A 143,545-nucleotide genomic window follows, 5' to 3' on the forward strand; every position below is an offset into this window, starting at 1 on the left:
GCTATCGTGACTGCATGTGGGTGAAATGCTTTGAAGGTGATCATTCTGCCTATTTGTCTACTCACAGCTGTGCTATTAAAGGTGTCAACATCATCCGCCAGGTTTCTAGGTCAGCAATCTTCTTGTCCTTAAATTGAACAGTGGAGGAAAGGAAGTTAGAACTCGGCATATGTCATCATCTTGGGAGGAGAGGATGCTTTAATTAGACTATGCTCCTTCCTTGAGGGGAGTTCTGATTCCAGTGGTTGAACTTGGTCTCGTGACCTAGACAGAGTTGGGAGCCCATCAATTATCCTTTAAGAAAATGGTTTGAGATAGAGTCTTAGGTTGCCCTGGCTGATGCTAACTATATAGCTAAAGGTGACCTTGGGATAAAAGGATGATTTAAAGTACTGAGGTCTCAGCTATGGGTGAAAAAAAGTTAGACTTGGCGTGGTGGTGGCACATGCCAGTAATCCCAGATTTCAGCAGGCAGAGACAGGAGGCTCATGAGTTTTAGGACAATGGGGTTACATATTGAATTATAAGCCTGCCTGGGCTATTCAGCAAGAACATAGCCTGTCTATAAATAAATAAATGGCTCATTAAGTGGATTTTTGTACAGTGACTCCTTGTCAAACAACACAGTAAAGAAGGGTGGGGAAGCAGAGTGACTTTACAGTGGAGAGACTGGACAGACTACCTCAGCCAGGTGACCAAGGTCAACATCAACAAAGCTAATTGAAGCCGGGCGCGTGGGGGCACACGCCTTTAATCCCAGCACTCCGAAGGCAGAGGCAGGTGGATCGCTATGAGTTCAAAGGCCAGCCTGGTCTACAAAGTGAGTCCAGGACAGCCAAGGCTACACAGAGAGACCCTGTCTTGAAAAACAAAAATGAACAAAATGATGAACTGTAACCTGGGGTCGAGAGCCAAATAAACTCTTTCCTCCCTAAAAAAAAAAAAAAAAAGGAAAAAAGAAAAACAAAAATGAAAACAATAGCAACAATAAAACAAAACAAAACAAAGCCAATTGAGTTCTATTATATGCCTTGGTATGATGTGATGCAAATGGTATTTACCTCTGTGACCATCCCCTTTAGCAAAACAACAAAACCAGTCTTTTTTTTTTTTTTTTTTTTTTCCAGACAGGGTTTTCTCTGTGTAGCTTTGGCTGTCCTGGACTCACTTTGTAGACCAGGCTGGCCTTGAACTCACAGTGATCCACCTGTCTCTGCCTCCTGAGTGCTGGGAACAAAACCTGTCTTAGTTATGAGAAAAACATCACAAATCCCAGTTCAGAGGGTTTGTCTACTAAATACTTGATCTGGCTAAGTGTTGTGCTCTACCCCATAATCAAACACTGAGGCCACCAAGTTGCTAGTTGAAGCCAGCCTGGGCTACATAGTAAAATCCTGTTCCCCACCCCCAAAAGTAAAAAAGAGGGCCTGTAAGAGATAGCTCAACAGGTAAAGGCACTTGGGCCAGCCTGAGGCCTGAGCTTCATGATCCCCAGGACTCACATGGTGGAGGGAGAGAACACACTCCAGGAAGTTACCTCTGACCTCCACATGTAGGACACTACACGCAGAGTAAAATAATAATAAGTGAATAAAGAGGGAATCTTGTTTGGGGGCGGGGATTTGAAAAAGAAGCAGCACAATGCAAGCTGGCTGCAGGCTATGGCTCAGATCTCAAAGTGCTTCCTTAGCTTGGAGGCTGTCCTACTACTGCTGTGACGAAACTTCATGACCAAAGCTCATCATCAAAAGCAGTGAGGGTAGGAACTCAAGCAGGGCAGGAACCTGGAGGCTGCGCAGGGGCCACGGAGGGGTGCTGCTTACTGCCTCGTTCAGGCTGGATTACTCAGCTTGCTCTCTTACAGAATTTAGGACCACCAGCTCAAGGATGGCATCACCCACAATGGGCTCGGCACTTCCTAATCAGTCACCAACTAAGAGAGTGCCAGCCAGCGGGCCTTTAATCCCAGGACTCGGGAGGCAGAGGCAGGTGGATCTCTGTGAGTTTGAGGCCAGCCTGGTCTACAAAGAGAGTTCCAGGACAGCCAGGATTATTACAGAGAAACCCTGTCTCAAAAAACCAAAACAAGCTAACCAAACAAACCCTTTTACAGCCAGGTGATGTGCTGCATGCCTTTAATCTCAGCACTCAGGGTGCTGACAAGCAAAGCACTGAGTTCAAGGCCAGCGTGGTCCACAGAGCAAGTTCCAGGATGGCCAGGGTTACACATAGAAATCCTATCTCAAAACAAAAATCAAAATAAAATCTTTGTATTTAGTGTATATGGGTGTTTCACCTGTATGTATGTCTGGGCAGCATGTGTATACAGTGCCCATGGAGGTGAGAAAACGGGGTTGGGTCCCCTTGTTAGTGGAGTTACAGGTGGTTTTGAGTTGGGAGCAAGTGCTCTTTTTTCTTTCTTTCTTTCTTTCTTTCTTTCTTTCTTTCTTTCTTTCTTTCTTTTTTCCTTTCTTTCTTCTTCTTCTTCTTTATTTTTTGGTTTCTGGAGACAGGGTTTCTCTGCATAGCCTTGGCTGTCCTGGACTTGCTTTGTAGACCAGGCTGGCCTTGAACTCACAGCGATCCACCTGCCTCTGCCTCCCGAGTGCTGGGATTAAAGGAGTGTGCCACTATGCCCAGGCAACTTTACTGTTTCTAGAAATCTAAAACTTTTGTAAAAATAAAGTCTTGTTAGCTGTAGATTTAATTTAACCATTAAAATTCCTTGTGTTAGGTTTAATCTTCTTTTTTTTTTTTTTTTTTTTTTTTTTTTTTTTTTTTTTTTTGGTTTTTCGAGACAGGGTCTCTCTGTGTAGCCTTGGCCATCCTGGACTCACTTTGTAGACCAGACTGGCCTCGAACTCACAGCGATTCGCCTGCCTCTGCCTCCCGAGTGCTGGGATTAAAGGCGTGCGCCACCACGCCCGGCTAGGTTTAATCTTCTTTTACAGAAGCTGATCAAGTAAGGAGTTAGGGAAGTTTTCTGAACCCAAAGTGGTGTGTTTGTAATTTGTCTCAGGTTTCTGGCTTCTCTTTACCTTTCGTTTCTTACTTTATTATAAACACACACGCACACGCGCGTGCGCACACACACACACATACATATATTTATTTATTTTTTAAGTTTTTAAAAAGTTTTTTTGAGACAGGGTTTCTGTGTTTCCCTAGCTGTCCTGGACTCGCTTTGTAGACCAGGCTGCATTCGAACTCACAATTCTGCCTATCAAGTGCTGGAATCAAAGGCGTGCTCCACCGTGCTCTAAGTTTCCGTAGCAAACAATTCTTGAGTATTCTAACCTAGGGTCTGAAGACTGTGTCTCCCCATCTCTCTTCAGTTACGCCATGTCCAGGTAAAGTAGAACTCATCCACAGAAAATGAAAGTTCAACCATGGCCTTTTGTTTTTTTTGATAGAGTCTCGCTATACAGCACTGACTGGCACAGAACAACTTAAATAACCAGGCTGGCCTCCCACACGGATCCTTCTGTTTTTGTGCCCTTTCCAAGGCTACACCAGTATTTTGCAAACGGATTTAAACCAAAGTATAGCCTGCACTCTTGCCCTCATCTCATGGAGGACCTGTAATCTGGCTCAACGTGAGTTTTCTATTCTTTCCCATACAATCTTCTCTCCTTTGGGAGAGACTGCCTTCCCTGAAGTGGGGGCGACTTTCCTAGGGGCTCGCTCGGTCAGCGAGAGACGCAAGCCTATTCAAGCACCTATCTATTGAGTGCAAGGACCACGGACTGGGGATAGACGAGAGGAGCCCGCAGAGGACCAGGGAGGCCAGGGGACATCCAGGGCGGGCGAGGGCGCCGAGAGCCTTTTAGGAGCCGAGGTTCCTTCCGGGGCACGCCTCTGGAACCGCTGCGTCCACGCCGCACAACCGTCACTTAGGGCCCAGAGCCATCCCCGGCGACCCGCCCTTGATCCTCGACCGCCGCTTGGCGCTTTAAGGGTGGGGGACACGCGCAAGCGTCACAAAGCGCCGCCACCGTGGGGCCTGTCCGGGGAGGGGGTGGGGGGGGAGGAGGAGAGGCAAGCAGGCAGGAGCCGAGTGGGGCAGAGCCAGGAGGGCGGGGGAGGGAGGGAGGGAGGGGAGGGGGAAAGGAGGGAGGGGCGCGCGCACGCGCACCGGGCCGCCGCCGCCCCGAGCTGCCCCCCTCCCGGCGCGCGCCCCTCCTCCTCTCCCTCCCTCCCTCCCTCCTTCTCTGCTCTGTAGCTCCCGCGGCGCGAGGCGCTTGCTCTCCTCCTCCTCCTCCGCCCCTCCCCTCCCCCCGCGCCGCCGCCGCCGCCGTCCCGAGACCCTAAGCGCACGGCGCGCCCTCCTCCCTCGTGCGCCCCTCCGGCCCCCCGGTGGAGAACGAGAGGGCGAGCGAGCACGGCGCTCCCCGGCCGACCTGGCCCTCCTCCCTCCACCCCCCCCAGCTTGTCTTCACCATCGTTTGCCCTCCGCCGCCTTCCTTCGCTTCCACCTCCACTCTCCCCCCCCACAACAACCCCCCCAACTAGAAGCCCCTTGGGGGGGGGGAGAGGCCCGGGGCCCGGAGCGGATTCCCCCCCCACCTCCGCTAGGCCCGCCCCCTTGCCCGGCCCGCGTCGTGAGTGAGGAAGGACCCCGGGCGGGCCCGCGGGCCGTCTGGGGCCTGGTCCGGCCCCCGCCAGGCGTGTGAGGAGGAGGACAGGGGACCCGGCCCGGCCCGAGGGCGAGCGCAGGGGAGGGGCCTGGTCCGGCCCGGCCGGTGCGCGAGGACCGGGCCCGCGGCCCCGCACGGCCGCCGCCGCCGCCGCGATGGCCCAGCAGCAGATGACCAGCTCGCAGAAAGCCCTGATGCTCGAGCTGAAATCCCTGCAGGAGGAGCCGGTGGAGGGCTTCCGGATCACCCTGGTGGATGAGTCCGACCTCTACAACTGGGAGGTGGCCATCTTCGGACCCCCTAACACCCTCTACGAAGGCGGCTACTTCAAGGTACCGTCGTCCCCGTGTCCCCCATCCCCCCTCACCCAACCCTCCACCCCGGCCCAGCTTCCCGGGGGTCTCCGCTGTCCGCCGCCGCGGCCCTGGAGCGTGAGCTCTGGGGAGCCGAGGGGGGGGTTGGAGGTGGGGGGGCTCCTCGCCTCGCAGCCCCCTCCCCCATCCGTGGAGGCAGGAAGGCCTTGCTTGCTCACCAAGTGCCTTTTCTTTGTCATGGGGCGGGGGCGGGAGGCCAGACTCTGCACCGGGAAATAGGAAAGCCTCTGCGGCTTGGGGTAGTGGCTACCGGGAAGGAGGGCTGCCTTTGTTTTGTTTCTCCAGCTGAGGGGTGTGTGTGTGTGTGTGTGTGTAGAAATGGAGGTGGTCTGTCTTTCTCTTTCTAGACCCATCCGAGCCTTCTCTGCGCAGGCTGGAACTGCCCCAGAGGGCAGGGTGACCTGCACTTATTGGATTGGACTTTTCTCTTTTTTTGGGTGTGTGTTGGGGGGAGGGTGGGGTGGGGAAGGAAGGAACATTAGCCTGTCTTTCCCGATGTTGCTCGTGTCCTGACATTTGGAAGATTTGTTGGTTTGGGGTAGCGGTAGTCCAACTTTTGATTCCCGTAGGTAAGGAAGAGGACCCTAGTGGGTGGCCAAAAAGGGAGGGTGGTGTGGTTGGTGTTGTCTTGCAGCCATTTGTTTGAGGGGACTTTAATTTAGCCCTCTTTTCTGCCCTCATTTTTCATTTACTTTATAGTCTCCGCTGCTTTCAGTGCCCTTTGTCCTCTTCTACGGAGTTTATTTGCAACCCCCCACCCCGTGTACAAACATCCAAAGAGGGTGGAATCTGTCAGGCACAGTGATAGTTTCCCACTTCAGGAAGGCAGAATTAAAGGCTTTTGCTTAGGTGGTTAGCTCCAGAGCAAATGGGGTCTTACTACAGACGAGATGCCTCTGAGGTGAGAGGGTTTCCCGTGGTGCAGTGGCTGCCACTCTATGTACATTGTTTCTATTGTTTTCCACGAATTATTCCTCAGTTCTGTACTTGGAGAGACTTGGAGTGTTTTTTTGTCTTATTTGACTTAAGCGGTTTGTTTGTTTGTTTGGAGGGCAGAATCCCTGAGTGAAGATAGAGTGGGGGTAGAGACTGGGGAAATGAGTGTTTAGGAATCCATTTATTTTTTTATTTCCAAAATTAAGTAAAATAGGCCAATGACTCAATTTTAGTTTGTTTTGAAGGGAGGGGTTATCTTGGCACAAGTTTTAAACGAATATCTTAGTCATGTAGTTGTGATGTGTATTTTTAGGACTACCCAATTACTTAACTCTTATTTTCTAACGTTCAAAAGCCTCAATTTCAGGCTTTAAACTGGGTCAACTTTGTTGAAAATAGGATTGATAGGGAATGCTTAACATTCATGCATGTGATAGTTGCTGAATGCTTAGTAAAAGGACATTTTTAGAATATTATGTAAGAATGTGGTATCCTTACCAACTGTTTGCTTCATCTTTTGTGGTCAACATACACTATTTTTTAGGTGCAGGTGCTTAAAATTACTAAGCAAAGGTTTAGGTTTCTTAGTGATAGATTGGGAAGGGTATTATTGTCTCCGTGTTGAGGTGTGCTCTATGCACTGTCAAAAATAAACATTCATTCGTAGATATTGGAAGTACTGCACAAAGTGGAGTTTATATGATAAGTTTCCTAGAAAACACTTTTTAAAGCAAACTGCAGGTTAATTTTAAAGGATAGGGTTGTTTTTGGTTTTTTGAGACAGGGTTTCTCTATGTAGCCCTGCCTGTCCTAGAATTCGATCTGTAGACCAGCTGGCCTCGAACTCAGAGGTCAGCCAGCCTCTGCTTCCACCTCCAAGAGTTCTGGGGTTAAAAGGACACCACCCTTGTTTTAAGGTTTAAGGATACAATTTAAGGCCAGGCCCGGTGGCGTGCGCCTTTAATCCCAGCACTGGGAGAGGCAGAGGCCAGCCTGGTCTACAAAGCCAGTCCAGGACAGCCAGGACTGTAAGAGAAACCCTGTCTTGAAACTGCCCCCTCCCCCCCACCCCCTCACCCCAAAAGGATACCATTTAATTTCCAAAAAGTATTATTATTGCAACATTTCATAGTTAAGGCAAACGGGTTGTAGTTAATTTTTCTCTATTAGAATTTAAAAAAAAACCTATGAAAGAAAGCAATACTTTTGCTTACTATTAGGGAATCAAGTATGGCACTCTTGATTTGGAATTGATAATATGGAAATATTCTTGGTAGCATATACTATTTAAAATAAAGCAGTAGTAGTGCACACCTTTAATACCTGGAACTCAGGAGGCAGAGGTAGGCAGATGAATCTTTGAGTTCGAGTCCAGCTTGATTTACAGAGCCAGTTAGTTCTAGGACAACCAGGGCTACTCAGGAAAAAAAAAAACAAACCTGTCTCAAAAAATAAAATAAAATAAAGACTTTGAACTGGGATTGTAGCTGAGTGGGGAGAGTATTTGCCTAGCCTGCATGAAGCCCTGATTGTTTGTTTGTTTGGTCGGTTGGTTGGTTTTTGGGACACAGTTTTTCTGTGTAGCCCTGGCTGTCCTGGAACTCACTCTGTAGACTAGGCTGGCCTTAAATTCATAGAGATCGGCCTGCCTCAGTCTCCCAAGCACTGGATCAGAGGTGTACACCACCAACACCCCCCCCCCCCCCCCCAGCTGAAGCCCTGATTTAAACTCCAGCAAAATAAACATTACAGCTTCAGTCCTTTTGAAAACGGTGACTTTGGGGAGCAGGGTCATACCTCAGTTGCAGAGGGCTTGTGTAGCTTGGCTAAAGCCCTGTCCATCTCCGGTAGTACCCAAGTTTAGAGATGTCCTGAAATCCTAGCAGTCAGGAAGCAAAGGCAGGAGGAGTTGTACAACTCTGAGGCCAGCCTAGTCTATATAATCAGTTCTAGGCCAACCAGGGGCTGCAGTGAAAGGGGGAAAAAAGAGAAACAGAAGGCTTTATTTCCAATTTGTTAAAGTTTTTGTTGTTGTTTTTCTTTTTTTGGTTTTTCTAATCAAATCTTACTATTTATTCCTGGCTCACTGGTCTGGAACTCACAAAGATAAATTTAGTTTTGGATCAATGGCACAGATGTGCCCCTGGCTTTATTTAGTTTAAATTCCTTTTCTTTTTCTTTTTTTGATTTTTTTTTTTTTTTTTTTTTTTTGAGACAGGGTCTCTCTGTGTATCCTTGGCTGTCCTGGACTCACTTTGTAGACCAGGCTGGCCTTGAACTCACAGCGATCCACCTGCCTCTGCCTCCTGAGTGCTGGGATTAAAGACGTGCGCCACCACCGCCCAGCTTAAATTCCTTTTCAAGAAAAAATATTTTTTAAAACTATAATTTCATTCCCTATTTCCTTCCTTTAATTTCCCCTCCATATTCTTATCTCATTCACATCCGTGTCCCCTCCTAAAGATTTGTTTTCTGTGTATGAATGTTTTGCTTTCATTCATGTGTGTGTGCCACATGTGTACTTGCTTGGCGTCTTTGGAGCTCAGAGGACCGAAGCAGGAGTTACAGATGGTCGTCATCTATCATGTGGGTGCTGGGTGCTGGGAACTTGGGCCCTCTGCAAGAGCAGCAAGTGCAGACTCTTTGGTCACTGTCTAAATGTCTTTCTTTTTTTCTTGTATGTCTGTTGGTGTCTCATCTGCATGTATGTCTGTGTGAGGATGTCAGATAGGGAGTCATAGAAAGTGTTGTGAGCTGCCCTGTGGGTGTGGGGAATTGAGCCTGGGTCTTCTGGAAGAGCTCTTGGTGTGCTCAACTGCTGAGCCTTCTCTCCAGCCACCTTTTCTTTATTGTCTTGGTTTTTCAAGACAGGATTTCTCTGTGTAGCCCTGGTTGTCCTGGAACTCTCTTTGTAGACCAGGCTGGCCTCAAGCTCACAGCTATCCACCTGCCTCTGCCTCCCAGGTGCTGGGATTAAAGGCATGCGACACTATGCATTATTTTGTTTCTGTTTTTTTTTTAATAATTTACTTTTATGGGCATTGGTGTTTTGCCTACATGTATGCCTGTGGGAGAGTGTCCAATCTTGGAGTTACAGACAGTTATGAGCTGCCATGTGGGTGCTGGGAATTCAACTTGGAATTCCTCTGGAAGAGCAGCCAGCACTCTTAACCACTGAGCCATCTCTCCAGCACCCCCCCCCCCTTTTTTTTTTAAAGACAGGGTTTCTCTGTAGCTGTGGCTGTCCTAGAACCCTGTAGACCAGACTGGCTTGGAATTAGGAGATTTTTCTGCCTCTGCTTCCTTAGTTGCTGGGATTAAAGGCATATGCCACCCTGCCTGACTTAAATTTTAACTTTTAGGATATGTTTGCCTTATTTATTTATTTATTTTTTGGTCCCAATTTGGGGCAGATATATATATTTAGTGTGTGTGTGTGTGTGTGTGTGAGAGAGAGAGAGAGAGAGAGATGTGTGTGTATGTGTGTGTGTGTGTGTGTGGGTATGTGAATATGGGAAAATGTAAGCCATAGCTTGTTGTCAGGTCAGAGATCAGTTTTTGGGTGTAGGTTTTTCCTTCCATCTTTGTGTAGGTTCTAGGGATTAAACTCAGATTTGCAGGCTCGTATGGTGAGAGCTTTGCCTGTTGATTCATCTTTTCTGCCCTGTACTAATTTTTTGGTGCTGGGGATTGAACCCAGGGCTTCCCAGAGTTTGCCTCTGAAGTTATGCCCTCAGCATTTTTACCTATAGCTCTGTTCAATAAAAAATGATATCTGCCAAGTGGTGGTGGTGCACGCCTTTAATCCCAGCACTCAGGAGGCAGAGGCAGGCAGATCGCTGTGAGTTCGAGGCCAGCCTGGTCTACAAAGTGAGTCCAGGACAGCCAAGGCTACACAGAGAAACCCTGTCTCTAAAAACAACAACAAAAATGATACCCATTCCCTGCCCCTATCCAAGTCCCCTTATTCCCATGGTACATATTTATAGTCCCACTGCCAGCCTGTCTCAAAGGATGAGGTCCTGTCTCAAAAAAATACATGTATGTATGTATGTTTGGAGAGGATCTGGTTATGTAGCTCATGAAGACCTGAGACACTCTTATGTGCTGACTTCCGGCTCACCAACCCTCTTCTCAGGCCTCCTAGAGTCAGGATTATAGGTCTGTGCCATCCTGTTTTGGCAAAGTATGAAAATACTTTTTTTTTTTTAGGCCGGGCGTGGTGGCGCACGCCTTTAATCCCGGCACTCGGGAGGCAGGCGGATTGCTGTGAGTTCGAGGCCAGCCTGGTCTGCAGAGTGAGTCCAGGATGGCCAAGGCTACACAGAGAAACCCTGTCTCGAAAAACCAAAAAAAAAAAGAAAAGAAAATACTTTTTTTTCCTTTTTGTGACATGCCTCATATAACCTAGGTTGGCCTTGTACTAGCTTTCTTCTTCTTCTTCTTTTTTTTTTTTCCTCTAGCTTTCTTCTTTTTTTTTTTTTTTTTCCTCGAGACAGGGTTTCTCTAGCCTTGGCTGTCCTGGACTCGCTTTGTAGACCAGGCTGGCCTCAAACTCACAGTGATCCACCTGCCTTTCTCTCCCGACTGCTGGGATTAAAGGTGTGCGCCACCATGCCTGGCCTTTCTTTCTTTTTTTTTTTTTTTCCTCCTCCTCCTCCTCCTCCTTCTTTTCTCTCTCTCTCTCCCTCCCTCCCTCCCTCCCCCTCTCTCCCGGAACTCACTCTGTAGACTAGGCTGGCCTTGAATTCAGAGATCTACCCCTCTCTGCCTCCTGAGTGCTGAGATTACAGGTGAGCATCTTCACTGCCCAGCCTTGAACTACATAGGCAGCCATGACCTTACACTTCTGATCTTCCCGCCTCCCACCTCCCAATTGCTGGCGTTACAACCTTGTCACCATGCCAAGTATATGCCTGGCTGGAGATTGATCCCAGGGCATGGTTTGTGCCAGACAAGCACTCAGCCAATTGAGTTACATCCTCAACCTCAAAAATGAAAAATCTGGCCAGGTGTAGTGGCGCTCGCCTTTAATCCCAGCACTTTGGAGGCAAAGGCAGGCAGATCACTGTGAGTTCGAGGCTAGACTGGTCTACAAAGTGAGTCCAGGATAGCCAAGGATACACAGAGACACCCTGTCTCAAAAAACAAAAACAAAAAAATGTTATGTGTATGTGTGAATGCTTGTATGACTGTATGTGTAACATGTGGCCTGCCTGGTGTCTGAGGAGGCAGGAAGAGGCCATTGCATCTCCTGAAACTAGAGTCACAGGCTGTTGTCATGAGTGCTAGGAACTGAGTCTGGTTCCTCTTTATGAGCTCTTAAAGCTGAGCCGTCTCTCCAGCCCATGTTGTGCTTTTTCTTTTTCCTCAGACAAAAATGCTTGGCTTGTATGTATGTCTGTGTACCCGACATATGCCTGATAAGTGAAGAGCTCTGAAGATGTCATCCTGTGAGCCACCACATGGGCAGTTGGACTCAGACCTGGGTCTTCTGCAAGAACAAGTGCTTTTTATCACTGCGCCATCTCTCTAGCCCTGAATCTTTTAGTGTGTTTTCATGCTTGTGGTCCATGGTGCACATGTGGAGGTCAGAGGGACGAACTGTGGGGCTTAGTTCTCGGCTTTTGCACTGTGGGCACCAGAGATTGAACTCAGGTCATCAGGGTTGGCAACAAATTCTTTTTTTACCTCTTGAACCAGCTCTTTGGCCAAGTATGAAAATTCTTAACAGGTTGTTTAAGTCTTTGTGAAATAATTGTTCAGTGGCATTTTTCTGCTTTTATTTATTTATTTATTTTTCCTTATGTTACCTTCCTTGGAAAAGGCCAATTTATGGTCTTTCTGTTTTGTTGGTTTTGTTTTTTGTTTTTTTCAGTATTTTTGTCTTAAAACAAGGCTTTTAGTGTGTTCCTTTACAGCTGCAGTTAAAAGTTGGCACAATGGCTGACAAGATGGCTCAGCTGGTAAGAGCGCCAGCTGCCAAGACTGGTGACTTATGTATTATAGACAAAGTACTCTGCTACTGAGTTACAACTCCAGCTGAAGTTACTCTTGGTGAATTGTGGCATAAGTTAACAAGATCACTTTAAAAACATAGTAAGTAGCCAGACTTGGGGTGCAGGCCTTTAGTCCAAGACCTAGGAAGGGGGCAGGCAGATCTCTGTAAGTTCGAGACCAATCTGGTCTACGAAGTGAGCCCAGGACAGCAAGGCTACACAGAGAAATCCTGTCTCAAAAACCAAAAAACAAACAAACCAAAAGAAAAAAGTGGTAAACTGGAAAGGAAGTTATGTGAACACTGCAAAATTCTAATATAAGGGAATCGTCTTTTGTTTTTCGAGACAGGGTTTCTCTATTTAGCCCACCTGCTTCTGCCTCCCTAGTGCTGTGGTGTGGGCCACTGTCCCCAACTCTGGGCTTTTTTATGCTATAGTTTTGTTTTCTATTTCATTTTTTTATTTTAATTTAATTTAATTTTTTTTGTTTTGTTTTGTTTTTCGAGACAGGGTCTCTCTGTGTAGTCTTGACTGACCTGGACTCACTTTGTAGTCCAGGCTGGCCTCGAACCCACAGCGATCCGCCTGCCTCTGCCTCCCGAGTGCTGGGATTAAAGGCGTGTGCCGCCGCCACCACCACCCGGCTATGCTGCAGTTTTTAAACTTGCTATTTAACATACATGATTTTTTTTTTTTGTTTGTTTTTTTTTTGTTTTTCGAGACAGGGTTTCTCTGTGTAGCCTTGGCCATCATGGACTCGCTTTGTAGACCAGGCTGGCCTCGAACTCACAGCGATCCGCCTGCCTCTGCCTCCCGAGTGCTGAGATTAAAGGCGTGCGCCACCACGCCCGGCTACATGATATAATTTTGTACTGCCAACATTTTCGCTTTTGCCCTTATAATATTTTTCAAGGAATTTTATTCCATACAACCTAAGAATGTATCTCTTTTTTTTTTGGTTTTTCGAGACAAGATTTCTCTGTATTAGCCTTGGCTGTCCTGGACTCGCTTTGTAGACCAGGCTGGCCTCGAACTCACAGTGATCCACCTACCTCTGCCTCCTGAGCGCTGGGATTAAAGGCATGTGCCACCACGCCCAGCTAAGAATGTATCTCTTGCAATGAGATATTGTAGATCTTAGAAATATAGCCCAATACAGAGGTGCATCCATTAAGATGCTGGAGGATTGAGGAGATGGAATCAGAGTTCAGGAGGTCTGTCTAATCTAGGCAGTATATACAGAGCCCCTCTCAAAAGGACACTAGACAGCATAAATGAGGGCCCTTAGAGCCGCCGTTGTGCCTTGGTCCAAATACTTCAAATGTTATTTGGTTTTAGCTTTAACATAAATTAATAGAAATTTTATAGGCCAATAATGTTTAAGTCTGGAGATTTTGGTAGTAAATTTAATGATTTTACAAAAATAAAATTAAATCCTGTCGTGTTGGTGTACACCTGTAATCCCAGCACTCAGAGAGGCAGAGACAGGTGGATCTATGTGAGTTCCAGGATAGCCAGAGCTATTACACAGAGAAACCCTGTCTTGAAAGACAAAAGCAAAATACCAAAATATTCTGTACCCTGTCTTATAATGAAACACATACATTTGTGAAGTCTTCAGTTTTTATTTATTTTATGTATATGAGTGCTCTGTCTGCATGTATACCAAATGCTAGAAGAGACTATCCGATCACATCATAGAGGGTTGTGAGCCACCCTGTGGTCGCTGGGAATTGAACTCAGGACCCCTGGAAGAGCAGACAGTGCTCTTAACCACGGAGCCATCTCTCTAGCCCCTAATTCAGTTTGTTGTTGTTTTTTTACTTTGGAAATTCTTTTAAAACTAGTTTGAGTACACTGTAAGGGAACAGCAGACTGGGTAGTAAGTGAAGCCTTTAGTCTCAGTTTGGAATTTTTATGCTAATAGCCTTCATAATTTATTCCAAGGAAAATGTAGCCCTGGCAGCCCTAGAACTTGCTGTGTAGATCAGGCTAGCCTGGGAGTGACAGGTTCACCGGCCTCTGCACTAACCTCCCTGACTTTTGAGACAAGGTTTCACTATCTCAGGCTGGTCTGGAATGTGTGGTCCTGTCTCAGATAGAAGGTGGAAAGTAAAAGCTGTTTTTCTGTGGTAAAGGTTTATGGTCAGTTTTTGATAATGCAAGAAATATTTATTTTTAGATGTGTAAGTGTTTGCCTGAATGTGTGTGTGACACAGGTGCTACATCTGTGTGCCTGGTGCTTGTGGAGGTCAGAAGAGACTGGGGTCTCCTGGAACTGGGGTTGGAAATGACTGTGGACCACGATGCGCATGCTGGGAACCAAACCTGTGTCCTGTGCTAGGGCAACAAGTGCTCTTCACTGATAAGACATCTCTCCAGCGCAGTATGTGTGGGTTTTTTAAATTTTTAAATTTTTTTTTTTATGTACGTTGGTGTTTTGCCTGCATGTGTGTTTGTGTGAGGGAGTCAGATCTTGGAGTCACAGACAGTTGTGAGTGGCTATGTGGGTGCTGGGAATTGAACCTGGGTCCTTTGGGAGAGCAGTTAGTGCTCTTAACCACTGAGACATCTCTCTAGCCGAGTGTGTGTGTATGTGTGTGTTCGTTTGAATTGAGCAATTTAGGAGACTTATTTTTGACCAAGAATAGGAGCAATAGTAAGAAAGAAACTAGGGCACGAGTTCGGTACTGTGGCGAGCGCCCTTAACCCCAGCACTCAGGGGGCAGAGGCAGGTGGATCTCTGCGTTTGAGGCCAGCCTGGAGGACAACCAGGAGTACACAGAGACACTCTGCCTCCAAAACCAAAACCAAACCAAACCAAACCGAAAAACCCCACCCAAAAGAACAAACAAAAAACCCAGGCATGGATGGTGCTACATGCCTTTAGTCCAGCACCAGAAAGCTGACGCAGGAGAATTTCTTTAAGTCTGAGACATTTCTGGGCTACATAGTAAGTTCTAGGCTGGCCTGGGTTTTCAGAGCAATAGGGGTGAAAGGAGAAGAAACTGAATGACTCTCAAATCTAGTTCTTTTTCCTTTTAAAAAAAGGATTGGCCAAGGGGTAGCTGCCCGTGCCTTAAATCAGCACTCAGGAGGCAGAGGCAGGCGGGTCTCTGTGAGGCAAGGCCAGCCTGGTCTACAGAGCTAGTTCTAGGACAGCCAGTGTTACAAAGAGAAACCCTGTCTCGAAAAGTCTTAGTCTGTGTTCTGTGACTGTGAAGAGACACCATGACCCTGGCAGCTCTTACAAAGTAAGGGCCACATTCCATTGGGCTGGCTTCCAGTTTCAGAGGCTCAGTCTGCTGTCATTATGGTGGGACCAGTGCAGACTTGGTGCTGAGAAGTAGATGAGAGTTCTACACCCTGGTCAGCAGGCATCAGGAAGAGAGACTGGTCTGGCTTGAACATTTGAACAGTGTCAATGCCCATGAAGGCCAAGAGCTGGAGCTGCAGTGACCATGAGCCACCTGGAGTTGGTGCTGCCACCTAGAGTTGGTGCTGGGAACTGCAAGAGCAGTAGAGCTTTTAACTGTTAAGCCGGCGTCTCTCCAGCCTCCTCTCCTTAACTTTTTTCACCCTTTCCTTCTTTTCCTTCCTCCCTCTCCCCCTCTCTTTCTTCCTTTCCTTGTAAAAGGAATTTTTTATTAGTCTGTTTCAATTGTCTCAGGCTTACTGCCTCCGTCTCCTAACCTAGGCCTAGTCCTGGAAGCTTCCAGCCTCTATACAACCTAACTTAGGCCTCTGAGACTTATTGCTTAATAAGCGCACCCTTTCTTGTTTTTTCTGAGCTCTGGGCTGGTTAGTTCAACTCAGCTGTTTTGGCTCAAACTCTTCTCCCGGCTGGCTTATTTAATCTGGCTTCTCTCTCAGCCTGGAATTGCTCTGGGAGGCAGAGGCTCTAATCTTCTGGCTCTTTCTGTTTTCACCTGAATGTGCCTTGTTCTCTGTCTGTAACCTGCCTCTTCATTCCTGTCCCAGTAGAACGGCTTCTTCTCTCCACACTGTGACTTAAGTAGCTTCCCTTTCCTATGTCTTCTCCTGAGAGTTGGCCGTATCCTAGTCTGTCAGATCTTTCTCTGATTCGTCACTTTTCTGCCACTCAATTAAACATCACTTTCAGACATGGTGCTTCCTTCTTTTTTTTAAAGATTTATTTATTATGTATAGAGTGTTCTGCCTGTATTTACACCTGCAGGCCAGAAGAGGATGCCAGATCACATTAAAGATGGTTAGGAGCCACCATGTAGTTGCTGGGGATTGAACTCAGGACTTCTGGAAGAACAGTCAGTGCTCTTAACCTCTGAGCCATCTCTCCAGCCTGGTGCTTCCTTCTACAAACTAACTTTCCTTCATTGTTTGGGATTAAAGGAATGTACCACCACACCTGGACCTAAGCTTTTCTTTACCTGAACCTTTCTATACTAAGCTGGCCTTGAACTCTGATCTACTTGCCCCTGTCTCCTGGAGTAAATGTATTCCAGCAGGACCACACAGATCTAGGAGTTTTTTGGCTGTGATCTCTTGCCAGAGCAGCCATGCTCTGAATTACAATCCCTCTACATTTCCTCTCTTCCCTTTTCTTTTCTTTTTTATTTTTTTCTTTCTTTTGTTTTGTTTTTCCGTTTGGCCTTGGCTGTCCTGGACTCCCTTTGTAGACTAGGCTGGCCTTGAACTCACAGAGATCCACCTGCCTCTGCCTCCCAAGTGCTGGGATTAAAGGTGTGTGCCACCACGTCCGGCTCAAAACTACTTTTTTATACTGGCAAGATGGTTCAGTAGGTAAAAGTATCATCAAGCCTAAGGATCTGAATTTGAACACTGAAACCCAAACTTTAAGAGGAGAGAACTGCCAGGCAGTGGTGGAGCACAGCTTTAATCCCAGCACTCAGGAGGCAGAGGCAGGTGGTCTCTGAGTTTGAGGCCAGCCTGGTTTACAGAGCAAGTTCCAGGACAACCAGGACTACACAGAGAAACCCTGTCTCAAAAAACAGAAACAGAACAAAACAAAAGTCCCCCAAAAGATGAGCGACTGTGTTCAGTTTGTCCTTTTCCATCTACACACTATGCTAACACTGCATGTATATATGTGGAGGTCACAGGACAACTGGTAGGAATTGGTTTTCTCTTCCTATTTAATGGGTCTTGAGGATAGAACTCAGGTTGTCATGGAGTACAGGGATCAAAGCCGGCGGTTCCTGCATTTAGACAGGCATTCCACCTTAGTCTTGGGGGTTTGTTTGTTTGTTTGTTTGTTTTTCATGACAGGGTTCCTCCATACAGCCCTGGCTGTCCTGGAACCAGGCTGACTTCAAACTCACAGAGATTTGCCTGCCTCTGCCTCCCGAGTGCAGGGATCACAAGCATGTGCCACCAAGCCCAGCAAAATAAATTTTTAAAAAGCAAATTAAAAAGTGGAAGGATGTCCCATGAAAGCCAGGAAACTGGGACAGAGGGGAGGACATCCTATTGGGACTCTAAACGAGAGAAGCATGGGAGAATAGCAAAGTAGAAGGATCCAGAGGGTCCTAGAAACCTACAAGTAGAACATTATGATAGGCAGATTTGGGCCCAGGGGTCCCGCTCAAACTAAGGCACCAGCCAAGGACAATACAGGAGGTAAACTTTAAACCCCTACCCAGATCTAGCCAATGGTCAGAACATTCTCCACAGTTGAGTGGAGAGTGGGATATGACTTTCTCACATACTCTGGTGCCTCACAATTGACCATGTCCCCTGGAGGGGGAGACCTGGTGGCACTCAGAGGAAGGACAGCAGGTTACCAAGAAGAGACTTGATACCCTATGAGCATATACAGGGGGAGGTAATCCCCCTCAGGAACAGTCATAGGGGAGGGGAATAACGGGAAATGGGAGGGAGGGAAGAATGGGAGGACACAAGGGATGGGATAACCATTGAGATGTAACAAGAATAAATTAATAAAAAAAATTTTTTTTAAATAATAAAATAAAATAAAAAGTGGAAGGAGAGCCAAGCATGGTGGCACACACCTTTAATCCCAGCACTCGGAGGAAGAGACAGGTGGATCTCTGTGAGTTCAAGGCCAGCCTAGTCTACAAAGTGAGCTTGAGGCCAGCCTGGTCTACAAAGAGAGTTCTAGGATAGCCAAGGCTACACAGAGAAACTCTATCTCCAAAAAGGGAGAAAAAAAAAAAAGGTTTTGTTTTGTTTTTCAAGACAAGGATTGTCTGTGTACGCCCTGGCTGCCCTGAAACTTACTCTGTAGATCAGGCAGGCGGTCCTCAACCTCAGAGATCCACCCTGCCTCTGCCTCCTGAGTGCAGGGAATAAAGGGATGCATCACCACTGCCTGCCAGAAACTGTTTTCTTTCTTTCTTTTCGATTTTTCAAGACAGGGTCTCTCTGTGTAGCCCTGGCTGTCCTGGACTCACTTTGTAGACCAGGCTGGCCTCAAACTCATGGTGATCTGCCTGCCTCTGCCTCAAGGCGTGCACCACCATGGCCAGCTTTGGTTTCTTGAAACAGGGTCTGTGTAGCCCTGGCTGTCCTGGATTCTGTAGACCAGGCTGACTTCAAACTCAGATCTGCCTGCCTCTGCCTCCCTAGTGCTGGGATTAAAGGCGTGCGCCACCACACCTGGCTTCACTATTTCTTATTACCAGCATTACAGGAAGTAACTGTTGTGAGTCCCCTGTATCTATAATTATGGCAGTTTTACTGGGAGAATAGAGTAATACACATGCTCACTCAAGCACAAGCCTGTGTGTATGATAAAGCTAATGTACTCAGAGAAGAGAAGGGAAAAGGTGGAAGGCAGATTTTAGGGCAGTTAAGAGCACAGATTGCTCTTCCAAAAGTCCTGAGTTCAAGTCCCAGCAGCCACATGGTTGTGGGAAAGATTAAGCTTTGTCACAGGTGGAAGCAGTCTTGGTGGGCTTTTCCCTTGGGGCACCCCATGAATACCTTATGACAGACTAAGTGGAGCCATCCTGGGGCTGGAATTGAGGAAGCAGACCTGGGAACCCGACCTGGGCTATTGTTTTCCTAATTGACCCTCAAGGGGAGAAGGAGACCGCCCTTCCCATGTGACTCAGGCAGGTGGAAGGAGAGAACAACAGGTTCAGCCTGGGCTTGGGCGCGGGTGGAGCAGCGAACAGGCTGGACCAGCACGTGGGCCAGAGAGACACCTAAGGACCTGTCGTGGAACAGATACCGGAAGGTTCACTCTTTTGTCCCTTTAACCTTTTTTCCTTCTTGTGTAAGCTAGTTGGGTTGTATAATAAAGTTTAATTATTAAGAAACAGAGCCAACACATGGTGGCTGACAACCATCTATAATGAGATCTGGTATCTTCTTCTGGCCTGAAGGGGGGTACAAGCAGGCAGAACACTATATACATAATAAGTAAATAAATCTTTAAAAAATAAAATAAATCTTATTTCCTACCACAGACAACTGTAGATGAAGTTTAAAACCAGGGTAAGCAGACTCAGAGGGTATTGTCACCAATCCTGACGACATGAGTTCAAACCCCCCAGAAACCACAAAATGGAAAGAATCAACTCCTGTAAATTATTTCCTGACCTCCACATACATGCTGTGGCCTATATACAACCAATGTCCCAAACAGACAGAGCAATGTAAAATTTAGATAAGTAAGAAACCAAGTGGTAGTGGCGTACTTAAGTACGAGGAGATTTGGGAGCTGAGCATGGTGATGCACGCTGTTAATTCCAGCACTGGGATTTTATAGCGCTCAGAACACCAGCCCTGCTCAGCAAATCTTTAAACAAAACAAAGCTTCCTCTCTACCTAAGTGTGAGATTAAAGGCATGTGCAACCACTGCCTGGCATATATACCCTTCTTTATTTGCCCTTTTTGTTTGTTTGGTTGGTTTTTTTCAGACAGGGTCTCTTTGTAGACCAGGTTGGCCTCGAACTCACAGTAATCCGTCTGCTTCTGCCTCCCAGGTGCTGGGATTAAAGGCGTGCAGTGCACCACCACTGCCCAGCCTCTTTATTTGTCTTTATAGACACACTTTGGTATGGATTTTCTCAGCCTTCAGAATAGAAAAAAGAACTACCTAGTTTCTGGTATTTTTTGTTACATCAACTCAAAAAGACTTAAGACAGTTTACTTCCTTCCTTTTTCTTCGTGTGTGTGTGTGTGTGTGTGTGTGTGTGTGTGTGTGTGTGTGTGTGTGTTTGTGTGTGTGTGTGTGTGGGTGTGTGTTTTGGAGACAGGGTTTCTCTGTGTAGTCTTGACTATCCTGGGCTCACTTTGTAGACTAGGCTGACTTCAAACTCATAGGAGACCCAGAATGCTGGGATTACAGGTGTGTACCACTGTGCCCACCAATTAAAGTCATTTTTTCATTTATAATATTTGTATTGTAAAATAAACAGAGATAGAAGCAGATCATTCACACTGAAGCAAAGGAAAAAAAGCAGTTTCAGGCAGAATAGACTGTTAAAATATATAATCTACAGTAAACAGGTAAAGGAAGGGAAAGAGGGAGGCGGGAATGTATGTGTCAGGTCTTGAGTTTGCACCACAGACTTATACTACAGCAAAATAAAAGATAGTTTTATTTTTCATTAATGTCTGTGCCGTGTGTGTGAGGGTGCATGGGGAGGCCAGTGGTGCATGTCTTCTGGAGCTGGGGTCACAGGCAGTTGTGAGTTGTCATAGGAACTAGCAACCAAGCTCAGGCCCTCTGGAAGAGCGACATTCTCTTAACCACTCAGCTCCAATGAACATATTTTCCAAGAAGATAAGGAACTTGCTTGAAGACCAGGCTGGAGATCCGCCTGCCTGTGCCTCCCAAGTCCTGCCATTAAAGGTGTGCACACCACCGTCAGGTTTAAAGTTATGGCAAGTTTTGTTATCAGGCCTAAACTATTGGAATAATTATATACACTAAATATTAAAACTTAAAATATACTTTTTTAGACTAAAGAAGAATGTCTCATTTCAAAAGTATTACAGTTGGAAGGAATAGTTAGTGGAGCAGAGTGATCAAGTGTTCTTGAGACATGAGCATTATATGAAATTTAAGTTTTAGTGCCCATAAAATTTTTGCTAGAACTCTGCATTGAGTAGTTTCTACAGGAGGAACAAAGTGGTCTCAGCAGTCATGGTGCCACGTGGTGTACTACAAATCCCAGGGATGGACTCAACTAATAATAGCTCACACCTCTCAGGTGAGTATCTTTGAGGCAGAGGCAGGAGGATGGCCGCAAGTTTGAGGCCAGCCTGGTCTATGTTATGAGTTTTAGGCCCACAAAGGGCTATGCAGTGAGACCCATGACTCAAAACAAAACAAAACAAAATGACATTGATGCAGTTGTGCTTATGGTATTGACTGGCAGTTTGCTGTACTTAGGCATTTTAACTTTTTTGTGTATTATAACTTTATAACCTCTAAGCTCATGCATATAATCTTAACACTCAGGAAGTTGAAGGAGAATTGCCACAACTGTGAAGCCTGCCCAGCTAGAGTAATATCTTCTCTTAAACCAAAATAAAGAGAAAAACGAAAAGACAGAAGGCACGGTGGAGAATTCTGTCATCAAATCAAGTTAGGTGGCAAAGCATGCCACCACAGTGTAACTATGTGAGAAAATAGTAAAAACCAACCAATGAAACAAACCCTAGAAAATTAAAATGATTATCTCATAAAAATTTGTTCATGAAATTAAACATGAGAATGAAGGGTGGGAGGCAGGCCTCGGGGATCAAGAGCACTGGCTGCTCTTCCGAAGGATCCGGGCTCTGTCTGCAGCATGTGTGGCCACTCACAGCAACTGCCCGTAACTCCTGTGCCAGGGCACCTGGCACCCTCACACAGATACAGATTCACCAAAACAGCAATGCCATAGAAATAAATGTTTAAAAAAACAAAAATGAAACTCTATCCATTTGGACAGCCGTTTTGCAGTGGTGAGGTAGTTCATGTTTAATTCCAACACCAGGAAACACTGAAAACATAAACTTTTAGGATGCTGAGGACAGTTGCTGAGCAAGTTGAGGGTATTGACAGCATCAGTAGTCAGCTGAGAAATACAAGTGATTTCAAGTAGTTTTCCTTGGCCTCAGATGACTTGGCAAATGTTCTGTGGCACTGCTCAGCTGCTGTCTATTTGACAGTTGGATAAAGAGTTTGAAGCTCCTGAAGACTTATTTAGTTTGTATGTAGCTCAGTTGGTTAGAATGTTTGTCTACCATGCACAAAGCCCTGGGTTTTCTGCCCAGCGCTGAATGAAATAACCAGGCATGATGGCATGCCTGTGATCCCATACTCCTGAGGTAGAAGGAGGATCCCCAGTGTGAGGCCAGATAGCAAAACTGCAACCAAAACAAAAGATTTTATATGAATGCCTGTTTGGAAGAACCTTGTTCAGAGATTCAGTGCACACAAAAATAGAATCTGCTAAGACCCATTGTAACTAACGATGGTAAAAAGGCATGTGGGACAGAGAAAGTGACAAATGGTGAGCCTGTGGAACGGAGCGGAAGTCTCAAGCTTCAGATTATTGTTCATTAGCAGGTACCCCCAGAGCTGAATCAGTTATATATAATGGACCAGGAGTGATGGGAGGGGAGTTCCGCTCACTTCTGTGCATATCCCAAAGAACGTTCTGATGTCCCTGTACGTAGCATTGAGAGAGGTGACAGCGGTTGACACTGCATGGCCCAGATGGTCCTGAAATGCATGGTAACCCATTTGCCTTAACTGTCCAGTTGCTGGATTACAGGGTGAACCACAATACCTTTTTTATTGTGATTTTGGTTCTTAAAGCCAAACCAGTTTTCTGAAGGAGAATTATAAAACCTAAATGACTTTGAAAAACAATTTTAAAAAGATTTGTTTATTGGGGCCGGGTGGTGATGGCTCACGCCTTTAATCTCAGTACTTGGGAGGCAGAGGCAGGTCGATCTCCGTGAGTTCGTGGCCAGCCTGGTCTACAGAGCGAGTTCCAGGACAGCTAGAGCTGTTAAACAGAGAAACTCTCTCGAAAAACAAAAAAAAAAAAAAAATTGTTATGTATATAATATTCTGCCTGCATGCCAGAAAAGGGCATTAGATCAGTATAGATGGCTGTGGTTGCTGGGAATTGAACTCAGGACCTTTAGAAGACTAACTAGTTCTCTTAACCTCTGTGCCATCTCTCCAGCCTGAAAACTGACCTGTTTTTGGTTTTGGTTTTTGTTTTGTTTGAGACAGGATTTCTCTGTGTAGCCTTGGTTGTCCTGGACTCCTTTGTAGACCAGGCTCAGAGGTTAAAAGCACTGCCTTTTCTTCCAAAGTTCCTGAGTTCAATTCCCAGCGACTACATGGTAGATCACAGCCATCTATAATGAGATCTGGTGTCCTCTTCCGGCACGTGGGCAGAATACTATATAAATAATAAATAAATCTTTAAAAAAAATTCTGGACCTACAAATGAAAAAATCATCTAATTAAGCTATCTTTAAAGAAAAAAAGTATTTTGTGTGAGAGCCGAGTGTGTCCATGCTGAACAGGAAGTTGCATGTGTGTGCCATGGTGGGCATGTGGGATTCAAAGGACAGATTTCTGGGGTTCGTACGTTGTTGTCAGGGTCTGTATATAGTTGCTTCTGCTCTGTATGTAGTTAATAGAGCATGTGGCAGCCCGAGGAAGTCTTTTTTTTGTTTATTTGTTTTTTGTTTGTTTGTTTTTTTGAGACAGGGTTTCTCTGTGTAGCCTTGGCTGTCCTGGACTCGCTTTGTAGACCAGGCTGGCCTCGAACTCACAGCGATCCGCCTGCCTCTGCCTCCCAAGTGCTGGGATTTAAGGTGTGCGCCACCGTGCCCAGCCCCGAGGAAGTCTTTAGTCTGGTCTAGATAGTGAATTCCACAGTAGCCGGGCTGCATGATAAACAAAGTATAAAAGGGATAATACAGTAAGTTGACAAAACTATAAAGGGAAGGAGAACCACTTTTTTAAAACCTGGAGAGTAGTTTTTTTTGTTTGTTTGTTTTGTTTTTGGTTTGGTTTGGTTTTCGTTTTTCAAGACAGGGTTTCTCTTTACTTTACCCACCGAGCTATCGCCCTGTTCTGACTGAACCCTCATATCGTTTGGACAGCAACTTGATAAGATCTCACTAACATAGTTATGTAAATGAGAGTGAGGAGGAGAATCCGGGCTTGTAGGGAGGTTTTTGTTGTGGAGGTGGTGATTTTTTCTCCCCCTGACACAGGGTTTCTCTGTAACCTTGGCTGTCCTGGACTCACTTTGTGGACCAGGCTGGCCTCGAACTCACAGCAATCCATGTGCCTCTGCCTCCTGAGTGCTGGGATTGAAGGTGTGCGCCATTGTAGGGAGTTTTAAGAGACTTGCAAAAAAAGCACAAAGAGACAGACAGACAGACAGACAGACTGACTGACTGACTGACTGACTCGCCCAGGGTTCTGTAGCTTAAGTTTTATGCCTTAACTATATTTTGCCCTACTCAAAGCACAGCTGTGGAGATCTGTTAGCCAGTTGTGTGGTAACGGATCCATGAAGATCTTTGCTGTTGGGGCTGGAGAGGTTGCCCAGCAGTTAAGAGCACTGACTGCTCTTCTGCAGGACCCGGGTTCAATTCTCAGCACCCGCATGGCAGCTCACAACTGTCTATAACTCCAAGATTTAACTCTCACAAAGATCTACATGCAAGCAAAACAATGCACATTAAAAAAAAAAAAAAGATCTTTATTGCTGGGTTGTAATTTGAGGGACAGAATATAGCCCTCAGGAAGTATACTGGTCATAACTAACAGAAGCTAAATAACTAATAAAAGTTTTGGAGGGTGCCGGGCGTGGTGGCGCAGCACTCGGGAGGCAGAGGCAGGCGGATCGCTGTGAGTTCGAGGCCAGCCTGGTCTACAAAGTGAGTCCAGGATGGCCAAGGCTACACAGAGAAACCCTGTCTCGAAAAACAAAAAAAAAAAAAAAAAAAAGTTTTGGAGGGCTCGTAGACTAGATTTTAAGTTGAGGGCCTTGTTGCTTAGAAGAAAAATCAAAGTTGGCACATTCTAGTATCTGTTCTTGTGGAATGAGGCTAGAATGTAGTAATTAGGCTGTTGAAGATTATAACAAAGCTGAGGATCTGGACTGTTAAAATGAAATCAGAAATGCCTGTCAAAATTAGTACACCAATGTAGATCTGTTTAAAGTGGCAGTAGGGCAAGGAATGAGTTGCTGCAGAGGTTGATAACAAAAGTGTTAGCTGTAACCGTCTGGAGATGAAGCCAGCCGAACCACTGGACTCCTGGCTTCTGTGTGCTTTGCAATACTAAGTGTCAGTTCTGTCCTGGTGGCTGATGACCTAACTGACCTGCTTGTCTGGATTTCTTAATTCTAGCTTTATCTTAACCTCTCTTTTTTTTTTTTTTTTTTTTTTTGAGACAGGGTTTCTCTGTGTAGCCGTGACTGTCCTGGACTCACTTTGTAGACCAGGCTGGCCTCAAACTCACAGCAATCTGCCTCCCAAGTGCTGGGATTAAAGGCGTGCGCCACCATGCCCGGCTATCTTAACCTCTTACAATTTGACCTCCCCTTCAAATCCTGCCAATCCAGATTGCTCACTGTCTTCACATAAGAAACACCTGCTGACCAGTAGCAACATTAAAAAAAAGATTTATTATTTATACAGTATTCTGCCTGCACGCCAGAAGAGGGCACCAGATCTCATTATAGATGGCCGTGAGCCACCATGTGGTTGCTGGGAATTGAACTCATGACCTCTAGAAGAACAGACAGTGCTCTGAACTGCTGAACCATCTCTCCAGTCCCAGTAGCAACATCTTAAGAGTCTTGATTACTGCCAATGCAAATCCACACTTGAAGGGGCTGGCTCTAGCCCTAGAGTCAGCCATGCTTTAGTACTTAAAGTAATTTTTAAAAACTATTGTTTCTAGCATTGAAAGCATAATCATACTTTTCAGTTCATGGTTTCCCCACTCTACTTCTGAGATCTAGAGAAGGAACCAAGGCTGTGAACTAGATCTCAAGGCTCACGTGATGGTTCATTGTTATTTTGGCTGTTCTAGGCCTTTGTTGGTCCCGTGTATTCATTTTACTTCTTTTTCTCCTGCTACTCCTTGGGCAACAATTCTAATTATGCATATATAATATAATATATGTCTATAATATATATTTGTAAATAATTTTTTGTCCCCCCCCCCCCCCCCAGGCAAGGTTTCTCTGTCACAGCTCTGGCTGTCCTGGACTCACTTTGTAGACCAGGCTGGCCTCGAACTCACAGATCCGCCTGCCTCTGCCTCCCCAAGTGCTGGGATTACAGGCGTGTGCCGCCATGCCTGGCTATATATTATATTCTTTATTAGATACTATACTCTTTTTGTAAAAATATTTAATGTATGAATGTGCATATATTCCTGCAGCCAGAAGAGGGCATCAGATCACATTATAGATGGTTGTGAGCCACCATGTGGTTGACTGGGAATTGAACTCAGGACCTTTAGAAGAACAGCCAGTGCTCTTAACTACTGAGCCATTGCTCCAGCCCTGATACTTTAATTCTTAATTAACTAAACACTTAAGATAAAAGTTCCAAGAACTTTTGGGAACTTTTGAAGGTATCTGATTTTAGTTTATACCCTACAAACAAGGCTATACTCCACATCAGAAGAATTAGCAGCAATCAAGAGACTAAAGTGAAGCTGGCTATGACAGTCCACACATGCTTGGGAAGCTGAGGCAGCTGAGTTTGGGGTTAGCTTGGGCTACAAAGCAAGCCTCTATTCTTCCTCCTCTCCAAAAGAGAAGTTAAGGCTGAAACAAACACTATTTAGTCCTCAGATTCCATTAAAATTTTCCAGTTACCTTAAAGTAATGGTAGCAGAAGGTCCTCTTGGGTCTTTTTCTGCTTCTGGCTGGCCTGTCTGTAGACCTTTCAGCATGTTAGAATTCCTAGTCTTGTCCTAAACTTTCATGACCTTGATGTTTGGTCTTAACAGTTCACTTATTTGGTGGGCTGTCTTTCAGTTAGTTTGTGGAATTACCGCCCATCCTTAGATCCTTTCAGGAGCCCACCATTTCACATGTCGCTTTAATGGTAATATCTACATACTTTGGTCATTGAGGTTGTCTGCCAGGCTTCTTCACTGTAGTTAGTTTTCTGTGTAATTCATAGTGTATAAACTTCTCCTTACTCATCTTCCCTGTTCACACTCCCTCTCTCTGCCCGCCGCTTTTGAGGTTGGGCTTCATGTAGCCCAGGCTAACCTCAAACTTGTACTTTATGCTGCCACCTAACAAATGCTGGACTTCTTCGCATGAACCCACCACATACCCTACTCAGCTTTCTATTCTTTAGCTGTTTTTTTTTGTTTTGTTTTTTTGAGACAGGGTCTCTCTGTGTAGCCCTGGCTGTCCTGGAACTTGCTCTGTAGTCCAGGCTGGCGCAAACTCACAGCGATCCACCTGCCTCTGCTTCCCAAGTGCTGGGATTAAAGGCGTGCGCCACCACCACGTGGCCTATTTCAATGTTTGTGATGGGTCTCACTTTATGGCTGCGGAAATTGCTCTGTGGACCAGTCTGGCCTTGAACTTGCCTCAGTCTTCTTCTAAGTGTTTAACTTTTTATTTATGTATTCATTTCTCTAGAACTTCATAACCTATATTTTAAACTATTATTTTTATTTTATGTGCATTGATGTTTTGCCTGCATGTTTGTCTCTGTGAGAGTATCAGATCTTGGAGTCACAGATAGTTGTAAGCTGCCATGTGGGTGCTGGGAGTTGAACCTGTGTCCTCTGGAGGAGCAGTCAGTGCTCTTAGCCACTGAGCCATCTCTCCAGCCCCCTCATTTTCTATATTTAAAAACCCTCTTTTATGTATGAGTGTTTTGCTGCGTGTCTGTACCACATGAGTTGCTTGGTGTCTCCAGAGGCTAGACGGTGTTGTGTCCCTGGAACTGGAGTTAAAGGCAGTTTGTAAGCTACCATGTGTAGGTGCTAGGAGCCAAACCTAGGTCCTTCGGAGGAACACTAAGTATTCTCGCTCAGTTTTCATTGCCTATTTTTCATGTAGGTAAGTGAGTTTTTGGAAACAGGATCTTATTATGTTGCCCAGGCTAGCTAGCCTTAACCTCACTGCCTTAGCATCTCACTTATTAGTAGGATTATATAGATTTATCATATTCAGTGAATAGTATTGATTGATAAGCTTGTGTTTTTGTTTGTTTAACAGTGCTAGAGATTGTGCCAGGGTTCTGCCACAAGTGCCTCGTCTGTCTTGACTTCCTCTCTAGGACTCCTGTACCTGCCCCAGATACGGTCTCCCTGTAGTATGTGGTAGCTTTGGGCTGTTTTTCCATCTCAGCTTCTGACTGCTATGATTACAAGAATGTATTCATGTAGTTTTATTGCATGTATATTAAATTGCCATAAATGATCTTGTTTAGTTTATATATAGCAGTATAAAAGTAGTAGCATATGGCTTAAGTCCAGATTTTTTTTTTTTTTTTTTGAGACAGAGTTTCTCTGTGTAGCCTTGGCTGTCCCAGACTTGCTTTGTAGACCAGGCTGGCCTTGAATTTACAGCGATCCACCTGCCTCTGCCTCCGGAGTGCTGGGATTAAAGGTGTGTACCACCAGGTCCAGCTCAGAATGTCATGTTCTAGAATGATGGTTATATGATTGATATGTAAGTTCCACCTTACTGGAGTAAGTGGAGTTAAACAATTTACACAGAATGTAAGATATTATTTCTGTCTCGGAGTTTCAGGAAATCCTTGTGCACTAAATCTGGTCTGATTTTGAAGACAGTCTGCCACCACCTGGTGGCAGTAGTCTACCTCAGAATAAAAATGTAGCTGGCTAAGACTTGTAGGCATTGGCAGCAGTTTTATGTGAGGTTTGTTGATGCCAGGTTCTTTGTCACAATCCTGGAGAATTGGGCCAGGAGACTATGAGGATGCAAAGGCCTTTCTTTACCTCTTGCTTTCGAAGACAGATTTTGTTTCCAGGCCTTTGACTTTGTGAGGATTAGAGTGAAGGTGGGTAGATGTGTTACCTATTTAGCCAGCAAGTTTTACTTTTTATTTAAAAGTTGGGAGGCTGGGAGCTGGAGAGATGGCTCACTGGTTAAGAGTACTGTCTGCTTTTTCAGAGGTCCTGAGTTCAATTCCCAGCAACTACATAGTGGCTCACAACCATCTATAATACAATCTGGTGTCCTCTTCTGCTGTGCATAAAGACAGTATATTCATATACATAAAATAAATAAATCTTTAAAAAAAAGTTGGGAGGCCGGGGCCCTGGACAGATGCTCAGTGGTTAGGAGCACTTGGCTCTTGCGGAGGACCTGGGTTCAATTCTCAGCAGCCACGTGGAGGCTGACAACTATTGTAAGGCCACAGAAGAGCTCAGGGTAGCAGCAGTTCCAAGGATTTGATGCCCTCTTTTGGCTTCTATACACACTAGGCATCAGACTTGCATGTGATGCATATACATGTGCATTCAGGGAGAATGTTTATATATATTAAATAAGATAGATTTTTTTTTTTTTAATCTTTAAAAAAAAGGGCCGGGTGTGGTAGCGCACACTTTTAATCGCAGCGCTCAGGAGGCAGAAGCAGGAGGATCACTGTGAGTTCGAGGCCAGCCTGGTCTACAAAGTGAGTCTAGGACAGCCAAGGCCACACAGAGAGACCCTGTCTCAAAAAAACACAACAGAAAAAAAAATAAATAAAAATTAGACATCTTGGGCTGGAGAGATGGTTCATAGGTCAAGAGCTCTGCCTGTTCTTCCAGAGGTCCTGAGTTCAATTCCCAGCAACCACATGGTGGCTCACAACCACCATCAATACAGGTATCTGATGCCCTCTTCTGGCGTGCAACTTGGTCTAGAGTCCAGGACAACCAAGGCTACACAGAGAAAGAAACCCTGTCTCGAAAAACCAAAAAACAACAAAACAGCAACAACAACAAACCCCAGACAACTCCTAAAGGTTCTTATTTTGGATCCCGCCCCCCAGACAAGGGTCTCTGTGTAGCCTTGGCCTTGAACTCACAGTGATCCGCCTGCCTCTGCCTCTGGAGTGCTGGGATTACAGGGGTGTGCCTTCACGCCCAGCTATTTTGGATTTGTAAAAAATATTTGTTTTATGTGTATGAGTGTTTTGCCTGTATGTATGTCTGTGTACAACTTACATGCAGGGAGGAAGTCAGAGGAGAGCCAAATCCCCTGGGATTGAAGTTACAGACAGTTGTGAGCCACCATGTGCATGCTGGGAACTGAATCTAGGTCTTCTGCAAAGCAGTTAGTGTTCTTAACCAGTAAGCAATCTCTCCAGCCCCTTATTTTATATTTCTTTATATTCTATAAATATGAGAGCTTTCCAGGAACATATATTGTAAAGAATTTATTATATCAAAAGAGCAAGGACTAACCTAACCTGTCACATGGCAAGAAAACCATATGAGCATATGTGGGGTGCATACTCACAAATCCTAGTCAGTATATGGGCAGACAGGAGGACTACAAGTTTGAAGCTAGCTTTGGCCACAGAGCTACAGCCTGTGTTCAAAAAAAGGTTCACTTATATCTGTATATAATCAAATATTATGCTAATACTTAATGCTATTATTAATATGTATTATAATAACATGAATAACCATACTTAGAAAATATTTATGTTATAAAAACACAGGCTGCTTCAGGAGCTGGGCATCTTTCTTGGGTAGGGGCCACGTTAATCTCTGTACCATTCCAATTTTAACATGTGTTGTCAAAAACAAGTACTTACGGGCTGGAGAGACGGCTCAGCGGTTAAGAGCACGGTCTGCTCTTCCAGAGGTCCTGAGTTCAATTCCCAGAAACCACATGGTGGCTCACAACCATCTATAATGTGATATAATCCCCTTTTCTGGCCTGCAGGTGTACATGCAGGCAGAGCACTCATATATGATAAATAATTAAATTAAATCTTTTAAAAACAAAACAAGTACTTACATTTCTGGTGGTGTCTAATGTAGCATCAGGCTGGCTTCAAACTTACTATGCAGCTGAAACTGAGCTTGAACACTAGGTCTCCTGCCTCTGTCTCCTGTGGCTGGAATTACAGGGGCCCCACTCTGGCTAGTTTTTTGTGTTTTTGAGACAATCTTAAGAGGCTCAGGCTGGCCCACCATAAGAATATTTTATAATTAAAAAAAATGTTCATGGTATGATATGAGCAAAAGCATTCCGTTTGTTTACATTTTGGAGTGTTAAAATTTCCTTTCTGAATCTTTTTGGTTAACATAAATGTATTTTATTTTGACATTTTCATGTGCATACATTATAAAATCTTGTTTATTTTTACCCCATCTACTACCCCCATGTCAATTTTTTCTTTTTTTGTCAGAACTTAGGGACTCATACATGCTAGGGAAGTGTACCACTGAGCTACTACATTCCTAGCCTGCTATTTAAAAAAAAAAAAAAGTGTGCCTGCTGACTTGGCTCAGTGGTTAAAAGCACTTGTTGCTCTTGCGGAGGATCCAGGCTTAACTCCCAGTTCCCGCGAGGTGGCTCACAACCATCCATAACCCCAGTTTCAGGGGATCACACTCCCTCTTAGGACTTCCACAGTTACCAGGTGCACATACAGTATACATACATGCATGCTCACAAAACATTCAGTGCAAATAAAATAAATAATTTAAAAATAAGATTTAGGGCTGGAGAGATGGCTCAGCGGTTAAGAGCACTGACTGTTCTTCCAGAGGTCCTGAGTTCAATTCCCAGCAACCACATGGTGGCTCACAACCATGTATAATGAGATCTGGTGCACACTGTATACATAATAAATAAATCTTAAAAAAAAAAAAAAAAGATTTAAAAACTTTGTTTAGTGTTGGGAAATGTGTGAGAGTTGGCCCTGTGAGACTTGGGAATTAAGCTCAAGTCATGAGACTTGGTGGCAAGCGCCTTGTTTTTGTGTGGCTGTCCTGGACTCTTTGTAGACCAGGCTGGCCTCAAACTCACAGCAGTTAGCCCACCTCTGCTACCTAAGGGCTGGGATTAAAGGCGTGCGCCACCACGCTCAGCTGGCAAGTGCCTTGTTAAGAGTGTATGTGTGTGTGTGTGTGTGGAGAGGGGGAGCCTTGTATATGGAAAAGAACCACTGAAAAGAAACCATATCAAAATGTCAGCATTATTGTTTCTGAGTGAGGAGAATGATTGCATGATGTCAATAAAAAGAAAAACTGTATTTGTTCTGTAGTCTTTACTAGAAAACCATATTAATTGTTTTGTTTGCCATAAAACAATGGTAGCCTAGCATGAGAACTGGCTGAGCAGCAGGGTGCACACCTGTGTGTAATGGCCTTGGGCCTGTTCTTTGCATGGGAACAGCAGCCTCAGTATTGGGCACATCTTACCTTTCGTTCTCTTGAGTTGAATTTTTACTCATAAAAATGATAGTATCTGTTAATTTTTATAATTTAACAAAGACATCAATATTTGATGAGATGCTAAAAAACATGCTAATAAACCTGATACTATATGTAACTTATTCTCAGTAGCATGCTTTTAGAAAGGAACTTTGTTTGTTTGGGATATAATATGGTAAATTATTAGGCAAGTGAATAACTTGTCTCATTTATTAGTGTATCTTTTTTTTCTTTCCAGGCACATATTAAATTTCCTATTGACTATCCATATTCACCACCTACCTTCAGATTCTTGACCAAAATGTGGCACCCCAACATTTATGAGGTAAGAGACATTTGTCATAATATTCTCTGTGGTTTTTATTTTTCAGATTATTTCTTTAAATAGAGACTAGAGTTTTAACAATCAGGCCCTGAGTTTGATTATCAGCAACACACGCGCACACTAATTGGGGCTGTACGGTGCAGTAGCTTAGTGGTAGGAGCATTTGCTTATGGTGCACAGGCCCTGATGGAGTCACGACACCCCACCCTAACCACCTCTAAAATAGACTGCGTCTCTCACTCAGTAAATTGTGTTTTTCAGTAACTATAGAGAAATATTCATGATTTTGTGCTTTATTTTATAGTCTCTGGCTTACTTATTTAAAACCAAGGGTAGTTTTATAATGTGTGTATTTATATTCCAGTACAGAGGGAGTGGGAACCCTTTGCAGTGCATTGCTAAGACTGTAAGCACGCGTGTTAACATTTGCGCTTGAAGAGTTTAGTGGCGTCACATGGATTTATTTGTGTGCCTATCTAGCTCCACAGCAAGGGCCACCTGTTGCTGTGGTCAGAGACTCAGCTTTTTGGGGGGATTTATCCTACTACATTTGGACTGGCCTCCTTTCAGGAGTTACTGCTGAGCATTTGAGAGCCTCTTTTGGAATAAATCCAAGGTGACGTTCTTCTGTTGGACAAGTCAGTGTGCCTAAGGCATTTCTAGAACTGTTGGTCGAAACATGAAATATACTTAGCTTTGGGCTAAATCATGACAATGCTGTATTAGCCTAGTAGAGCATTCTTTTATTTTCCACACTCTGCCTTTCCTGTGAGGCATCTTCATGCCCCTGCCTTCCACTCAGTCCTCATGGTGTACATCTCATCTCAGGCTGCCTTCCAACTTCTAGTCCTCGGAGCCTCCCAGGTGAGGTTCTAGACATGCACAGTTTTTGGTTTTTTCCCAGATAGAAAAAAATGATGAAAACGTGATATGGGTTTCCTCTGTAGCAACAGCCTCCTGAAATGTTTTAAGTGTTTAACATAATCATGTAGGGAACAGCAGTGGGGCTGCCACCAAGCCTAAAGGCCTGAGTTTAATTATTTCCAGAACCTACATGGTGGAATGAGAGAACTGACTCTTCAGCGTTGTCCTCTGATCTCTACACATACCATTGGCACCTTCAACTACCCACCCCCAATAAACTATACATAGATGTCAAAAAACAAACAAACTAAACCGCCAGAAGACAGAGTCTGCGTTGTGGCGCGTGCTTTTGATCCTTCCCTCTCCTTTGTCCCACCTGCTTACTTTGCCAGAGTCGCCAGTGTTGGGTCTGAGCATTCTCCTACTGGCAGGGTGTGGCGTGTCACTGTGCCAGCCCTGGCTGTGTTGTTATTTGGGTAACAAGGTCGTTGATAGGTAGTGAAATCAACAGCAGCATAGTTCAGAAAGTGAAACAAATGAAAGCACATTTCTACTTCTCTTTTTTTGATTGTTTACATTTATTTTATTGGTTGGACTAAACTGAGTCATTTTCTTCTGCATAGTAGATAGAATTATCTACTATCTTGAAGGACTTCTAGTTTCTCTAAATACTAAGTTTAATAATTTATCCTAATTAGAAATCAACTGACGAAACTGAAGATAATATATTAGGATTTATTATAAAGATTATATTATTGCAGTCTTTATTTTAAAGTTTTGTTTATTTAATATGTATATAGTGCTCTGTCTGCATGTACACCTGTAGGCTAGAAGAGGACATTAGATCACATTATAGATGGTTATGAGCCAATATATGGTTGCTGGGAATTGAACCCAGCAGTCAGTGCTCTTAACTCTGAGCCATCTCTCCAGCCCCATTAGTCTTATGATCTTTCAAACTAGAGATTATTTAGTATCTAATTGTTATTAAACTCATGAAAAATTTAAATAACAAAATTTTTTAAATTTAAGGTTAACTTTGTTTTTATTGCCTAAATGTTTTAGGCACATTAAAAACTATTTAGATAGCCGGGCGTGGTGGCGCATGCCTTTAATCCCAGCACTCAGCAGGCAGAAGCAGGTGGATCACTGTGAGTTTGAGGCCAGCCTGGTCTACACAGCGAGTCCAGGACAGCCAAGGCTACACAGAGAAACCCTGTCTTGAAAAACCAAAAACCAACCAACTAAACAAACAACAACAACAAAAAAAACCCAAAACTATTTAGATAAACTTTTAAAAGTAATTTTTTGGCCTGGCAAGGTGGTGCATACCTGTAATCCTAGCACTCAGGAGGCAGAGGCAAGTGGATCTTTGTGAGTTTGAGACCAGCCTGATCTACAAAGTGAGTCAAGGCCAAGGCCACACAGAGAAACCCTGTCTTGAAAAACCAATAAAATAAAATATAATAATAATAATTTTTATAGCAACCTCAGACTTTCAAAAAGTCCCATGGGGCTAGAGAGGTAATTCAGCAGTTACGCGCACTTGCTGCTCTTGCAGAGGATCCAGGTTCAGTTCCCAGCACCACATGGATGGTGGCTACAGCCGGCCACAGTTCTAGTTCCGGGAACCTCTTCTGACGTCTCTGGACACCAGGCAAATATGTGGTGCACACACATATCAGAAGGTAAAACACTCCTTGACATGAAGTCAAATTTAAAGGCTAAAGAACGGTGGGTTACACAAACAGTTCTTACTTTGGCTATTTTGAGTCAGGATTTCATTCCTGGGTGGCACCAGACTCTTGATTCTCCTGCTTAGTCTTTCTCCGTGGTGGGATTTAAAGGTACCTACCACCATTCCTAACTCCCAGGTATCCCTTTTGTTTGGTTGTGTTGCTTTGGGGAAAATGGGAGTGACATAGGTTCTCAGTAGTCCAGATTGGCCTGAACTCATTAGAACCCTGTAGCTTCTGCTTTCCACATCCGCAGGATGAATAGGGGAGAGCTATTGTGTTCAGCTTTGGTTCTTTGTCTTTTTTTTTTTTTTTTTTTTTTTTAAATGTTTTATTTTATGTTTATGGGCGTCTGCCTACCACATATGGTGGCCAGAAAAAAGGGTGTGAGATCCCTTGGAACTGGACTTAGGTGTTTTTGCAAGCTCCCTTGTGTGTGTTGGTAATTGAGTTGGAGTACACTCTATAAGAGCAGCCAAGGTTTGGTTGCTGAGCCATGTCTGCAGTCCCCAGGTCTTTCTTTTTTGAGACTGGCTGTTAAAGGAACTCACTATAGAAACCTCAATGCTGCTTTCAAAGTTACTATATTGTCTTAACCTGTACATTTTCGTGTACATGCATGCATGCATGCATACATATGTACATATATATACATAAAACGTAGTCAGTGTAGCTCTGCTTCAGAGGCCCCAGCAGTTGGGTTATACCTGTGCACCAAATTCCTACCCGCTTTTTAAGTTTTTTTAGAGACAGGTTTCTCTATGTAGCCCTTGGCTGTCCTGGACTCACTTTGTAGACCAGGCTGACCTTGAACTCACAGCGATCCACCTGCCTCTGCCTCCCAGAGTGCTGGGATTTAAAGGCATGCACCACCATTGCCCGGCCCTACCCTCATTTTCTTGCATTTATGTGTTTGTTTGTTTTGAGACAGGTTTTTTTCCATATAGCCCTGGCCGTCCTAGAATTGGCTCTGTAACCAGGCTGGCCTCTATCTCAGAGATCTACCTACCTCTGCCTGCAGAGTCCTGGGATTAAAGGCCTGCACCACCACCACCATCACCACCACCAACAACAACAACAACCATCATTACCACCACCACCACCACCACCACCACCACCACCAGCATCACCACCACCACCACCACCACCTGTGGTGGGTGGCCTCATTTTAAATCACTGGAAACAATGTACTTCAGCTTTGTATCTTTATCTTAGGTAAAAGTGCTGAGTGCTGTGTTAAGGTTTTGTTATCGGTGTTAATAGTGTTCAATTTCCTTCCTTCCTTTTCTTTTCTTTTCTTTCTTTCTTTCTTTCTTTTTTTTTTTTTTTTTTTTGTAAATGGTTTTTTTCAAGACAGGTTTTTTTTCTCTGTGTGGCCCTGGCTGTCCTGTAACTCACTCTGTAGACCAGGCTGGACTTGGACTCAGAGCTCCCCAGCCTCTGCTTCCTGAGATGAAAGGTGAGCGCCACCACTGGCCTGTTCGTCTTTCTTTGAGAGGTTCTGGAGCTCAACTCTAGGGCTTTGAGCAAACGAGATAAGTACAAGCACTCTACTACATGAACTGTAAACAGTGCTCTTTTTGTTTTCTTTTGTTTTTTGTTTTTTGAAAATGTTTCTCTGTGTAGCCTTGGCTGTCCTGGACTCACTTTGTATATCAGGCTGGCCTTGAGCTCACAGCGATCCACTTGCCTCTGCTTCCCAGAGTGCTGGGATTACAAGTGTGTGCTACCACACCTAGCTTGTTGTGAGCCTAGCCTTTTAATGGCAGAGCCATCTCTCCAGGCCCCTCCTTTAAAAAAAAATATTTATTTATTATGTATACAGTGTTTTGCTTGTTTGAACCCCTGCAGGCCAGAAGAGGGCACCAGATCACATTACAGATGGTTGTGAGTCACCATGTAGTTGGCTCGGAATTGAACTCAGGACCTTTGGAAGAGCAACCAGTGCTTTTAACCTTTGAGCCATCTCTCCTGCCCCTCCAGCCTTTTTTTAAAAAACTGTATTTCATGGTCATTCTTGCTTTTTGTTTGTATGATTTTTGGGGTTTTCAAGACAGGGTTTTGCTGTGTAGCCCTGGCTGTCCTGGAACTCACTCTGTACACCAGGCTGGCCTCAACTCCTAGAGATCTTAGAGATCTTAGTGCTGAGATTAAAGGTGTGTGACACACCCCACCTCACCTCACCCCCACCTCACTCTGCTTTTTTTTTTTTTTTTAATCAGAGTAGCAATGTCCATATTTAGGGTAGATCTTCTCAAATTAGATACTTTCTCACAGATATGCTCAGAAAAATTGTTCCCATTGACATCCTAATCGAATTCCATCTAATTGACAAGTAGCATTAATCCTCACACCAATCATAGTTTTTTAATTTTTTAAATATAGTTGTGCATGTGAGTTAGTAAAGCCATTATAAAAATCAACATGGAGGTTCCTCAAAAAAAAAAAAAAAAAAAAAAAAAGGAACTATCATGTGACTCAGTTGTGTTATTCCTTGCTATATACTCAGGGGAATCAAAGTTAGAAATAGTGGGGATTCCTGCCTGCCTGCATTTACCTTGACACTGTTCACAACAATCAAGTTAATCAATTAAATGCTCATTAATTGCCAACACCACATAAACTGGACACACTATTCCTATTATTACAACACGTAGGGGGATGAAATCAGGAGGATTTCTGTAAGTGTGAGGGTGTACTGGGCTTAGCAAGTACCCGGCCAGATAGGGCTCCTGCCATTCCCTAGCACTTGGGAAGCAGAGGCAAGCAGGTCAGTGCCAGGGAAACCAGGTGTGGTGCTGCTCTGGGGACACAAGCAGGTATATCTCTGAGTAGAGGCCACCTGAGGCCTGTGGATAGCCAGGACTATGCAATAAAACCCTATTCTAAAACAAACAACAACACGTGGGGGAAAAGAAAATGTAGTGTATACTCACCACAGAATTTTATCCAGCCAAAAAGAATAAAGTCCTGTCATTTGTAGGAAAATGAGCAGAAAGAGCAATTAGTAGGTTAAACAAAATAAGCCAGATTCAGAAAGACAGGTATTATGGGGTTTTTGTTTTTTGTTTTTTTCTCTTTCGAACTTAAAAATAGGAATGAGAGAGAGAGAGACAGACAGAGAGACATAGAAGGAGAATGGGACTACTGGAAGGAGGAGGCAGGTGCCATCAGGAGAGGAAAGAAAGAAGAGAGCATGCGGAGTGTGTGTGAGTGTGATCTAAATGTGCTATCTCTGTATATGAAAACATTAGACCAAACCCCAGTATTTTGTACATTTATATGTGCTAATAAAAGCAATTGTTTTGGGTGTCCCTGTGTGTGCACACATGGAAAACCAGGAGAGAACCTCATTGCCAAACTAGTTAAGGGTGGCCCCAGGTATACACCTTTGCTTGCTTTCTTCCCTCCCCTCCCCTCCCCTCCCTTTCCCTTCCCTTTCCTTCCTATATTATTATTATTTTATTATGTCTTACATGTCACTTAGCTGTTTTATTTTGTTTGTTCAAGACGGTTTCTTTGTGTAGACCTGGCTGTCCTGGAACTCTTTGTAGATCAGGCTGGCTTTGAACTCATAGTTATCTATCTGCCTCTGCCTTCCTTCCAGGTGCTGGGGTTAAAGGTGTGCATCATCAACACCCGGCAGCACTCAGCTTTTTATGTGCTTACTGGGATTGAATTTAAATTTTCATGGTTGTGCAGCAATTGCTTTACCAACTAAAGATAGTATTTGGCAGTCTGTCCCATAAACAATCCCCATATCAAAATCTTTGTCTCTGCTTTTGCAGACAGTGGCAAGATGACTATAAAATTTATAAGGAAGTAAGAGACCTAGAAGGCCAAAACAACATCACAAAAGAACTACAACATAGTATGAATCTATTATTACCAAGAGAATTTTGTGCCACCATAATGAAGAATTGAAATCATCTATAGTTACCTGAGTTTTTGTTCTTTTTTTTTTTTTTTTTTTTGGTTTTTCGAGACAGGGTCTCTCTGTGTAGCCTTGGCTGTCCTGGACTCACTTTGTAGACCAGGCTGGCCTCGAACTCACAGTGATCCGCCTGCCTCTGCCTCCCGAGTGCTGGGATTAAAGGCGTGCGCCACCACGCCCGGCTGAGTTTTTGTTCTTGATACGTGATCTTGCTCTGCAGTCTAGACTAGCCTCCAACACACGGTCTTCTTTCCTCATCTTCTCAAGTATTGGGCTCCTAGGTAGGAACTACGATGTCCAGTTAGAATCAATAGGTTTAACAAATAACACCAAGTATATTGAGTGTTGTCCTGGCTATGGTTTCTGTTGTGATAAAACCTGACAACTTCAGAGGAAAAGGGTTGTTTGGTTGCATATTCTGCATCACTGTCCATCGAGGAAAGCCAAGGTAGGAACTGACACAGAGGCCGTTGAGAATGCCTGCTTTTGCTGGGTGGTGGGGGCGCACACCTTTAATCCCAGCATTTGGGAGGCAGAGGCAGGTGGATCTCCATGAGTTCAAGGCTAGCCTGGTCTACAGAGTGAGTTCCAGGATAGCCAGAGCTGTTACACAGAGAAACCCTGTTTCAAAAAACAAAACAACATCATCAAAAAAATAAATAAATAAATAAATAAAATAAAGTCTGCTTTCTGTCTTGCTCTTGCCTGCTTTCTTATACAACTCAGGACCGCCTGCCCAGGGGTGACACTCCACCCCCACACCACATCAGTCAGCAGTCAAGAAAATGCCCCAAAGACTTGTCCACAGAGAATTTGGTAGAGGCATTTCTTCAGTTAAGGTTGCCTCTTTCCAGATGTTCTAGTCTAGGTTAAGTTGACATAAAAATTAGCACAAGAGGAAAGGAACAGTTTCATTTATAGTTGGGATTTCCACAAACAAAAAATCATAATATTGTTCAAAAACTTCTCAGAAATATTCTCAAGAGGGAGAGGCGAGGGGATTCCTGTGTTTGAAGCCAAGCTCAGTCTGTAAAGTTCTTTTAAGACTTTAAAAAATTGAGTAATAAGATTTACCTAATTGGCCGGGCGTGGTGGCGCATGCCTTTAATCCCAGCACTCGGGAGGCAGAAGCAGGCGGATCGCTGTGAGTTCGAGGCCAGCCTGGTCTACAAAGTGAGTCCAGGACGGCCAAGGCTACACAGAGAAACCCTGTCTCGAAAAACCAAAAAAAAAAAAAAAAAAAAAAAAAAAAAAAAAAAAGATTTACCTAATTGAAAAATAACCAAAGTTTGCCACAAGTGTGTATACAGGAGACTGAGGCAGGATTACCAGAGCCCAGGAGTTTTAGGCCAGACTGGCCAACAACAGGCTGGAGATTATAAGAACGCGACAATCAATGAACTGAAAAACACATCAAGCCACAGTGAGGCTTTATTTCACACCAAGATAAGATAGCTGCACTGAGTGACAGAGAGCAAGTGGTGAGGCTGTGAGGAAGCTGCGTGCCACACACTGCTGCTGACTCACAGGATGGCACACATGCTTTAGAAAAACTCTCTTGACAGTTAAACACAGCGCTCAGAACTAACCTCACAGTTCCAGTCTGAGGGAAAAGAAGCAAGTACTCAACGGAGGGCAAGCACACAAGTGTAGGAAGCAGCACTGTTCAGACAGCAGGAAATACAGCATAAGCTCACTGCACCTGCTACAAAGTAAAGACAACTCTGGAACATTCCACTAAATGAAAAAAGCCAGAGGAAGGGTTGCACATTGCTTAATTACATTTATAGTAAATGTCCAGAATATATAAGGCATTAAAACAAAAAAAGTTGGTAGTGACTAAAGACTAGGGAAATGAATGAAGGAAAGCCACTAAGTGGTTTGACAGAACTGGTGTGACAGAACTTGACAGCTACTAGAAACATCAGTTACACACTACTGTGAATGTGCTAAGAACCGCTGGATTGTGGCTCTGTGGTGTTGGGAGTGCTAATACTGAGTTCTACTGTAGCCCAGCATCTCCCCACCCTTTTTATTTGCTTGTTTGAGTTTATTTTATTTTATTTTTTGAGACAGGGTTTCTCTGTGTAGCCTTGACTATACTGGACTTGCTTTGTAGACCAGGCTGGCTTCGAACTCAGAGCGATCCGCCTGCCTCTGCCTCCCAAGTGCTGGGATTAAAGGTGTGCGCCACCACCCCGCGGCTGTTTGAGTTTATTTGAAACAGTTTTCCTCTGTAGTTATGGCAGACAGATCTGTATCTCACTGTGTAAACTAGGCTAGCACAAACTAGAGCCGTCCCTCTGCCCCTGCCTTTCAAGTGTTGGGACTACAGATGTGTCCCATGCCAGTTATTCATATTACAGTTTGATCTAGCCAGCCATGGTGACAGAGGCCTTTTAGTTCCACACTCGGCAGGTAGAGATGGGTGGATTCAGTGAGTTCATGGCCAGCCTAGTGCAGATAGAGCTCCAGGCTAGCCAAGGCTACATCACAAGACCCTGTCTCAAAAAACAACAAAACAGTTTAAAGGGATAAGTTTTTGCTTCTAGAAAAGTAGATCTGTGAGTCTGAGGGCAAACACCCTGTCTCAAAACAAAAAACAAAAAAAGAAAAAAAATCCCAACAAAACCAGAAAGTATTTACTGACTATAAATAATGGGCTTCACTATGACATTTATGACATTATGAATATAATTTTGATTGTATTCTCTCTTATTAATCCCTCTTGTCCCACTTCTGTTCTTACTAATTCTTTTTCTCTTCCCATCTAGTCCTCCTTCTACCCTGTTCACTTTTCTTTTGTAAAGACTTGCTGAGTGTTGGTGCTGCACACTACTAGTAGCGCCAATACTTTAGCAGCCATTAACTGTGTGAATCCTCCAGGAAGGGTGGATCCTCACCAGCTCCTTCCCTTTCCGCGGCAGGATGATGTCGTGCAGGGCTTAGGAAGGCAGGCATAGCTCCTGTGAGTTCAAGAGAGCGCCAGCAGTGTTGCCATGTCCAGAAGCGAGCAGGCCACAGTCTCCTGACTTCACAGCCTTTCTGTGATGTCCCTGAGTGTGCAGAGGGTGATAGAGATGGTCTGTGACTGAGCTGTCACTTCTCACCTGTTCTCTGCACTTTGACTAGTTATGAGTCTTTGCAAGTTAATCATTGTCTAGAGCAAAAAGAAGCTTTTCTGACCAGAGGTGACAGCGGCACCAGTCTGTGGTGTAGCTGGAGATATCTGGGGCAGCCTGATAGGTTAATGTCCACTTAACAAGGCAGCATGGTAGCTTTCTTACGAGAACTTAGAACTGCCTCAGCCACAGATTTTTGACCAGTTAAAGCAGGTGGTTTATTATTCATTTATTCTGGGGCTGGAGAGATGCTCACAAGTTAAGAGCTTGCATTGCTCTTCCAGAGGACCTGAGTTCAGTTCCCAGCACCCACATGGCGGCTCAGAGCCACCTCTGTGTAACTCCTACACCCTTAAAGCCTCTGTGGGAAGCACACACACGTGCTGTACATAAATACATGAAGGCAGAACACATAAATAGAAAACTGGAATCTTTAAAAAATATGTTTTGTGTTTGTGTGTATACATGTGTGTGTCTGCAGAAGACAAAAAAGATGTAAGATCCCCTGGAGCTGGAGCTACAAGTGGTTGTGAGCTGCCTAATACAGGTGCTATTATTTTTTCAAAAGATTTGATTGGTGGACGTGGTGGTTCATACCTTTAGTCCCAGTACTTGGTAGGCAGAGGTAGGCAGATATACGTGAGTTTGAGGCCAGCCTATTCTGTATAACAAGTTCTAGTCCACCTTGGTCTACATAGTAATACCCTGTTTTCCTCCATCACCACCACCACCCAAAATTAGCTGTGTTATAAACCTTTAAAAGTGTATGTGTGAGATTATAACATAGTTAAGCATTTTCTCCTTGCCTTTCCTCTCTCCACACTCCCCTCATTTACCTATCCCTCCTTATTCTCTTTCAACTTCATGGTCTCTTTTTTTTTTTAAATTATTGTTATATATGTATATGTGTATACTCCACGTATATTCCTAAATACATAATAGAACCCACTCAGTCTATATAGTGTTACTTATATGTATGTTTTTAGGGATGACAATTTGGTTTGGGATAATCAATTGGTGTGACTATTTCTCTTGTTCTCAGCATTCCTTTTCTTTTGGGGGCGTTGGTTTTTGGTTTTGGTTTTTCAAGACAGGGTCTCTCTGTATAGCCTTGGCTGTCCTAGACTTGCTTTGTAGACCAGGCTGGCCTCAAACTCAAGAGTATCAATTTGCCTCTGCCTCCCGAGTGCTAGGATTAAAGACATGTAACACCATTGTCACTGCCCAACACACAGACATTTTTGGAAGCTCTACTTTATAATTCTGTAAATATCTATTTTTCTTATTTCTTTTTTAAAAAAAGATTTACTTGTTATTTTCTATACAGTGATCTGCCTGCATGTACACCTTCAGGCCAGAAGAGGGCATCAATCACATCATAGATGGTTGTGAGCCACCAAGTGGTTGCTGGGGATTGAATTCCAGACCTCTGGAAGAGCAGCCAGTGCTCTTAACTTCTGAGCCATCTCTCCAGCCCATCTATTTCTTTTAAATTTGAGTTACATATAATAACTTTGTGTTACACTCTTACCTCTTACTTCACCTCCTAGCTTTGATGAAAAAAAAAAAAAAAAAGACTTGCTGAGTATTGGCGGTGCACACTCAGGAGTCAGAGACAGGTAGATCTTTTGAGTTTGAGGCTAGCCTGGTCTACAGAGTTTCAGGATAGACTGGGCTACACAGGGAAACCCTGTCTTGATTTTTTTTCCACGACAGGGTTTCTCTTTGTAGCCTTGCCTGTCCTGGACTCACTTTGTAGACCAGTGAGTCTGGCCTACAACTCACAGGGATCTGTCTGCCTCTTCCTCCTGAGTGCTGGGATTAAAGGCGTGCGCCACCACGCCCGGCAAAACCCTGTCTTCAAAAAACAACAGGAAAAAGGAAGGTGAGGGAAGAGGAGGACCAAATGACTATATTTTACTTAACCTATACTTTTCTATTGAATATACATTTGTATACCTCTGTGGCATATGTGCTTGAAGGACCCTGAAGCACTTGTTAGATTAGATCTCACAATGTGTATGTGCAGCAAGCCATCATAACCACAGCAGTTAGTTTTTAACCATGTGTTCAGGACTTCCCATGTTTGGTTTTTCATGTTTGTTTCAGAAGGATGGTGCTGGCAGGTAGGAGAGAGTCCTAGATGTTCTGTGTTGTTTGAGTAGGGCACTACTTCTCTATAGCCCTGTGTGGCCTGGACTTGACAGCAGATCATACTGCCCCAAACTTAAGAGAGGCTGTCCTGTCTCTTGTCTCTTTGAGTGCTGGGATTATAGGTATCTGCCACCATGCCTGGTTCAAATAAAATTTTATAATATTTAATCTTCTTCAACTTTGAATTTGAATATGGAGAATTGTTTGTCCCATAGTAAAAAGGAATGAGGAATTTTTTTTTTTTATCAAAAAACGATGTGCAGATTCATGACATTTTTTTTTTTCTTTTTTCTTTATAAAGACAGGTTCTTACTATGTAGCCCTAACTGGTTTAGAATTTCATGTGCAGAACAAGCTAGCCTCAAACTCATTTATATATCTGCCTGCCTCTGCCTACAAAGTTATGAGATTAAAGGCATGTGCCATCATTCCTAGCTTTTATCACTGTGTGTGTGTGTGTGTGTATGTGTTTTGGGACCAGGTATGACTATATAGTGAGCCCGGGCTGGCCTCATACTTGAACGTTTTGCCTACACTTGTGTACTGGGGTTACAGGCATGTGTCATCACACATTGCTTATATCAGGTTTTCTTTTCTTTCTTTCTATCTTTTTTTTTTTTTTTACATATTTACTGAATGTCGTTTTGTTGTCTTGTAGAATGGAGATGTATGTATTTCAATTCTTCACCCGCCTGTAGATGACCCGCAGAGTGGAGAGCTGCCCTCTGAAAGGTGGAACCCTACTCAGAATGTGAGGTAAGGGGCTACATACGGAGTGACACTTACTGTACTCTGTTCTGCTTTTACCTGTCTATTTGTTGGTGGTTGGTTTTTGTTTGTTTGTTTGTCTTGGTTTTTTGAGATAGGGTTTCTCTGTGTAGCCTTGGCAGTCCTGGAACTCTTTTTGTAGACCAGGTTGGCCTCGAACTCACAGAGATCCACCTGCCTCTGCCTCCAAGTGCTGGGATTAAAGGCGTGCGCCACCATGCTGGCTGAGATTCATTTATTTATTATTATGAATACAGTGCTCTGCCTACATGTGCACCCACATGCCAGAAGAAGGCACCAGATATCATTATACACGGTTGTGAGCCACCAAGTGGTTGCTGGGAATTGAACTCAGGACTTTTGGAAGAATAGACAGTGCTCTTAACCTCTGAGTCATGTCTCTAGCCCTATTTTAAACATTTTATTAAAATGCTTTCCATTTAGAGCTGGGCGGTGGTGGCGCATGCCTTTAATCTCAGCGCTTGGGAGGCAGGCGGATCGTTGTGAGTTCGAGGCCAGCCTGGTCTACAAAGCAAGTCCAGGATGGCCAAGGCTACACAGAGAAACCCTGTCTCAAAAAACAAACAAACAAAACAACAACAACAAATGCTTTCCATTTAGCTGTTTTGAGAAGCACCCTGAGTAGCAAGTGCTGTGTATAGGAGCTGTATTTACAGACGGCTCTTTTTTATTTTTGGTTTTTCAAGACAAGGTTTCTCTGTGTAGTTTTGGCTGGCCAGGAACTCACAATAATCCACCTGCCTCTGCCTCCGCCTCCCAAGTACTGGAGTTAAAGGTATGTGCCACGACGCCCGGCCTTGCAGACTCTTAAGTACTGAAAGTTGTAGGTTTTATTTATTTTACTTTAAGTTCATTCAAGTGTTTAGGAGGCTGCTTGAGAGATTGCCATGCTCTGCTTTCAAAATTAATATGAGAATATAATTAAATAGTGTATTTTGCTTTCTATAATTTTAGTTACCCGTGGTCAACTTTGGTCTGAAAGTATTGAGAAATTCTATAAAGAAGAATAAGTTTGAAATTGCACCTCCTTCCTTGTGTTCTGACTGTGTGTGCCATATCCATTAGTCACTTAATGGCTGTCTTCTTCACCAGTGTGGTATCACTATATTGTGTTAAAGGAACTTTATTTTTCTTGGCTCCTGACACACAGGTACTTGTGTTTTAATTTGTTTATATATTTTGTGTATTTGGACGTTAGATCTGTATGTGCATCTGCACACCAGGAGAAGGCATCAGATGCCGTGAGACGTCAGGCCCTGCAGTGGTTGGGCACCACCATGTAGGTGTTTGTAATTGAACTCAGGATCTCTGGAAGAGCAACCGGTGCTTTTAACCACTGAGCCATTTCTGCAGAGTTGCACACTGGTACTTGTAGACGACACGGCTTAAAGGAAGCACTGGAGGAACCAGGCTGTGGAGCAACTAGCCTACTTTCCTCAGAGGAAGGGAGAACGGTGCCTCGTCTCTCGGAGCGCTGCAGAGAGAGTAATCAAACAACTTGGTGACCCTTTGCTTTGCTGTTAGGAGCCAGCCTCCACCTGAGTCCCCCAAGTCCTGAGAATTGTTGAGGCTATAACCCTGGGCTTTGCCTTCAGTGAACAGAGCTCAGGAAGGAGGCCGTGCAGTTTGCATCCGCCATCAGTAGAGTCCGTCTTTATGCTTTACTACAAATTCCTCTTTTTCTAGGCCCTGCCTGGCCCTGAGCACTGTTTCCAAGTCAGTTGAACTCATTCTTATAATAAAGGTCCCAGGTACTTCGCTGTAATGGGGTATTTTGCAACAGGTAGTGATGCTGTAGACCGGATGGCCTTGACCTCAGACCTGCCTTTGCCCCTCCGTGCTGGCATTAAAGTCCTGTGCCACCACACCACACCCAGCATCTTTTTTTTTTTTTTTTTTTTTTTTAAAGAGGGTCTCATGTGGTCCAGGATGGCTTTGAACTCTTTGAACTTGCTATTAGCTGAGGTTCTTTTTGAACTTCTGATCCTTTCGTCTCAGCATCGCATGTGCTGGGATTACAGGAACGCAGCGCCGTGCCTGATTCCCTGTACCTAGTGTATGGGATAAACATCATAGATCTGTGTTGTTTGCAGTTTGCTGCTCTCTGGAGTGAGGTATCCCCTGAGGTCTTGGAAGCTGCTCCCAGGTGTAAGAAGAAGTGCTCTAAAGGTTTAGAGGATTGACTTGTTTATTTCATCACACACACACACACACACACACACACACACACACACACACACACACTTCCGCCCGGTTGTCCCTTGAAGCATGAGTGTGTGTTTATTTCTCAGGGCTAGTGGACACCCTGGGCCTTGAGTGGTCACTAGGTCCTGGTGGTACCTCTTTTTAGGCTGAGTACTGAGTCACTGTCTCCATGTCTCTGCTGTGAGAGAAGGAGCCTCCTCTGCCTGGAGAGACTTTTCATCACAACGCTCTTTCCTGGATAGTGTATTCCCAGTATTTACCAGGAATTCAAAATATTTTTCCTGGGGATGGTTGTGGTGCACATAGCTTTAATCCAAACTCTCAGGTAGAGGCTGCTAGATCTCTGAGTTCTAGGCCAGCTTGGTCTACATAATGAGTTACAGGCTGTACACAGTAAGAGCCTGGCTGAAGAGAGGGGAGAGAAAGGAGAGCTGCTTCTCCTAACACAGCTTTGCTTTGTTGTGGAGGCTCTGAAGTCACCCCCGAGGCCCTTGCGCACAAGCTCAGTCTCTGACATTTGCTTTGGAACTGGCTGCTTTCTTGGACCTCGAGTGTCTCTCTATGCTCTTGTTGGCTGTCACTTCAGCACCAGCTCCTTTCAGTTTTTCAGTCTCTAAGGGTCATGCAGGAACTGTACCTCATCTGCCTGGCATCGCCTGGCCATCTTTGAAGGTCATTAGGAAAGGACCACCTCATGACTTGAACAATAGTGAATATTTTTCCCGTCCCTTTTGTTTATGTTACTTGTATTTGTTTGTTTGGTTTTGGTTTTTCGAGACAGGGTTTCTCTGTGTAACAGCCCTGGCTGTCCTGGACTCACTTTGTAGACCAAGCTGACCTCGAACTCAAAATGATCCACCTGCCTCTGCCTCCTGAGTGCTGGGATTAAAGGCGTGCGCCACCACCGCCTGGCCTTTGTTTTGTTTTTTTAACAAGGTGTTACCATGTAGCCCAGCTGGCCTCAAACTCACAAGTCTTCCTGCTTCATCTCCTGAGAGCTGGGGTTCAGGCGTGCACCAGCACATCCAGCTTGTTAAGGAGGTTCTAAAGATGGTAAATACTAGGCTTGAGGGCCACTCGTGACACTGCCATGTCCCACGGTGGAGCTCTGGCTGGCCTGGAACTTTTTTGGCAGACCCTGTGTTTGCTGCCGTCTGCCTCAGCACAGCTGATGACACTACTGAGGCAAGCAGGCTGTGCGCTCAGGGAGAGTCTTCTTTCTCTCACACCACTTTGCTGTTAAATTGTCAGGGTTCAGCAGTTTGTCTGACTAAGGGGATTGGACTCTGAGTCATCAGTGACAGCTGCTGCATGGCACTGGCATGGTGTTCTGGAGCTCAGGTCTGTGACTGTTGAGTGTGCTAGTGGGCGTGTTCATGAGATACAGTTGTGTAAGGGCTTCTGAGTGTGCTAGTGGGCGTGTTCATGAGGTACAGTTGTGTAAGGGCTTCTGAGTGTGCTAGGGGGTGTTCATGAGGTACAGTTGTGTAAGGGCTTCTGAGTGTGCTAGTGAACGTGTTCATGAGGTACAGTGTGTGTAAGGACTTCTGTGACCTAAAGAGTATAAAACCTGTAAGAGCTGCAGTCTACACAGTTGTAAGAATTGACTAAAGCAATAAGCAAGGAAAAAAAATCCACTAAAGTTTAATGGCTTTGCCATTTCTGAAGGGTTGGCTGCCTCATTTCTAGAGGAAATCCAGATACCCTGTGAGGACAATGTGGCAAGTGGTCTTTGTCTCCTGCCCTCGCTCTTGTTCTGCCATAGCCACGCTGAGGCCTTCAGGGAGCTTGCTGGACTCTCTTCTCAGTCCACAGCTGCTCTGAAGTCAGCCTTCAGGGCTGTGTCACTTCCTCTTCCTGCAGGGTAGGAAAGTGGTCCTGGCGGGGCCAAACGCATGGACCCAAGCCAGCAGCCACAGGCCAGACGGAGTTTATTCTGTCTAGTTGTTCACACCCACTGAAGGCAGCCAGGGTCCCCTACAGCATCTGCTACAGAACAGGCAGAGCTAAGGGGGTGAGGGGGGCACGCTGTAATAATCACCCTGTTCTAGGATGCTCTTGAACTCCTCTTGTGGCCAGGGAGACTTTATTTGTTCCTTTAATTTTTTTTTCTTTTTAATATATTGAATACAAGTGACCATTACCATTAGTTCAGCCTGGCTAGGAACTTGCTATGTAGCTCAGGCTAGCTTTTAACTTAGAACTCCTTACCATACTGCCTTTTCCTTCCAGCCGCTATGTGCCACCATGCTTAGCTCAGCGAGTAAAGGCACTGCCTTGTAAGTGCGGCCGTCGTAAGTTCCGTCCCCAGAGCCTACAGGAAGGTGGAAGAAGAGGACTGACTCCATAGAGCTGTTTGCGCATGTGTGAATGCACACACACCACGCACACATACATACACAGTGCAGGCATACATTTTCTTAAATGACTTTTTTGCTTATCTGTCTTATGTAAAGCCAAGTTTGACCCTCAGAGGCATGCCGCCTCTCCCTCCAGTCTTACTCAGGTAAGGTTTTGTTGTTGATGAGGCTGTTGTTTCTGAGACAGGATTTTTCTCCATAACTAGCCTAGAACTTTGGCTAGCCTAGAACTTACTATGTAGATCAGGCTGGCCTTTCAGTCTGTTTTTAAACTTTGTGCTTTTGTGTCTTTAACTTGGAAATCTTTGTTCTTGCATTGTGTCTTAGGACTACATCATTGACAGTCCCAACATTGCTCAGTGGGAACTGTTAAAATATCTTAGTTGATTTAGCAGCATAAATAAAAACTGCTTGTAATATGCGAACCAGTTAAACCTCTACCTTCTGCCATGTGTTGCCTGTTTCCCTAGTTAGAGCTGTGTTCTCTGTGCTGACATCCTCTTTAAACATGTTGAAACCTAATGAGGATAGAGTTTCTGTTGTTTGTTTGGTTTTTTTGGTTGGTTGGTTGTTTTGTTTCTGTTTTTCGCCTAAGACAGGGTCTCTCTGTGTAGCCTTGGTTGTCCTGGACTCACTTTGTAGACCAGGCTGGCTTTGAACTCACAGCGATCCACTCGCCTCTGCCTCCCGAGTGTGCCACTATGCCCAGCTGTTTTTTGTTTTCAAACCTGGGTTTTCTTCTCGTATTACTACCTACCTTGTCAAAGAATCCTTCTGGTCAGGAGTCAGGGTAGAATATTGAAGCTGATTGATGCAAGTGGTAGCAGCAGTGTGTGGAGTTTACTTCTGGCAAAAGAACCAGATACTACTAAGCCTAGAAATCTCATCTACAAATCTCTGTGTTAGGCTTAGGTTTTTAAGAATGAGTTGTTGTTTGTTTGTGTGTTTTGCTTTCCAAATGCTGTTTGGGGATATGTGTAGATTGGGGAGGGATACAAGAAGGCTAGGCTGTCTGTCTGTCTGTCTGATTTGTAGTCAGGGTCTCACCCAGGGTAGCCTTGGGTGGCTTAGAACTTGCTGTGTAGACCAGGCTGGCCTTGAACTCACAATCACCCATCTGCCTTGGCCTGAAAGTCTCCGCTCCACACTCGGGTTCTGAAACCTATAAACCGTTACAACTGGCTAGTTGACTTTTTGCATGCATGGGTGCATGGGTGTGTTTTCTGTAATATGTGATTTTCCTACTCTTATTTTATTCTGTGATTTTTCTACCCATATCCTTCTTTTACTTCTAGGATAATATGTGGGCCCATTTTCCATAGTTTACATGATGAATTTCTTTGAAGAAGTCAAAACTTTTAGAGAAAGGCCCAAGAAATTATCTTTAATCTAGTAGAAAAGGAGTGCTCTGTGTTGGGTGGGGGTGGGGTAGGGAAGGGAGAGAGATTTTTAATTGGTAAGAGTTGTTGTTGTTGTTGTTTTAAATGGCTTTGTGTGACTCAGAGCATGACAAAAGCTGTCTACCCTGTTAGGAAAAAATTTCATCAAATCAAACACCTCAGTCCAATGCCCCACTCCTGTAACTTAGCTGGTTAGTTGCTTGAGACCACTCAGTGGTGCTGAAACTACACACTTGCACCACCCTGCCCCGTTCAGGGCCCTGTTCGTAGCCTGCTTACCCCTGAAAAACAAATATTTTAAAAAGATTGCTTTTGTTTTTAATTGTGCATTTGTGTATCTGTTGATGAGTATGTGTGTGTGGCCAAAAGAGGCCAGAGGAGCTGGAGTTAACCAGTGTGGTGAGCGGCCTGCTGTGGGCGGTGGCGCTAGGTACTGACTCTGCTCCTCTGGAAGAACAGTGTACTCTCAACTGAACCATCTCGCCATCCCCAAAACAAATTTAAGATTTTTTTGTTAAAATGTATTTATTCTCTCATAATATTTCTCAATCACAGCTTCTCCCTTCACTCCTCCCACTTCCTCCTACCTTCCTTTTTCCCAGGATGTGCGCACACACACACACACACACACAGGCTTCCTAGGGACATCAACCGGACAAGGTATATAACAAGATACAATAAGACTAGGCACAAACCCTCATATCAAACCTGTTGGAGGAAGTTGGTCCCGAGAGCAGGCAGAAAGACCAGAGACACCCCACTCCTGCTGTCAGGAGCTCCACAGCAACAGCAGGCTTCTACAACCCTATCGGGTATGCAGCCGTCCTAGCACAGACCCATGCAGGCTTCGTAATTGTCACTTTAGTCTCCTGTTCTCCTGGTGTCCTCAACTCCTCTAGCTCCCAGTTTCTTCTCCTCCACTTCCATGGCGTTTCTGGGGCGGGCGGGGGGGAGCCTAATGGAGTCCTCCAGCCTGGGCTTTCTGTATCCGCCTAGTGTCTGTCTGTGAGTCTCTGCATCCATCCCATTAGCTGACAGAGGGAAGCCTCTCTGATGACAATTAGGCACTGGTCTATGAGTGTATAAGGACATCATTAACAATCATTTAATGTTTTGTTTTCTTCTACCATAGGTCTCTGGGCTACCTAAGCAGCGTCAGGCGTAGGCTCCCTCTTGTGAGGTGAACCTCAGATTAGACTAGTCATTGACTGGTCACTCCCACAAGTTCTACACCATCATTGTCCCATCTTACAGGCAGGACAAATTGTAGGTTGATGGTTTTATGGCTGGGTTGGTGTCCCAGTCCTACCCATGGAAGCCTCGCCTGGTTACAGAAGATGCCAGCTCAGGTTCCACATCCCCCATCACTAGGAGTCCTTGGTAGATGCCAAGGTGTTCCCACTGCACTAGGATTCACATTGCCCCCAGATGCCCTGAAGTTCTGGTACTCTCCCCCACACACACACCTGATCCATTTCCCTCCACAAAATCTCTTCTATTTCTCCTTCCCAGGAGGATCCATTTGTGGTCCCCAGGAGCCCTCCTTGTTCCTTAGCCTTGTGTCTGTGGACTATAGACACAAGACTTCACAGCTAATATCCACTTAGAATTGAGTACATGCCATGTTTGTCTTTTTGGGTATGTGTTGCCTCACTCGGGATTTTTTTTTTCCCTAGTTCCATTCATTTGTCTGCAAATTTCATGATGTAATTTTTTTTTTTTTTTTTTTTTTTTTTTAAATTATTTATTACTTATACAGTAGTCTGCATGCATGTAGGCCAGAAGAGGGCACCAGATCTCATCATAGATGGTTGTGAGCCACGATGTGGTTGCTGGGAATCAAACTCAGGATCCCTGGAAGAACAACCAGTGCTCTTAACTGCTGAGCCATCTCTCCAGCCTTCATGATGTAATTTTTAAAAAAAGATTTATTATGAATACAGTATCCTGCGTGTACATGTGCAGACCAGAAGAGGGCACCAGATCTCACTATAAATGGTTGTGAGCCACCGTGTGGTTGCTGGGAACTGAACTCAGGACCTCGGGAAGAGCAGCCGGTGCTCTTAACCGCTGAACTATCTCTCTAGCCCTTACGCTGTAAATTTTAACAGCTGAGCAATGGTTAATTGTGTAAAAATACCACATTTTCTTAATTAATTAATTAATTTTTTTGTCAAGGGTCATCCATGTTTCTAGTTTTTGTCTTATGAATAAGACAAACATGGGTGAACAAGTGTCCTTGTGGTTGGATGGAGCTTCTTTTATACATGTGCTCCATTGATATTGCTGGGTCTTGAGGTAGATTGAGTCGCAATATTCTGAGAAATCGCCATATTGATACCTAGAATTCTATACACATTTGTACTCCAACAGCAGTGGAGGAGTGGTCCTCTTGCTCCACATCCTCACCAGCATGAGCTGCCACTTGTGTTTTTGACCTTAGAATTATGAGAGGTGTAAGATGGAATCTCAGAGTCATTTTGATTTGCATTTCACTGGGATTCCTCTACTGAGAATTCTGTTAGTGGATATTAGCCCTCTGTCAGGTGTGGAGTTGGTGAAGATCTTCTCCCAGTCTGAGGGCTGTGGTTTTGTCCTGTTACAGTGTCCTTTGCCTTACAGAAAGAAGCCTTTTAGTTTCATAAGGTCCCATTGGTCAAGTGTTGATCTTTGCCCCTGTGTTATCAGTGCTCTCTGTTCAGAGGCAACTTGCCTCTTCTGTCGTGTTCAGTGTTCAGTGTTTTTGGTTTTATGTTGAGGTGTTTCATCCACTTGGACGTGAGTTTTGTGCAGGGTGGTAAATAAGGATCTGTTTGCATTCTTCTACATGCAGGCATCCAGTTAGACCAGCATGTTGGATTTCTGAGTTTGTCTTTGCTGGGTGGGTTTTTGTTTCTCGGTCTCTGCTTCTCTCTTGTCTTCTAGTCGCCGTGGCCTGTGCTTGAGCAGAGGGTCTCCACCAGAGTTGGGGGCTGGAGTTCTGGCAGCCTGAGCTGGCCTAGGACATGGTAATGAGGAAAGGAGCGGATGTTGGGGATAGTGGGGAGGGGCAGGTGGCCTCCTGGAGTTATTGCACTTGAAGTGGTTTCTGGTCCTAAGATTTTGTTTTGTTGTGTTGTGTTTGTTTAATTGCATTTACTCTGTGTGTGTAAACAGAAGTACAAGGGCATCTTGTGAGGAGCTGGTTCTCCTCCTCCTCTGTCTTGTTCATCTTGGGCAATCAAACTCAGGTCATTGGGCTGGTGGCACCTTTACCTGGGCCTTCATCGCACCAGCCCCTGAAAACATAAGCTGTCAAATATGTATCAGAAATATTTTAAGTAAAAAAAAAAAAAAGTTTAAAACTGATTGTGATTAAAAAAACAAACAAACAAAACCCTGTACTTCTAGACATAGATTTTCACAGTGTACTCCTCTGCTTTTCAGGACGATCCTGTTAAGTGTAATCTCACTGCTTAATGAGCCCAACACCTTCTCTCCAGCCAATGTGGACGCTTCGGTCATGTTCAGGAAGTGGAGGGACAGCAAGGGAAAGGACAAGGAGTACGCTGAGATCATTAGGTAAGGCTTTCTGGAACTCAGGGGTTACATCCAAGTTCAGTATCCTGTTTACTCTAAAACAATTTCTAAATTAGATTTATGGAGTAGTTACCTAATGAATTTAGCTTTTGAAAAACAACCCACAACAGAAACAAAAAGACAATTAAAAAAATGAAGAGAATTCACTAGAAAGCAGTGGAAAGCTTGCAGTGATTTGATTTTTTTTTTTGGGGGGGGGGGTTGGCTGGTTGTCTTGTGTGTGGGAGGGTTAAGGGGACAGTTTAGCCAGGCTGGCTTTGAACACAGAGATCCAGCCTCTGCCTCCAAGTACTGGGATTGCAGTGTACATCACTGTGCCTTGTTTAAAATGATCAGCCACTGGGGTGAATGAGTCATAGCAACAATTGAAGGTAATTTAAAGACTTATAGAAGCTACAGGAAGTGTGCAAGGCTTGGCAACAAACTGAAGCTTCAGAAAGTGGTGTCCTTACACTGTCAGTTTCTCCAGTAGCCACACCTGCCCACCAACCTTGATGATGGCTCCATTTTTGTGTGCTTTTGGAAAGAAACTATTTTACATTAAACAAGTAACATTTTCCGCACACCTGTTGTCTGCCAAGCCCTCACTGGGTAATGGAAAAGACTAAGAAAGACAGGGCATCTGCTCCAATGACAGGAGCCAAGCAGTCAGGGGAGGCCATAAAAGGGGGCTGCCCAGTAGATCTGAGTAGGGTTATGTAAAGGTGACTGTTAGAAGCTCTTGCCGAGCACGCGGGCCACTGCTGCCCTGTGGCTCAGTTGTGGAATGTTTGCTACCTGCCCTGGGTTTAATTCCCAGTACCCTTTACAAGCCTGAACCCACATGTAAAGCCCGCAGTGCATATGCGTCTGTGAGTCCCCAACCCTTAGCAGATGGGGAAGTGGGGGAGACAATGACAGGAGAATTTCAGATGGCTGTGGGTTAGCTAACCTGATCCTTGCAGCAGTGAAGTCTGCTGAGGTTACCTCTGGGAGGTTTTCTCTCAAACAAGGCAGACATGTTAACCTCCATGATGGTACCTGATGGCAGAGAGCCTTGCTGTGGTGCAAGGTGTCCGTTGGGTCTGGAGTGTGGAATGGGAGTGGCAGGGAATCTTGATGGTCAGTTATCAAAACAGCTTTCTAAGCCGAGTGTGATGGCTTCTCTCATAATCCCAGCACTGCGGAAACTAAAGCGGAGGGTTAGAGTGAAAACCCTCTCAAATCAAGACAGAAACGGAGCTCCACTGACATTCTGGTGTTACTCTGCCCAGGAAACAGGTCTCGGCCACTAAGGCTGAAGCGGAGAAGGACGGCGTGAAGGTCCCCACGACCCTGGCCGAGTACTGCATCAAAACTAAAGTGCCTTCCACTGACAACAGCTCAGATTTGCTTTACGACGACTTGTATGACGACGACATCGATGATGAAGATGAGGAGGAGGAAGATGCCGACTGTTACGATGACGATGATTCTGGGAACGAGGAGTCGTGACTGCTCCTTCAGTGCCCTGTACTGCCGTGGCGTCTCAGGCCAAAGGGAGGGGAGCAAGTGGGGACCTATGGTGGCCCCTCAGCAAGGACTTACTCATGGGGGGAGGGGAGCCAACGCGGCTCCTGCTGCCCCCGCAGATCTCAGTTTGCTCCTCCGTATGGACCTTTAATGGAGAGAAAGTCCCTCCACAGAGTCGGATTCTTGCATTCTTTACCCTTCCATCACTGTATTGATTCTTTTTTTTTTTTTAAACAGCCACCACCCCTCGAACTCCCACCTCACTTCATCTCTGCACAGTGTTCACAGCAAAACACGTGTGTCTGTTTTTAGATTCTTGAAGAATTAGTCTGTTTAAGACATGGTGTTGAAAGCTGGGAACCCACTGGGAGTCCACAAGTGCTGCATATATTGGGTAGCAAAATAAAATGGGGGGAAAAAAACAAAACCAAAAAAAAAAGAAAAAAAAGAAAAAAAAAAAAAAGGAAAAAAAAAGCCAATTTGCCAAGGTTTAGCTGCTCCTTACATTAGTGCGTGTGCATTTGTCCAGCCCCGTGGTGGTGAGTTCTGTTCTTTCCCTTCCTAAGGCTGGGACGCGGTGGGCATCAGGGACTTACTCTCGCTAAGTCTGATGAAATGTGCTGCCTCTATGAGATTGCCCCAACATGGAGGCTGCAGCTACTCTAAGGAGAGAAATCAGATTTTGTTTTTTGGAATCGATTGGGATCTAAAGCCTGAAATAAATATTCATACTTTACATAGAACTGAGCACTTGGTTGCTATTTATTTTAAAGGTAGGGTAACTTTTTTCCACCAGAGTGGGGCAAGTGGGGGGAAGTGGAGATCTAGTGTATGGATTTTTAGTTATGAAAACAAAAAATTATACCAGTTTTGGGTGACACTGCTGAGGGGGAAGAGTGGAAACTGCTGGTGGCCACTGTTGGGAGAGGAAACATCTCAGATACTCTCACATGAGTTTTTTTTTCTTTAAGTAGCCACTTTTAATTACTCAGTATTAATCTAGGTGCATGTGTTCAGATTTTGGTTTAATTGAGCTGCTTATATTGATAGTGATAATTGTGGATGTGTGCAACTTGAGACTGGCTGGATACGATCTGGACTTTCTCCTTTACTTCGGCCATGGCGTGCAAGCCGCAGTATTGAAGGAGCGAGCTTTCCCTGGGCTTTTCTTGCTTTGCCGGCCCAGTTGACTGCAGGCAGTTTCCAGTCTCTGCGTCGCGGTTGCTGCACTTGTTTCCCGGGTATCATCACAAGCTGCTCCATCGGGACTGAGCTCCAGCAGCCCCACTCTCCAGCTGCTTCAGGTTTGAAGCAGAGGTCTGTTCCTGGTTTTGCGGACTGGTCTAAGTAAAACCAGACTTGAGGGGGATAGGGTGTTAGGATGCTTGTGCGCCAGGGTCAGCCCTTATCTCAGATCACAGCTCAGAAAGAACCAAAGGGCATCGGGGACTGGGAAGGGCGCATCCCCCCCTTCCTTTCTGATCTCAGGGTTTTCATTCACTCTTGAAACTCTCCTGAATGAATGCTGTTTCTCGGCAGCTTTCTGGCCTCTAGAGTTTAATCTGGTCCTGAAATATCTATGAACTTGATCTCCACAGGGCCAGGCCTGTACCAAGCCTAGTGGGTTGGGGAACACAGCTGTTGTGAAAAGTAGAAACTCCAGAAGGACCGAGCTTGTGGCTCCCCTCAGTGCTCCCTGGAGCCAACCCCTCTCACAGCGCTTATCTTCCTCCCCCAGAAGTTTACAGCCAGTAGTTTGGTCTTAACTCTCTTGGTACCCTAAAACTAAGCCTTTCAGTGCTAAAGCGCCCCTGGGCACTGTGGGCGGTGCCCTGCTGGCCTGTGTTGCATGTTGACTCAGGGAGCCAGAGAGTGGAAGTGGACCTCTCAGCCTTTGATGGGGTGTGGTTATGCCAAGGCTCTGTGGCTTTGCTGCCAGGCGGAAGCTGTAATCTAGACTGACATAACATGCTGGCCCATACTTAGATCCCAAGAACGTGTCCTGTGGGAAACCACTGGAGTGTGTTGTTTCTTTTTAGGGAGAAGATGGAGCTCTTGGGTGCAAGTAGAACCTTTTGAGCACAGCTGTGCTGCTTGCCTGGATCGTTTTATCAAGGCCTCACTGAAGGCTCATCACTTGCATGTAGCCTGCGGCTGGGTGGGGCAAGTATGTCAGGATTCTGTTTGTTGCTTCTCAGTCTCAGCCTCTTACCATTCCAGAATTCTGTTAGCCCTCCTGTGGTTCCCAGACATCATTTGCTGGCTCCCTTATGTTTGATCCTGTCCATTGGAAGGGAAATTGCCCCCCCCACCCCCATCAATGAGGTTTACATTTACAGCTGAAAAGATTCAGATGCAATTTCAACTGAAACCAGCGGACACACCTGACTTTAATAGTTTTCTTAGCTAAAAATGTAGATGGTTTTTCAGTTTAACTTATGAGAAGTTTGTCCCAATGCATTTTGTGTTGACTTCCCCTTTAGTGATTTATTTTGTCTTTTTTCTGCCCATCTGTCTACTAATAAAAATGTGATATAAAAAAAAAAAAAAACCTGTATTGCTACTTCCCCATGGGTTGACCCCACTCCCATGTTAAAAAAAATTATCTCATTGTCACCTTAACAATCACCAGCTCTCAGCTAACACCACTATTTGGGCTCCACTGACCTTTTCACTGCCCTCAATCTTAAGGAATATTAAAAGGCAAAGCCACTTGTTTAACTTGTGCAAAGGCAAACATTTTGTGTTCACTGTTAATAGGAATCAAGCAAGCAAGAGAGCATGGCACTATGCTCAGTCCCCAAATTCAGGTGACAGGAATGTTGACAAAGTTCCTGTTTCAGTTAACGACACTTGCCTTTTCTTCTGGTCAGGATCCTAAGCTACAAGTGTCCCCTGGCCTGACCACTATGATTGTGATCCCCAAGTCTTTCCCCCCAAGCTTGAGACCATTAGTTAAACTGCTGGAAAAAAAAAGGGGGGGGAGCAGCAATCTCAGTGACCTTTACAGGGGCCCACAGGAAGCATTTAGTCCTGGGCTGAAACAGTGATGTGGCTTCAGGGCCCAAACTGGCCTGGCCCTACCCGGACTCGGTTACATTCTGTGCAGGAACCATCACAGACAGCTCTCCGGCTCTAGTGGAAGTTGGGGTTGGACAGCACTAGCCTGGCACTCTCGTTGACTGACCATATGAATGTGGCTCCTGGTCCTGAGTCTTACTAAGAAGTGGCCAGAAAAGGCACATTAACTTTCCTAAGCACAGTCTAGGCCCTGAAGAAGGAAGGAGACAGCAAGTTCAAGTGGCCATCCGTGTGAGGTGCCTCCCAAGCCATCCCTTAGTCACAGCACACAGAAACCCAGCATGCTCTCAGAACTTTATTAGGCGGAGTTTGGGCGAGAGAAAACCCTGAAACAGTTGTCCACCTGACTCAGGACAACTAGTTGAGGAGCCTTTGTTTGGAGACAGGCTGTCATTGAGATGGAAGCAGATCTTTGATTTCTTTACCAGGGAGCTGACTGGCTGATTATCTCTGAGACCCAGTTCATATATTCTTTAAGTGGTTGATAAGAAAAGGCAAGTTCCTAGGGCAAGACCAGACCACAAGCAGAAGCCCTGCTCTGTGTGCCGGCAGACAGGCACCAGGTTTATGTTGGACAGGGGGCATCTCTGCTCTTCCCAGATCAAGATTTGCTGAAACGGGGACCGTGACAAAAGACAAAAGGATCAGTTTCTCAAAACAAGTATGAAGTAATTACAGAAGGAAAAAACCATAATGGTCACACGGGAGTGAGTGAGACAAGTCATGATTCTTCATTGGAATCTGACCCCATCCCCAGGCCACTAGTCCTTTAGGGGCACCCAAGCGCCCCACTGAGCTGGGGCCACATAGAAGGCCTGAAGGCAGAAGGGTGGGGATGGGGCCTGCTTGGCTACAGTGAGGTTGTCCAGACTGGTAGAGCACACTTGTATGCTGCCCATGGCCACAGCCCAGCTCCTCCAGGCTTCTGTCACATTTACAAATACATACATAAATACACTACATACAATAGTGGGTCTGGGAGGCAGGCATCCCACAGAGGCTCAGCTGACACAGTTATTTCTCAGAATTCTAGGACGGGCACCGGGCTCCCAGACGTGTGCTCCACGTGTTCTCTCCTGCCCAAGAGCCCACCATCTCCTTTTCAGGGTCTAGTTTGTCCAGTATGGAGAGTTGCCATAGGTGGGCTTGGAGGCTTGAGACTTGGGCTGCAGGGAGCTGGGCTGGCTGCGCTGACCAGAGCCACTCTGAGGAAGAAGAGAAAAGGCTATCAAGGCTGGAACAGAACCCCAGGCCCAAGGTGAGGAGGCTGCCTCCATCACTGCGCTCACCGGGGCATCCTGCGGTAGGTGGTGGTGCAGCAGCTGGGAGTGGGGCTGCTGGTGCGCCGGCATGATATGCAGGAATGGCGCAGGTGCGTAGCCAGGGCCTGCTCCAGGGGCCAGAGGTCCAGTGGAACCCAAGGCAGAGGGCAGGCTGAAAGGTGGTGGAGTCCCTGCATGAAACCCTTGCTTGTCAAAAGTCTACAGAACAAAGATAACAGTGAGAAGATGAGATTCAACTGTGCTTTTTCTCTGATCTACCTGCGCAACCTTTGTACACTCACCTGGTTCTTATTGTAGACAGAACCGGTCACATCAGGTAAGCCAGTGGTGCCTGAAGACACGGATACTCCTAGCAAGAAAAGTAGTTGTTCCCATAGCATTCAGTCCCAGAGAGCCTGGGGTAGCCCTGCCTCAGAGTCAGACGGGAAACCACTATTCCAGGGGACAGTCCTGGAGAGGAGTGACACTACCTTTGCCAGGCCCAGAACCAGCTGACTTGTTCGGTGCCTGTGATGATCCACCGTAGCCAGCCTTGGTGTAGTCTCCTGCCGCTGTCCCCTGGGTCAGATCATCATAACCTATCACCCAGGGCACAAGAGGCAATGTGTGGGCTAAACAAGTCTGCCTGAGCCTGCTCCCCTCAGTGCTGGGGTACCCCTTACCTGTGCTGTAAGCGTGCTGCCCATAGCCACCGGCCTGCTGGAAAGGGGTGGGAGGCGTGCCAAGAGCCACGCTGTGCTGCTTCGCTGAGGCCGGAGGGACCTGGTAGGACAGGCAGGCGAGGTACAGAGATCAGTGCTGGCCTAGGCCTTGGCAAGACTAAGGCACACCAGAGACCCAGTACTTTCCTCAGTGTGACCCCCGATGGGTCTAAAGGCAGGTGGGAAAGGAACCCTTATCCCCCTTGATAGACGTTCATCCACTGCTGACAGACGCAAGGAAACATTTGTAGAAATACTCACAAACATAGGAGGCCCATACTGGAAGGCACTGGGCACGCCTGTGTAGTAGGGGAGGCCGGTGGTATAGCTGTAGCCAGGCGGCAGAGCGGGGTTCAAAAAGGGCTGCTGGGCCGTGTGGTGGGTCTGAGATTGGCTCTGCTGCGCCTGAGCTGGTGTCGCTGGAGGTGCAGGGGATGCAGAGTCTCCTCTGCCAAACTTTGTGACATCACCTAAAAGAGCACTGACCTTAGTATCACCAGGGGAAAGGCCGGCTGGCTGTTAGCAACAGGTCTAAGTGGCAGCTCAAGCACTCACACCGTCAACGACCCCTCAGCCCCTCTGCACTGCAGCCACCTCTGGCCTCCTATGTCTTAGTGACAGGCCAGCCCAGCCCCTCCCAGTGAGCAAACTGACCTGAATATGGATTATTAGCTAGACTCCCATCTCGGCTGGCAAGGGCGGTAGGCGCTGCAAAGGGGATTCCATAGTAATCCTAGAAAGACCAAGGAAGACTCACTGAGCAAATGGTCTCACCCTGGAGAGCAGATCCAGCTGACAGAACAGGCATGGACATTCCGGTGATGCCACACTCCAAAGCAGCCCCAGAGAGCGGCAATATGGCAGCGCCTTTGCTGTGTGCAGACTGCAAATCCTAATGCCGATAGCAGAGACAATCTCACACCTATTTTTACACCACACATGGAGATCTGGTGAAATGCTACAGGCCAAGTCAACTTTACTGGTCTTTAACAAACAGCTATTGGAAAGGTAGAAGAGGCAAAGCCTAGCACTGCTAGGTAAGCACAGGCCCTGGGTCTTGGCCCTGACCAGGCTCGCCTCTCCGAACTCATTGAGCCCTAGCAACCGTGACAGTGCGCCAGCCATGCATGTGAATGCAAGTGCAACAGTGCAAAGAAAAAGGCTAAAAAGGCTGTGCTCTGGGGATGAAGAAGTCTAACCCTGGCCTTTAACCACTCAGCGCTCTGGGCTGCCCTAGTCCTTATCTGACAAAGCAATGATCAAACCAAGCACATCACAGCTTCTCAAAGGTGCTGCGGGGGAGTTCGTTTCAACTGCCAAGGTCCTCACTCACCATCGGCAGCCGCGACTGCAGCATCTGGAGTTCATCATAACCGTAGATCTGCAGAGGAGTTAGTGGATACATTAGGGAACACACATCAAAGCCACCAGGGGGCCAAAATTGGCACTCAAGAATGTGACTTGGGTAAGGTGCTATTGGAAAATATTCTGCCTAAGAAGAGTCTAGAGGGAGCGACACATGAGATATGAGATGGGTGGAGACAGGGAGATGGGGAGCTGCCTCAGGTGTGCAGCCCTGGTGTCACTCACATCCCCCTCACTCGTGCCAGTCCCCAACCAACCAGGACTGAGTCCTACTGTGTGCTCACCGGGTAAGCAGGAAGCAGCCCTCCAGGGCCCACGAGGTACTGATTGTGTAGCAGGGGAGGCACCCCTTGAGGAAGGTTTGGGGGTGCTTTGCCTATAAAGAAGAAAAATCAAACACAATGACCCACCCACTTTACAGTGAGGATCCTCTGTGGCTTGAGGTGGAGGCACAGGCCTGGAAGGTGAGCGCTGAGGGAGCAGGTCAGGAACTGAGGCACATACCTGAGGTCACCAAGGCTGTGGCCCTTGTACTGCTGCTGGGGACGCTCACAGTGGCCCCACCCAGGCACAGGCTGCTCCCAGGTAGGACAGCTCCTGAGGGCGGGGCACTTGGGGCAGAGGTTGCTGCTGTTGAGAAGGCAGCTGAGGACGAGGTGCTCTCCACACTGGCATGCTGGCAAAATAAAAGCTAGGATGTGGGTTTAAGGGCAAGAAAGAGCTGGAGCAGCCAGGACTCCAGCTCTATGGCTGAACAGGCAGTGAGTGATGCCGGTCCTTGGTGACTATAAGGTGAGGGAGCCACTGTGGCCAGATTCGGCCTCCAGGACTGAAGGTGAGCATGAAGCTTTCTAAGCCGGGGCTGGAAGGCATCAGAGTAGCACCTTTACTCTCAGCACTTCACAGACAGGGCAGGTGGGTCTCTGACAAGTCCAGGCTTGCTTGGTCTACAGAGTGAGTTTCAGACCAGTCCGAAGTACAAAGTGAGACTGCCTCAAACCAACCAACCAACCAACCAACCAACCAACCAACCAACCAACCAATGGTTAAGAGTACACACTGCTTTTCTAGAGGGGGAGTGTCTCTGGCCTCACCCCAGTGCCACAAGAACAGCAAACCACACACATAACTAGCCTCAAGGAAAGGACAGCAAGCTCTCAAAGGAAAATCCCTCTGAGACAGAGAGAAAGAGATGCATCTGAACACATTTAAAACAACCACCAACTACTTATAGGGTGCTGGAGAGATAGCTAATGGTTCAGAATTTATACAGCTCTTACATAGGAGCCAAGTTTTATTCCAAACAACGGCATTAGATGGCTCACAACCAAGTAAAATTGCAATGCTAGGGGATCCAATACCCTTTTGTAGACGCTGTGGGGACCTGCAGTCACACAGAGACACAAACAGATGCACACATGTAAATAAAGTTTTTTAAAGTTTTTAAAAAGGGCACTGTACAGATGGTACAGTGATTAAAAGTACCTCCTGCTGAAGACCTAGATTTGGTCCCTAGCAAACACCTGATGTCTCATAATTCTCTGTAGCTCTAAATTCAGGGCATCTGATACCCTCTTCCTGACCGCCATGGGTTAACAGCCACATACAAGGCACACATACAGAAACTGGGCAAACACTCATAAACTTAAAAGAGATATACATGCTTTACATGTTTGTTAGAAATAGACTAAGGGCATTCCCTTGCTGACACCTCCACTGGATTATTTCTTCTTCTTCCCACCCCCAATTTTTTTGAGACAGGGTTTCTCTGTGTAGCCTCAGAGTGTAGCCTACAAAGTGTAGCTACAAAGTGTAGCCTACAAAATGGACTCACTTTGTAGACCAGGCTGGCCTCGAACACACAGAGGTCCACCTGCTTCTGCCTCCCGAGTGCTAGGATTACAGGCGTGTGCCACGCCTGGCTGAAAACTTTCCTCAAGCTACCTATCTCTAAGCAGGGGAAGACGGTATGAAGGCGGATTAAAATTGCCCACTGCCAATAGCAAAGCCCCATGATATTAACACAGAATTAACAAGAATGCAACTTAATTTATATCTTTAGGCTAAAAGGTTGGACAATGAGTGAGATCTGCAGACAGCAATTAGAAACAAACCTATTCTTTGCAAAAAATGTCAAATAAAAAAGCCTATGAAACAAAGCTGTCCCTGCTAACGAGAGGTGCCCTGCCAGGAAAAGAGGAAAGCACAGGGCTTAAGGCAGTGAGTGAGGCATGAGACTCTAGAGCATCCAGATCAAAGCAAACCACTTTCCTGGGTGACCGTGGGCAGGTCTGGGTGGGCACTTACAGTGTGTGGCGTGCTTGTGGGGCGTGCTGCATGTGTGGAGGACAAGCTGTTCTGGTGGCTGGAGAGGGAACTAGAAGATAAAATAGACACCACATGGTCAACAAATGAGTTTTTTCCACAGAAGCAAGACATACCTGGTTTGACAGGCTATAATTAAACTCAATCAATCCTATCCCTGAGGGCACTGGACATCAGACTTCATACCCTTAAAATCCTATGGCTAACGTCCTTCAGCTGGTCAGATATAACACATCTGACTTCAGCACATTATAACCTTTTTGTGGTTATAAAGAGCCCAGAACACTGCAAGCCAAGGGAGGTTCTGTGTGGCTTGGCCCAAACCTAAGAGTGGAGCTTGAATTCCCATCAGATCCTGAGTTCAAACACTTTTGCTCTGAACTAAATGGATCAAGATCTCTACAAAGGAGTGGGTAACAAGCTGACTCCTTTTCCTGCACCCTATCCTAGTAATTTATCTCTGGAATCAGGAAAAACTCAAGTCAAATACCAATCCATCACCCTGACTCTACAGTACAGTGGCCTGGGTCAACAGCGGGGGACAGGACAGCAGTGTGTGCGTGCAGTTCCACTGTTTCCCCCGATCCTGCCAGCAGGAATACTGGAAGCCGTCAAGGTTCTCACCCCAGTGACTCTCTGGGGTATGACCACCAGGCCACACTGTGAGCCATATATTCAAGTCACGTCTATGTGACAACCTGTCAGAGACAACAAGTGGCTTTTCTTCAAGGCATCCATCAGCTTGGATGGAGCCTACAAGTCCCCAATCCTTTCTTTTCTCACCATCACCCACATACACACCTGCTAAGTTGAGAAAGGGGGCTGCTGGACAGGTCACCAGACTGGGACAAGGAGGGCAAAGTGGCAGTGTGCTGGGATGAAGAGGGCGGAAGTGCAGTGCAGGCGGTGGTGCTGGGCAGCGAGCCCACAGAAGGGAGGGCAGTAGGGTCTGTTGTCTTTGGAGCTGGAACCGATGAAGTAGCTGCAAGAAACACGTCTCTTTAGCTCTAGAAGCAAGAACTGCGGCACGCGGTATCAAGTCACATTCAGGCATGGAGACAGCATGCTAGAGTGTCTAGGATAGCTCAGCATGTCACCAGACAGCTCCACTTCCTGCAGACAGGACTATTAAGGACATGTGAGGGGTTGGGACAAAGAACAGACAACAACACCTTTAATCACCCTGATGTGGACTATTCTTCCCATTTCCAGAACCCTGACACAAGCACCCAGAAGAGAGAAGGTGGGCAAATCTGCTGTGTATACAGTCAGACAAATTTCCCTTCAGAGCACGGCACGAGGGAATGAAGAGCAATCAGGCAAGGCCTCCTCAGAGTGCTCCCACCACAGGGCTCCAGAGCAGGCACCTGAGGGCACATGTGGAAAGGTCTCATCTCAATGCTGCACAAGAATTCACACCAACATCTACTTCTAAATGCACAGTGGGAACTTATCTGGAATATGATTCAAAAGATTAATTACAGGGTACAGAGAAGGGTTTCTGTGTTTCAGAGATGACATGGAAACAACTGGTGACCATCGGAAAAGACTCAGCTTTACTGTCATCCACACATATAAGTCAGATATGTGCTTGGAAACACATCATTGCCTTTTCCAGGTGGCAAAGAGAAGCCGCTGTCCCTCTTGGGGAACCCTCTGTGACAAAGCCCTCCAACAAAAAGGGAGAGTTCTAAGTGGCTGGGAGCAGGCTGGCCAAATCCCTTTTTTCCGAGACAAGAGTCTCATGCAGCACAGGCTGACCTGGAACTCTATGTAACCAAGGATGACTTTCAACTCCTGATCTTCTGCCTCCGTCTCTGGAATGCTGGAATTACACCGTGCACCACCACACTCCTTTTGTCTCTTTGTCTTTTTCATGGGGAGAAGGTTGTTAGGTTTCATTCTGTTTTGTTTCCTTAGACACAGGGGCTCATCTTACTAGATAGTTAATAATGACCACGAGCTTCTCATCTCTTGCCTGCCGAATGCTCCCGTGACGGGCTTGCAAGAGCTCACTGCAGAGCTACATGTACGCCGGGGAGGCACTCTAGTGACTGAGCCAGTATTCAATGTTTTAATGCTGTTGGTTGCTAGTAAGACCATTAGTTGGGCAGCACTAACTCAGTAGGGCTATTACAGCCATAGGTGTTGCTATAATGTTGCAATGATAACTCAGTTGGTAAAAGTCATATTAGAGAAAAGAGGCCTCCAAGTGACAACTGGATTGTAGAGGCTGTAAGTAGCATAATAGGTATATTTTACTTCTTATCTGTGAAAGGGAAGTAATCGATGTAAATGAGTAAAAGGAAAGCAGTCAACAGCGGAGTTGTAGGGAGGCTACAGCGTATTAAGTTACAGAGTGCGACAGTTGGGTTGTAAGGAAGAGGAGCAATGATTCGACCCAGAGTAAGCAACAGGAGTGGGCTCTAATTTTTTTGCAATTAGGTTTGGCCAAGGCCGTTTCAGCCTCCAGTTAGATCCCCATAGGATAGAGGAGAAATTAATACATTAAAGCTGATTAACTCATAACTCTAGAATAGAACTGGTAATGTGGTAGTTTTTAATTTTTAATGTGGTTGTAAGAAGGATCACTAGTTAGCCAGGAGGGGGTGGTGCAGGCCTTTAATCTCAGCACCCAGGAGGAAGAAGCAGGCGAATCTGAGTTCGAGACTAACCTGGTCTACAGAGTGAGTTCCAGGACAGCCAGGGCTATCCAGAGAAACCGTGTCTTAGAGAAACAAAAAACAACATATGATTTGCATATGATTCTGAAAATGAAACTGGTTGTAAAAGAAACTGAGTGAAGACACTATGAACCATCTCACCCCAGACATGACCCATAGGTGACTTTATAAAAGATGCACAGAGATATAGTCTCCTGCAGGAACAGGAAGGGAGCATGACCAGGGCCAGAGAAGAGAGCCTGTTAACTGCACACTAGGATTCCCAGGTGAGTCTGAAGCCAGCCTTTGACAGAGGGAATACAGCTACCTGTGCTGTGGTAGTGTGCACCCTTAACCCTGGCACTTAGGAGGCAGCCGCAAGCACAGCCAGAGCTAAGAGTGAGACCATCTCAGAAACAAACAGTGCTTTCCAGGGGAAATGGACAAACTAACTTGGGGGAATTAACCACTGATCAGTTGGTGTTTTCCAGGAGTGTTAGCCACATTTCTCTGTTTGGAAGCTGCTAACCCTTCTCAAGTCTCTGATGTGGTTGGTTGGTTAGGGGTTAAGATGTTTTCAGATCAAGATACGTGTTTTAAGTTAATAGAGATGAGATATGATAGATACTGGTTTTCATCCAGAAATTTAGACTGATAAGATAGGAAAATGTTTTGTTCAAGTCTGACAAATACAAACAGCCAAATCACTATGAATGTAACATTTTTATAACTTCTGATTGTCTCATGGTTCCTCCCACTGTGTGTAGTTTATTTTATTCAGTGTGTAATAATATAAATGTATATGTTAAAAAGAATCATAATAAAAAAAAGTTTAAAAAAAAGGAAAGGGAGGAGATAAAGGAAGATCATGAAGCTATATCTTAATTAAAAATTAAAATATGTAAATCTGAAAGAAAAAAAAGAACTTATACTTACTGTCTACTGTGTGCTGACTTCGGCTACCACCATGTCCATTCTACAAAGAACAGAGAGAAAGAGTTAAACACATGGACATGTGCAGACAATCACCAGGGTGAACTCTCAACTGGGACAGCAACAACCATAAGCATAGTAGGTCAACCACATGTATTACTATATTAGTTAGCAAAGGAGCAATTATCTCTTTTCAAAGAGCTCTCTCTTTACTTCCGTGTGTGTGTGTGTGTGTGTGTGTGTGTGTGTGTGTGTGTGTGTGTGTGTGTGTGTGTGTGTGTGTGTGTGTGTCTGAGTGCACCTCACTTCGGCAAGTCCAGGGTAGCTAAGACTATGCAGAAAAACCCTGTCTCGAAAAACCAAAAAAAGCCTGTTATGAGGACAACAGCACTTCTGACTGGATCTGACAACTGTACCACAGGAAACAGTTCACATCTGGCACTGTAGACCTCGTCAAAGCCAGTGGCTGGGGAGGTAGGTGCTGTTGTTACTCTGATGGATGACACGATGTACCCATCAGTGTTTCCTAAACTACCCCGTTAGGCCAGCAAGATAGCTCTGTAAGCAAAGGGACCAGCTGCCAAGGCTCATGCCCTGAGTTAGATAGATACCTGGGACACACAAGCTAAGGAGACACCAACTCTTACAAGTTGCCCTACTGACTTCCACATGCATAGATGCACACACAAATACACACACACCAATAAATAAAACGAAAAGCATGTGTTGCCAAACTGCCCACTAACTTTCAAGGAGTATGTCCTAAGAGAAGAAAAGAACTCAAGAGAGCCACTTACTGCAACAGATCCTGGAGCTGGAGCTGGTGGGCTCGCAGAGCTTTGGTACGCAAGTCTGGGATGCACAGAACTCTGGTCATAAGAGGAAGACGTTGTTACTGGGCTAGTGGAGCTCAGGGAGGAGCTGGTCAGACTGGAGGAGGTGATGGCTGCAGTTGTGTAGGTGGAGTTCTGTACAGCGCTGGTCATTGGTAAAGAGGCATTCAAAGGGTCACTGCAAAGAGCACATGGTGTTAGACAAACACTGGTGCCGTCTGTCGCCAGTTAGTTCAGCATCCTCGTTGCACCACAGTTTTTAAATTATCAGGTTGCATCTCTAGACAGAGAAAAACCAATTGACAAAAACCTCAAATCTTTTATTTGCAAAATATTTCACTGAAGCAAAATTAAGTGTTGGAAAGCTGTGGAGAAGTGGGTCTCTCCTTGATGACTAGGGGAGTGTAAAGTGCTGTTGCCACTGTGCGAAGTCTGCCGCTCTCCAAGTGTATCACAGGACTCAGTAACTCAGCTGCTAGGAGCACTGTGCAGAGCACTGTGATTCACTGCAAGCAAAACGAGAAAAGAGCACAAGTGTCCACCAACTAGGGATGTGCCCCATCTGCTCAGTGAAATGGTTGGCAATAGAAACCCACACGCTGTATGGATGACCTTTGACCTTCGCAAATGCTAAGTGAAAGCTAAGCGGCCCAAAAGCCACATTTTATATCAGTCTAGTCACACACACAAAACACCCAGATCAGACAAGTTCTGACATATTCCCTGTCAAAGGGAGGCAAGGAGCAGGAGGAGAAAGGGAGAGCCCGTGCGACAGCAAACTCATCACTGCTGAGGGCCGCACAAACCAGTATGATACTGTCTTCTCCAAGTTCTTGACTCTGTGCTGTCTTACTTGCAAAGAAAGGAATATGATCAGTCACACCAAGAAAAGAGGTTTGTACCTTAAAGACTTCGGATACAAGCTGATAGGGATCTGACTGCTGTTCTCAGTGCCTGGAGCTGCTGATCCAAACTCAGACAGAGATGGCTCTGACCCAAATTCCAGCGCCCCAAACTGAACATTTAATCCCGTGACATCGGCAGAACCAGGCATTTCCACCGCTGATGCAGGAACCTAGGAAAGCAAAGCTCATCAGGAACAGAGGGGAGGGGCTCCAGGCCTCAAAGGCTTACAAAGACTCAAGCAAGTAGCTTCCTTGGGCTACACTGGCAAAAACAAACAAGAAAAAGGAAAGGAAGAGAAAGAGAACGTTTTAAACAATGAGTGAAATGAGCAAACAACTTAACAGGTCTCAGGGGAACGCTCCACGTTAATACTATAAATGGCTTTAGGGTTGTTGGGGGTGTGTCATGGCAGGTGGTTACGAGGACAGTCTGCTGTTTTCAGGGACATACCAGTGATGAAAACATTAACTGGTCAGGTAATCACAGATCTTCCAACCATGAGATACCACCACGCAAAAACCCAAAAGTGCTTTGAATCAGGCCCTCAGGTCTGCACTTGAACTAGGGAGGCTCTGACTCCAAGCACGGATTCACTCTAATAACGACTCCAGTGCCTGAGAAATGACCAAACTGCGCCGAAGCACTGAGCTACGCTTGAAGCCATTTGAAGCAGTGACGGAAGGCACTGCAGCACAGTGTCTAATGCTTAGTTCTCCAATACACGAGCTAGTGTGGAATAACCACCTTAGGACCAAACTCAGGGTGGAATGCATACCTTGGCAGCTGGAGGGATCCGGCGCTTCGGGAGTTTCATGTGTTTGGGCTGCGGTTGGTGGGCAGATACCATATTTTCGACAGCCATGCTAGGAAGCTGCAGAAGTCTGTTCACAGTAGAAGGACCATCTCCAGGGGCTGACTCTCGGTGTTTTGCCTGGGAAGGAAAGGACTGCAAACCAGGAGGAGGAACACTGACTGCTGGGGTCTGGTGCTGCTGCCGTTGGCTCAACTGGCTAAGAACTGGGGACGGTTCCGGCTGCGATTTGAAGTCTATGACATGTGGAAAGAATAAAGCAGCAGCAATGAGTAATTCTGCAGCACATGTTAGGAGGCTTCTATTAAATTAACTATTTGAAAAGAGCAAGACAAATATAAATGTATAATTGGTTATTGGAAAGGTGTCCAATGATTTGTCCCTTATTTCCCATGCAGGGAAGACACGAAGTAGAGTTGTCCGAGGAAGTGCTGCACACACCTGCCCATTAGCTGAGATTTATATACAGATTATTTTACCAATTCTGCTGCATTCTCGTGTGCATGTGCAGCACTGGCAGTCAGCACTACCAGAGTGGCTCTCCACCTTATTTTGTTAAGACAAGGTCTCTCACTGGACTTAGAGGAACTCACTGTTCAGCTAAGCTGGCTGGCCAGCGAGCTCTAGGGAGCTGCATGCTAGGATTAGATGTCTCTGTACCCAGCCTTACCATGGGTGCTGAGACACCAAACACAAATGTTCCTCTGTACACAGCAGCCACTTTGCAAACTGAGCCATCTCTCCGGCCACCAATTTGGTAAATACTTTTAAAATGCTGTTTTGATTACTATATAGTTTGTGTAATGTTACAAAACTATCAAGAGCACATATGGCAATCTCAGCCCTTCCCTCTGCTGTCCTCGTGCTTGCTCCAGAGAAGCAGCTCTGTGAGCAGGCTCCTGATGACAGGGACTATCTAAATTTCACACAGGTCAGTACTTTTTGGAGGTTGCTCTGTTTTATTGGGCAGAGAGTGTCCTTCCTCATCCTTAGGACACTGAACTCAGTATGCACAGTCTTTATTTCAGACTGATATTACATGGATGAGCTATGAAAAGCAAAGTGGTAATGAATAAACATACAGCCCTTGTCTCAATACCACAAAATCAATTGCTAGAACATGTCGATTACAATTCTAAAAGACAGAACAGTCTTTTCTGGTTGTACTGAATCCAATTAATGTAAAAGAAATGCAAACTGGGTGTTAGGGTACACGCTGAAATCCTACAACGCTAGAACTGCTCCAGGGAGCAAGGGGGGAAACCAGCCAAGGCATGGAAATCCTACTTGAAAAAATAAAAGCAGCACATCCCATATTATATTAATAAGGTCATTCCAACTTAGAGACACATGCCAAAAAGGTTCATCAGAGCATGGAGACAACCTGCTTCTATCTATAGACCTCCCTTGTTATTAACTATGTGGGAAAGCTAACAGCAGAGGCTTATAGCTACTATCTGAATATTGTGTTTGGATGTGACTGGATCCAGCATGTTTGTATGCAGTAGACTTACTGTGCCTAGGTTTGGGCCTAACATCTGCCTTCCTTCCACAAATCTATAATTATGCTATCTGTCAGGCAGAGGGTGGCTATAAATCCAGCTTCCACTAGAGCTGAAGAGGAGTCTCTCTCACAAGCATTACTTTGAGCATGGCAAGTCATTTCATGAAGCACAAAAGCAACCATGTAATCAATTGAAGTAACCCCCACTGTCTCTCACACTATCTTTCACACTAGTACATCTGACAAATGGTAACTTTGTGTTAAAAGGGGACTTCGGTGGGAGTTTTATTTAGAAAACATCAAGTTTACACATGTTCCCTTTATAATAGAAAGTAATTCTTGGGTGAGGTGGTGGCAGTGCACACCTTTAAAACCAGCACTTGGGAGGTGGAGGCAAATAAATCTCTGTGAGGCCAGCCTGGTCTATAGAGCAAGTTCTAGGACAACCAGAGCTACACAGAGAAACTTAGTCTCCAAAATCCAAAAAGAAAAAGAAAGTAAGCTTTGGTAAAGTCATGATGGCCACTACAAAATGACAGATAAGGATGTGTCACAGCTCTTGTGGGCTTTCTTATCCTTTGTGGTGCAGCACTAGAGGCCAGGGCCTCACACATAGCAACCAAGCACCTCTGAGGTGCATCCCTAGACCCTTCTAATAAAAACCCACAAGTACTACCCACATCTGCTCCAGGTATCATACACTTGCTTGCCTACTTGCTCTTTCAAGTAGTTATTTTTTTGTGTATAGCTATTTCACTACGTATCATATTTGTGGGTGTGGCCATGAAGGCCAGAAAAGGGCACTGGATTACCTGAAACTGGAGCTATAAACAGTTGTAAGCATCGCCATGTGGATGCTAGGATTCAAACCGGGGTCCTCTGGAGGACCAACCAGGACTCTTAACTGCTAAATTCACCTCTCTAGCCCCAACTGCTTGGGTTTGTTTGTTTTTGTTTTTGTTTTTTGTTTTTTTGCAGGGTCTCACTATATAGTCCTGGCTGGCCTGGAACTCAATATGTATACTCAAACTGAAGGAGATAATTTTGCCTCCCAAGTGCTGAGAAGTGCATGTGACAAGCTCGCCCACACTGGCTTTTGCTTGGCCTCTGAGACAGGGTCTCACACTATACCCTAGGCTGGTAATTCTCCTGCCTCCACCTCCTCAGTGTTGGGATCACAAGAATGAGCCATCACACGGCATTCTTGCTCTTCTCTTCCAGCCAGGCATCTATCTACTCCTGTTATTATATGTAGCACTATACAATAAGCCCACTGACCGAACTTTCCAAAGCTGCGTGCATTCTAAGAGACTCTGAACAAACTGCTCCATACTGTGCACATACAACAGGCTCTGCTGATGATTCAATATAATAAACCAGCTCAGAAAATATATACTTACCAAAATGATTGAGGACTGAGGCCTGGGGCGCTGAGGGCTTGAGGTCCCAGGAAGCAGTAGTGGCTGGAGGGCTGGCACTGCTCTGCTGTGCATTTGAAGTGGCAGGAAATGGGCTCAAACCTGGTGCTTTCAACTTGTCCAAAATCTGAGAGCTAGAGATAGTCACCATTTTTGATGGTGCCAGTTCTCCAAATCCTGAGCCAAGGACGGATGACTTTAGAGATATAAAGAGAACAAGCCCTTAGTGTTTACTCCAGGCATGCAAACACAAGTGTCTTTAGAATCATGTGAATGGGTGAGCTTTCATGTACTTGGTTTAGAAACAGTATATGAAAACAGTATATGACTAGGTGGGCATGGTAGTGCAGGCCTTTAATCCCAGCACTTGGGAGGCAGAGGCAGGTAGATTGCTGTGAGTTCGAGGCCAGCCTGGTCTACAAAGTGAGTCTAGGACAGCCAAGGCTACACAGAGAAACCCTGTCTTGAAAAAACAAACAAACAAACAAACAAAACAAACAAACAAAAAAAGAAAATTGACTATGCCTCAGCAATCAGCTAAATAAAGATGCATTCTCCCTAATACTGATGTGAGGTTAAGACAACAGAAACATTTATTACCAACTTGGGGGAAATTTTTATTATTTATTAGTACTTATTTACTATTTTTAATTCATAGGTGCTGGGAACCAAACTTGGATCCTCTGCAAGAGTAGTAAGCACTTTTATCTTTTGGGCACTTGCTCCAACCCAAAATAAACTTAAAACAAACAAACAAACAAAACAAAACAAAAACAAGTAAAGGACAAAAATATGTGCTGACAGACCAAAACACAAACCTTCTATAACCAGCAAACAGTGATGGCCTGTAATGACAGGAAGAGCAGGGGTCAGTCCAGAGTGCTCCTTGCTCACACAGATACAAGGAGGCTGGGAAACGCCAGCAGTGCTGTGCCAGCTGACTAAGGACAACAGCCACTCCACAAGTAAGCAGAGCAATAGCAAAAACAAGGGTTCCTCTTTTGCTTTATTTATCTTTGTTTTCTCAGACACGGTCTCTCAGTGTGTTGCCCTGGCTGTCCTGGAACTCATTCTGGAGACAGAGTCTCTCTAGCCCTGGCTATCCTAGACTTCCCAAATGACTGGGAAGATAATCAAGTGGGCTACCAAGATGGCCACAAAGTAGAGGTGACAACAACTCTCTTCAAGTGGGCCATCACGTGCACATGTGCACACACACAAGCACAGCCACAGTAAAGACGTGGAAAGATTCCATTAATAAAAGGGTGCCTTCGTCCCAGGCACCATTCACTGACAAGAACTCAACAAGAAGGTTTTCTCTCAGCCCAGGAAACTCAGTAGCTAAATTCCACACGGACTCATCAGATATGTGCTTGGAAATCACAGCATCATTGTTTCCGGGATGCAGATCTGTGGCCAGCATTATAGTACTTACGAGGAAATAAACAAGATGTGAGCCATAAATGCTTAGTGACAGCTGCTAATGGCTGGATTCCTCAAGACCCCAACTTGAAATTAAAGTGAATTACCAAACTTTGAGGAGAATAGGCGTTGGCAGATGTGGAGTTGCCAGTCCCTGATGCCAACTGATTGTTGTGTTGAGAGTTTGTGAACACAAGGGCTTGGCCAAAGCCTTGCTGCTGGGACGTTTCAAAGGAGTTGACTTCCGTAGCTTGAGTGGGAGGAACAGGCTTCTGGAGCAAGGCCACCAGATCAATGCTAAGCAGATGAAAGACAAACAGCAATCAGCTGTCATGAGCAAGTTGCACCAGCCAGTGAACTAGAGAGCAAATCAATATGAAGAAAATTTAAGCTAGAGATTGAATAAGCAAAACCACTGGAAAATGGAGTTTCAGAGAGATCAAGACAGAAGCTCAGAGTGACCAGTAACAGGTTACATAACCAGCTTAAACTCCAACTTAGGACGTGCATCTTCACTGAGGATCCAGTGATACAAAGAGAAAGACTGCAACATCTTACACACATTGTGACTTTATCTCGTTTCTTCTTTTCCCCTTTGAACTTCTTGATTTTTGTTTGCTTTGAGACAAGCGTCACTGTGCACACCAGGCTAGCCCCTAACTAAAGAGCTGCCCTTGCCTCCACCTTCTCAGTGCTAGGATTTAAAGTGTGCGCCACCACCCCAAGCATCAGTTTTCTTGAAACAGTGATTTAATATTCTTAAAGCATCAAGAGACTCAGCTATGGTACAAGTTTAAGTCTTAAATTTATTTTAAATATCCATATAAATTTTGTATTCTGTCTCATAACTTATTTAAGCATGTAATTGTCTCTTTAAAATATTTAAGAATGAAAGAATTACAAATTAGCAACGACTCTAACAACAACGTTATCCTAATGGCCCCAGCACTCTGCACAAAGGACCACCTAATATTCCAATGTGAGCCCGTGGCCTCAAGAAGACTGAAGTTCAGGACAGACACTGCCTGCCACACCAACCGCCCCCCCCCCCCCCAGAGTGGGGCCTGAAAGAGGATTCTCTAGGACGCTGGTCCCAAAGTCCCTGCAGAAGCTTCCCCTAACAGCTGACTGAAACTCACCAGTCAGTGAGACAGGTTCTCAGTAGTTAAACCATGCAGGCTTTACTGCTCACACTGGGCAAGCTTCTAGCCAGAGGTCCTTTCCTTTTACCCAATCATCTTTACTCTCCTGAAACCAATCTCAATTCTGAGGCTCATAATCCAAAACCTAAGTTAGTGCTCTAATCATGATATCCCAATTCCAGCGACACACATAAGTTCTGTGTGTGTGTGTGTGTGTGTGTATATACACAATATATATATTGACCATAAAACTTGCAACACTACCAGAATCAGAGCAAGTTCTCCTCCAAAAGGTTAGGTAGAAAGGCCCAAGTGAGAAGCAGTATTGCTGGGTCTCCAGTAGAGGCACTACAGCTGGGCATGGTGGCCCAGATTTTTTATCCCAGCACTTAGGAGGCACAGGCAGGCAAATTTTTGGTCTATATAGTGACTTCCACGACACTCAGAGCTATATTGAGACCCTGTCTCAAAAATAAATAAGAGAACTATCAAAAAAACAAAGAAAAAGAAGAAGCAGCACAAAACAGCACCACCACCACCACCACCAACAACAACAACAACAAAAAAAAACAAAAACAAAACCAACCCAGGGTTTGGACCGGCGGGTGGCTTGCAGAAGCTTAGAGAATAATAGCACCTGCCACCCAAGCCTGACAACATGGTTCAATCCAAGGGACACACATGGTGAAGGAGAGACCCAACCGTCACAAACTGTCCTCTGACCTCTGCACACATATGGACCATACACCAAAATAAAAAGTAAAATGCACACACACAATAAATAAGAAAGAGTTTAAAAAATCATTAATAAGAAGGAACATTCTGGGCTGGAGAGATGGCTCAGAGGTTAAGAGCACTGACTGCTCTTCCAGAGGTCCTGAGTTCCAATTCCTAGCAACCCCAAGAACATTCCAGTTACTGACTGTTGACAAGCAAAGAAGATTTTATCTCAACCCAGGAAACTCAGTAGCTAAATTCCACATGGAATCATCAGATATGTGCTTGGAAATCACAGCATCATTGTTTCCGGGATGCAGATCTGTGGCCAGCATTTTAGCACTTACAAGGAAATAAACAAGATGTGAGTCATAAATGCTTAGTGACAGCTGCTAATAGCTGGATTCCTCAAGACACCATACTGAATGAAATAAACCACGCATGGTGGCCCACGCCTTTAATCCCAGCAATTGGGAGGCTGATGTGCATGTGTGTCTCTGGATTCAAGGCCAGCCTTAGTCTATACAGATTGCAGGAGACCCTATCTCAAGCAAGCAAACAACAAAGAAGCAAATGCACATCATACTGAAATGAAAGTGAACTGCCAAACTCTAATAACAGTCACTGGCCGCATCTAGACTACACATCAAAATTATGAAGGGGAAATAAAGTAACTCAGCTATGTATACATTCATTTTTGTTCAGTTTCACTATAAATAACCAATTCTCTTTAAACCCACGATCCTTCTGCCTCAGCCTCTGGAATGCTAGGATTACAGGTGAGCCCTAACTACCAAGCCTTACTGTCCAATAGTTTAAAAGTGTTACTATCCTCAGGACTGCACATAGTTCAGTCAGTAAAGAGATTTCTTTACAAGTGCAAGAATATAAATTTGAGCCGGGCAGTAATGGCACACGCCTTTAATCCCAGCATTTGGGAGGCAGAGGCAGAGACCAGGCCAGCCTGCTCTACAAAGCGAGTCCAGGACAGCCAAAGCTACACAGAGAAACCCTGTCTCCAAAAGAGAGAGAGAGAGAGAGAATATAAGCTTGATCACCAAATGCAGGGCATGGTGGACACAAGTGGGTTCTTAGGCATGCTGGCCAGGCCAGCGTAGACTACCTAATAGTTCCCAGCTGGGCACAGACAGGTGTTTTCCCTGGGCCTTCAGATGTCCTGGGGAAGGTAGCAAGCACAAGGCGCTGATACTAGCCAGGCATGCCTGCCTCCCTTACCCCCAAAGGACGCACTGTCCACGTACTTTATGCCGCTAAGCTGGGACAAGGCGGGGTGGCTGCTGCCCCGGTGAGGGAGCTGATGGGTCCCTGCAGTCTGCAGCAGAGAGAGGCCAGGTTCTCACCCTCCTCTTTGGAGAGGAGCTTCCACTGCCGCCGCAGTGAAGGAAGGCCCTGAACTTTCTTGCCAGAATAAGACAGCCAGGAGACAAAGAACTAGGTTTTAATCCATGCACTAAGTTTCATACATTCCGACTAGAGAAAAGATTAAGCTAAAGATAAAAGAAAAGGGGGGAAGGAAAAAGCCAGGAAAACGGAGTAAAAGACAAAAACCAGGGAACCCCAGGGGTTTTAAGGCCCTGGGTTGTAAAAAGGGGTGGGCAGATTGAGGATATGCTTTTTGTTTATAGTAAATACCCCTGAGAGCCTGTCTCTGGGGCCTGGCCTCTTGTTATATCCTATCTGAAGGGAACCAGGAGTGCTGTTCTGGAGAGGAGGGGACTCAAGACCCCTGTCCAGCAAATCTCCACACCCAGCCGAGGAAAACTTATCGCCCCCCACCCCCAAATATGGGCCAGGGGTCTGCGAGATGGTTCACTGGGAGAGTAGGTTCTGCCAAACTGGACAGCCTGAGTTTGATCTATGGAAGCCAAATGACGGAGAAAACGGAAGCGTACAAGGTGACCTCTGACCTCTGACTTCTTCCACAGAAGCAAGGTGGCACATGGGCAGGAGGCACATGGGCAGGAGGCACATGTGTGCAGGGACAAGCACACAAAACAAACAATGTAAAAAGATGTTTTTCAGGATGGACAGGCTTCCTGAAGAACAACACAGGCTGTCTGTCCCCTAGCCTCCTGCATCCTCACACAGGCACACACAAAAAGATGCTAACCTCAAAGTCCCCTCTTTTTCTGGAATTTAAGCACATTAAAACTATATACCTATTTAAAATGGTGTTTAAATTAGGTTAGGGACCATCTAAACAAATGCACGAAGAAAAGCCAAAAAAACTAATGTAGAAAATATTTTTTGTTCATTTTGTTTTTCAGGAAAAAGTCTCTCCCTGTAGCCCTGGCTGTCCAGGAACTCCCTCAGTAGATCAGGCTGGCCTTGAACTTACAGAGTGTGAGCCACTACAACCCGGCTTATTCTGTAAATAAGTCAGTAATTATGAATTGTAAGTACGTTTAGGATAAGCTCTGCACCGACGCTGACAAATCACAAGAACAGCTGCCATTCACTCAGCACTAGACACAACAGTAAGAAGTGAGTGAACTACGGAATAGAGGCACGTGAAAAAGAAACTGGAAGATTAGAGTGAAAACCGTGAACAGTCGTCCTAAAGCCAAGTTTTGATTATGCCTCGCGTGAGAACAAGGCAAAGTAAACGCAGCGGGAGCCTTCACCTCTGCCCAGCTGTGGCGTGCTTCTCCGCTGGGGCAGACGAAGCCGTGAAGACTTTAGTTTCCGTAAGCTGTGGGAAGAGGAAAAAAAACTTTACTCTTGGTCTGTACAAAACCAAAGCATACGGTCACCTAGAAGGTGTCTAAAGGAAACTAAACACACACAAGCCAGCAGGTAAGCCTGCCCAGAAAAGGAAACTAATGCAGTGTGCCTGCAGCCTTCTTGTCCTAGCCTGAGTGCCCCATGTGAGCTCACACCACAGAGCAGCAGAGTGCCGAGAAGCAGGGAACTTGGAAAAGCTTGATTTTTTTTCCTCTAAAGATAGAGTCTTTTCTATTTCATTGTAATTTTTATTTCATTTTAAAGTCATAGGCTTGTGATTTTTAGATTTTTTTTTTTTAATATTATGTGACCGTATGCTTGTACATGTGTGCCTGAGGCATCAATTCCGAAGTTGGTCCTTGGCCTACACTTGAAGGCACAGCTCTTCCCCCACCAATAAATAATTTTTTAAAATGTTTAAATTTTGAATATCTTCAGCATTTTTCAGAGTTCATTGATACTCTGATTTTATTATTGTCAATGGTGTAATGACCTGACCTAAAACTACAGTACAAAATGGTAGATGTTTAAGAATATTTTACAAATTGTTGGAAATTCTGTTGTAATCCTAAACCAAAATTCACAATTTTTTATGAAACTTAAGCTAGCAACTCAAAGAACAACTTTGGAAATCTGACCCAGTATAATCAAGAGTTAGGTGCTAATTTAAGATTTTCATGCTGAGAATGATGGGAGGAAACCATGATGTTTTATTATACATACAATGTTCTGTCTGCATGTGTGCACGCCTGCAGGCCAGAAGAGAGCGTATCTCATTATAGATGGTTGTGAGCCATCGCATGGTTGCTGAGAATTGAACTCGGGACCTTGAAAGAGCAGACAGCGTTTTGGTGTGTTTGTTTGTTTGTTTGTTTGTTTAGCTGGTTTTTGAGACAGGGTTTCTCTGTGTAGCCTTGGCTGTCCTGGACTCACTTTGTAGACCAGGCTGGCCTCGAACTCACAGCGATCCGCCTGCCTCTGCCTCATGAGTGATGGGATTAAAGGTGTGTGCCACCATGCCCGGCTCAGACAGTGTTCTTAACCACAGAACTGTCTTTGCAGCCACGTGATGCCTGTATTTTCGTGGTAAAGCTTTAGTTTCTGTAACAACAAAACACTGTATGCACAGTCCCTAGCCTAAGCCAGCATCTATCTGTGTTCTGTGTCAGAACTAAAGTGACACAGAAGACACACAATGCTCAGCCACAGACCTGAGTTTAGTTGGAGAACCTCCACATTTAGATATGCAACCACTTAACAGGTCCCACTAACCCACAGTTTAAGGGGCTCAGGTTTAAGATCCATTTTCTAATTATTCCTAGCCCCCACACAGTTGCTCACACTCATCTCTAACTGCAGCTCCAAGATATCTAATGTCTTCTTCTGGCCTTTACTGGCACCATGCTCTGGCCCACCCCTTTAATCCCAGCACTCAGGAGACACAGGCAGGTGGATCTCTGTGAGTTTGAGGCCAGCCTGGTCTATGGTGTGAGTTCCAGGACAAGCAAAGCTACACAGAGAAACTCTCTCAAAAACCAGCAAAAAAACAAGACAAGAATAAAGAAACCACTGGACGTGGTGGAATGTCCCTTTAACCCAGCACTTGGGAGGCAGAACCAGGAGGATCTGAGTTTAACCAGTCTGGTTTAGAGTTCCAGGACAGCCAAGGCCACTTATAGACACAGTGTCTCAACAAACAAAAATCTTTTTACTTAGACCCATGTGCTAAAGAAGCCAACTCTTTGGGAAGCATGGACAGATGAAAAACAAACAAACAAACAAACAAACAAAAAAAAAAAGAAGCTAAGCAGCACCGGGCTCTTCTCTGAAGCAGAGAGGCTATGACACACACCAAGAGGAAGTCTGAACAGAGGGCACACTCACATCCTCACTCCAGTCTTCTGCTGTCCACTCTTCCACAGAGTTCTTCCAGGCACCTGACAGAGGACAGTCAAAGTCAGTCAGCAACTACTAAGTCTGTGAGTCATATAAGATAACAACTCACCTCATTAGGGACTTCTTTAAGTCTCTTCTTGATAAAAACAAAAATGGTTCTATATTCAGGTACAGTAGCACAGCATTTGGGAGGCAGAGGCAGGCAGATCTCTGTTCAATGCCACCCTGGACTACAAAGCAAGCCCAGGACAGCCAAGGCTACGGAGAAATTTGTTTCCCAACACCGCCCCCAACCCCCGAAAAAACAAACAAACAAACAAACAAACAAAAAAACAAACCCAAACTCAAACCAACCAAACAAACATAAAAACAAAACAAGTTTCTATAAAATACCCAGAGCTATATGCTTAAATCAAATTAATGTCTCAAACTGTAATAAGAAATATTTTTAGCAATTCTGCTATTAAGAAAATACAAACATGCCAAAAACAACAAACAACAAAACCCCCACAATCACCAATAAATTTATTTCTTATGATATACATTTGATTAATATAAAATTGAGTCCTAGGATATGGTGGGACACACCTTCCTCCCAGCAGAATCAAGAGCTATCTCTAGGAGTTCAAGGGCACAAGGGCACTATGGCAGATATAGTTCCATCATAGTTAGGACTAAGGAGTGAGGCCCTGCCTATCTCAAAAAAACAATATAAAACAAACACACACAAACAAACAATCTGGATTACCAGGGCAGCATACAGCCTAACATTAGAGTGCTTGTTTTGAAACCTCAAAAAACTCAATAGTAACATATAAATATGTAAAGTGCTGAAGAGTTCGCTCAGTCAGTCAAGTGCGTACTGTAGAAGTGGGAGCACTTGAAGTCAATTCTCAGTATCCATGCGGCAGGGCTGGGGACACAGAGGGGCTGGGGACACAGAGAGGCTGGGGACACAGAGGGGCTAGGGAAATGCTAGAGGGTGACAGAGAGTTTGCTGTGTGAGCATGGAGAACGGAGTTACATTAACAGTAACTCATGCAGAAGCTGAGCACAGCCAGCCCAGTGTTGGGGAACAGAGGTATGTACATGCAAGCAGAGCACTGTATACATAATAATAGATAAGTCTTTTTTTTTTTTTAAGGGAGTTTCTTTTTTAATGAAATGATTTTTTAAAATATTTGTTTAGTCCTTTATACAGTATTCTGCCTGCATGTACCCCTTGCAGGCCAGAAGAGGGCACCAGATCTCATTATAAATGGCTGTGAGCCACCATGTAGTTGCTGGGAATTGAACTCAGGACCTTTGGAAGAACATACAGTGCTCTTAACCTCTGAACCATCTCTCCAGCCCCCTGAGTTGGTTTCTAAGCAGAAAGACATAATGCATAGTGATAGCTGTAGCACTATGAATTGCTCTGTCTGGGAAAACCTGCCATATACCCTGCAGGGTAAGACCACCACTCACTGGCTATGGAAGGAGTTGAACTTGGATTCTTAACAATTCTACAACATTCAAACTTTTCAGTAAGAATTTCATGAGAATGACAGAATTTCAGATCTATTGTCCTATAACCCAAAATATATGGGATAATTTGATGACATCATTTTCAGCTTCAGTGTGTTTAAGGTGAGTTAGCTGGAATGAGTGAATTGGTAACATATACATTACAAGGGACAATGCAGGCAAAGCTCACTCCCAGCAGGATAGGCACGCACGAAGCCATGGGGCAGAGCAGTGTAACACAGCTGCTCAATGAAGACAGCACAATCTCCTTCCGGCCCCTAGCCCCCCACCATCTCTTTCTTCTTCTCTTTTGGTTTTTGAGACAGGGTCTCAGCATTCAGTTTGGCTATCCTAAAAACTCCCTAAAACTCCCAGGACAGCCTTGAACTTAAGAGACCCACCTACCTGCCTGCAGAGTGCTGCATTAAAGGTGTGCAGCACTAAACTCGGCCTGAACATCACATGTTGTATAGGAACCGAACAACTTTAAAAATTTAAGAAACCTGTTAGTTTTAATTATTTTGTGGTGGGAGTGGGGTGGGTTGCAGGTGTCACAGCATGAATGAGGAGGTCAGAGGACAACTTTTTTTTTTTCCCCAGAGGACAACTTTTAAGGGTCTGTTGTCTTCATCTTATGCGTTCCCAAGATCAAACTCATCAGGATTTGGGGACATGTGCCTTTACCATTTCCAGAAAGGTTTATTCCTTCTCTTTTGAGACTGGCTTCAAGTTCAGTCCAATCTGTACCCAGCAACATGCCTAGTTTACGTAGCACTGGAGTCACACCTAGGTGAACACTTTGGCCATGAATGACATACTCACTTCGGGTTTTTTGTTTTGTTTTGCTCTTTTTGGTTTTTAGAGAAAGGGTTTTTCTATGTGGCCATCCTGGACTTGCTTTATAGACCAGGCTGGCCTGGAACACACAGAGATCTGCCTTCCTCTTAACTCCCTAGTGCTGGGATTATAGGTGTGCACCACCAAGGCAGGCTTTCTGTGTGATTTTTTTTTTTTTTAAGTTTTATTTTTATGTATATGACTGTTCTATCTGTACATCCACCTGAATGTCAGAAGAGGGCATCAGACCCCAGTATAGATGGTTGCTGGGAATTGCTGGGGTCCTCTGTAAGAGCAGACAGTGCTCTTAACCACTGAGCCATCTCTCCAGCCCTTCTGATTCTTAACTACGCAAAATTTCAAAACAAAAGCATACCTTTGAGTCCATAAGAACTTTTACTTGGAAGCTCCTGACATATACTGTGAGGCTTTGTCATCCCTTCTGTGGATCGAAGTAAAAAGGAAAGCTGGTCAACAGGTAAAATAAAGTTAATGTATTACAACAGTCCTCCCCACGGAGTGACCAAGTCCCAAGCGTATTAAATGGAAAATTCTAGAAACAAAGCATCAACCACATTCATACAATACTTTTGACGGTTTTTACTTCACTTAATTAGCTCTAATTGCTAATGTCTTATTATGCCTAACTGACCCATTAAAGCATTGGGTCCAGAAGATAGGTAAGTGAGTGAAGGTGCTTCCTGACAGGTCTGATGTCCTGAGTCCATTCCTGGAACTCACTGGTGGAAAGTCTTCAGACCTCAGAGCATATGTGTGTGTATACTCACACTCCCTCACAAAAAAAGAAAAAACATCAAAGATAGAGAAGAGTAAAGAGAAGACACATGCTGCCAAGTTCTGGTTTCTGCGGGTATACACACGGGCACAAGAATCCATACCTATGTGCATACAGACAAATTCTTTTTGTTATTTTTGGTTTTTTTGAGACAGGGTTTCTCTATGTAGACCTAGTTATCCTGGACTCGCTTTTATAGACCAGGTTGGCCTTGAACTCACAGCAACCCACCTGCCTCTGCCTCCCTGAGTGCTGGGATTAAGGGCATGAGCCACTACATCCATTTTACAAACACATTTTTTAAAAGAATTATTTATTATTATACATACAGTGTCCTGCCTGCATGTACGCCTGCAGGCCAGAACAGGGCACCAGATCATACTACAGATGTCTGTGAGCCACCATGTGGTTGCTGGGAATTGAACTCAAGACCTCTGGAAGGTCTTTACTACTGTTTTATGATAAACGCTCATTTTGGCTCTGACATGTAATTACCAACAACTATCCGCTATTTTAAAGTATACAACTGGGTAGATTATAGCATACTGACAATTTATTTAACTATCAAATTACTTTAAGAAAAAAAAAACCTGCACTGCAGATTAGAGCTGCTCTCAACCTTGGCCAGAAGCTCCTCTGTGCTATGGCTACAGTTAATGTAATAAGGCATCTCTGGTAAAATAGAGTCTACGTGACTAATGAGAGCTCAGCTTTAAAGGGGACACCTGGAGTAAGGCTCAGACACATCATGGATGAGGCGGCGGAAAGAAGATGGGGAGGCTCTTGTGAAATGCTGTCTTCTAGGCGTGACATGGTCGTCGTAACAGAGAGTTTTGTTGTAGTACATGGCACGAGGTGGCGTCATGAATGCAGGTGGAGCAGGAAACCATGGAGCACTGCACAACTAGCCCAGTGTTACTGGGAGGGTGGAAAGCCTTGCAACTTCCCTTCCAGGTGTGGAGGTGTTTGGATAAAAGGCTGCTGGGACCAGGAACCCAGGGCCACAGAGTCCTTTTTATTTTTATTTATTTTTTTTATTAATTTATTCTTGTTACATTTCAATGGTTATCCCATCCCTTGTATCCTCCCATTCTTCTCTCCCTCCCATTTTCCCATTATTCCCCTCCCCTATGACTGTTCCTAAGGGGGATTGCCTCCCCCTGTATATCCTCATAGGGTATCAAGTCTCTTCTTGGTGACCTGCTATCCTTCCTCTGAGTGCCACCAGGTCTCCCCCTCCAGGGGACGTGGTCAAATGTGAGGCACCAGAGTACGTGAGAAAGTCATATCCCACTGCACAGAGTCCTCTTTATGCCTACAATTCCACTGGTGGGCATTCCTTATTCTGCTCACTGACACATCATTTCATGGACACTTGTTCCTATTTGGGGTAATTGTAAAATTATGCTATGAAACTTTTGAGCCTGTGAGTTATTCTTCTGTGTACATGTCTAAGAGTTAACCAATTATAATTCTGAAAATATTTTACATGTATGAATATCTTCCTGCATGTATGAATGTACACCATGTGCCTGGTGCCCAAGGAAGAGAACATGAGATCCCTGCAGCCGACTGGTTGTGGACTGCCATGTGGGTGCTAGGACCCTAACTCAGGTTTTCTCTGTAAGAGCAGCAAGTGTGCTAAACAACTGAGCCATCTCTCCAACCTCACTTTTGTTTTGTGCTTTAAAGATAGGGTCTTCTATGTAAGCCAAGGCTGTCCTAACTTCAATCCTCAGTCTCCCAAATCTCTGGGAATAGCAATATGTTCCATAAGACTGGGCTCTGTTCTTAAACTCCGTGTGTGTGTGTGTGTGTGTGTGTGTGTGTGTGTGTGTCTGTCTGTCTGTCTGTCTGCAAGCACACTTTTTTTTTTTATGTGTGTGTGCCTGAATTTAAAAATTACAGGGAGGATGGATGAGCTGCCTGATTTGTGGGTGCTGACACTAAAACCAGGGTCCTCTGGAGGAGCAATTCAATGCTCTTAACAGCCGAGCCATCTCTTTAGCCTGTCTCTTTTGTCAGTGGTGATGCCAGGGATTGAATCCAGTGCTGTGTGTATGGTGAGCAAACCCACTCACTACTACTACGGTATACAGAATTTAAAAGTTAATATAAATTTATATTTCATTCATAAAAAGTGTTGGACATCACACCTGTAGCCAGAGCTACAAGCCCAAGGCATGAAACTATTTCTGGTATTCTCTATGATGTATGAAACAAGTTATTTCCCTTGACGAGTCTAGTCAAGCAACGTCAATTTTGCTGGTAATTTGAGAGGCTTTAGAGCTCCTCAGATGGCCATGGTTGTACATGACACGACCCCTAAAGACTCACTGTAGAAAAGGGGTTGGCCCCAGGTGGGTCAATATGCTGGGATATTCTAGAAACCACAGGAAATTAAACTTCACTGGGAGTGGGTCCCTAAGGTCAGTGTGACCTTGGGAGCTATAAATTCTCCAGGCCACTGCTTTCTACATCCGGGCTATCATGCGGTGACCAATCTTATTCCCCTATGCCCAGCGTATCATGATGTTAATGCCTCATCACGGACTTAACAGCAAAGAGAGTGATAATCCCAGCACTTGAGTGTCTGAGGTAAGTGAATCTGTAAGTTCAAGGCCGGCCTCAAAGAGATTAAAAAAAAAAAAAAAAAGCTTAATCGCAGCACTCAGGAGGCAGAGGCAGGCAGATCTCTGTGAGTTCTGGGATAGTCTGGTATACAAAGTGAGTCCAGGACAGGCAAGAATACAAAAGAAACCTTGTCTTGAAAAAACAAAACAAAAAAACACCAATAACCATAAAAATAAATCATCTTAACTTCTCCTCCTGGCTGGAAGTGCTGGCACACACCTATCACTTTAGCACTCCTGCGGCTGAGATAAAATTAGTAGCTCAAAGCTAGCCTAAGACATAAGCAGGGCTGGCCTTCATCACATTGTTGAAGAGGAAAGACAGGGCTGCAGAGATGGCTCAGAGGTTAAACATGCACACTGATCTTACAGAGGACATGAATTTGGTTTCCAACATCCAGATTAGGTAGTTGTCAAGCACCTGTAATTTCAGCTCCCCATGGCACAGACCAACATACACACATATACATGCATACACAGATTTTAAAATAATAAAAGTACACCAAGCATAATGACTCATGCCTTTAACCCCAGCACTTGGGAAGCAGAGGCAGGCTGATCTCTTTGAGTTTGAGCCAAGCCCAGCCTGATCTACCAAGCCGGAGCTATTACAAAGAAACTCTGTCCTGAAAAACCTAAATAAGTAATAATGAATTGTAAATAAATAATAGCAAGAACAAACAAACAGGAAAAGCACTGGCAAGACTTGACAGTAACTTTGATGCCAAGCCTAAAGACCTCACACTTTGATCCCAGGAGCCTCTAGGAAGCAGACAACTGACTCTGGACGGTTGTCTCCTGCCCCCACATACCTGCCATAGTATGTGCTTACCTACACATACAGATATGCATATATATACACACAAATAAATTATCTTGGTTCACAGCACCTCAGAGTGTGGTTGTGCACAGTACAGACAGAATTAAACACTTCTAACACAAAATTAAAGACTTCTAACACAAACAAAACACTCACCAGGTCCCTCATCTGTACCATTCTGAGCAGCTTCCCAAACCACCAACTTTGTTCCGCAGCCTTCTGTGGACGTGCACTCTGAATAGTCTGCAGGATTGAATGTCCTGGGATTTGAAGTAAAGAAGCAACTAAAGCAAGCATCAAAAGCACAAAATAAACTGTATAAAAACATGCCAAATTTGGCCAGCACTGAGAAGGCAGAGGCAGACAGATCTCTGTAAGTCAAGACCAGCCTGGTCTATATAGCAAACGTCAGGACAGCCAAAGCTACACCGAGAGACCCTGTCTCGAACAACAAAACATAAAAATAAAATATTCCAAACGAATTCAGCTCCAGTTCCTTCAACAGGCTGCTGTAAAAGGCCTCTCTCCCTTTGTACTTAATGGCAGCTAAGTAAGTTTTAAGCTATTGTGATGGAGTTGTTTTTTTAACTGTTTACTTTGATCTATGCACCACATACTTGAAGTACCCTCAGAGGCCACAAGATGGCACTGAGTTTCCCTCAACTGGAGTTACAGATGCTTGTGAGCAAGGTGCTTGGAACCAAACCCCAATCTGTCTGGAGAAGCAGCCAGTGCTTTTAACCTAAACTGAGCAGTCTCTCCAGCCCCTGTAATGACGATCTTGTTTGTTTGGGTCTTTTTGGTTTGGTTTGGCTTTAGACAGGGTCTTTCAATGGAGCCGTGGCTGCCCTGGAACTGAGTATGTAAACCAACTGTGGCCTTAAGCTTACAGAGATTTGCCTGCCCCCCAAATGCTTAGATTAAAGGCTTGTGCTACCACAACCAGCCTGATACAGATTTTCTTTTCTTTTTTTTTTTTAATGTGTGGGAGACTGGCATGTGCTCCATGGAGACCAGAGAACAGCTTTCAGGAGAATGTTCTCTTCTTCTACTGTAAGGATCCCAGGGACAGAAATCTTAGGTCACAAGTCTTGGTCAGAAGCATCTTTAATAACCACTAGGCCCAATAATTAAAAAGTTTTGTTTTTTGTTTTGAGACAGCGTTTCACTATGTGGTGTAGGCAAGCCTTGACCTCACAGAAATACACCTGCCTCTGCCTCCCAAGTGCTAGGATGGAGGCACGAGGCTCCGACTCTTTTTTTCATTTTGAAGACATAGTCATCTCATGTATAAACTCACTATGTAGCTGAAGATGACCTTAAAGTTCTGACACTCTAACAGACCCCAGAACACAGCACATGGGCAGCAACACTCGCCAATCCTCCAAATCTACACTTCTGGGAAAGCCTCTAGATGCCTTAGATATACTAACCTTTCTCTTTGGCTTCTGTAGTTCAACTTCTGGCTAACTGTTCTCACTGAAGTGTGTCAACCCAGAATGTGGTTTTGTGCCCATTCTGAGAACGGCTCGGGGCTGCAATTGCCCAGAGCAGTTGCTAATAAGGCCTTTGCATTGGCTTGAAGCCATGTCCAAGTCGTTGTGTCTGGTGGATAACTCATAACAAACTTCCTGGGATTACAAGTTTGTACCACCATGTCCAGTTTTCTAATGTGCTTGGGACTGACCACAGGGCTGACTTTGCCTATGCTAGGGAGGCGCTCTACCAACTACACCTCCAGCCAAGTCTGCTTCAGGACCATCTATCTACGTGCATAAAGGGCCTGCAAGTTTCTATGATATGGTCTTTGAAGACCTGGAAGCCTTTCCCGCCACGAAAGAACACCAGTAAAAACTCCCACTGGGGGCTGAAGAAAAGGGTCAGGTGGCCCAGAGTACTTGCTGCTCTTGCAGCACTTGGTTCCAGACACAGCACCACACGACACCTCAAAATGGTTCACAACTTCAGTACCTAGGAAACCTCTTCTGGTCTCATGGGAACCTTCATGTACGTGGTACACAACCATACACTCAGGCTCACATGTGAAACATTAAAATTACATCTTTTTAAAAATTCCAATGACAAGTAACATATCAAGAATTAATGTCTCAGGCTGGAGAGAAGGCTCAGTGGTTAACAGTACTGCTTGCTCTTCCAAAGGACCCGGGTTCAATTCCCAGCACCCACATGGCAGCTCACAACTGTCTGTAACTTCAAGATCTGACACCCTTACACCAAGGCACATAAATTTAAATAAAATATTTTAATTTTTAAAAATTAACATGTCTCTTTTCCCCTGTGTCAAAATCCATGTCAGGCTTTTTTCAGGGGAGGTCAATTTTTTCATAAAGGAATATCAATTTAACACTGGCTGTCACGGAACTTTCTACGTGGACTAAGGTAGCCTTGAACTTACAGAGATCTGCCAGCCTCTTGCCTTGCAGTGTAGGGATTAAAGAAGTGTCTGTGTCATCACAGTCAATGTTTTTAAATTATTTTTATTTTCTGTGTATGAGTGTTTTCCCTATATGTACACATACGCACCATGTGTATGCCACCTGCCCAGAGGCCAGAAAAGTGCAATGGATATTAGCTATTGAACTGTTTCTCTAGCCCCTCAACCTTGATTTGAATGGAATTATATTCTTCTTTATACATGAATATAGGTAGGGAAATGTCTTGTTCAGCACTTCTCTGTGTTTTCATTAAATCATTTCATTAACTGAAGGGCTACTGAGATGGTTCAGCATACAAGCACACTGGGCTGCTGAGACTGAGAGGCTACACTCAGTTTTACACTAGACACAGAAGTAACTAACAAACAGCTGGGGATTGATATTTTGAGTTATCCTGCCACATGCAAAAAATAAAGAAAACAAAAAAACCAGCCGGGCGTGGTGGCGCATGCCTTTAATCCCAGGACTCGGGAGGCAGAGGCAGGTGGATCGCTGTGAGTTCGAGGCCAGCCTGGTCTACAAAGTGAGTCCAGGATGGTCAAGGCTACACAGAGAAACCCTGTCCCGGAAAAAAAAAAAAAAAAAAAAACCACCTAGAAGTAATGGAAGCTAGTTATAGCACCTACCTAGAACCCTCAGTCTTTACTACTATCACGCAGGACCACGGATCACTTACGTAACCATTTCCTGTGCAATAGCTGGGCCCAGCAGCACTTGTGCTGTGGCCTTCAACTAGCCAACTGAGGATATCAGGCACCTATGCCCACTTCTCCATAGGGAACAACTGGTGTCTGCAGGTTTTAATGACTCCACAGAGAGCAGGGGTGCTATCCGAGTGAGGAAGGGGATGCTAAACACCAAGGGCAACACATCCCTTACCCTGGTGAAGCACTATCAAAGCAAAGCGTGGCTCGGAGGTTAGCATGCACAGGCTAGGATTTAGTATCCACTGCAACAATGACGCAATTTTTACTACTGTTAGAAGTACAGAAAACCACTAGTTGGGCACAAATGTAGACAAGGTGAGGGAGAGAAACTAGAGTAACTAGGATACCATGACTTACCCCATGCTTTGAGCAGAGAACCTTCCTGCCCCTCTGCCTCTGCCACGTCCAAATCCTTTAAAAGACACAATTGTGGAATATAGTGGTATTTTTGTGTATATATTGTTGAATGATTAAATCATGCAGAGATTCAGGCCATTCTGGGGTAGGGTGACTTTTAGCTAACATAGACTGTAAGATGAGAATCTTTTTCAAATAAATAAAGGAATGAGTGAGTAAGATCCCTGGAGAGATAGCCCTGTGCTTAGGAGCACTCACTGGTCTCTCTACCAGCACCCACATGGCAGCTCACACCCATCTGCATACCAGTTCCACAGGCATCCAGTGCCCTCTTCTGGCCTCCACAGGCACTGCATACACATGCCCTAGCCGTGGCGGCGCACACCTTTAACCCCAGCACTCTGGAGGCAGAGGCAGGTGAATCTGAGCTGGATGCTAGCCCGATCTACAGAGCAAGTTCCAGGACAGACAGATCTATAGAGAAACCCTGTTTCAAAATAAAACAAAACAAACACCCCACAAAATCCAAAATAAATAAGCTATTCTTACTTTGCTGACAATCTACCTATGCATAGTAGAACTGCCCGTGCCTCTGCTTCAACTCCTAAATACTGGGATTACATCTGTACCCAACTATACCTGACTGTAAAAGTGGTTTTCACAATTCATCTGAAAATAACAGTCTGGGCAGTAGCTCAGTGGTGGAATTCATTCTTACTAAGGACACACACTGGGTTCAATCTTCAGCAACAAAAATAACAAAACCAAAGCTAAATGTAAAAACAAAAAAACCCTGGAATAATCTAAATGCTTCCTTCACAGACATCATCAGTATGTAGATCAAAACATTTCAGAGAACATTCTTTCTCTCATAATGCATTTCCCACATTATCAAAACCTGGAAAAGCAGCAGCAGCCTGCCCGCCCCTGTTGGCCAGCACTCCCTCTGGCTCCTCCCCTTACCTCGACCTCGGGCCCGCCTGCCATCTGCTCCTGCTCGGTTGCAGTCAATGCCATTCTCTTCGCCTTTGACTAAAGAGGAGAATCAGACATTCGGCTTTTCATTTTCAAACCTTTTTTACCGAACTTATTGGACATGTTCAAAACCAAGTATAAAATGAACAAAAAGAGTAGAAACATGCCAGGCATGGCTGTACTTCCAATCCCACAAGTTCAAGGCCAGCATGGTCTAAGATCCAACCTGGGCTACTGATGAAGAGACCTTGTCTCAAAAGCCAAAACAAGTCAAAAAACAGGTTAAAACATAAGCAACATTTAGAAACCAGGAAAAATAAAAAGTAGCATAGCACTGGAAGGATGCAATCTAATACTTGTCTATCACTAGGACAAGTGAAACCAAAAAATTTTGAGGTCAAGGCCAGTCGAACAGCACAATGAGACAAGTGTCAAAAAAAGGAAAGCAAAATATAAATAAATAAATAAGCGAGGGCAGTTGGACACGAGGACACGGTGCTGGGTGTGGCACCACACATCTTTAATCCCAATACTAAGGACACAGAGGTAAGATCTCTGTGAGGCCAGCCTGGTCTACATATCAAGCTCCAAAACAATCAATCTACAATAAGAAACCTTGTCTTTAAAAAATACGGTAATTTTACTTTCTCTGTCTAGATGTGACCTCATCTAAAATTGAAAAAACACATTGGGGGGGGGGGGGGGGTTTTCGTTTGGTTTTTGGGACAGGGTCTCTCTGTGTAGCCTTGGCTGTCCTGGATTCACTTTGTAGACGAGGCTGGCCTTGAACTCACAGTGATGCGCCTGCCTCTGCCTCCCAAGTGCTGAGATTACAGATGTGCACCACCACAACCGACAACTTTTTTTTTTAACTTATGCTTTTGTTTTGTTTTTTTAATGCAGGAGTACTCTGTCTGTAAGAACACTTGAATGCCAGAAGAGGGCCTCAAATCTTTAAGTTGTGAGCCACCATTTGGTTGCTGACAACTGAACTCAGGACCTCTGGAAGAGTAGCCAGTGTTCTTAACTTCTGAGCCATCTCTAAATGCTTTAGGTCGAATTAGTTCTGTGTGTTTGTTTGTTTGTTTTTAGGGTTTCTCCGTGTAGCCTTAGGATGTCCTGGACTCACCGGCCTGGCTCCAAACTCAGAGATCTGCCTGCCTCTGCCTCCCGATTGCTAGGATTAAAGGCCTGTGCCACCACACCCAGCTTACATCTCATTCTTAACGCTATCACCCAATTAGCCTTCACTTAATGATTAGGCTGCAGGGTGGCTCAGTAGGTCAGGGCTCGCCAAGCCTCAGGACCTGAGTCCGATCCCAGGACCCCAATGGCTGGCGGAGAGAAAGGGAGACCTGACGTTGTTCTCCAACGTCCACCTGTATGCCACAGCATGTGTATCCACACACGAGCAATAAACAGCCAGCTCAAGATAGCTATTGAAAATCCAGTTAGTTTTATGAGGTTAGGGGGAAAACATGGGATGGGGCTTTGGTTTTTTTGTTTGTTTGGTTTTTGTTGTTGTTGTTTTGTTTCTTGTTTTTCAAGACAGTTTTTATGTGTGGTCTTGATTGTCCTGGACTTGCTTGATTGTCCTGGCCAGCCTCGAACTCACAGAGATACACATCTGCCTCTGCTGAGTGTTTTTTGTTTTTAAACCTACAGATGTATTTATTTTTTGTATCTGAGTGCTCTATCTGCATGTATACCTGCATCACAAAAGAGGACAGGGTATAGGTGGATGTGGTTGCCAGGAATTGAACTCTGGACCTTTGGAAGAGCAGACACTGCTTTTTTGAGACAGGATTTAACTATGTAGTTCAGGCTGGCTCTGAGCTCACAATTTTCCTACTAAGTTCTCAAAATCTAGGATTATAAACATCACCTGGCTATCAACTTTTTAAAAAAATCTGTCTTCCCCATCACTATAGGTCACCATTAGTACTCCCTATGTAGCAAGTAGCTGATAAATATGAATGGAATTTATGAGAAAATGGTGTCAAAACATGGATATAAAGGAAACTGCTCAAAAAACTCTGCCTACTAAACTTATCTCCTTTAATTTTTATTTATTTATTTTTTGGGGACAGTGAGACGTAGGTCAGACAGGGTCTCACGATATAACCCTGGCTGACCTAGGACTCAAGGTGTAAATCAGGACAGCCTCAAACTCACCGAGATCTACACTCCTCTACCTGGGAGCAAAGGCACAGAGATATCTCTTATTAAATTAATCCACGTCTATACAGGAGTATCTATAACTGAGAAAGAAAAAAACATGGCTTCATCTATCAGTGAATGAACCTATACCCACCCCTGCCCCAGTTCACCTGATTTCTAACCAGTCTTAAGAGGACGCAAAATGAACTACCTGCAGCCCAGGTTGGTACTGATCGGAAACCGCATTACAGGACCTTACAGGCTACACAGTCGTGACACGGTGCCAGTGGCAGTGATGAGATGAGTAGTCTACGGGTGTTCTCTGGCCGCTCTTTCAGCAGGCACAAAGTGGGAAGAACGTTAAGCAGAGGAGCCACACTCACACTCTCGGCCGCGGCTGCCACCTCTTCCTTTGCGGCTGCTGTTTCCCCGTCCACGAATCGCTTCTCTCTCCAGTCTCTTCTCTCTGTTTTCTTTGTTTTCTGAGCTGTCTTTCCCAAAATTCTTCTTCTTCCCTCCTACAGTCTCCCATGAAGTCTATCAGGAAGTAAAGTTCTACAATCATTGAGTGCTCACACAGCTTTCCTATTTAGTTCAACTTTTGGGGGGGCGGGGCTGAAGAGATGGCTCAATCCCAGCACTCACACATCAGGTAACTCACAATTACCTGCAACTTCAGCTACGAGGAAATCTGACAACTCAGGCCTCTGCAGGTGCACGAGCGCACCTAACTCTAACCCTACCCCCCCACCACCCCTCCTCACATTACATCTAACAGAGGACAACAAGCCTTGTTAAGTGCTTATGGCTATGCAGTACATCAGTAATTATAGACAACTTACCCCACACACCAAACCCTTCCCAACACACATACAGGAATAAAGTTAATCATACTCCCTGAACTGCCTTGTCTATATCCTCTATCTACATCAAGGCAGGGTTTCTCTGTGTAGTTTTGGCTGGCCTGGACTCACTTTATAGACCAGGCTGGCCTCGAACTCAGAGATCCGCCTGCCTCTGCTGGGATTAATGGTGTGCGCCACCACGCCCAGATGTATCCCCAGGTTTTAATCATACTAACACACAGATCCACTCAAAGAGCTCAGTTACTTGAAATGATATTCCATCTTTCAAGATAACTATTTTAATTATCTGAATAATCTTCTATTCATGCTTTAATATTGCTAGAGAGGTGACTCAGTAATTTAGAGCACTTGCAAGGTTCCAACATGAGAACCAAGCCGGGCAACGACACATGCAGAGGCAGAGGTCTCTGAACTCCAGTAACGGGGATATGAAGGCAGGGTTCCTAACAGACAGGCTAGCCTATCAGCAAGCTCCAGACTCAGTAAAAAAAAAAAAATATCTCTGCCTCCTCTTACTCCCTTCCTTTCTCTCTCTCTCTCTCTCTCTCTCTCTCTCTCTCTCTCTCTGGGGACCCTTTCTCCCTTGCCTTCCCCACCATGATCATTTATTTATTTTTTTTATAATTTTATTTATTTTTATTTTATGTGCATTGATATTTTGTCTGCATGCATGTCTGTGTGAGGGTGTCAGATCTTGGAGTTACAGACAGTTGTGAGGTGCCATGTGGGTGTTGGGAATTGAACCCGGGTCCTTTGGAAGAGCAGCCAGTGCTCTTAACCGCTGAGCCATCTCTCCAGTCCCCCCACCATGATCATTTAATACACCTCATATAATATCAAAAACAAAAACACCCTCTGTCTCCACACAGACACACACAGAAAGTGGCCACTGACTTACACAAAGCATTACATCAGCCAATAGCAGAGAAAAAAATCACACTGCAGCTCAACAGGAGGCTGCATATACATACACACCCTAAAGGAAATGTAAATCAAAACTTATCTTCCATTGGAGGTATTTAACTTCATTTCATTTTCACAACTTTCTGTGTTCCCCCCCCCCTTTTTTTTTTTAATTAGAGAATATAAAAATTAATTGTTGTTCTACAAGGTGCCGCTCCAGCTGAAGACCTGGGTTCAGTTCCCAGCTGACAACTGCCTATACCCACAACACTTCTAATCTCCTCGGGTACTGTCTCAGACTCTCATGCACACGCTTGTTTGCACACAGCATATTTGAGATAAATAAAATGATATATTTCTGAGTTAACGTAGGTGTTTTGTGTGTGTGTGTGTGTGTGTGTGTGTGTGGTTTTTTTTTTGGGGGGGGGGGGATTGGGCAGGAGGATATCTTTACAGAACCTGACCAAAGGTGGATTCACCATAATGGAGCCAGAATCCCATGCAAAGCATTTAAGAGAGAAACATTATCCCTTATCACCAGCAAAACATATGCCAACATTAAGCAAGCCACGGCTTGTAAACAGTACATAGACTGACAAAACTCATTTGTGAGGAAAAGAAACCCTTTTTTGTTTTTGTTTTTTGAGACAGGGTTTCTCTGTGTAGCCTTGGCTGTCCTGGACTCGCATAGTAGACCAGGCTGCCCTCTAATTCACAGGGATCCACCTGCCTCTGCCTCCCAAGTCCTGGGATTAAAGGCGTGTGCCACCATGCCTGGCAAGGAAAAGAATCCTTTAAGGCAGCAGTTTGTCTTACATTGTTATAAATACTAAGAGATGACATGTACAACAGTACTCAAGTCTATGTACAGGCTTTTTTTTTTTTTTTTAAAGTAAAAAAAGCAATTATACAGATTTCCAAAGCAACTTATGGCAACAGTTTTATTTTGCTACTTGTAAGATATATCTGAAGAAATTATTTTTGCCTTGTTTTTTTTTTTTTTTTTTGCCTTGTTTTTTTATGTCCAGACTTTCTTAACACTAAAGGGAAAAATAAATCTCTGTGAGTTCAAGACCAGCCAAGGCTACACAGAGAGACCCTGTCTCAAAAAAAAAAAAAAAAAAAAAGGACACCACTGTTGAGTTTTTACAAAACCCAAAAAATGCACCCCAAAATGACCATTAAAAAGCAGGTACTTTGGGGAGACAGGGTTTCTTGTAGGTCAGGCATGTCTCAAACAACATGGAGTCAAAGACAAACCTACCTTCCTGGTCTTTCTGCTGCTTCCATGCCTAGGACTATGGAGACCAGCAGGAAAACCAAAAGGCAGGCTCTCCGCCAGCTGAGCTACATCCCAACTTACTATTAGGGAAAAAAAAATTTAAGGATTTATTTATTTATTATGTATCCTGTGCTCTACCTCCATGATGGAAGAGGGCATCAGATCACATTATAGATGGTTGTGAGCCACCATGTGGGTTCTGGGAATTGAACTCAGGACCTCTGGAAGAGCAGTCAGTGCTCTTAGTCTCTGAGCCATCTCTCCAGTTCCCTTTTGGAAATTTTAATTCATCATTCAACAAGCATTTTCCCCATAAATTCCTATCTGTGGTGTACTAGTGACGGGGAGTGAGTGGGACTCTCCTACACAGGACCTGGGGCAGCGGCCTTGCACTCACTCAAACAGTGAACTTCCTTTCAAACTGTATGAGTTTTATGCAAACAAAATTCTTCTTGTTGTTGTTCTGCTGTGTTGTTGTTGTTGTTGTTGTTGTTGTTGGGACAAAGGTCTCTCGGTGTAAACCTGGCTGGCACTGAACTCACAGAGATTTATTTCCTTCTTTAAGATGAAAAGTATGTGCCTGAGTTGGGCACTCTTGGAAGCAGAGACAGGCAGATCTGTGGGTTCAAGGCCAGCCTGGTCTACATAGTAAGACCCTGTCTGAGAAAAAGAAAGCAAACCCTGGATGGTTTTCCAGAGCGAGGATCCAGGTTTGACACTCAATACCCACAAGATGGTTCACAACCACCCATAACTCCAGTTCCAGGGAAGGAACCTGGTGCTTCCTCTGGCCCCACAGGCACCACACGCACAACTCTAGTCCCAGGGGATGTAACACCTTCTTATGACCTCCTCGGGAACCAGGCACTTGCTTGGTATGTGTATACATGTACGTACACACACCAAGCAGAAATGATTTTGTTCTTTTATAAGTCAGGAGAGTGCTTGCCTGGCTTTCACAAAGCCCTGGGTTTAACCCCCACCCCTGCATAAATCAAGTATGGTGATGCAGCCTGTAATCTTAGCACAAAGGAAGAGAAGACAGGCAGATCAGAAGTTTAATGTCAACCTCAAAACAAGTTTGAGACTGGTCTGGGTTAAGGCAGAGAAAGACACCAGAAAGGGGGGGGGGGGGGGGGGGGGGGGTGCACGAAGTGGCAACTAAGATGAACAGCGGTGAGCAGCCTGGTGGTGGTAATGCCCACACGCCTGGACACTTTTACGCACTGAGGCTGGAGGAAATGCCCAGTTACTGTTGTTGTTGGAACTTTTCTTTAGTGCTTGTCTTGAGTGGGAATGGCCCCACTTTGCTTCCTAGAGCGCTCCCTCCAAACACAGCATGCCCCACCCCCTTCACCACAGCTCCCATCAAGGTGAACAGAATGGAACTGGGGACAAAGCAGCGGTACTCACCGTGTCCGAGTTCCCCTCCAGCAGTGTGTTGATAGCCTTGTTCACGTCTGCATTACAGTCATGGAGAGCCACTATACATTCGTCCTGGTTTTTCCCCGTCACTTCCATAAGCTATTCAAAGTATCCGAAAGTGGTTAAAGGAAACGAAAAGGCATTCCAGGTCTATTCAAATACAGCGTCCCCGCTGTCCTTCCACAGGATAGCCTTTTCTAGACTCCAGTAATTTTTGGCGCTAAGATCAGGCTGACTTTCCTGTGCTCCTTGTGTCCCCAACTAACTCTAGTAGACTCACCAGCAATCAGCTTCCTCAAAGACAAGTCACCTTTTTTTTTTTAATTAGGAAGCTGTGGCTGGCCTGAAACAACTTGTTATATAGACCATGCCAGCCTCAAATTCATAGTGAACAGCCTCCCAGGTGCAAGGATTAAAGGAGTTCATCAAACCCCCAGCACAACATATGCACAAACCAACAAGCTCAGAACTCCTAGATCATGCTTAAACTTAGGTCAGAAGCTCAGAGCTTCCAAAAGTTTGATTCCTAAAACATTAACTGGGACTTTGTTTGCACATAGCATCCAGTCACTGACTGCATTAGAGCATCCCACTAAAAACTTACAGCCTGAAGCCGCGCGGTGGTGGCGCACGACTTTAATCCCAGCACTTGGGAGGCAGAGGCAGGCAGATCGCTATGAGTTCGTGCCATCCTGGTCTATAAAGTGAGTCCAGGACAGTCAAGGCTACACAGAGAAACCCTGTCTCAAAAAACAAACAAACAAATAGAAAAAAACAAAAACAACAACAACAAAAAACTTACAGCCTGAACCGGGCATGGTGGTGCTCGCCTTTAATCCCGACACTCAGAAGGCAGAGGCAGACGGATCTCTGAGTTCGAGGCCAGTCTGGTCTACAAATAGAGTCCAGGACAGCCAGGACTGTTACACAGAGAAACCCTGTCTCGAAAAACAAAACAAACAGACAAAAAACCCTTATACCTTAAAGTCTTACAAGTAGAACTCAATAGCTGTCACAAGCTACTTTCCTAAACAGTCTCAGCCGAAGAAACTATTTAGCATCTTCCTCAGTAAAACAATCCATATACTAAATATAACCGACGTTCCTAAAGTACCAGTGAGCAGATCTGTGACATAAGTATCGTGCTTTAATTAAATGTAATTATTTTATTATGTGCTGTTCACGTCAGTGTTTTGTGAGACTCGTGCCTGTGGTGCTAAGGAACACCTATCTAGAACACAAATCTTGTGGCTGCACCTGCAGTTCAGTGTAAGAATGCTTGCCGAAGATGGGTGAGGCTTGATCCCCAGCACTGCAAGAGTAAACTAATAAACTGAAGTGCAGAGAGTAGGCCTCTTGGTCTACCACCCACAGGTGCATTCTCTGCCCCCGAGCGCTGGGCCTCCCGCTCTCGCTGCTCTGCAGCTCCCGCTGATTCCTGTTCAGATGGCTTTTCTTCACTGTGACCGTGACCTGAGGCAAGTACTCTACAGCGAGGCAACTCTCAACACTGTCTCACTAATTGTCCAAGCTACCTCAGCCCTTCAAGCAGATGCACTCACACACCTGCACCACACTTGCCAAGTGTTCAGCTGTTGGTATGAAGAGTCTCTGTGCACTGTCTGCCACTCACAATTATTAAGACATACACTAGGGATCAGACATTGCCTACTGACTGGGTGAGTAAGAGACAGAACTAACAGAACTTCACTCTGAGCTCTTAAGGCAGGTGCAGTCTTCGCAAATCCGTTCTACTACTCAGATAACTGGCACTATAATATGCAGGAGTATTTCCCAAGTTGTACGTAGGTACCTATTAGAAATAAAGAAAAAGTTTGTGGTGCGTGCCTTTAATCCCAGCACTCCGCGCAAAGGCAGGTAGATCTCTGTGAGCTCAATAGTTCAAGGCCAGCCTGGTCTACAAAAAAAAGGAAAGAAAAAAAATTCTATCCACTTACTTTTTTCTTTTAGGAGGAAGACAAGGCACGGCTATGCCCCACAGGCTGTTCTCAAGCTTCTGGGCTCAAACAATACTTTGGGTTCTGTCTTCCAAGTAGCCAGGGCTACAGAGGGCACAACCACTTAAGTTCTGTTTTCTTTTTTCTTCAGATAGGGTTTCTCTGTGTAGCCTTGGCTGTCCTGGACTCACCATGTCCTGGACCAAGCTGGCCTCCAACTTACAAAGAGCCACCTGCCTCTGCCTCTTATGTGCTGGGATTACAAATGTGCACCGCCACTCCCGGCAAAAATAAAGTACAAAGTTACAGTATCCTTTGCTAGAAACATACCTGCTTAACTTTAGCTTCAAAATCTGAATCATTCTTATCAAAGATCACTTGAGCAAGCCGCATCTGTTCAGCAGTGGCCTAGGAAGCAAAAAAGTGGTAGATTTTACCAACTAAACTATTTTTAAGATAGATGCTAGAATGTAAGTCACACGAACTCTCAAATACTAAGCACCACTCTGAGACCCACTGATTAACCTGGTGTGGTAACTGCACGTTCATAATCCCAGCACCTGAGCGGCGGCATCACTCATCTTCGACTACATCCCTGCGCTGTGTTTATGTTGAGTTCCTATCTCAGAAAGGATGGTAGGAAAATACTTAATTTAGGACTCAGGACTATATATAATCTGCTCCCATAAGAAAATTGAAATAATTAAATAGCAAAAAGGATTCATTCCCTTGACCAAACGGCCTTCATCGTCACTGAGGAGGTGGGTAAGAAGCACCGCAGGGTGCCGTGGTGGTGGGCGTGCCTGTGGCTCAGTACTCAGGAGCATGCTTCTGCTCAACCAAACCAGCAAGCAGCCACCAAGACACTGTAAACGACGCCCAACTGGCTCTGATTGGTTCTGAAGGGAATAGGCTGCATTTAGCTGAAGAGAATAATTTAAATTAATTCTCTCTTAAACTACAACCTTGCAAATTTATAAGGGAGGGGGGTGTCAGCTTCATAGAAAATATGATTCTTATTCTAAAGTCTGTTCCTTAAAAAAACAGACTTCTGAATGTTTAAGGTTTCTTTCTTCATAGTGTTTAGCTATTAAATACTAGCAGCACTGCACAGTGACACAACTATAAAATGCTCACTTGGGGTTTGTGGTGGTAGCTGATGGTTTGCTTTTTGTTTTGTTTTGTTTTGTTTTGTTTTTATACTAACACATTGAATCTGGGGACTCCTACATGCTAGACATGCACTGTACCAGTAAGAAGTGTGTGTGTGTGTGTGTGCACGCGCGCGCGCGCGCGCCCAAACTGTTTTACATTTTTGTTGTTGTATGCTATTGTTGAGATAAAATCTCTCTGAATTGCCCATGTTGAAGCAAGACCTGGTGGCACATGCCTTTCCCATAAGCACTACAAAGGCAGAAGCAAGCGGATCTGTGAATTAGATGTCAGAAGTCTATATAAGGAATTCCAGGACAGGCAGGGCTACATGATAGAGATTTTGTCTCAAAGATTGAAAGGTAGGTAGGTAGATGGGTACATAGGTGGGTAAATGGATGGATGGGCGGACAGACAGACAGACAGACATATTGCCTACGCTGACTGTGAATTCAGTCTATAATCCAGACAGGCCTTGAACTCCTACTATAGTACCTGGGATTACAGGATTCTAACACCAAGCCTGAGTCTTGCCCAGGGTGGTCTTGAACTCTTTCTCCAGCCTCAATATACAAAGCCTTGAGATTACAGGTATATGGACCACTATGCTTGGCTCCTATACAGTATCTTAATTTTTTAAAAATACCAGAATTAGGCCAACAATAGGTAAAAGATATAAACTTTCCCCCATATCACTGTACAAATTTTTAGTAAACCTAACATTACTTCCAAAGTTTATTTCTTCAGTTACTTTTCTTTTTAAAAGCCATGTTATTTGTTTACTCACTTTACCACTGTTACTTGGGCACGGCTGGATGTGTGGTGTGAGCAAGCCAGAAGGAGTTAGTCCTCCCCAACCTTGGGGCCCATGTTTCTTTGACCAGATGGAACCCAGAAAACAACAGAGTTTCTGCCTCTGACTCCTCAGAGCTGAGGTCACCAGCATGCCTGGAAACCCCAGCTTGTCACATGGGTGTAGGAACCAAACTCCAGTTGTCAAGAATGTACAGCAAGCACTCTTAGCTGCTGAGCTATCTACCCAGGTCCAGGTTACTGTTTGGAGGGGGAAGTTTTGTTGCTATTGTCTGAGTTGCTGTCGTCACAGTTGACTTTGGGACAAGGGACAAAGTCTCCCCCCCGCCTTTTAAATCTTTATTTTTTGGTTTTTTGAGGCAGGGTTTCTCTGTGTAACAGCCCTGGCTGTCCTGGACTCGATTTGTAGACCAGGCTGGCCTTGAACTCAAGAGATCTGCCTGTCTCTGCTGGGATTACAGGCAAGCGCCACCACGCCTGGCTGGGACAAAGTCTTATTATGTATCCCAGCCTGAAATCGAAGTCACTATGTAACCTAGACTGGCCTCAGATTCTTGGTAATTGTCATGCCTCACCCTTCAGAATGCCAGAACTATTGGTGTGAAGCACCATGCCCAACTAAACTCTTTAATTGTATACGCACTTACACGTTTGTTTCTTTAGTGGAGCTCAGCAGACAGCTTTAGAGAGGTTTCCCTCCTACCATGTGAGTCAGGTCAGGCTTAATCACAGGCACCATTACATGTCAAGCCAACCCACTGGCCCTAAACTACCATTCTTTGTTTTGTTTTCTAGAAAGGGTCTCACTGCAGACCTGGATGGCCTGGACCTCACCGTACAGACCAGGCTGGCCTTGGAACACACAGAGATCCCTGTGCCCCTGCTTCCCCAGCACTAGGATTCAGGTTGTGCACTACCATGCCTGGCTAAATTAAAGTCAGCATTAACCCCTGAACATACACTTAAAAATGTAAATACCTGACCAAGAATAACAGGTACATGCACACGACTGAGGACGAAGAAGCAAGAGGATGACAAACTCAGGAGCCAGCTGAGTGACAGAGTAAGACACAGCCTCAGTCAAAGCATCATCAAAGCTTTTCTTCTCAGGTTTGTTTTGTTAAGAAAGACTCTCACGTAGAAGAAGCTGGACTCTAACTCACTACACAACAAAACTCTTAAACTTCTAACCTTTCTATTTCCGCCGCCCAAGTGCGCAGAGTGCCACCACACCCAGTTTATGTGAGGCTGGGGACTGGACCAGGGTCTTGTGCATGCTAGCCAAACACCGTGGCAAGCGAAGCACAGCCCAGGCCCATTTGTCTTTTATTATATATTTCACTCATTTCAAGGAACCTTAAGATGCAGAGGAGTACCAGCAGTTTCTGCATCATTAAACACCTTTCACACAGCCTATCCATTTCACGAAGGCGGGTGATTAAGACAAATTCTATCAGCTGTGGCCTATTATAGCCATTCTAACCCACTCCTGCCATCCCAATCTATTCATGCTGCTACCTCAGCTTAACTGCTGACTACTAGCGCACCACCCCAGAAAGACACCAGTCCAAAAATTCAATTTCCCAGTGAGCACAAAACCTTAAATACACTGTCACTATTCCTACTGCATACTAGAAAGCCATTCCCTGGACCACCGCCTGAGCTGTCCCCGTGTCGTAGACGGAAAGCCCCACAGCATGATCCATGAACAAGGAGAGAACTACAACCCCTGAAGTGGGGTGCTTGTGTTACCCTTGGAGTCCACATGGGAGGCACTGCCGAGTGGGCGTGGGCGCAAACCGTGATTGCTCCTGGTGCTAAAAGCCCATCAAAGCAGTTTGTGCCATCTTCATTAATACAGTGCCTTTCACTGCTTTTCATAGCACCTCTAAATGTTGTCTATCCCTTTTCAATTTAAAATGTCTGGGGGGCAGGGTGGGAGAGGGGAACTAAAGAGATGACTCAGAAATTAAAAACGCTGACTGTTCTTACAGAAAATCCAGGCTCAGTTCCTAGCCCCCACAAGGCAACTAACAACTCCCTGTAACTCCAGTTTCAAGAGATCCAACACCCTCTCTCTTCTGGCCTCTACAGGCACCAGGCACACACAGTGCACACATATAAATGCAGACAAAACATTCATACATATAAAACAAAAACAAATTTTAAAATCAACAACAACAACAAAAAGATGAACACAACACAGATTTATAATCTTCCCAGTGAGGAGGCAGAGGCAGGCAGATCTTTGTGAGAACAGCATTAGCCAGGGCTACACAAAGTGAATCTCTGTCTCAAACAAAACAACGGAAAAGCCACCAAGGTGAATGGGCAGGCAATCTGGCTCAGCAGGTAAAGGCATGGTTACATGAGCCTGCTGATCTAAGCTCAATCCTCAGAATTCACATCAAAGTGACAAGCTAGTAACAACTCTACAAAGTTGTCCTCCAAGGTACGGTCAAATAAAATACATACTGGCAGTGAGCTGTGACAGCAGTGCTCATCTATAACGCCAACACTCAAGAACCAGACAGGGGCCGGGCATGGTGGCACACGCCTTTAATCCCAACACTAGGGAGGCAGAGGCAGGCAGATCGCTGTGAGTTCCAGGCCAGCCTAGTCTACAAAGTGAATCCAGGACAGCCAGGTCTACACAGAGAAACCTTGTCTCAAAAATGATGATGATGATAAAAAAAGAAGAAGAACAAGAAGAACAAGAACAAGAAGAGCCAACATGGTGGCAAACTCCTTTAATCCCAGCACTTGGGAGGCAGAGGTAAGTGGATCGCTCTGAGTCCATAAAAGCCAAGCTACACAAAGAAACCCTGTGGAGGTGGGAGGATGGTGTTTAATGGCAGTCAAAATCAGGATCAAGACAGTTTGAGGTCAGGCTTGTCTATGAAGTAAATACCAGGACAGGCAGGACTAGAGAGAAGCTGTTGTGTCGTCCCCCCCCAAAAAAGGAAAGAGTAAGAAAAACAAACCAAGGAGATCTTTCCTAAAACTAACAAAGAGGCAAGGCAACAGACAAGAAAACTAAACAACTCAACATAATCTAATTCTATGGTTAAAAATTAAAATTTGTGTTTGACCTGGGCAGTGGTTAATTTCAGCACTCCAGAGGCAGAGGCAGGCGAATCTCTGTGAGTTCCAGGCCAGCCTGGTCTACAAAATGAGTCCAGGACAGCTAGGACTACAAGAAAAACCCTGTCTCAAAAAGAAAGAAATATAAAAAAGAAATAAATGTTCAATGTCCTTAGTCATCAGGGAAATGCAAATCAAACATGGACTCTGAGATTGCATCTTATACCCATCAGAATGGCTAAGATCAAAAACTCAAGTGATAGCACATGCTGGTGAGGATGTGGAGAAAGGTAAACACTTCCCCACTGCTGGTCAGAGTGCAAACTTGGTACAACCGCTTTGGAAATCGGTCTGGCATTTTCTCAGAAAATTGGGAATAGCTGTCCCTCAAGGTCCAAGCTATTCCACTCCTCGACATATACCTGAAAGATGCTCTACCATCCAATAAGGAGATTTGCTTAACTATGTTCATAGTGGCTTTAACCGTAATAGCCATAATCTGTTAACAACCGAGATGCCCCTTGGAGGATAGAGAAACTGTAGTACATTACATAATGTACCACTACTCGGATATCAAAAACAAAGAAATCATGAAATTTTGAAGCAAATGGATGGAACTAGAAAAAAATCTTCCTGAGTGAGCTAACTCAGACTCAAAAAGACACACATGGTATGTACTCACTTATACACAGATTTTAGCCATATAGTACAGGATAGACATACTACAATGCAGACCCAAAGAAGTTAAGTAAAGAGCTGGAGAGATGGCTCAGGGGTTAGGAGAACTGTCTATGCTTCCAGGGGTCCTGAGTTCAATTCCCAGCAACCACATGGTGGCTCACAACCATCTATAATGTGATCTGATGCCCTCTTCTGGCCTGCAGGTGTACATGCAAATAGAATGCTCAAATACATAAAATAAATACTTAAAATACTTTTAAAAAATAAAAATAACAAGGAGGACTCAAGGCCAGATGCTTAAATCTCACTCAGAAGAGGGAAAAAAGAATAGACAGTAGTAGTGGTTGAAAAGAGGGAACACGGTAGGAGAGAGCACGCGGAGAGAAGTGAGGGTTGCGATCAGATCTGGGGAGAGCAGCAGTGGGAGAACAGAGGCCTGCAGAGAAGAGAAACTGTGGGTGGGGGCATTTCTGTGACAAGCCTGAGTCCTAAGTCAGGGTAGGCTTCTGGGAGGATATAAGGGTGACTCTAGCTGAGACTCTTTGTAGCAAGGCTCATGGAGACTGAAGAGGACGCCCTCTAAATAGACAGGACTCCTAGTGGAGGGAGGGGGGACACCAACCCACCCACCAAGACCTTGGCCAGAAATTTGCCCTATAAAGATAGAACACATACAGCAGAAATTGAGGGAATGTCCAACCAATGCCTGTCCCAACCCAAGACCAACCCCTGACACTGTTGAGGACACTATGCTATGCTTGCAGACAAGAGCCTGAGATAGCTGTCCTCCCAGCAGCAGATCAAACAGATGCTGATACAGCCAGGCATTGATTGAATGACGTGAGGGGAGTCTGGAGATGGGGGGCTGGAGGTAGGACGCCGAAGGGACAGGAGCTCCACAAGAGTGCCTACAGGGCCAGCTGACCAGGGCCCAGAGAGGCTTGAAGGCTGAAGCACCAACCAGGGACCCCGCATGGACTAGCCCTAGCCCCCTACACAGATGGAGCCAATAGGCAGGCTCAGTGTTCACGTAGGTCCTCTAGTAAGAGGAGTGGGGGCTGCCTCTGACACGGACTCCATCGCCTGCTTTTTGGTCACTTCTCCCTCTCATGATGGCATTGTCAGGAGACCACAAGGCTCAATCCTGATGCAACATGCTAACCTGGGGTGGGTGGGGAGGGGAGGCTCCCCTTTTCTAAAGGGTGGGGGAGGGGATGAAGGAAGAGGGAAGAGGTAGGACTAGGAAGAGGCTATGATCAGGATGTAAGGTGAATAAGTAAATAATAAAAATAAACAAATAATAATTTGGTAAGCAGTTATTTTAGAAATTACAAAATCACAACAGAACTTCTATTTCACTGCTAGATGGATCCTGTAACTCAACTCAAATCTGCCCTACTGTGCCCAACCCAACTGACACAGTCCTACACTATTTGCTAATGGCTCAGATCTTCAAGTGCATAGTAGAAAATGTGCTAATCATGCTCCCTGCCAAGCACTGAGTGAGCAAATTTAGCATGTCACAATGTAGCAGTGGAAAGCTGGACTAGGACAGCAGCTCTGCTATGACAGCAAGGTAAGGAGCTGTGCTCTTCCACTGACTGGTCACTGGGGGAAGGGGGGGGGGGTGTCTGCATCATAATCCCACAACCCACACGTAGAATTAAGAGGACAACTTGTGAGATTCTAGTCTCTTCTCCATTACTCAGGCTAATGATAATAAAATTCAGGTCCTCAGCCAAGGGCATGCCTTTAATCCCACCACTTGGGAGTCCAACAGTTGAGTTTAAGGCTAGCCTGGTCTACAGAGTGAGTGGCAGGACAACCAGGGCTACACAGAGAAACCCAGTCTCGAAAAACAAAATCAGTTTCTGAGGGTTGACGTCAAGTGGCTCTGCCTGCTGAGCCATCTCACTGACCTGAACTACTTCTGTTACTTGACACTCAAAACTGGGTAAAATGACTGTACAGTGCAAAGCCTGGGATCCAAACACAGCACAATCCACACTAAGGACATGCAAACACACATGATTATGAAGTGAAAAGGAAAACACAAAAACGGGAATGACATCAGCTAGGATATTAACAGGGTAGGGGCTGGGGAGATGGTTACATCAGCAACGTGCCTGTTATACAAGCAGGAAGACCCGCTGGGCGTGGTGGCACGTGCTTTTAATCCCAGTACTCGGGAGGCAGAGGCAGGGGGATCTCTGTGAGTTCCAGGCCAGCCTTGCCTACAAAATAAGTTCCAGAACAGCCAAGGCTACACAGAGAAGCCTGACTTGAAAAATCCAAAAAAGAAAAAAGAAAAAGAAAAGGGGACAAACTGGTGTTAAATAGTAACTAAAAAAGATAAGCCCTGGGAGTAAAGAGAAATGAAAGCAGAAACAGCACAATGTGTAAGACCTTGGATCACCTGTCTCTCCTCCCTGGCCTCATGATGAATATTATTACAAGAACACACCTGGTGCAGGAGGGCACTGAGTTAGAGGACACCATGACAAAAAAATAAGTAACAGCAGCCAGAATGGTGGCGCACATCTTTGATCCCAGCACTCAGGAGGCAGAGGCAGGTGGATCTCTTTGAGTTTGAGGCCAGCCTGGTCTACAGAGCGAGTCCAGGACAGCCAAGGCTACACAGAGAGACCCTGTCTGGGGTGGAGGTGGGGGTGGTAGCCGACACACTAAATAAACAAGGGACTGGGAACGTGGCTCACTGGACCACTTTATCTAACACACAAAGCCCTGCGTTGGATCCCCACACAAAACCAGAAATGAGTATGCTGGTACATGCCTGTAATCCAAATGAAGAAGGGCTGAGGGGACAGGAGCTCAAGGCCAGCCTCTGCAACACAGAGAGTTCAAGACCAGCCTAGAGTGCATCATAAGACACTGCCTCAAAATAAAAATGAATGTATGCATGCATTGGTGAATGGATACATTTTGAAGAGGCTGAAGCGAATACTCAGTGATTAAGAACACTTGTTTACTCTTGCAAAAAAAAAAAAAAAAAAAAAAAAAAAAAAAACCTCAAAAGTCAGAGTTTGAGCGGGGGTGGGGAAGGGGAGAAACAAACTCAGCTCAGCTTGGTAGACTCTAACACGCCCCTAATCCTGGCTCTTGCAAGGCAGAGGCAGGTGGCTCTCTGTGAGGTCAGGCCTGGCCTACCCAGGCAGTTCCAAGGCCGCCAGAGCTGCATGGTGAAACCCTGACTCAAAAAAGTGGGGTGAAGGTGCTTTGGTTTGAGGGTCTTCAGAGCGAATACTTCATGAGGCAATGTCACAATACAAAGGGGCTGCAGATGCCCAGAAGGTAAAGAGCACTTGCTGTTCATCCTTTCTCCCCTGTCTCCCACCTTCCCTTCTCTTCCTCCCCTCCCTCCCCACCCCCCTTCTCTCTAGGTTTTTCAAGACAAGATTTCTCTGTAAGCCAGCCAGGGCTGTCCCAGACTCTGTAGACCAGGCTGTCCTGGACCTCACAGAGATCCACCTGCCTTTGCCTCTACATCCCCTCCTCCCCCAAATCCTGGAATTACAGGCTACACTTGCTGTTCTTTCAGAGGATCAGAGTTCAGTTCTCAGCAACACATCTGACAGCTCACAAGGACTAGACATCCTCTGAGGTTGCCTGCCCACACCAACATGCACATGCCCACACACGGACAGACACAGCCTGCCCACACCAACATGCACAGGCCCACACACACACAGACACAGGCAGGCACACACACCACCTTAGTTAATTAGTTGGTTTTTCAATACAGGGTTTCTATGTCCTGGAGCTCACTTACAAACCAAGCTGTCCTCGAACTTATAGAGATCTGCTTGCCTCTGTCTTCCAGGTACTGGGATTAAAGGTGTCCGCCAACACTCAGCACCCTATCTTATTTTAAAATGATAAATCTTTTTTTAGAAAATCCCAGAGTCCAAGAATACAAAGAACTAACAAAGCCAGGAACTGTGGGGCATTATCTTTCTGAAAAGGGATATGAAAAACTAACAGTTGCCACAAGGGCAACCAACGCTGGCTCTGTAAAGAATACTATTTCTGTTTTGCGGTGCTAAGGATTGAACCAAGGACTAGGCAGATACCCAACCACTGACCAACACGTCCAACGCCAATGCAGCAACATTTAAGCTTAAAACTCCTTGAGAAATGTCCACTATCTATAATTACACACACCTTAAAGACATTTTATTCCTTGACCCAATAAAAATACCATATGAACTATTAATTTAAAAAAACATTTGCATCAACAAACATGAAAATTTTCAGCACAATAGTTACTGATGGCCTCGTCTCTCAGTCCCTAGGTGCGTCTGCTTTCACCGTGGTAGTTTCACTCACACATGCCTGACTATAAAGGCACCGATCCTTGTCTTACTCGCAAATGCCAACTACTGCTCCATAGACTTAGCCCTTCTAGGTTAAGTACTATGACTTTTTACAAACATTCTCGACGTTTCTGTGAAATCATCTCTTTTAATTCCAAATAGAGTACAGACTAGACAACTTCTGAAAGCACAGCTGATGCACTTAGCAGGGGCTGGTAAGCACAGTGTTGCAACAGTAATGCTACATACATCAACAAGCCTGTCAAAATGTTAAAGTTTGTTCTTTATAAAATACTCTACAAACCATAATTTAGGAAGATTACTCTACTCAATAAACAATTCAACTATTCCATAAGCAGAGCACCAAACCTAAGAGTATAATAGGGAAGTTGCCAGGCTGAGCTCAAGAAGTGTCAAGAGGTCTGTACAGCTTAGGGAAAAAAAGAGGAAAAAGCAGGGTCAACTAATAATTCCAATTTAAACAACGTTAGTGCACCCTCCCCAACAGTTTTTCCAGTAATTCCAGTTTCCAGGGACACAGAAGCCCTCTTCTGCCCTCTGCAAGGGCACCAGGCACACAAGTGGTGTGCATGTACATGTGTGTATGTATTGTACGCATACATATATATGCAGGTAAAACAACCACATACATGTATAATTTTTAATTTCTAAGAAAACTGTGCTGAAAGGTTCCCTAGTGAGCCTATCTTTTTATTGGACTTGTTTTCTAGAAATCTTTTAATAATTTATTGAAGTAGGGCTATCTTTTTGGTTTAGGTTCCTTTTTTTCGAGACAGGGTCTCTGTGTATCCTTGACTGCCCTGGACTCGCTTTGTAGACCAGGCTGACCTCGAACTCACAGCGATCCACCTGCCTCTGCCTCCCAAGTGCTGGGATTAAAGGAGTGCGCCACCGCCACCACCACCCAGCTAGGTTTCATATTTGTTTTGTCTGGGGGCAGGGGTTAAGGCGAGGTCTTTTCTATCCAGGCAGCCAGAACCTCAGTATGTTGACTGGCCTGGAACTAACAGCAATCCCCATACATCAGCCTAGCACTACAATAAAAGGCAATCACACCTAGTTAGCCTACTTTATTATTTTTAACATTTTAAAAATTGCTGTTATAGCTGGACGTGGTGGCACACGCCTATCATCCCAGTACTCCGGAGGCAGAGGCAGGTGGATCGCTGTGAGTTCGAGGCCAGCCTCGTCTACAGAGTTCAGGACAGCCAAGGCTACACAGAGAAACCCAGTCTTGGGGGGTTGGGGGGGTTATATATTTATTCTTTGCATCTGTGTATGTACACATTTGCACGGGTACATACATGTGCATATGCAGAAGTTAGAGGACAGACTGCTAGAGTCAGCTCTCTCCATCCATCACATGGATCCTAAAAACACAATTCAGGTCATTAGACTGAGCAGCAAAGCCTTTATCCACTGAACCTCTGTTGTTTTGTTTTGTTTTGTTTTTTTAAACCATCCTTATAAACATGCATGGTGACTCATGCCAGTAACATTAGTACTCAAAGCCAGGCATGAAAAGGTGCACGCTTTTAACCCCAGCACTCAGGAGGCAGAGGCAGGCGGATCTCTGTGAGTTTTTTCTAAACAGTTGACACTGTCTCAAAACAGTAGCAGAAACAAAACAAATCTGTAGGCACAATATTATTTTTCATATTTTCCTAAACAGAAGACACATTTTCTACAATATTTGATGTAATTTTTTCTTTTTTGTTTGTTTTGTTTTTAAGATTGCATCTCTTATGTAGCCCTGGAAGACCTGGAACTATGTAGACTAGGCTGACCTTGAACTTGGAAAGATCTGCTTCCCTCTGCCTCCTGTGTGCTGGGATTAAAGGCATGCATCATCACAGCTGCCATCTTGTGTTTTTAATTAACTTACTTATTGTGCACATGTGAGTGTGCACCCCCCCCCCCCACAGCACCCATGTGAAGAGCAGAGAATAGCCCTCAGGAGTGGATGGACGCCTTCCCCATCATGTGAGGGCAGCAAGGGCCTTTCCCAGCAGAACTTTGTCCTGGAGCTCTCTCTGTACAGCAGCAGCCTCTGCCTCTCCAGTGCTGGGATCAAAGCCGTGCTCCAACACCACCTGGCTACACCTCCACTTTTAGATATTAGTTTTAGGGTCCTGGAGAGATGGCTCAGCGGTTAAGAGCACCATCTGCTCTTCCAGAGGTCCTGAGTTCAATTCCCGGCAACCACATGGTGGCTCACAACCATCTATCGTGAGATCTGGTGCCCTCTTCTGGTGTGCAAGTGTACATGCAGGCAGAGCACTGTATATGTAATAAATAAATCTTAAAAAATAAATAAATAAATAAAATAAATATTAGTTTTATAATTTATGTGAAAGACTGCTCCTTGTGGATAGCAACTGTATATAATTTCTAACTCCTTACAATCATTCTGCAAAGATTACACTCCATTTTGTGTTGTAAAACAAACTTAGGGGCTGGAAAGATGGCTTAGCAATTAAGACACCACCTGCTCTTCCAGAGGTCCTGAGTCAATTCCCAGCAACCACAAGGTGGCTCACAACCATCTATAATGAGATCTGGTGCTCTCTCATGGCCCACAGGTGTACATGCAGATAAAGCACACATATACATTAAATAAATAAAATCTTAAAAAAAAAACAAATAAACAATCTCAGACCCTATTATATTATGTCATAACACGGTAAGTTAAAAACAAACGGCATCCAGTTGAGGCTCTAGTTCAGTAGCAGAATATTTGCCTAACATACCTAAAATCCTGAGCTTCATGCCTAGTACTAAAAGGGGCAAATAATAGATCACATTTACTTTATATCAAAAATGTGTTTTTTTTAAATTGTAATAATTCTAATAGTAAAGAAATATCATTAAGGGGCTGGAGAAATAGCTCAGCGGTTAAAAGCACTGACTGCTATTCCAAAGGACCTAGGTTCAGTTCCCAGCAACTCACAACTGTCTGTAACCCCAAGATCTTACAACTTCACACAGACATACATGCAGGCAAAACACCAATGCACAATAATAAAAATTATTTTTTTTTTAAATTATCATTCGGGCCAGACATGGTGACACACGCCTTCAATCCCAGCATTCAGGAGGCAGAGGCAGGCGGAATGCTGTGAGTTTGAGGCCAGCCTGGTCTACAAAGCAAGTCCAGGACAGTCAAGGCTAACAGAGAGAAGCCCTCTCTTGAGGAAAAAAAAAAAGTATCATTCAAACCCAGACCAGAAGCAATGTAGAATATAATTGTCCCATACTCGTCAAACATGTTAACAGAAAGAAAGTGAAGTACAGGCGTTCCTATGACACAGACATGACATTCACACAAGCATGTCGTGTCGTGACGTGTCTTCACAGCAATGAAACCCTACGGCAGTCTCCCATGTTGGTCTATTCTGGCTGGCCTGAATTCCCTATGTAGATCAGGCTGGCCTCAAACTCAAGAGATCTGTCTGTCTGTGCCTCAGAGTTCAGGATTAAAGGACACAGCGCTCAGCATGGTCCTCAGACTAATGCAGTGCCACACGCCTGTAATACCAACACTCAGGGAAGCCGAGGCAGACGGATCTGGGAGTTTGAGGCCAGCCTGGTCTACAAGGTGAGTCCAGGACAGCCAAGGCTATACAGAGACAGAGAACCCCTGTCTCGAAAAACAAACAAAAACGGAAATCAAAAAAAAAAAAAAAAAACCTCATGAACAAAGCCCTGTGTTCCAACCCCAATACCAACAATAAAATACAAGTATCATCAAAATCAGGCCGAGTAGCAAACACCTAGAACCCCGCACCCGGGAGCTGAAGCAGAGGACAGTGCGCTCAGGGCCTGGTCAGCACACCTTCTGAGACCCAGTCTCACAACACATAAAGAGCAATAAATACATCAAGCCATGGATCCAAGACTGAAACGGCCCACCTAAGATTCAAAGATACTGCGTCTAAGGGCCAGCAAGGTGGTTCAGTAGGGGAGGGTCCTCACGGCCAACACTGACCTCACAGTGGGAAGGAGAGAACCAGCTCTCTCAAACTGCTGTCTGACTTCAAAAAAAAAAAAAAAAGATCCATGTGCATGTGTACATGCACAAATGCCCACACATACACAGCTAATCAATGTAAGAATAACAAATAATAAAACATATGAAAAAGACACTGCTTCTGTTAAGACGCTTATGAACTTAATCAATACGGTACCAGACACTGTGCTCAATGCTGCACTTCAGAGAGTAACAAAAGCACACAGTGGTGGAGTGCTTGTCTGGAACACAAAGGGCTCTGCGTTCGATTCCCACTGCTACTGACCGGACCGTGACAAAGAGAAAGAAGCAGGGGAGGGAAAGGAAATGAGTAGAAAAATAAAGGAGGAAGGAGATGCTGCAGCCAAGACAGTGACGACTGCCTGACGATTAAGCAGGTGGTGCCCTGGAGCACATCAGGCAGCCACATCGCCTCCTCCCTACAACTCACTGTTTACTCTATAGAACAAGGCTAACTCTGAGCTTCCTAACAGGGGACATCCCAGCATTCCTTCTCCCTGAGAGTTCTTACTTCTGAAGGAGACAGAAGCTGCCCGGCTCACCTGCACCACTTGGTTCTGTGACTGTGCTGCGTGTGTCGTGGGCATCTGTGGTTTTTCCCGAGCACCTCGGCAGCGATCGTTGCTCACAGAAGTCATCATATACAGAATATACAGAACAATGTATGTACAAAATACAAAACCTGCAAGAAAGAAGACACTGTAAGTAAAACTTCCAAATCATGGTAAAAAAAAAAAACAACCAAGCCTCTAATTCAGGGAGGGAAAATACACACAAAATAAAACATAAAAATACTTTAGAATATTTTTTCAAAAAGAGCTGAATACGGCAGCACACTTTTTTAATTCCAGCACTTGGGAGGCAAAGGCAGGCAAATCTGAGTTGAGGCCAACCTGGTCTACATAGCAAGTTCCAGGCCAGCCAAGGTTACATAGAGTCTATCGCAATTAAAAAAAAAAAAAAAAAAAACAGAAATAGAAGTAAATAACACCCCCCCCCCCCAGCCAGCCCAGTGCATTCTAAATTACATTTGTATCATTTGGGGGGTGGGAGAGGGCTGAACACAGGACCTCATGAATACTAAACGAATATTCTACAACATAGCTACATCATCAGCGACTTGTGAATCTTAAGTTAATTTTGCTCATTAATCCAGAGATGCTATGGTTGGGACCAACAGAGTACCACAGTGGGTAAAGGAACGCGCCACCAGGTCTGACAATCTGAATTCAATTCCCAGGATTCGTATAGTAGAAAAGAACCAACTTTCATAGGCTGTCTTCTGACCTCTATTCACACAGCTTGACACTCAATACCCACAAATATACACAAAAAACAGACACAGAGTAAGAAAGAAAATGCAGACAGGCAGTGCTGGCCGGTGCCTATAATTCTAGCACTTGGGAGGCAGAGGAAGGAGGATCTCCTGTGAGTTCAAGGACAGCCAGGGTTACAGAGAAACCCTGCCTCAAGACAAACAAGCCGAAGAAACCAAATGTAAATAAGTGTTCATGTTAATGTGGGCACAATGGCACCTGCTTGGGACACTGGGGCACAGAGATGGCTAGACAGTTAAGACCATGTGCTATGCCATCATTAAGGGCTGGGTTCTATACCCCAGAACTACAGGCATACCTTTAACCCAAGTTCTGGTCAAAACAGCCTTAAACCCAGCATACCAGCCAGGCATGATGGCGCACCCTTTTAATCCCAGCACTCGGGAGGCAGAGGCAGGTGGATCTCTGTGAGTTCAAGGCCAGCCTGGTCTACAAAATAAGTCCAGGACAACCAAGCCTACAGAGAAACCCTGTCTGGGGGGTGGGGGGTGGAAGCATACCTTAAAACCAACCCTAGAGCCATGTAAATGCAGGTATAGTAGCGCATAAAGCCTGAAGACAGATCAGAAGTTCAAGGTTTTAGCCTCAAACCGCCTGCCTCTGCCTCCTGAGCAACGGGATTAGAGGAGTGCACTACCACACCCAGTCCCTTTTAAGATTTATGTAATGTATGCATATAGGTACTTTGTCTGCATGTACATCTGCACATCAGAAGAGGGCACCAAACAGCTGTGATCTGCCATGTGGCTTCTGGGAATTGAACTCAGGACCTTCAGAAGAGCAGTGGGTGCTATAACCATTGAGCCATCTCTCCAGTCCCTACTTTTTTTTTTTTTTTTTTTTTTTTTTTAAGATATTCTACAGTTTGCTGGGCAGTGGTGGCACATGCCTTTAATCCAAGTACTGTCTTGAAAAAAAGCAAATTCAGCTTGGGAATCCTGGGCTATATGAAACCCTACCTCAAATAAATTAAATGTAAATTTCTGGATAATTTTAATTTTTTTGGATTAACCACCCCAAGCATTAAGGGGAATAAATCAAATAGGCCACATCAAATTGATGAGCTAAGTTTCTAGCCAAGTTATTTATTAAAAATAGCCAAAAGACCTGGGTGCAGTGGTACATGCCTGTAATCGCAGCACTCGGGAGGCAGAGGCAGGTGGATTTCTGAAATTTGAGGCCAGCCTGGTCTACAAAGAGTCAGGTCAGCCAAGGCTACACAGAGAAACCCTGTCTCGAAAACCAAAAAAACAAACAAACGAGAATGGTGCCCAAGTAGTGGAAGTCTTTGGGAAGGATTAGGAAGTGCAGGGCGTGGTCATGCACACCTTCAATCTCTGACTTTGAGCTCAGCCTGGTCTACAGAGTGAGTTCCAGGACAGCCAAGGCTACACAGAGCAACCCTGTCTTGAAACGCTTCCCTCTAAAAAAAAGAAGTGCAGTCTTGTTGGAAGAGGTGTGTGCTGGGGGTGGGTTTTGAAGGCCTGGTGTGTGTGTGTGTGTGTGTGTGTATGTGTGTATGTGTGTGGTGTGTGTGTGTGTCTGTGTGTCTCTGTGTGTGTGTGTGTGTGTGTGTCTCTCTCTCTCTCTCTCTCTCTCTCTCTCTCTCTCTCTCTCTCTCTCTCTCCCCTGAAATGTGAGCTCCCAGCTCCCTCTCCAGCACCATGCCTGCTGCCTGCCTTCATGCTTGCAGCCGTGAAGATAGTGGACTAAACCTCTGAAACTATAACCAAGCCCCAACAAAATGCTTTCTTTTAATAAGAGTTGCCTTGGCCGTGGTGTCACTTCACAGCAACAGAACAGTGACTAAGACACTAAGCACACGTCATTATGCTACCTCAGACACTACAAATAAGTATCTTTCAAATATGTGAGTTATAGCCAATGCAGTGGCGCACGCCTTTAATCCCAGCACTCAGGGCAGAGGCAGGCGGATCGCTGTGAGTTCGAAGCCAGCCTGATCTACAAAGCAAGTCCAGAACAGCCAGGGCCACAGAGAAACAACAACCAATAATAATAATGATAATAATAATATAAATAAATTTAAGCACCAACGGCTGGTAAGGTGGCTCAGCAAGTAATAGCACTTATCACCTAGTCTGAGTTCAGTTCCCAGAATTCCTATAGTAAGTATAAAAGACTAAAACCAAGATGGGTGTGACCTCAGAAGGCAGAGGCGGGCGGATCTCTGAGAGTTCACGGCCAGCCTGATCTACATAAGTACAAGACAGCCAGGGCTCCATTACACTTCACATCTCTGATTGAGACAGACAGACAGACAGACAGACAGACAGACAGACACACACACACACACACACACACACACACACACACGCACACGGAAGGAGACAGGGAGGGAGGGAGGGAGGGAAGGAGGGAGGGAAAGAGGAAGGGAGGGAGGGAGGAACTTCCCAAAATAATCATCAAAAACCCTTAAAAAGTTTTGCCACTTGGGCTGGAGAGATGGCTCAGAGGTTAAGAGCACTAGCTGTTCTTCCAGAGGTCCTGAGTTCAATTCCCAGCAACCACATGGTGGCTCATAACCACCTATAACGAGATCTGATGCCCTCTTCTGATCTGCAGGTGTACATGCAGGCAAAACATTGTATACATAATGGCATGGAAACCAGAATAAGAAATACCTTCAGCAGGGCGTGGTGGCGCACGCCTTTAATCCCAGCACTCGGGAGGCAGAGGCAGGCGGATCGCTGTGAGTTCGAAGCCAGCCTGGTCTACAAAGTGAGTCCAGGATGGCCAAGGCTACACGGAGAAACCCTGTCTCGAAAAACCAAAAAAAAAAAGAAAAAGAAAAAGAAATACCTTCAAGGGTGGGTGGGTAGAAGAGGGAAGGGTCTGTGATCAGGATGTAAAATGAATAAATAAAATTAAAAAGAATACCTTCAACTAGCACACCAAAGCAATGCACAGGGAAACTGCCTTCTTTTGGAAACAGAATCTGGTATAGTAAATAGATCTGTGTCCACAGCAGGAGCCCAGCTGCTGGAGCCCAGGAACTGCGTTTACACGTGTTTTCCATCAGCTCTACTACTCTGGAACAGGTTCCAAGAGAATTCTTAGAATAGAAACAGACAAGAGCAAGGGACTTCTAAAAATAATCTGTCAGAAACTCTTCCATTCCTCAGGTTCTTGAGCTACAGAAAGCATGAGGTTACCCTGATCTGTCAAGTGAAATTTCAAAATACAAAATCAAACAAAGTTTCTAATATTCAAAGTAAACTAAAGGTATGATTCAGTGGTAGATTTTAACTTAGAATTACTGACAAAAAAAATTCAGAAATTTCCCCCATTATTTAAGGTACAAAATGATCTGTATTTGTGATATAAGGGGAGTGCTCGGGCACACATGTGGCGGCGGTCAGGTCAACCTTAGAGAAGGGGCTCTCTCCTCTGCCATTAGGTTCAAAACTCAGGTAATCAAGTTTAAAACAAGTGCTTTTACCTGCTGAACCACATCACTGGTCCTAGAAAACACTTAGACTTTACACGCAAAGTACTTCAGCCAAACAAATGTTTTCAAGAGACTCCGGGAGGAGCATCGAGCTCAGTAATAGATTGCTTGCCCAGCATGCCTAAAGCGCTGGCTCTAATCCCTGCCTCTGCACAGTGGCAGGTTCAGGGGTGGGTGTGGAAAGGGGAAGAGAGGAGATATGATGTCTCTGTTTAGAAATTATTAAAAATCTTTAACAGCCACCTGTATCTCTTAAGTTTATACAGTGGGACACAAATTCATCATGAAGACTCTAAATTTTAGGCAAAAATACCTTAAGCTTGTAATATAGCAATTACAGACCCTGTAACAGTAGTTCTGAGCCTGTGGCGTCCACGCACACTACGAACAAGGATACCCACAGAGATAGTACTGACTCAGCTCTGAGAGTCTGTCTTTGGTAAAGATGATCCTAGGTGTGTGCACTCGTTGCCACAATCCTAAACCCAGCAAGCAGTAACACCAGCAAACGTATCATTTTACTATGTGCCAGGTATTTTAGGATCTCAACCTGCTCCTTGCTATGCAGCATGGTGCTGGCTATGTAACCGCCCAGGTTACCCTCAAACTTTTGACTGTCCTTCATTCTCAGCCTCTAAAGTGCTAAGATTATGACATGTGCCGTCAAGCTTGACCTTTGGGGCTTTAGGGTATAAATCATAAACTTTCCAGGCTCTGGAGTACATATTACCCCCATCTTATAGGCACTGTCCATTAAGTAACAAAGGGAAGGATGCAAACCCATCTGGCTCCCTAGTCTGTGCTTTTAAACACTAGACCATATTCAAATATCCAATTAAGGAAGTAAACAGTCCCCAATTTGGCCTCCCTTCATGAGGCAGCCACTGTTGTCACCTCAATACCTCATCTCTAATCCAGCAGCGCTAGTCTGGGCCAGAATCGCACCAAGCTCCCTAGACTTTCCAATACCCAGCAATTACTCCCATTAGGTCTCTAACATTACTGTGCTCTTGTGACCAGTTGTCTTTTATTACTTTCATTTATTTTCCAATCTGCGTTCTTACTTTCTATCAGAACCCATTCTTCTCAACCTTTTTTTTTTTTTTTAAAGCAGGAAATCAATTTACCAAAGAATCTCTACTGGTCCATTAGGAAGTAAGAAGACATCAACAGCACTGCCAGTCTGCAAGACATTAAGGCAATGAGGTGCCAAACATGGCTGTGAGGCCGAGTTCCATGCAGCTCAACTGCAGTGTTCACATGCCAGGAGCTGACCAAGCTGATACTTTTATTCTCCACAGCTGCAGAGGGCAGGGTCAGGCCCCCAACAGCTGGTGGACAAGGCTGAACTCCCTACACCCACACAATGTTATCAGCTGGGCTATGTTTATAACCTGCCCATGGAAAAAGATGAGTGCTGGCCAACTCTTAAACATTAGAAGACATTAGATTTTATTTGGTACAATCACATTTCTCTCCAGCTACCTACAGTCACAAGAAGTTTCATTGCCTGTGGCTTCTTCCATACATGTCTCACTCCCCCCCAGCTCTCTCAGCTCTTCACCTCATCTTTTTTTCTTATTACTTTATTGCTCTAGTCTTTCATGGTGCCAGAAATCAAATCCAAGACTTCATATTTGCCAGGCAGCCATTCTCCCACTGAGCTACATGGCCCAGCCTTTAACCCCTCTAACCTAGCAGAGCTACCAAGGATTCTCTGACCTCCAATTCCCCTAAGAAGTTGCTCACAAGCCAGGTGATGGTTGCACACACCTTTAAGTCTAAGCACTCAGGAGGCAAAGGCAGGCAGATCGCTGTGAGTTCGAGGCCAGCCTGGTCTACAGAGGGAGTCCAGAACAGCCAAGGCTACACAGTGAAACCCTGTTTCAGAAAAAAAGAAAAAAGTTGCTCACTATTCTTAGTTAATCTTTACCCATATTCTTTTTTCTTTTTCTTTTCTTTTTTTTTTTAAAGACAGGGTTTCTCTGTATAGCTTTGGCTGTCCTGGACCCCCTCTGTAGACCGGACTGGCCTCAAATTCAGAGATCCTCCTGCCTCTGCCTCTCTGAGTGTTGGGACTACAGGTATGTGCCACCGCACCCTGCATAGCCTTATTTCTAACAGACCTGTCTCAAACAAACAAAAAAAGCCCATATTACACACAGCAGTCACAAGCCCTATCAAGTTAAAGATTACAGTGTTCCTCCAGCACGCATGAAGGACTTCGAAGCCTGCCTTCAAGCCACCGCATGCACACACCCACACCCAAAATCTCCCTTTGTACTTTATATTCACTCAAACAAGCACTTCTCAAATATTCAGATGGTATTGTCATTAGAATATTATAATATGGCCAGGTGTGGTGTCCCACACCTGTAATCCCAGCACTCAGGAGGCAGAGGCAGGACTGCTGTGCCTAAAATCACATCCTCCCTTGGGAAAATAAACTACAGTGTTTGCCAAAAATATGGTTGCATTAATCCCAGTATGGGGTGGGGGAACACCAGAGCTGAACCAGACAGATCTCTTGTAAGCTCAAGGCCAGCTTGGTCTACAAAAAAAAAAAAAAAAAAAAAAAAAAAAAAAAATCCCTGGACAGCCAGGGCTGTTACACAGAGAAACAAGAGTATGAAGTCAGTCTGAGCTACAGTTAAGTTCCAGGCCAGCTTGGCTTCAGACTCTATCTTTAAAAAACAAATAAGCCAGGTGATTCCTGCCTGTAACCTCATGCCTGTGAGTCTTGGGACCTTGAGACAGAAGGATCACAAGTTTGAGGACAACTTGGCATATGTAGGTCAATCAGGGCTACGAAGAAATTCTGTCTCAGAACAAATAAAAGCTTAGTGAATAAACAGCCAAAGCTTTTTGCATTATAGTGACAGCTACACATAAGTAAACTAAAATATAAAAGAAGAGCAGCATTGGAATTATAGCATACAGAGACTGGAGAATTGACTCCGTGGTTAGAAGCACTTATTACTCTTCTATAGGACACAGCCAGTCCCCAGCACATAAAAACTGCCAACATCCACCTGCGTCCCCTGCCCTGCTGACCTCCCCAGGCATCAACATACAAAAACAAATCTTAAAATGTATAGCACATCCCTTACTCTGTCCAGATGAGTAATCAGTATGATGACTATGAAAGCAAACACCAAAGGACCCCAGCGCTCCCGTGCGGAAGCAGGAGCTCCCCGGGAGCTACACACTCGACCTACCTCAGTAAGGAGCAGGCCAGTGAGATGGCTCAACTGCCAAGGCACCTGCAGCAAGCCTGACGTCCTCAGCTCAGCCACTGGGACACACACGGGTCTGACTTCCACATGTGTGACACACAAACATACACTCATAGACACAATGCACCACACACCCACACTAAATAAATGGATAAATAAGTAAACTAAATGCTCTTGTCTAGTTATGCAACCTTGGCTGGCTTGGAACTACCTATGGAAACCAGAATGACATTTAACTCAAGAGATCCACCTCCCTTTGCTTCCCAAGTAGTGTGAATTAAAGGCCTGTGCCACCACCATGCTGGGCTTTTTGGAGACAGGGTTTCTCTTTGTAGACTTGGCTGTCTTGGACACACTCTGCAGACCAATATGATCCATCTGCCTCTGCCTAGGGCCCAAAATTTTTGATCCTATCCTTTTTCTTTTTCCTGGTGTGTGTGTGTGTGTGTGTGTGTGTGTGTGTGTGTGTGTGTGTGTGTGTGTGTGTTTTGAGACAGGGTTTGTCTGTGTAACAGCTCCTGGCTGTCCTAGACTCGCTTTGTAGACCAGGCTGGCCTCGAACTCATAGTGATCCACCTGCCTTTGCCTCCCTAGTGCTGGGATTTAAGGCATGCACCACCATGCCTGGCTCAGATTTATTTATTTATTATTAAGAATACAGTGCTCTGCCTGCATGTGCACCCACATGCCAGCAGGGGGCATCAGATCTCATTAGATGCTTGTGACCCACCATGTCATTGCTGAGAATTGAACTCTGGACCTCTGGAAGAGCAGCCAGTGCTCTTAATCTCTGAGCCATCTCTCCAGGCCCTCCTATCCTTTTTCAATATAAATTCTTTCTAAAATGCAGTATTGCTGAGCACATGACACCTTCAATCCCAGTCTAAAGAGGCAGAGGCAGGCAGAGCTCTGAGTTCAATGCCAGCCGGTTCTACAGAGTGAGTTCCAGGACAGCGAAGGCTACACAGAGAAATCCTATTTTGAAAAAAAGAAAAAGAAAAACCAAATAAACACATTCTCTGTTTCATCAATTATTATAACTATGTAATAAGTAATAAAGGATAGAACTCCAAGTCTATTTGAAGGAATATCTTAGAACTTGCTTTCTTAATATAAATTCATCACATCTTGTTTTCTGGTCCTCGGCTGATTTCTCAAAGTGGCAGAACTACCCCGCACAGTGGTGCATGCCTGTAATCCCAGCACTCCAGAGGCAGAGGCAAACTGTGACGACTTCAAGGACAGCCTAGTCTGCAAAGCAAGCCCAAGACAGCCAATGCTACACAGAGAAATCCTGTCTCAAAAAACAAAAACAAAGAAAAATAAAGTGGGAGAACTTAAGTATATACAACTTCTGGCCAGCATAAAATAGCTACTTTCCAAAACCAAAATTCCAAGCCCAGGAGGATAATGCAAATCTTCAAATGGTTTTCCTGCCATCTTTTTTTTTTTTTTTTGGTTTTTGGTTTTTCAAGACAGGGTTTCTCTATGTCACCCTGGCTGTCCTGGGCTTGCTTTGTAGACCAGGCTGGCCTCAAACTCAGAGATCTGCCTACCTCTGCCTCCCAAAAGCTGGGATTACATCTTTACTATTTTAAATCACTGACTCACAGACCTTTTTTAAAGTAGGGTGGGAAGCTGGGCGGTGGTGGTGCATGCCTTTAATCCCAGCACTCGGGAGGCAAGGCCAGCCTGGTCTATAAAGCAAGTCCAGGACAGCCAAGGGTACACAGATAAATCCTGTCTCGAAAAACCAAAAATAAAATAAATAAAAATAAATTAATTAATTAAAATGAAGTAGGGAGGGTATTTGTAACCCTATCATTACAGAGCAAGCCTTCACGCAAAAGACCTTTGAGTTTCACTAAGTTGCAGATTAAATTCCCTGCAAACTTGGATAATTAAGAAGCTATTTTCCAGCCAGGAGTGATGGCATACATCTGTAATCCCAGGACTCAGGGAGGCAAAGGCTGGCGGATCTCTGTGAGTTCCGCCTTGTCTATGAAGGAAATCAAGAACAGCAAGGGCTACACAGAAAAACCCTGTCTTGAAAAAAAGAGAAAAGAAAAAGAAGCATCAGCTTTCTTCTTGTCCACAAGCACACACTATCTCACACCCCTAAACTACAACAGTGTAAGATAAAGGAAGCACAGTGCCCGTCTGAGTCATTAGAACAGTGCCTGTCCTGCCAGGCACTGTGGTGTACACCTTTAATCCCACTAATTTTAAGATGGGCACGGTGGAGAGAGACAGGAGGATATCTGTGAGTCTGCGGCCAGCCTGCTCTACATAGTTGAGTTCTAGGAGAGTCAGGGCTACAAGGGACTGAGGTAATGGTCTGGTTACTAAAAATATGATCCATATTTGATCCTCAGAACCCATTTACAAAGAACAGGACCCGGATATCCTAGCACTATAGAGGTAGAGACAGGGAAATCCATATGACTTGCTAGTCTAACTGAATATGGCAGCCCACACCTTTGATCCCAGCAGAGACAGGCAGATCTCAGAGTTCCAGGACAGCCAGGGATATACAGTGAAACACTGTCTCAAAACATCACAGAAAGGGGGCTGGAGAGATGGCTCAGCATTTAAGAGCACTGACTGCTCTTCCAGAAGTCCTGAGTTCAATTCCCAGCAACCACATGGTGGCTCACAACCATCTATAATGAGATCTGGTGCCTTCTGGCATGTGGGTGTACATGTAGGCAGAGCACATTATTCATAATAAATAAATCTTAGCCAGGTGTGGTGGCGCACGCCTTTAATCCCAGCACTTGGGGAGGCGGAGGCAGGCGGATCACTGCAAGTTCGAGGCCAGCCTGGTCTACAAAGCGAGTCCAGGACAGCAAAGGCTCCACACAAAAACCCTGGGGGGGCGGGGCATGGGCCACCATCAGGCCATCAAAAAATTTTTTACTGTCAGTTACCTAAAGAATGTACCAATTAAGTCAAGTGATCCATTCAAACACACCTGGCACTTATGTGCCACCAGTGCCAGCTCTTACTAAACACCAAAACACAAGATCTTTTAATAAGAAAATCTCCTGCTACGCTACTGAAAAGTATTCCTTACCCATTTCACTGATGAAAACCTGTTAAACTGTTTTGTGCAAAAACTTCAACTACTCCTGGAAACTGAATGCTGCTGTTGTAAGCAGTGACTATCCAAGCTCTTTCCCTAAGGAGCACACTGTCACACTCACTGTCCCCACTCTTCTCTCAACACCTGCTTAATCTCCACCTAGTTTCTGTCACCTTATCACTCCAACAGAGGAGTCGCTGCCCCAGGTCACACAACTGTCCCTCCTGCTCTCCTGCGTCTGTCCCTGCAGTTTAACAGTCTCGGACAGCCTTCCCTTGCCTTTCAGGAAATGAAAACACCATCCATGTTTACAATTAGCTCTCTTATTCCTGAACTAAGTCAACCCTGAGTGTATCCCCCTTGCCACAAAGCTCTGTGCTCCACCACAGTTCCCCGGGGAGTGTGGCAGCTCAGGGTACAGCGAGTGCCTAGCATGGGCTACAGCACCAGCATTTAAAAAAGAGGGAAGGCTGGGGGCATAACTCATCTGAGAAAACAAAAATGCCCCTCAATGTATGTGCTTGACCATTACAGAGGACACATATTCATGCTGATTTCAATAACTACCAAAATCAGAATGAAAAAAATTAAAGGCGTTTGCACGAGGTCAAGGCCTACAAAGCAAGTCCAGAACAGCCGAGGCTAACAGAGAAACCCTGTCTTGAAAAAAACCAAAAAAGGAAAAGAAAGAAAAAAAAAATTAAACGAAAAGTAGCCCATTGTATTGAATCTCAGAACTCAGGTTCAACCAATTCTAAATGCCTTCTATAGAATAATAAAATAGCAAGACAAATGTGAAGTCTAGTGGAGCAGCACACAGCTGCAAGAACCCACCTCTTTACCCCATCCTACCCCTTATCTAGGATCAAGATGCAGCCTTCCAGCCACAGAGGAGTTAGGGTTCCTTTCCTCTGCCAGCTTTGATTGATCAGCCAGCACCTGGCTGTACTCCCAGACAGCGGTACTCCAGCCGGGCAAAGCAGGAAAGTAGCATGATTAAGAAGTCACACAGACCTGGAATCTGTAATTCTGAGATTAGATAACCTTGGTCAAATACTGTCTCCCAAGCCTGTGGGCACCTAAAAGAGACATAGACTTGTGACAAGCCTGGGCTCCCACACGGTAATAACTACAAGAAGAAAGATGCTGCTTGAGTTTTTTATCTGTTCAATTTGCTTATCTCACACTACTCAAAAAAACTTGAATAATTTTACTGGGGTTTAGTCAAAACATAAAATCCACTTAAGCATGTAATTAAATGACTTCTAGTTTATTTGCTAAGCATTGCAACCGTCACCACAATCTAACAAATAAAATAAAGCCTGTCATCTCCTCACCTCACTCCCCACAGATTATGAGAGTCAGGGACAGCTCGTGCTGCCTCCATCACATCACCATCTTCTATGGTCATAAAACAGTGAGCGGCCATTTAACTGACAAGGCTGTGGCTCTGGCTATCCTACCCTGTGCAGGGGTATTTTCCAATCACTACCATTTGGAAGAGAGGAGCAGTACTAGGAACCAAATCTAAGACAGTCTAGGCGAACACCCTGCTGCTGAGCTGTATCCCCTCCAACCTTCTGTTTCTTTTTTTTTTTTTTTTTTTTTTTTTTTTTTTTTTGGAGTCAAGGTCCTGGAACTCCCTATGTAGTTCGGGCTAACCTCAAACTCTCAGTGATCTCATGCCTCCACTGCCTTTCAAAATGAGATTAGGATGCATTTGAAAATAAAAAAAGATGGGCATGGTGGTGCAGGTCTTTAATCCCGACACAGTTTGGCAGAGGTAGATGGACCTCTGTGAGTTCCAGACCAGCCTGGTCTACAAAACAAGTCCAGGACAGCCAAGGATACACAGAGAAACTCTCTCAACTCCCACCAAAACAAACAAACAACAAAAACCCACATCTTTGTATATAATAGGTATGGTGGGGCAAGCCTTTTACCTCAGCACTTCAGAAGAGGTCACTGGTGGATCTCTGTAAATTCAAGGCCAGTCTGGTATACAAGATTTATAAATCAGCTAGGGATGCGGTGAGATTATCTTTTAAGAAAAAAAAAAGGAGGGGGCCTAGAGAGATGGCTCAGCAGCTAAAGAGTGTGTGCTGCAGTTTACGGCACCCACATTGGGTAGCTCACAACTGCCTGTAACTCCAACTGGCTTAGGGGCAAAAATGAGCAAAAGAGTAAGCCCACACTTAGAACAAGTACACACACATAGCATGTATTTATACAGGATATACACATAAATTTAAAAGAACTTTTTTTAAACGTGAAAACAGATACAAGTATTACTGAATTGTGTATATGCAGCAGAACTTTTTAATCTGGGAAGGTTCTAAAGACAGTTAATAAATAAGACTAACAGGAAACAAAGTTTCAGCAAAAAGTCTAGAGCAGTGATTCTCAACCTCCCTAATGCTGTGGCCCACATGCTGTGGGGACCCCCAATCATAAAAGTATTTCTGTTGCTGTTATGAATAGTAATAATTATCTTTGTTCCCCATGGTCTTAGATGACACCTAGTGAAAGGGTCTTTTGACAACCTCCCAAAGGGGACATGACCCTCCTGTGAACAACAATGCTGGAGCCGGGCGTGGTGGGCACTCAGGAGGCAGAGGGAGGTGGATCTCTGAAGTCAAGGACAACCTAGTCTAGAGTGAGTTCCTGGACAAATCCCCCCCCCCCCCAAAAAGGAAGAAAGGCCGTCGTGGTGACGCACGCCTTTAATCCCAGCACTTGGGAGGCAGAGGCAAGGGGATCACCACTGTGAGTTGGAGGCCAGCCTGCTTCTACAAAGTGAGTCCAGGACAGGCAAGGCTGTCCCTGTCCCAAAAAAACCAAAAGAAATAAAGAAAAGAAAAAGAAAAAAATGCTGCTCTAAATCCAAATGAAATTTACTTCTCATAGATTCTGGAGCACTCCTGTGCACTTGGGAAACAAGCAGGGTAAGAGGAATGCCACAAGTGGCACACCTGAACCTCCTGCCTTCACCTCTTACAGTACAGAGACAGTTCAGAGACATCCATCCTTGGCAGTTATCTGGGGATGGGGAAAAGGCCCCAACATGGTGGCCCAGGAATATACCACAAATATTTACAAAGCAGAGGTAGACGGAACACAGAAACTTTAAGGTCAGCCTAGAGCAAATTCCAAGCCAGCCAGAGTTATATACTAAGATCTTGCCTCAAAAATAAATGAATGAAAGAAAGAAAGAAAGAAAGAAAGCCAGGCCTGATGGCACACACCTTTGACCCCAGCCAGCACTCAGGAGGCAGAGGCAGGGCATCTCAGAGTTCAAGGCCAGCCTGGTCTACAGATCAAGATCTAAGACAGAAGGGACTACATAGAGAAACTGTCTCAACAATACAAAACACAAGGGTTAGGGACACAGCTCAGCAGTTAAGAAGGGATAAGCTTCTTGCAGAGAACCAAAGTTCAGTTCCCAGCACCCCTTCCAGGCAGCTCACACCTGCTTACAACTCCAGTTCCACAGAACACTAGGCGGCCTTCTGGAAGGTGGGCACGCACGCGCACTAGCGCACACACACACTCACAACCCACATAGATACACATAAATAAGCACAGTTAAGAAACAACTGGGGGCCGGGTCTTGGTGGCACACACCATTAGTTCCAGGTCTCGGGAGGCGGAGGCAGAGGCAGGTAGATCGCTGTGAGTTCGAGGCCAGCCTGGTCTACAAAGTGAGTCCAGAACAGTCTCCAAAAGCAAAAAAAAAAAAAAACAAAAGAAAAAAAAAAAAAAAAAAAAAAAAAAAAGCCAGGCATGGTGGTGCATGCCTTTAATCCCAGTATTTGGGAGGCTAGAAGCAGGTGGATCGCTATCCAGAGAGACCATGGAGAGAGAGAGACAGAGAGAGAGAGAGAGAGAGAGGGAGGTGGAGGCAGGAAAAGCTTATCCTTGGCTGCTATCAGGTTGTAGGGCAGATTGGCCTACAAGACCCTGAATTTAAAAAAAAAAAAAAAAGACAACATTTTAACACATTTTCTTTCATTAAAAAGTACAAGGAGGCTGGGGGCTAGAGAAATGGCTCAGAGATTAAGGACTGCTCTTCCAGAGGACCTGAGATCAATTCCCAGCAACCACATGGTGGCTCACAACCATCTGTAATGTGATCTGATGTCCTCTCCCCGTATGCAGGTGTAAATGCAGATAGAGCACTCATACATAAAATAAGTAAAGAAATCTCTTAAAAAAAAAAAAAAAAAAAAAGGAGGCTGGGCAGTGGTGGTGCATGCCTTTAATCCCAGCACTTGAGGAGGCAGAGGCAGGTGGATCTCTATTGAGCTGAGGCTAGTCTGGGCTACAAAGCAAATCCAGGACAGATAAGGCTACATAAAGAAACCTTGTTTCAAAATAAAAACAACCATCAAGTTAAGGCTATAGCTCAGTTGCAGAGTACATTCTCAGCCCTGGTTCATTCACCAGCACCCCCTACCCCAAAGAAATAAGAAAAAAAGGAAAGGTAACTTTGGAAGAAACACTGCCTAAAAGACAAAAATTACTTAAAAAAAAAAAAAAAAAAGGCAAAAACAACATAAAGCCTTACACATTCTGATTGTGGGAAGTGGGAACTGATAAATTTGATTGGCTGAAAAGAGAAAGATGAATTTCTTAGTAAAACTTGTAAAACTCTAGCACAGGCTTTCGGTGATATTTCTCCACAGATCTTGTCTGTCAAGCTCCCCTCCACTGCCCAGTTATACACAGGACAGAACAGCTGCACGGCTGACGCACTCCCTGAGGAGTTGAGCCCGAGACCCAGGCCTGTAGTGCGGCACTCGGGAGGCTATACCGCAGGACTGCAACAAGTCTGCCACTACATGGCGCATTTGAAACCAACCTGGATGCAGAGTAAGCTCTGTCTCAAACACACACACCTCAAGGCTGCACTACTGCCAGGCAAAGACAGGCAAACCTCAGATTTCCAGGTCAGCCAGGGCTACATAGTGAGACCCTATTTCAAAGAAAAACAATGTCAAGACCAACACAAGAAGGTAAAATCACGTCAGACCATGTATCTATACTGCAGGACAGGACAGGCTTATACTTTGTTTTGCTTTTCGAGACACAGGGTTTCTCTTGTAGTCCAGGCTGTCCTGGACTCACTTTACAGACCAGGCTGGCCTCGAACTCCCAAGGCCTACCTCTGCCTCCGGAGTGCAGGATTTTAACCTAGAATGAGACCAGAATGGTATGCCTCATGCCTTTAATCCCAGCCCTCAAGAGTATGGAGCAGGCAGATTTTCTTTTTGTGGCCAGCTTGGCTAGACATCTTGGCTAAAATTCCATCTCAAAAAGAAAAAGAAAGAAGGAAAGGAAATGTGCCTTAATTGAAATACCTCACTCACCATGTTCTTCCACCATTTCTCCAAAAACAATAAAAGTCACTCACACTAATCCTAAGAAAGCCTCCTCTGAGCACTTCAGTCACCAGGAAAGAGAAGGAAAGTAGTTCTAAAGGAAGCTTCAGGGCCATGGCTGGCCCAATCCACTCGTAGAGAGCAGAGGAAACCAGAGCAGCAGGAAACAGGCCGGAGAAGCAATTACCACAAGCCTTCCTCATGGCACATTCTCTGCCATGCTACTTCCACCATATTTCAAACAAAACAACCTGCCTTTCTCTGAAAGGTTTAGATTTGAAGGTCAGAGGCGGCAAGGAAACAATTGGGGAAGAGGGATCAGGAATGTGGGAAACACTCGGGTCACCAGTGGGGTGGGTTGGGGTGGGGTGGGCCTCTCACAGAAGGACGTGAATGAGCCCGAAGGGACAAAGTCAGCAAGAACCCGGCAGCCATGGCCCAAAAGGAGAAATCTTCAGAGCAGCTGAAGACGGTCCTAGCCAAGAGGCCCTGAAGGCAGGCAAGATCCATCTCATCACTTCACAAGAGTGAAATTTATTCTTTGCTAAAATAGGTGGAGACCATACTGAAGAACCAGCACAATGTCTAAGCTACGCTGGGGGAGAACTTAGATGTGAGATTCCCCTTCCCTCTGCTTTTATTTAAAATCCAACACTAAGGGCCGGACGTGGTGGCACACACCTTTAATCCCGGCACTCGGGAGGCAGAGACAGGTGGATTGCTGTGAGTTCGAGGCCAGCTTGGTCTACAAAGCGAGTCCAGACGGCAAACATAGAGAAACTCTGTCTCAAAAACAAAAACTAAAAAAAGAAATAAAATCCAACACTAAAAAGAACAGGCACCCAGCCAGGCAGTGGTGGTGCACACCTTTAATGTCAGCACTTGGGGGGCAGAGGCAGGCGGATCTCTGTTTTTTCCAGGCCGGCCGGGTCTACAAAGCAAGTCCAGGATAGTCAGGGCTACACAGAGAAACTTTGTCTCAAAAAAGGACAGAACAGGCATCATGCAGTGGTGGCTCAGGCCTTTAAGCCCAGCACTCAGGAGACAGTGGCAAGCTATCTCTGTGAGTTCAAGGCCAGCACGTTCTACGGAGAAAGTTCTAGGACAATCAGGGCTACAAAAAGAAACATTGTCTAGAAAAACCTAAAGGGGAAAAAAAAGAAACAAGAAAATTTGAAGGAGTACTGGCATACTCATGCCTCCCACCCTGCCAATGGAAAAGATACCTATAAACACTATTCACTAAAAAAAAAAAAAAAAAGGGGGGGGGCCCAGCGTGGTAGCCCACATCTTTCTTTAACCCAGCACTTGTGAGGCAGAAGCAGGTGGATCTCTGTTGAGTTTGAGGCCAGCCAAGTCTAGGAAACAGCCAGAGCTACACAGAGAAACATACCTCAAAAAACAAAACCAAAAAAAAATCCCAGCATTTGGGAGGCAAAGGCAGGTCTATCTCTGAGTTCGAAACCAGGCTGGTCTAAGAGCTCCAGGGCAGCCAGAGCTATACAAACAAACCAAAAAGATGAAAGCCAACCTTGGCTAGGTAGTGCAATCCTCTCTCAGAAACGACCAAAAAGGAAAAAAGGTATGCTCTCTAAATAAAAGATGATCTCTAAATTGTTACTGTATACAATTGCTACAGAAAAGTAAAAATGTAGGCAGAATGCCCACCCTGGAAATAAAGTAGAAAAGTGTGGAAATGGTAGTAAAGCACAGGAAACAGCAGAGAGGACGCTAAATAAAACCAACCCCCAATAGAAAACAGGAGTCCTGAGTGGTGACAGTTGCCGTGCCTGGCAACTAAAACTGAAAATTCAGGGTGAAAGGTGTGAAAGACAAATAGTGATGTGATAAGGAAACCCGAGTTGGAATGCACCAGGTTAAATAATTAGCATGTGAATTTCTAAGAGCACGCTTTACAGCGCACCAGCACTCTTAACTTACGTTAAAGAAAAGAATAAACTGTGGCACAGCCAGTCTACAACAACAGGGGCAGGAGGAAGGGAAACTTGAGTTCCAACTAACACCAAAGACCTCCGGAATAAGAAAGTAAGTATTTGTAAAACTGAACTATGCCTTCAGGTTAAGCAGGGGGGGAAAAAAAAAAACTAGAGCGCACAAGTTGGGCTCCGAGTCCAGTCCCAGGACCGGCGTTGGACGCGAAGGCGGAAAGGTGGTCAGGGAGCCGGCGACAGCGTGGCGGGGGGAGCTCCAGCCAAGCACGCCGGGACCGAGGTGGGAGAGAAAACCACACCCTCCAGGATAGAAACCCGGAGGGGTGGGGGGAGGGGAAGGCGCCCCCTGGGGCTGGGTGGGGCCCGGCCGACGTGGGGGGGACGGAAGAGGAGGGGGGAGGGAGCCCAGGGCAACCGGAGCGGGAGAGGAAGGAGGGTGCCCAGGCCTGGACACAACTAAGGAAACATGAAGCCGGAGAGGGAAGCTCGGCCCGGTCCACCCGGGCGGACGCTGGGGCATCCCAAAGGGGGCTGGGAGTTCAGAAGATCTAAGTCCAGGACGAGGAAACGTACACCGCAGTGTTCAGGGCACAGGAAAAGCAATCGAAGGGGACGGTGTAGCAATTACCGCTGCTGCCTTCGCTGGACTCGGGACACACCGCCGCCGCCGCCGCCGCCGCCGCCTCTGCTGCTGCTGCTGCCGCCGCCGCCGCCGCCGCTCGTTACCTGCCAATGTGCCTCTTACAAAGCGGCGGCGGCGGCAGAGGCGGCCCTGCCCGTCACGTGGTGACTGCGTCACGGGAGGGGGCGGAGCCAGTGGGCAAGGCTCGAGCTCCGTTCCCCGGTTGGCTACTACGGCTCTGGCAGCCGGGCGAAGGGGAACCGTGTCGGGGCGGTGGGTATGCCGGCATTGCTCGTGGTCGGAGCTTCAGGGGTCGTATTATCCGCCGCCTACAGGGGAACCCACGGCCAGAGCGTGCCGTCGCACTGTGATGACCTCAGAGATACTGCAAGTTGCTTGCACGCGGACGCCTCCGTCTGTCACGTGACATAGCCCAACCATTCAAAGCAAGCCTGGACTCTAAACGTTGCCGGAGCGGACTACAACTCCCAGAGTGCTGCGCGGGGAGGAAAAAAAAAAAAACACCATCTACGGCCGCCTCTTCCCGTCGAGTTTGTAAACGCAATCCCAGACTCTGGCTCCTGCAAGCAGCACCGTAGGGCTAACTTCCGGGCTAGTACCACTGGGCGCCACCCGCCCAGCGAACCAGCGTGGTTCCTGCTGGGAGGTGTAGTCCAGGCTGAGAGTGGATCCAGCTACCACGTTGCGGGACTGGCGCTCCGCCCTGCCCTCTGCGCGGGAAAACGCCAACGGCCAGACCGAGTAGACACCCGGAACGTCCTCCCTCTGAAGGGTCTTGCTTTCTGCGTTCCCAGCATTTTACTTTAGGAGATGAGTTAACATTTTTGAAATGCCCGCCTGATGTTAGAGTTCTAAACAATCCTGTTCTAGCCCAAGAGGCGCTAAAAGCATTGGGCCTGGTTATGGACTGCGGAAAAGGGAGCGTTGATGTCTGCCGGAACAGACCCGAATCAGGTTTTGCCTGTTGCGAAATTACCTGAGCCACCTCTTAGTAAAGATGTTAACCACACCTACACCTGTAGTCCCAACACACTGGAGGCAGAGGCAGGCTCCGAGTTCGAGGCCAGCCTGGTCTATAAAGCGAGTCCAGGACAGCCAAGGCTACAACGAAGAAAAAAATCAAGAAACAACAACAAGAAGATGTTAACCTCAAGGGATTGAGCACAAATAATGGGGTTTTTGTTGTGGTTTTTTTGTTTGTTTGGGGAGTTGGTTGTTTTTGTTTTTTGAGACAATTTCACTTTGTAACCCTGGCTGGCCTAGAACTTTGTAAACCAGGCTGTTCTCAAATTTAGAGAGATCGGCCTGCCTCTTACCTCCAGAGTGCTGGGATTAAAGGTGTGTGCCTTATAACTGTAGCATAGCTTAATTCATTTTGCTTTTTTCGAGACAGGGTTTCTCTGTGTTAACCTACTCGATTTGTAGACCAGGCTGGCCTCGAACTCACAGCGATCCGCCTGCCTCTGCCTCCCGAGTGCTGGGATTAAAAGGCGTGTCCCACCACTGTCCAGCAAGCTGTAGCATATCTTTAAAAAAAAAAAGGAGGGCCTGGAGAGATGGCTCAATGATTATAGCACCTACTACTCTTCTGAAGGTCCTGAATTCAATTCCCAGCAGCCACATGGCAGATCACTGCTGTCTGATGCCATCTTATGATGTGCAGATGCGCATGCAGACAAAGTACCCACATACATAAATTACAAAGATCCACCTGCCTCTGCCTCCTAAGTGCTGGAATTAAAGGGGCACACCACTACAGGCCCAAAGACACTTTTGTGTTATATTAATTCTAAAGACATTCAGTTGTTTATTTACAATGTTACTACTTGTAACATTAATTCTAAAGACATTCAGTTGTTTATTTACAATGTTACTATTTGGTTATTATGCTCTATCTTCACTTTTATTGTTTATTTATTTATTTATTTTGAGACAGGATGCCTCTGTGTAACAGCCCTGACTGACCTAGACTCATTTGGTATACCAGGCTGGCCTTGAACTCACAGAGATCCACTTGCCTCTGCCTCCCAAGTGCTGAGACTAAAGGCATAAGCCACCTCTTCACTTTCTTTCTTTCTTTTTTGTTTGTTTGGTTTGGTTTGGTTTTTCAAGACAGGGTCTCCAGCTGGCAGTGGTGGCCCCAGCACTTGGGAGGCAGAGGCAGGCGGATCACTGTGAGTTCAAGGCCAGCCTGGTCTACAAAAGGAGTCCAAGATGAGCCTAGCCTCATCATGCAGGACACGGTGGCCTCTTATTCAAAGCAGTTCGTTCATGTGTTGGTCTTCCACATGCTGGAATTGCAGTTGAGCCACCCACCATGCCTGGTTAATATGATAAATTGTGTGTGCGTTTAATGTATATGAGTGAATGTTTTACCTGTATGCATATATGCACTGTGTGCATACATGATCAGAAAATGGGATTGGATCCCCTGAAACTGAAGTTAGAGACGGTCTTCTGGGGGCTGAAAATCAAACCAACGTCCTATGAAAGGACAAGTGCTCTGAACAGCCCAGTCATTTCTACAGCCCCAACAAGTACTTCTGATGTACTGGGCTGTTGATGCCTGGGCTGAGAATATAGTTCACTGGTACTGTGCACGGTGAGCAAGCACAAAGTCAGGGATGTAATGTCTAGCATTGAAAATGATATTTCGATGGGGAAATAGAAGGACCCAGAGGGTCCTAGAAACCTACAAGAAGAACATTGTGACTGGTGGATCAGGGCCCGGGGGGGCTGGGGGGGGGGGTGTCTGCTCAAACTATTGCACTACCCAAGGACAATACAATAGTAAACACTGAACCCCTACTCTGATCTACCCAGTGGATAGGACATTCTCCACAGTTATGTGGAGAGCGGGGACTGACTTTGACATGAACTCTGGTGTTCCATATTTGACCACCTCCCCTTGGTGGGGAGGCCTGCTGGCACTCAAAGAAAGAATAAGCAAGCTACCAAGATGAGACTTGCTAGCCTATGACCATATAGTGGGGGAATAGGTCCCCCTCGGTCTTAGACCTAGGGGAGGGCAATAGGGTGAAAGTGGGAGGGAGGAATGGGAGGATACAAGTGATGAGATAACAATTGAGTTGTAATCTGAATAAATTAATAAAATTTTAAAAATAAAATATAAATAAAATAAAAAAAAAAAAAAAAAGAGGGCTGGAGAAATGGCTCAGCAGTTAGGAGCACTGATTGCTCTTCCAGAGGTCCTGAGTTCAATTCCCAGCAACTACATGGTGGCTCACAACCATCTATAATGTGATCTGATGTCCTCTTCTGGCCTGCAGGAGTACAAGCAAGCAGAGCAATGTATACATAATAAATAAATAAATAATCTTGAAAGAAAGAAAGAAAAATTATATTTAAGCTGGGTGTGGTGGTGCATGCCTTTAATCCCAGCACTTGAGAGACAGAGGCAGGCAGATTGCTGTGAGTTTGGGGCCAGCCTGGTCTACAAAGCAAGTCTAGGACAGCCAAGGCTACACAGAGAGACCGTGTCTCAAAAAAAAAAAAAAAAAAGAAAAGAAAAAATATATTTAAGTATAATACAATGTGAATATATCTGTGCATAGTTTATTAGGATAGATATAGCCACAATTTTGGAATCCAGCAAACATTACCTCAATCTGAGTGTTCCTGAATTGTGAAACTTAAGAAAAAAGGATTATATAAAGTATCTGCTTGGTGTTAACTTTCAAACCCAGGACAAGCAGCTGAACTAGCCCCCAAGTTCTCCCAGCATCCCCCAGTCCCTACCTGTTACCGGATAAAGCTGGCTTACCCTGCCCTCTACCCTGAACTTTTCAGCCCAGGGGCTTGGCTGCCTGTCCCCCAGAGGCTCTTTCCTATACAATCCAGAGACTAGTCACCTCCACCCCTCACCTCCTGACTGATGTACTCGGTTCTCCCTTCCCCTCCCTCTCTCCCCTACATGGCTCAGAGTCACATCCACTCCGGGCTCTCCCGGATGTGTCTGCCTGTGGTTATGTCTCATTCGTGTCTATAATAAACTCCTCACCATACCTAGGAGAAGTCGTATCCTTTCTTTTCCTTTTCTTTTTTTTTTTGGTCCACTTGGCACACAATAAGCCCTCAATAAACAGAATTATGTTCACCTTCTGTTCCTACCCACAAGGCTCAACTGGTCTAAGCAAATGGAAAGGAAATTAGTTTATACTGATGAGGATACAGTACTAATTACTAACTTTTAGTTACTAACAGACTTTTTCTTTTTCTTTTTCTTTTTTTTTTTTTTGTTTTGTTTTGTTTTTCAAGACAGGGTTTCTTTGTGTAGCCTTGGCTGTCCTGGACTCACTTTGTAGACCAGGCTGGCCTTGAACTCACAGCGATCCACCTGCCTCTGCCTCCTGAATGCTGGGATTAAAGGCATGCAGACATTTTCTATTTAAAGGGAAGCCTTTGTTTTTCTGCCTGCATTGATCAAAGAGTGCTCAGGCTCTAACAAAAAGAACCTATTACCGTAGTTATTCCTATGTAGATGTGCCTTATCTCTCTTGGCTGGTGAGCTAACATTGTGTCTGGTCAGTTCAGACTTAGAAGCCAGCCTGGTTTACAAAGGGAGACCAGGACAGCTAGGACTACAGAGAAACTGTCTCAAAAAATAAAATAAGCCAGTTGGTGGGGCTACAAAGTGAGTCCCGGCAGCCAGGGATATTACACAGAGAAACCCTGTTTCTCAAAAAACAAAACGAATCCCAGCACTCGGGAGGCAGAGGCAGGTGGATCACTGTGAGTTCGAGGCCAGCCTGGTCTACAAAGTGAGTCCGGGATAGCTACACAGAGAAACCCTGTTTCAAACAAAACAAAACAGAAAAACAAAAAAAACAGAAAAGGTTTTGTACAAACAAAAACAAACAGAAAATCCCTAAAATTCCCATTATCTTCAGTCCTGCTTCTGCCCCCCTGAGTGCTAGAATTAAAGATGTGTGTCACCACGTCCATCTCATCCACTCCTCTTACATTCAAGGAAACTGAGGTCCATGTGTCTTGGCACCCGTGTGACCTTGGCTAGCTTTGGGTTTTGTTTTTGGTGGGTTTTGTTTTTGTTTTTGGTTGTTCGAGACAGGGTTTCTCTGTGTAGCCTTGACTGTCCTGGACTCACTTTGTAGACCAGGCTGGCCTCGAACTCACAGCAATCTGCCTGCTTCTGTCTCACAGGGTGCTGGGATTAAAGGCCTGTGCCAAGTCCAACTTTGTATTGTTTTGAGACAGTCTTTCTGAGTAGGCTAAGATGGCCTGGAACTGTGAGCAGTCCTCTAGCCTTGGTCTCAAAAATGCTGAGATTACATGTGTGAAGCACTTACTGTGCCATCCTGACCTGACACTTCAGTATGTTACCAAGAATGACCTTGAATTTCTGATCTCACTGTTTCTACGGCTCAAATGCTGGGATTATGGGGCTGTAGTACTACACCCTTTTGGTTTTTTGTTTTGTTTTGCTTTGCTTTGCTTTTTTGAAACAGAGTTTCTCTATGTAGCCCTGGCTGAGCTGCCCTGGCCTCATTTTGTACACCAAGTTGGCCTCAAACTTACAAAGATCCACCTACCTCTGCCTCCTAAGTGCTGGAATTAAAGGGGCACACCACTACAGGCCCAAAGACACTTTTGTGTTATATTAATTCTAAAGACATTCAGTTGTTTATTTACAATGTTACTACTTGGTTATTATGCTCTATCTTCACTTTTATTGTTTGTTTATTTATTTATTTATTTATTTATTTATTGAGACAGGATGCCTCTGTGTAACAGCCCTGACTGACCTAGACTCATTTTGTAGACCAGGCTGGCCTTGAACTCACAGAGATCCACCTGCCTCTGCCTCCCAAGTGCTGAGACTAAAGGCATGAGCCACCACGTCCATCCTTCTTCTATCTTCACTTTCTTTTTTTGTTGTTGTTTTGTTTTTCAAGACAGGGTCTCCAGCCCAGCAGTGGTGGCACATGCCTTTAATCCCAGTACTCCGGAGGCAGAGGCAGGCGAATTGCTCTGAGTTCAAGGCCAGCCTGGTCTACAAAACGAGTCCAGGACAGCCAAGGCTACACAGAGAGACCCTGTCTCAAAAAAAAAGAAAAAAGAAAAGCTATGTTTTACAAACACAAAACAGAACATTAGAGGCAGGCGGATCGCTGTGAGTTCGAGGCCAGCCTGGTCTACAAAGTGAGTCCAGGATGGCCAAGGCTACACAGAGAAACCCTGTCTCGAAAAACCAAAAAAAAAAAAAAAAAAAAACAGAACATTATGATCTCTAATTATGCCACATTCTGCAGATAAGTGTCACATATATATATGGCCTTGGTTTTGTAGTGCTTTTAGCCTATAATATAGCTATAGACTATTTATAAACTAAGTCATACAGGAAACTATTATGCTCTATAGTAGTATATCATAAAAAGACCAAAAATATTCCCAGTCTCTTCATCAACTACGTCTTTGGATTTAAAAGCTTTATTTTTTTTTTAAGATATTCATTTGTTATGTATACAGATTTCATTATAGATGGTTGTGAGCCAACGTGTGGTTGCTAGGAATTGAACTCATGACCTTTGGAAGAGTAGTCAGTGCTCTTACCCTCTGAGCCATCTCTCCAGCCCCCTAAAAGCTTTATTTTGATACTAGAAGAGCTCCAGTCCCAAAAGGCTCTAAACCTAACAGTGATGAAACCTGAGTCCTAGTCTTCAATGGTTAAGAAGTGCAAGTTAATAGTCAGCACCTTATAAATGATCAAATCCTTCGATGTATCCAGAAATATATTCATAGTCATGCTAAGAACTGATGTAACTAATTACAAGATTAAGCTTTATTTAGCCTCTTGTACATGTTTTCAAAGTAAGACAGAAATTAATTAAAAACCAGTGAAGTTTGTCTATTTAGATCTACTTGAGATAGACATGGTCCTCAGACACTTATCTGCAGAATGTGGCATATTTAGAGATCATAACGTTCTGTTTTGTGTTTGTAAAACATAGCTTAGAACAGATAACTAAAGACAAAGATTACTTAATACAAATATGCTAACCCTCAAGCCTATCAGAGACCTGATAAATATGGCATTTAATATGCTTAAACCTATTATGACAGCAGAGACTCCAAAATCCTAGCAATAATTTTCTAGGTCTCTGAGAAGATTTGGGCACAACGACAGATGACTTCAACCCTGGATTGTGGTGCACTAACCACTGGGCAGACTTCCCCAGTGCCTCACCGATGCTAGGGCCCAGCATGGACTCTGGGACAAAGTAGACATGCAGAGAATTATTGTCTCATGTTGCTGAAGAAGAAGTGAGGTCAATCTCTCTCTCCCATGTTCTTTCTCCACAGAAAAAGCCTCTCATCTTCTGCGCCTGATGGCCAGACTGCCTCTGCCCTTTCGTCATGGGGACCCGGGGAACCTGGGACGACTGTCTAGGTAGTGGACTATGAACTATAGACTAGTTTCTGTCATTTTGATTGATACATAAATTTCTTTAGGTTACAATTTATCCTTCTCAGGTCTCTGATCACATTCACGCTAACCTAGCTTGACAGCTAGAGAACAGGCAATTTGCTCCTTACCCCAAGGGAATCTACCATGTTAGTTTATTAGTCAATTCATTAGCTAGTTAAAGCTACCAACTAATAGATCTCTTATTTAAAAAGGCAAAAAGGGGCCGGGCGTGGTGGCGCACGCCTTTAATCCCAGCACTCGGGAGGCAGAGGCAGACAGATCGCTGTGAGTTTGAGGCCAGCCTGGTCTACAAAGTGAGTCCCAGATGGCCCGGCTACGTTTTACTATTTCTTTAGCTAAAAGACAGTGACTGTTCCCAGCAGTCTCACCTGTATCTCACGATAAATAATTGAAGAAGGTGTAAAGTTTAAGTAATGCCCAAGGATACAGAAGCTCAAATTGTGAGGGTCTAAAAAGGTGTTTTTTTGTCTTTTTTATTTTATTTTATTTTATTTTTTGAGACAGGGTTTTTTTTGTTTTGTTTTGTTTTGTTTTTTCCGAGATAGGGTTTCTCTGTGTAGCCTTGGCTGTCCTGGACTGGCTTTGTACACCAGGCTGGCCTCAAACTCACAGCGATCCACCTGCCTCTGCCTCCCGAGTGCTGGGATTACAGGCATGCGCCACCACACCTGGCCCATGCCCAGCTTAAAAAAGTTTCTTTACAAGAAGCCTCGGGAAATCCACTCAGATCCTCCTCTCAGGTCAAATGGACTCCAGATAAGTACTGTCAACCAACAACAGCCTAAGTTTCCCACCTGTTTCCTATTTCAGAGGGTGAGATTCTTCCCCTTTCCCTGGTTTGGGGACTCTGCTCCCCACAACTACCAAAACATGGGTCCAAAAGTAGTTTGAAATATACACCTAAGGCAGGCAGCGGTGTATATGAAGGGACCTGACCCCAGGGACCCCAAACCTCCCAAAGACCCCCAGTTGCTTGACTAGACCAACTCCATGACAGCCTTCAGGTTTTCTCTCTGCCTAACTAGGCCAAAGTTCTAACAACTCCTGGAAAAACCACAAGTTATGGACAGCTAGTCAGCTTATAGAACAAAATGACTAGATACCATGTTTTTGTTACTTCTTGGCCTTGGTA

The 143,545-nt window shown here is 45.1% G+C and overlaps 2 protein-coding genes, 3 non-coding genes and 1 pseudogene across 5 annotated transcripts; 1 reads left to right on the plus strand and 5 right to left on the minus strand.

Annotated features, from left to right (window-relative positions):
- The first annotated feature begins 4,734 nt into the window (after positions 1 to 4,734).
- Ube2r2 (ubiquitin conjugating enzyme E2 R2) lies at positions 4,735 to 57,090 on the plus strand. Its single transcript, XM_051157803.1, has 5 exons — positions 4,735 to 4,969; positions 32,581 to 32,667; positions 45,136 to 45,233; positions 54,658 to 54,792; positions 56,064 to 57,090. The coding sequence occupies exons 1-5, from the start codon at positions 4,793 to 4,795 to the stop codon at positions 56,281 to 56,283; spliced, it is 717 nt and encodes a 238-aa protein (XP_051013760.1). The 5' UTR covers positions 4,735 to 4,792; the 3' UTR covers positions 56,284 to 57,090.
- LOC127207549 (uncharacterized) lies at positions 30,607 to 30,705 on the minus strand (annotated as a pseudogene).
- A 3,349-nt stretch (positions 57,091 to 60,439) lies between the features above and the next one.
- Ubap2 (ubiquitin associated protein 2) lies at positions 60,440 to 120,337 on the minus strand. The gene is made up of 29 exons (XM_051157812.1): positions 120,078 to 120,337; positions 116,385 to 116,524; positions 102,058 to 102,135; positions 99,758 to 99,868; positions 95,677 to 95,830; positions 93,122 to 93,190; positions 92,159 to 92,213; positions 88,795 to 88,898; positions 84,766 to 84,831; positions 82,035 to 82,087; positions 80,051 to 80,118; positions 75,654 to 75,843; positions 74,107 to 74,320; positions 71,167 to 71,438; positions 70,388 to 70,560; positions 69,450 to 69,663; positions 68,656 to 68,695; positions 65,858 to 66,038; positions 65,039 to 65,108; positions 63,236 to 63,407; positions 63,016 to 63,107; positions 62,700 to 62,747; positions 62,021 to 62,099; positions 61,628 to 61,836; positions 61,328 to 61,427; positions 61,136 to 61,243; positions 60,947 to 61,014; positions 60,672 to 60,863; positions 60,440 to 60,587 (listed from the first exon to the last, which is right to left on the minus strand). The coding sequence occupies exons 1-29, from the start codon at positions 120,214 to 120,216 to the stop codon at positions 60,492 to 60,494; spliced, it is 3,555 nt and encodes a 1,184-aa protein (XP_051013769.1). The 5' UTR covers positions 120,217 to 120,337; the 3' UTR covers positions 60,440 to 60,491.
- On the minus strand, positions 66,596 to 66,674 carry LOC127208058 (small nucleolar RNA SNORD121A). Its single transcript, XR_007833052.1, has one exon. It is a non-coding gene; the product is annotated as a small nucleolar RNA SNORD121A (small nucleolar RNA).
- On the minus strand, positions 75,448 to 75,528 carry LOC127208052 (small nucleolar RNA SNORD121A). The gene has a single exon (XR_007833051.1). It is a non-coding gene; the product is annotated as a small nucleolar RNA SNORD121A (small nucleolar RNA).
- Positions 77,641 to 77,721, minus strand: LOC127208039 (small nucleolar RNA SNORD121A). The gene has a single exon (XR_007833050.1). It is a non-coding gene; the product is annotated as a small nucleolar RNA SNORD121A (small nucleolar RNA).
- Positions 120,338 to 143,545: the final 23,208 nt, after the last annotated feature.

Source organism: Acomys russatus, chromosome 2 (assembly GCF_903995435.1).
Source record: "Acomys russatus chromosome 2, mAcoRus1.1, whole genome shotgun sequence".
Lineage (NCBI taxonomy): Eukaryota > Metazoa > Chordata > Mammalia > Rodentia > Muridae > Acomys > Acomys russatus.

Coding starts and splice junctions, on each gene's coding strand:
- Ube2r2 (XM_051157803.1), top strand. CDS start 4,793: ATGGCCCAGCAGCAGATGACCAGCTCGCAGAAAGCCCTGATGCTCGAG. Junction 32,668..45,135: donor GGCACCCCAACATTTATGAG/GTAAGAGACATT, acceptor GTTGTCTTGTAG/AATGGAGATGTATGTATTTC. Junction 54,793..56,063: donor GAGTACGCTGAGATCATTAG/GTAAGGCTTTCT, acceptor TACTCTGCCCAG/GAAACAGGTCTCGGCCACTA.
- Ubap2 (XM_051157812.1), bottom strand. CDS start 120,216: ATGGAAAACACGTGTAAACGCAGTTCCTGGGCTCCAGCAGCTGGGCTC. Junction 99,869..102,057: donor TTGAAGCTAAAGTTAAGCAG/GTATGTTTCTAG, acceptor TACTTTGAATAG/CTTATGGAAGTGACGGGGAA. Junction 71,439..74,106: donor CTCAGTCCTCAATCATTTTG/GTAAGTATATAT, acceptor CACATGTCATAG/ACTTCAAATCGCAGCCGGAA.